Source organism: Notamacropus eugenii, chromosome 5 (assembly GCF_028372415.1).
Source record: "Notamacropus eugenii isolate mMacEug1 chromosome 5, mMacEug1.pri_v2, whole genome shotgun sequence".
NCBI classification, from domain to species: Eukaryota; Metazoa; Chordata; class Mammalia; order Diprotodontia; family Macropodidae; genus Notamacropus; species Notamacropus eugenii.
Window position 1 is genome coordinate 333,905,773 of NC_092876.1, and position 144,179 is coordinate 334,049,951.

The 144,179-nt window shown below is 37.7% G+C and overlaps 2 protein-coding genes across 10 annotated transcripts; one reads left to right on the top strand and one right to left on the bottom strand.

Moving 5' to 3' along the window:
• Nucleotides 1-6,318: 6,318 nt before the first annotated feature.
• On the bottom strand, nucleotides 6,319-61,641 carry CEP63 (centrosomal protein 63). Of its 8 annotated transcripts, none has more exons than XM_072613600.1 (15): nucleotides 61,553-61,637; nucleotides 53,023-53,091; nucleotides 46,585-46,762; nucleotides 34,717-34,812; nucleotides 34,119-34,241; nucleotides 31,481-31,594; nucleotides 22,292-22,525; nucleotides 21,037-21,179; nucleotides 19,246-19,383; nucleotides 16,865-16,979; nucleotides 16,368-16,565; nucleotides 15,287-15,373; nucleotides 10,189-10,394; nucleotides 9,270-9,558; nucleotides 6,319-6,842 (listed from the first exon to the last, which is right to left on the bottom strand). In XM_072613600.1, the coding sequence occupies exons 1-15, from the start codon at nucleotides 61,555-61,557 to the stop codon at nucleotides 6,684-6,686; spliced, it is 2,154 nt and encodes a 717-aa protein (XP_072469701.1). In that variant the 5' UTR covers nucleotides 61,558-61,637; the 3' UTR covers nucleotides 6,319-6,683. The 8 variants fall into 8 exon arrangements, 7 of the variants coding, with proteins under 7 accessions (XP_072469701.1, XP_072469702.1, XP_072469705.1 ...); XM_072613601.1 differs by having other exon boundaries at nucleotides 61,428-61,586; XM_072613604.1 differs by lacking the exon at nucleotides 61,553-61,637 and adding an exon at nucleotides 51,725-51,800 and having other exon boundaries at nucleotides 53,023-53,072.
• Nucleotides 61,642-61,717: 76 nt separating this feature from the next.
• ANAPC13 (anaphase promoting complex subunit 13) lies at nucleotides 61,718-67,198 on the top strand. 2 transcript variants are annotated; one of them, XM_072613610.1, is made up of 3 exons: nucleotides 61,718-61,816; nucleotides 62,863-62,995; nucleotides 66,417-67,198. In XM_072613610.1, exons 2-3 carry the CDS (start codon nucleotides 62,897-62,899, stop codon nucleotides 66,540-66,542), a joined length of 225 nt encoding a protein of 74 aa, XP_072469711.1. In that variant the 5' UTR covers nucleotides 61,718-61,816; nucleotides 62,863-62,896; the 3' UTR covers nucleotides 66,543-67,198. The 2 variants fall into 2 exon arrangements, with proteins under 2 accessions (XP_072469711.1, XP_072469710.1); XM_072613609.1 differs by having other exon boundaries at nucleotides 61,793-62,001.
• Nucleotides 67,199-144,179: the final 76,981 nt, after the last annotated feature.

A 144,179-nucleotide genomic window follows, 5' to 3' on the forward strand; every position in this document is an offset into this window, starting at 1 on the left:
TTGAACTCAAAGTGACATCTTTGGGGAATCATCAAATTCAAACAATTTATTTACAGATGGGTAAACTGAGGCCCAGCAAGGTGAAATAATTTGCCCAAGGTCATTAAAATAGCAAGTGTCTGAGGTGGGATTTGAACTCAAGACTTCTTGACTCCAAGTTCAGTGTCCTTTTTACTACACCACAATGTCTTCATGAGTTGCTATGGCCAAAACATTCACATCTTAGTGGACAACTAAGCCTCTGGCTCATCCGGTCCTCAAACAACAGACACACAATCCATCACCAGGTCCGTTCTTGAACCCTTTCCAGCTTAGTAGAACCTGTCAAGAGTTTATGTTCCTCTGGCATAGACTTCAAAAACTCAGGGTCACCTACACGCCAAAAGAAAACATACAACAGCTTATGAATTCGTTTTGCTGTCAGTCACAATATTACTGGAAGCCCACTCACATGTCACATGTCACAGCAAATTCTACCAACAGTCCAAAACATTCCTGCCATAGTGATTATGCATTTAGGTATATTGGCAGTACATCTAAAAAGTATTTGTCCTTGGTCAGGTGTTCACGCAAATTAGATGCTCTGTGAATATTTGTGGGTGTGAGTTTATTTTAGATAGGGAACTTTTAAAATGGTGTCATTTTTACAGAAAAGGACCCAATCAGGGAACAAGCAAACACAAGAATTCTCTCTATTCAGTTATGTAATAATGAGAGTCAAGTCAGTCATTTCCCTTTTCCCTCTCTCCCATGTTGTTGATAAAGGAGAACTCTTCAACAATCCAGCAGTTGGCAGAAGCTCCCAGCATCTGAGGAGAATGTCTTATTCCAGGGGAGATGCTGGAGTAAGAAGAAAATCACTTGATGGTGCTGACAGAATTATGGTGACAGACTGTTCTATTAATATTCGGCATAAATAAACAGAGTCCTAATAACTATGTGTTATCAGCACCCAGTGTGGGAGACACTTGGGCTTTATTTGGTTGGGCAGCTTTTATTTTTTGAGGGTTTTTTTGACAGTCAAAGATAGTTTTGTTTTGTTTTGTTTTTTTCAAAAGTGCACGATTTTGAATTTGGGTTGAAGCAGGGAGGCTGATGCTTGTGGAAATGAAGTAGCAGCTGTAGCTGTGGTTGTGATAGTTAAGAGGATTGGAAGTGGAGTCACGAAAAACTTTGAATCCCACCTTTAATCCTTACTAGCTGTTTGACCCTGGTCGAGTCACAGCCTTTTTGAGCATCAATTCCTGATCACTAAAATTAAGTGGTTGGCAGAGGTGTCAAACTCACTGGCAGGCTTCTAGTCTCAGGATCAAAAGACAGAGTAAAACAGAATCAGATTAAAATGTAATTGGGAACTATTTAAGAAAATAAATTAAGACCCAATGCAATATGGGTAATGTTAATTTGTGGTTTTCTAAATCAATATGTGACCCACAGGGACCTATTTCTTTTTTAATTGGACATCACTGAACTATGACCTTTGAGGTCCCTTTTAGCTCTAAATCTAAATCTATAATCAAAAACAATAATAAAGCCCAACATATACACAGCAGTTCGCAGAGTGCCTTTTGAAACAACTTAAAGAGGCATTTGGCTGAAATATTCTTATCCTCATATTTCTGAGGAAGAGGAAACTGGGCTTCAGAAAAATAAAGGAACTCACCTCATGTCAGAGTTAGTAAACTTGAAAGATAGTATTAGAACCTGGGTTTCATGGCTTTCCTGCTAGTACTCTTTCCTTTACTGCTTCAAATAGAATGCAAGAAATGACAATAATCATCAGTTTTGCTAGTGTAGTCCTGAGAGAAAACCAGGAGTCCATAGGTTCAGAAAAAAAGAAGCCTATTTGGGGATAGCTAGGTGGTTCAGTGGATAGAGTTCCAGGCCTGGAGTTAGGTGGACCTGAGTTCAAATTTGGCCTCAGACACTTACTAGCTGTGTGACCCTGGACAAGTCACTTAACCCTCCAAAAAGAGAAAGAAAAGAAAAAAACTTATTTGGTGATGACCACAAAAACAGAATTTTTAAAAGCTAGGTCCAGAAGATTCAAAACATTAAAAAACTGTTGCTTAGGATGAAAATATCAATGATAACAAAAGGGGAGGATAAAAAAAGAGATGGGAGACCATGTGCTGCAGTGGAAAAAATGCTATACTTTAAATGGGAAGAAATCTGAATTTAACTCCCACCTCTGACATTTATAAGCTGTGTGATCATAAGCAGGTGTTACTAGCCTGACAGACCAGCAGAGCAGTGGTTCTGGTTCAGATTACAAGGTGCTAGAAGTGACTTTCACAGGAGAGGGAAAAGGCTAGAAAATGTTTGTTAATGGATATTCAAGGATCAAATGGAAATCAAAAACCCTACAGTTCAATCCCACCTCCCCTGATGTGGCAGCATCCTTTAGCACACATATTCTATGGGGTTCCACTAGTCCAAAATTCATGGTGAGAAACTAATTGCTTACATCAGGGAAGAAGTTTTCCTACCCCAAAGAAGAGCTTAGATGGAAATATACTGGCAAGTACACTTGTAACATTTCTAGGGACAATCTTGTGCAAAGTACCTCTAAAGAATATAGGGAAATGGGAGAAATGTGACATGATTGCCCAATTGGAATTTATAGGCTCAGATGTTGTGAACCAGTCTCCTGACCTCTAATTTTCAGCAGCCTTTGGCAATGAGTCACTCTGTTTTTCCATTGACAAAAGGAGGATAACTTTGCCTATAGCCATCTCACAGGGTTGTTCCAAGAGCCAGCTGAGATAATTAATGTATGTAAAGTGCTTTCTAAACCTTAAAGTACTGAACGAATTTCAGTTATTATTAAATGCAACATCTAGGCTCTGGCTTACTCTCCCAACCCCCAATCAGATTATTAGACTGAGTCTCTAATAAGTGGCTCCTGCTTACCTCTCCAGGGAAATCTCAACCCAAAAAGAGCTGTGAGTTCTCAAATGCTTAAGCTTCCATTTGCTGCGTTTCCCCCAATATCATCTGACCAATTAATATCTCCCCACTTTCAATTAATCAATTAACATCAGATTTTACAAAGGGATACTTACTGAGGAGGTAGAGCAGACTAAAGTACAACATCCTGAAGGGGGGGGGGGAGCAGACAGGAGGTATGCTATCATATCAGTTTCTGGGGAAAGCAGGCTCAAACTTAGAATTACTAAAAAAAAAAAATACCTTCCCTCCTCCTCCCCAAGCTCAGTTCTCAATGTGGCGTAGCCAACGGATGAGTCATTGCCTTGTTTTCACAGAGTCTCAGCTGCCAGGTCAATTCGCTGCTGAACTGTGCTAAGCCGGTCATTCCTCAGGGCTGACTCCTCCTGGACTTGGCTACTGATGCTACTGGCCCCTTTTGCTGAAGGGCATCCTTGACTGTGCTCCTACCCTTTGGAAACGACTAAGTTCATAACTGGGTTCACTTTGTCTAGGATACTCATTCACCTAAGTTGAGGATAGAATACAACTCAACAGAAATAAATTGACCATGTATGTGTTCACAACCACATGGCAAACTATGTGCTGGTGTTCACAACTACTGCTACCTCCCCCCACCCCTGCACCTGGAAGTCCACAGCATTTCTTTTCTGTCCTCACTTGAAAGCTGCCAGCAAAGCAAAGAGTTCAACTGCTTGTGCCATTTGTTTACACATTCACTTCTATCTCAGCAGCAACTAAAATGGTTTTTCATTATCATATAGTAAGCAGAGAGAGGTTAAGGGATACCTGCACAGCAGGCCTTCCAGACCTCCCTGCAGATATGGTACCAGGCAGAGCATAATGTAAATCTCCAGATGGGGGTTCAATGCCCCCATTAAATAAGGACGATTTAATTCATTTTGTCTTGCTTCTGTGGAAGGAAAGAACAAAATTGACTAATAAGTTGAAACTGACCAAAAGCAAGGAGATGACAGGGAAAAAAGTGGCTGTCAATGAATTGCATTCCAGGATGCTTAGAGAACTAGTCAATAGGATTGCTGAGATCAGTGATCTTAGAAAAATCATGGAGTTTTACTAATGGGCTAAAGTCAACACCCAAATCTTTTGGTTTGTGGTTAATGACTGCTTCATAAAAATTTGTGGACACGCATAATTTTTATAGCCTCTTGTTTTATTTGTTCATTTTTCTTATTTTTTAGGTTCTTATTTATATATTCAATATTGGTATTTGTTGGTGAAAATTAAAGTGAAATTGATAACGAGATTAAGAAGAGAACAAAAAAAAAATAATGAAAAATATAAGTGCTATCAAACTAGAGATAGGCAATTGTCCCAATTTTCCACCCCAATGGAAGAAAATAAATTCTTTAAGCTGCATATCAGTGAGTTTGAGTTTGATTCCTGGCCAGATTCCAGAATATATTATTTAGGAATGGTCTGTGAACATTTGTAAAAGTAAATACTACTCTACAAATCAGCATGGGTCATGCCAAATTAAATTTAAACCAGCAACACATGCAGTAATTATTTCCTTTACATAAAAGAAATGATAAAAACACAAAAGGCTCTCAAACACATTTTGAGAAAAGATTTGAGGAATTTTCCTATTCACTGAAACTTCTGCAATCTTACCCTTTACAAACTATGTAATATAACAAAGACCATCTACATATGTTTACTTCTTCCATTTAATGCCATTTTATGCTAAGTAACATTCCCTCACTGTGGGTCTTTCCTATGATTCTCTCCTAGGCCCTCTTCTTCCTCTCAGAGTCCTTGACCTGGGGTAGTGGGGTAAGAGGATATCAATGAACTTAAAAAAAAAAAACCTTTGAAGTTTATCCCAACATAATTGGTTTCCTTTGTAATCCTATGTATTTTATTTTATGCATTTAAAAACATCATTATGAACATGGGTTCATCAGCTTCACCAGTCAAAAAGGTCCATCTCACACATACACACACACACACACACACACACACACACACACACACACACACACACACACACACACACACACACACACACACACACACACACACACAGTTAAGGGAACCCCTAGATCTATATTACCTTTTAGTAACCTCATCAGATCTCATGAGTCTATTATCTCTCCGCAGATGACTCCCAGATCTATATATTCCCAGCCCCAAAGTCAACCCTGAACTTTAGTCCCTCATTTCCAATTGCCTGTTAGACATTTCAAATTAGATGTCCCTTAAGCTTAACACATCTAAAACAGAATTCATTATTATTCATTACACTCTCCTCTCTTCCAAATTCCCGTATTTCTGCCAAAAGGACTACCATCCTTGTAGTGTCCCAGGTTTGTCATTTCAGCAATATCCTTGGCTCCTCTCTCCTTCAAATCTCTCCAAATCGTTTCCAAATCTTGGTATTTTTTATTTCCACATCTCACCTTTCTCTACTCATCATCATAACCACCTTCATTCAAGCCCTTATCACCTCTCACCTAAATTATGGGTCTCCCTGTCTCAAGTCTCTCACTATTTCCCAGGCCTTTCTACAGTTACCAAAGTCATTTTCCTTAAGCAGAGTTCTGACCATGTGACTCTCCTACTCAACCAGCTCCATCAGGCTTACTGCTGCCTCCAGGATCCTGGTCCCAAGCTATTTTTCCAGTCTCATTGGACATTCCCCTTCCCACGCTTCTCTGAGCCAGCCAAATTGTCCTTATTGCTGTTCCTCATTCAGGACACTCCATCTCCTACCTCTGTGAGTTTGCACTGGCTGGGTCTGTGCCTGGAATGCACTCCCTTGTTACTTCTGCCTCACAGAAGCCCTCTCTTCTCTTCAGATACAGTTCAAGCACCATCTTCTCCATGAAGCCTTCTCTGATCCTGATCCTTCCCCTATATTTGTATTTATTTATTAACCTTATATTATGCTGAATACATTTTTATATATACTCTGTCTTCCCCATTAGAATAAAAGGTCATATGGTAGAGCAGACAATTCATTCTTTGCACTTACATTCTCAGCACCTAGCACAGGCCCTTGTCAATCATTTTTATTAACTGATGATATTCTGTGCCCATACTAATCATACCTGATTAGATACTTTATTTGCTTTTGTGTCCTATGGCCTTGGTACTTTCTAATACTGGAGGCTATGAAATCATTGCAACATCAAAATAAAATTCCAGCCCAGTGAAAGCCTACCTCAAAGACTGCTTATAGAAATATCTTAACTGTTACACAGGCAATATTTTGTCAATGGCACAGAAAAATATGTTTTTCCAAATATTTTCTTCAAATAGACTATATACAGTAACAGCAAAGTTAGACTGGATCATAATACCTAACTTTCACCTTTTTTTCATTAAAGAAAACATTTCCCTAAGTAGAAAAGACATTATAAAATCTTTATTAAATTAGCACACAGACCTATTCACATTTGAATCAGCTAGACAGCATCACAATCTCTGTGACAATAAATACGCAAGTGACACAAAAAGACTAGCAAAGAAGTCTAGCCCGGTGAGTAGATGCTATCAGAAGTCCTCAGACAGAAAGTATGCATCTGATTGTCAGCCCCAAGGGTGGTATCATTCTTTTCAGGAGAAGGGTCATTTCTTCACTACTGCTTTCACTGAGGCACTCAGTCACTATCGTCTTCATGCATTGTTCACATTTTGGGAAGCTCCACTAATGGACAGGACATTCACTCTTCAGGGTCATTGTATTTGGAGGATTCTGACATTATGAGTTACTTTGGATTTATGAACTGTCTCACTGTCCTTTCACTCTCTCTTTTCAGCTCAGCAATGTGGGCATCAAGGCGTTCCAGGATATGATGAGACCGTAGTTCTTCTTCTTCCAAAAATCTTGTAGCTATTGAACTAATGGGAGATGTTGGCAGAGGATGCTAAAAAGGAAACAAAAATATTAATGTTAACTTTTGAATAGAGGAATGAATTTCTAGTATGACCCATTCATTAGACTGGGTTTTTTAAAAAGAGTTATCTCAGCATTCAGTTTGTTTTCTGAAGGAATACTCATTCCTCTATTTTTATCCAAAGAGTAAGAGAAATCAGTAAAAAGTCTCTTCACCAAAAAGCAGCGCAAGTCTCTCCTTACTCAGATGCTGGAAGATAATGGCTTTTACTAAGGAAGCATGAAATTATTGGCCTGAAGTGGACCACAAAAGATTGAGCTGCACAATCTTCTTATACAATTCGCACTGTTTCCCAACAGAAATGTATTTTATGGCTACTGCCCTTTCAAAACCCTCAAAAGAAGAATAAAAGTTACATTCGTTTAAAAGTACAAAAACCCTACAAGCTGTCAAGCACAGATTAGACAAAATGAAAAACAGCCAGAAGAGGGTTGGCCTGAGAATCAGAAAACTCTGGGTTTGAGGCCTGCCTCTCCCATATACTAGCTGTGGGATCACTCAGTCTCCCCGAGAGCAAGGCAACTCTCTGATAGTAAATTACAGATAAGTTAGGCTGCCAATTTGCATCCACAGAGGGAGAGTCCACATTGGGAATTGTCCACAACGCTGAAATCATAGATCCGCACTAAAAAGAGAAAAACAAACCCTAGGCCAATGTTTTTCCTTCTTCAAAACACAACTATGCAAAACATGTCATGCCCTCTTTTGAAAACCAAAAGGGGAGAAACAAACCAAAACTATATTCAGGGTCTTCCTAACACATTAAAAATTACAATGATTACATACTGAATTTTACATTTCTAAAGTACAGTCTTCATCAATTAAATTGTAACATGGGACAAAAGGAAGCAAAAGGGCAAAAAAAGCACATCTACTTGCCTCAAACATTACAAAGCCATAGTTTCTGTAACGTTATTTTTTCCCTAAAAATTTTAGCAGACATGCAAAAAAATCAGATAGGCTGTAATAGCAGAAGCATACTATCCCAAACCAGGGAGACAACAGTCTTAACGATACTCTGCCCTGACCACATTTGGGAGACTATACTCAGTTTGGAAGCCACGTTTTAGGAAGGCCACTGGCAAAACAAAACACATTAGGACAAGAAGGAATAATCTGATGACAGGATATGAAACTACTTTGTACAAAGATTAGCTGGAAGAATGATGTTTATCTTGGAAAAGATTTAAGGCTGGAAGAGGTACCTGATGACTAACTTAAAGTAACTAAAGGAAAAGCTGTCAGGTAGAAAGATCAGACTAGTTTTACTTGATCCCAGAGAATGGAACCAGGAGCATCTAGGAACAAGTCTGAGAGGAGTAGCAAATTCTAGGTCAACATGGCAGTTTAGTTGTATGGTACATAGTGCTGGACTGGAAACCAGGAAGACCTGGGTTCAGATCTCACTTTGGATACTTACTAGCTGTTTGACCCTAGGCAAGTCACTTAGTATCTCTGAGTCTCAGTTTCCTTATCTGTAATACAGGGATAATAACAGCACTTACCTTACAGGATTGTTGTGAGAATCAAATGAGATAATGTATATGTAAAAATGCTTTTGCAAAACCTCAAAGCACTAAATTAATGTAAGTTACATTATTAAGTTATTAATGATAATAAAAAAGAAATTTCCGCAACATCTGATACAATCCCAAATCACCTTGGCAGTGAATAAATTTCCTCTCATGAGTCTTCAAATGAGGGCTACATAATAACTCATTAGGGATACTGTAAAGGGATGCTTGTGCAGATGGGGTTTGGTCTCTCAACTTAGATTCTGTGAAATAGATGGGCTCTGCTCAATATTGATAAATTCTATATTAAGGGTAGTTAAACCTTGACACTGGGGCCATGGATGGCATGAGAGCTATTCCGCTATTCCTTATGTGAGTCTACTTTTCTCTCTTCTTCCTTTCTACCTTCTGCTTAGACCTCAGTTTCCTCATCTATTAAAGGGGGAAAATAATACCTGTAGTGCCCCCCTACCTGATGGTTGTAAAACTAAAACAAGGTAAGAGATGTAAAGTGTTTAGCAAACTTGAAAATAGTATTTAGTTGCTTAAAACCATTCCTCAAATTCAAGGCCAGCAAGTTCCCTATATCTCCCAAAATCTGAAAGCAAAAAATGATCTGAATCATTTTTAGGAACTAGCACTTTGTTTTTAAAAGTTTGCCTTTTATTTTACCTCTCTATTGATCAATACTTCAATACAATAAAACATAAAAGAATTCTACGTTCTTTGTTTCAGAGAGCTTAATAAAAAGTCATTTGTTCCAAGGCAGTAATTCAAATGTATCTAAAACTAAAGCAATTTAACACCATAGAAATCACTCTAATCCACCTCGACCATATCAGTTTCCATCTTTCAATAGAAAATTCGTGGAAAGCTTCCATACCAAAGATAAAAATTCTTCTTGATGATTTATAGCAGCATCTGACTCTGACAGAGAATCGGAAAAGTTGGCCTCATTTACATCTATTGCCATAGGCACAAAGAAGTCAGAGTTCAATGAGAAGGCAGAGCTGTAAGTGCTGATTTGGGGACTCAATCCAATACGTGCTCTGGACACAGGGTTCATTCCGACAGACGGATGCGGGAGGTTAAGAGCTCCCAGCTCGCCCTTGTAGAGGTTCTGTAGTTTTTCAGTTTCTTCATGCTGACTATGCTGCAATTCATGTGTTCTCCTGGATGGTGGATTAAAAAACACAATTGGGCATTACAGCAATTTTGCTCTCTTCTAATAAAACTTTAGTGGGTCCGTTTTTTAAAACCTAACAAATCACCCAATTAGTCTGTAATTTATAAGAAGTGTAGCAATTCACACTGGGTATTATCATTATTTTTGGAAAACAGAAATGAAATTAGGGGTTTCTCCATCAGATACATGTTTTCTTATAGTGGTAGCCTACAATGAATTAGCCAGAGGCACAGGTTTTCTATAAAAAGCTTGCTTCTCATGGGGAAAGCAATGGATTTGGAAAGGGAGACCAGGGGAAGAGAAAATGGAAATGGCTGGCTGACAGTTCAATTAATCTGCTGTGAACTCTACACTGTGGAATACTGTAGATGTCACCATCAATCAGGAAATGCTTTATTAAAAAGCACAGCACTGCCACAAAATTTCCAAATAGTTAATGGGCTATAAAACTTAATTTTAACATAAAAATAAGTCTTCTATATATTGCAGAATAAAAAGCTGCATTTTAGTGCAAATTAAACTTCTGAGACTAAAAAAATTGTTGCTAAAATGTAATTTCAACATCTATTTTTGGGCAGTTGCTTTTAAAGAAAACTTTTTTAAAAAATCACTTTACCTGTACTCTGAATTCTTGAGCTCAGGCAATATGCTGTGTGTCTCATTAAAAACACGCTCATAGTTATCTTGGCTCCCATGAGCAGAGCCTTCCAGCCTAGACTTGATCTCTATCAAGTCCCTCTTTAGCTGTTGGTTTTCAGTTGCTAAATTATTAATTGCCTTGATGTAACTATCTCGGATTTCTGTTAGAGGAATTTCCATCTCCTAATAAAAGGACACAGGCAACAGTCATTTTTAATTTATACTTTTTGGTATTTGAATAGAGTGCTAACAATTTATGTCTAGGCATAAATTTTTGGACTTGGCCAATGTGGGAATTTGTATTTTGGTACAAGGGTTTCAATTTGTTTTTCTCCCAGAGGCAGAGAGGAGGTGGGACAGAAAACAAATTCTCACTTTAAAAAAATTAAAGAAATTAAGTCAAGGAAATTGTGGAAGAAGAGGGGGAAATTGCATGATTATGACTGGGAAAACCCATCTTAGAATTTGTATCCGTAATTCTAAAGCTTTATTTTTCAAAACTCAAGGTTCTATTACAGTCTTTTTAAAAGATTGTTAGAGGGGAAAAACCCTTGCTTTGAGGTATGGAAATTGTCCCTTACATTCTGGAATTTAAATGTGATGACATATGTAAAAATACTTTCTATAACCTATAATAACACACTGTATGCACCTAAACTATTACTAGATCAAGAATACCTCAAGTACAAGAAGATTTATTTCTATAGCCATGGTAATGCTATTCCCATAATATTCCCATGCTCATAGAAAATTCCTAAGGAAAGTCAGTGGCCCTATATGTGCCTGAAAGAAACCTATAAAGCCTGAACTTGAATAGAGCTGAGATGAAAGGCAGTCAAATGATGAGAAGCAGAAATTGTGTAGGTGGGAAAACAGGAGCTAAAGAGTTATTTTATTTTTCAAGAAAGAGATTGAGGCACTAGATCTATGAACACTCAGCCTATGGAAGAAAAGGGCTGAGTTAAGCTCCTTATTCTAGAAAGAACGTACCCAAAGTTCCTTCCTTTGGACAAAATGAGATATTTCTGAAAGAATTCTGTTTTACATGGAAGACCTTTGGATACACCATGACTTTTAAAATTCCTACATTAATTTAATGTCTACCCTTTCTACATGTAATCAAGTGACACATTACTTCTGTGACTACAAATTTCATTGTTCTTGAACTTTGGACACTGTGTTTTCCTAACAATTTCTGAGTATGAGCCAGGTATATCTTTCCTTTTCTCCCACACAGCCCTGCAAAAAAACTGAATATTTTCAGTTCATAAATACCACGTTAAATTAGGGTAGTCCCTATTTGGTAACTCATTTTATTGTGGGTTTTACTTTGGTATTTTCTATTTTTTGAACTAGAATTATATTTCAAAGGTGCCCAGTGATCTTCTGGAGTCTAACTATAAACAGATGGAAAATTAAGCATAACAAAAATGCTTTTCGTTTTCTTTGATGTTTGTGACCTTTAAAAATCTACCCATGAACCACCTGCATATGCTAATAATGACAAGCTTTCTTAATAAATGATTCACTCAATGTCTTTCTTCAAATTGGTCATATGAAACAAATTCTCAAAAAAAAATACTACTAGATATGTGGTTGACATATAGCTGTAGCAGAAAAGTTAACTGCAACTAGTTTGGGAATTTTAGGACTCTCTACTCCATCAAAGTTCTGAATTTGATTACATATAAAACAATCTCAAATAACTTCAGTCTGATATGTAAAATGATCCATCTTGAGCTTTCTAAAGTTTTTGACACTGAATGTTCATCCAGGTCCCACCTACTAAGCAGGGGTGTCTTACAGGGTTCAGTCCTGAGCCCTCTTCTCTTCTCTCTCTATGCTATTTCACTTGGTGATCTCATCAGATCCCAAGGAGTCAATTATCAATTCTAGGCAGAAAATTAAATAAGATAAGATCTACTTATCCAGCCCTAACCTCTCTCTTAACTTTCAGTCTTATATCTCCAGTTGTCTAGTGGACACTTTAACCTGGAAGTCCCCTGGACTAGTATGTCCCAAACTGATTTACCATTCTCTCTAATTTTCCTATTACTTGGGAGTAAATATCCATTATCCTCCCAGTCACCCAGGCCTACATTCTAGGTATTATCCTGTACTTCTCATTCCAAACAGTTGCCAAGTCCTATCAATCTTACTTTTGTAGCATACATCACTCTCTCTCTCCCTCCCACTTCTCAGACACTGTCACTGCTCTGGTGTAGGTCTTTATCACCATCACACCTGGACCACTACAATAACTTCTGGTTAGTCTCTTCGCCTCGTCTTTCCCCACTTCAAACCATCCTCCAATAAGCTGTCAAATTGATCTTACCACCTCTATAACAGGAATGACCATGTTACCCCTCTATTCAATAAACTCCAATAGTTGCCTATCACTTCTGGGATCTAATATAAAATCCTTCTACTTGGTGTCCAAAGTCCTTCATAGCCCAGGCACCTTCACCCTGTCTACCTGTCTCGCCTTCTTACACCTTACACCCACCCTCCCTTACACTGTGATCCAGTGGCACTGGACTACTGGTTGATCCTTATATAAGACCCTCCATCTTCCTTGTCTTCATTTTCATGGGCTGTGTCCAACAGTTGGAATTCTCTCCCTCATCTCCTTCTCCTGACTTCCCTGGCTTCCTTCAAGTCCCAACTGAAATTCTACCTTCTTCAGGAAGCTGTTTCTTGACTCCCTCATACACCCTCTAATGCTAGTACTAATGCTTTATGCTAATGCCCTCTGAAAGCTTCTCCAAGTTATCCCATACCCTTCTTGTTTGTACTTAGTTACCTTTATGTTCTCTCCCTCATTAGACTGTGAGTTCCTAGAGAGCAGGGACAGTTTTTTGTCTTTCCTTGTAGCCCCAACTCTTAGCACAGTGTCTGACACAGAGCAGGTGCTTAATAAATGATTGACTTGACCTCACCAATTTAACTTTATGTGTGTGGGGGTGTGCATGTGTGTGTATGTATCTGGAGGTTGGGAGATGACAGAGAGATAGCACTTTCTAACACTTCTTTCTGACAAGATTTATAGCTTAAGTCATTTTGTACTATGCTATATTCCCAAAAAAGGGAAACCTATACTAGTTGAATGATTAAGAGTAATTATTTCCCCTTCATCCTATCCTAGCACCCCATATATTGGATTTATAAAATATAGAAACTGGGAGTCTGCATGACCACCCAAATCCAAAATTTAATAAATAAGGAAATTAAGTTCTGCAGAAGTAAAATGATTTGTCTGATGTGATACAGTGAAAGAATGCTAGAGGCTGGATGAGAACCCAGGTCTTCCAAGTTCTGATCCTGTGCTGTGAGCACTGAACTGTATTATCTCCGTCTAGATCATCACTCCAAGTCCCTGTTACAGGTAAAGCTTCCACTATGTCGGTTACTTTAGAGAACAAAGATTAAAAGCAAAATTATAATGATTTAATCCCCTTCCGCAACTCAACAGATAAAAATATAGGATAATCAATGTATGTGTAAACATATACCATGTAGTCATTTAACTTCTAAAAATTAGATAGGCAAGAACAACTTAAACGGGCTTTAAGTATTTCATTTACAATCTAAACAATTGCCAAATCTTACTAACTCTTCTTCACCCTCTCTTGTATTCATCCCCTTTTCTCCACTTACATGCCCATTATCCTAGTTCAGGCCTTGTCACTCCCAACAGCTGGCCAACATGATATTCCTAAAGTACAACAACCATGTCACTCTGCTGCTCAAACTCCAAGGGCTCCCTATTACCTCTAGGATCAAATGCAAATTCTTCGGTTTGGCACTAAAGGCCTTCACAATGTGGCTCCAACCCATGAAAGGCAGCATAGGCAACTGGACAGGGCACTGGACTTGGAACCAGGAAGACCTAGGTTCAAGTGTCACCTTGGACACTTACTAGCTATGTAATCTTGGCCAAGTTACCACCTCCTTAAGTCTCAGTTTCTTCACCCATAAAATGAATCTATGATACTGTGCCTTTCTAGGCTTATTATACATTGATCTCTCCAGGGATCAGTCCATCCTAACTAGCCTCCTTACTGTTCCTTCCACATAACATTCCATCTCCCATCTTCATGCCTTGGCACAGGTGCTTTGCCAAGTCTAGAATGTTATCTCTCTGCACCATGACCTCTTAGAATTCCTAGTTTCTTTAAAAGCTCAGTTTGAATACCATTTCCTACAAAATTTCTCTTCTGATGACTCTAGCTGCTAAGTGACTTCCTTCCAATTACATTATATTTACCTGCATACTTTTTGTATGCCTATATGTTATTTGTATGCTTATATATAAATGTTGTTTCCTCCTAGAGTGTCAGTTCGTTACAATGGGGACTAGCTGTTGTCTTTAGATCCTCAGCTCCCAACACAATGTCTGACATGTAATATAAATTTAAATGCTTGCAGATTGAAGGTTATGAACAAAATAAATAAGCAATTTTATGAGAGTTGAAAGAAATTTCCGTAGCCAATGATGAGATATCTTATAGAAAGAAAGGATTTAACTAATTCTGATTTTTAAAGCATGTTGTAGAAATAGGGTTGAAACCCTCTCTGATGGCTCACTGAGGTGAGGTGATAACCCTGGCTTCTTTAGGTCCTATCAGTAGACTGCAACACTGAGAAGTTTCTACCACAGTGGAAAGACTTCAAGTACAGAACCAATGGCAGGTGCAGTGCCTGCCATTGGAAGGATAGCTAACGAATTCTTTTGGTTGGCACAACTCAGGAAGACCATTTATATCTTTAGTAAACCTACATCCATCGAAAGCATACCCACACCAATGAAATCTCCAGTGAAGCACTGTAGGATGATTTTATACTTAATAATGTGAAATAGTTTATACTGTGAACTGTGTGCTTTTTCCATCACAGCATAAGATAATCTCTATGCAAGGATGAAGAACATTTTCCATTTTCACTACTGCTAATATTTTCTTATTATTGAAAAAATTAAGTGCAAAATGTTAATTACATTGATTTCTTCCCCTATTTCCTGTCAGATGACTCCACATAGCTATTTTAAAACTTTAGAAAGTAAATTATTTACATACCCCTAATGGACCAGATTCCATATTCACCAAGGTCTCAGAAAGTTGTTTATTTTCTAATCGAAGTGCTTCCAGTTGTGTCAAAATGTCCTAGGTAGAAGCAACATAAATGAATAAACAAGGATACAAACAGAAAAGTTCAAACACACCATACCCCGAAATGGATTTTGTGACACTATTCCTGTGTGATGACTCTGGTCTATGAGAAATCCCAGAATGCTCTTTCTGCAGTCAGTGCTTTTCTTGGCAGCAAGCATGAATCCTTCCCAATTTTCTCCCTCCCATTGAGCTGCTAGACATTACACAAAATTGGTTCCCTTATTAACTGCTGCAGCATGCAGGCTTTTGAAAAACGGAAACACAGACCTTTTTTCATAGAACTTGGGTTTTAGAAAGTCATCTCAAAAAAAATTAAATATTTAAATGTAGCTATAAAGTGATTTATTCCTTAGTAACTGTAACAAGGCTATAGATAAGAAGGATTTAACTATAACACAGAACCTGTCTAATTTGGTAGATAAGAAGCTTGGTAGGGGTTATAAGGTGGTAAATTTCAGTTCAAGGACACAAAGAAGTTAACAGGTAGAGCTGGCCAATAAGGGGATAGGCTATACCCTGTGACAGTGATCTTTCTGTCCCATATGGCAAGTAATCTACATGGAGAAGGATCTCTATCTAGATAGGATGTTAGCTACCCTCTAAATTTGCTTCCAATTCTGATCTACTAACTGAATTTAAAGATGAAGAAATCATTAAGTTCGACCAAAAAACTGCATCTACGCAATCACATTGTTCAATATTAGTACAAGTTGAAACGATTCAGCTTTTCTGCCTCCTAACCCACTATCAAAATGTTTACTTTAAGTTAAACGAAAATACTAGCTATTAAAAGATTTTATTTGCTTTTAGTAATGGGATCATTCAAGTTTTCTTCATATAAAAGGATTAGACTTCTGCCACATGCAAAGGGTAAAATATACTACAGGAAACCTATTTAATGTACAAAGTGATGGTTTTTCAAGCTCCAGCTTCAGGTAAAGGGGTATATATGGTCTCATGCGGAGACAGATCACTGTAGGTTTACCCTGTTGTCCACTGCTTTGATTTCTGCCTTTTCCAGCTCTGATCTGAGGTGGTGTTCCACTTCGGAGCCAGATCCACTGACTGAAGAAATGGCTATATCACGCTGATGCAACTCTTGTGTCAGTCTGGAGATTTCCATTTTCATTCCTTCTAGAGCACAGGTATAAGTCTGTTCATTCTGCAATATCTGCTCTTTTAGCTACAAAGAAAAAGGTAGTATAACTCCAAAAAAAGTTTAAGCAGGAATAAATGGCTAACGCAAATATTTATCTTTATCCTGACTAAAAGTAAACGCCGATATTTCCAATAAACCTACATCTTCTACAGAAATGATCAATTTTACTTATTTGCCTAGATAACCTGAGATCCCCTGAACATTAGCTAACTAGAACTATACTTAAAGCTCAGCTCTGCCGTTTATTGACTACGTGACCTTAACATCCCAGAGTCCGTTAAATACAGATTGGTTTTGCCACAGATACATAAGCAGAGCTTTACATTTTTAATCTCCAGCCTGTACTGGTTGTTAGAGTCTTCCATCGCCTTTAGATCTCCATATTTTTCTACTAGCTCTTCACTCAGCTGTTTGCATGTTGTACTCACAGATCCCAAGCTAGATGACAGGAGAAAAAAGAAAAAAAGAGTTCAAGTTTAGGAGCACCTGAATCATGTTAACAGCAAAACGGTTTTTAACACTCTTGGCAAGGAGGATTTCCAAATCCCCACCTCTACCCTTATCTGCTCATCCTCTTTCCAATTCATTAACCTAGAAATGACTCAAAAACAGCTCTCTACTTGGATGTCCTATTGATAAAATTGTTCAAAATTAAAAGCCTTCAGTTCAGAATCCTCCCAGTAAAAAAAAATTAGCATCTATTTCCAGTTTCTTTATTACCATCAAAGGCACCATCATTCTATCTGTCCTCAAGGCTTGAAAATTCAAGTTATTTTTGATGCCTGTCTCTCCTTCATAAGAACTGCAAATTATCCCCAACCCACCCTCCAATCCAAACAATGTTTACAAGCCCCAATGGTCCTTTCTCTCTTTAGTCTCTCAAGAGTCATCCAGTTCTGTCCAGTTGTTCACCCCCACTCTGGTCTCAGTCCTTATCACTTTATTACATGCTAGCTTTCTAGCTAACTAGGTAGCAGAGTGGGTAGAGCACTGTACCTGGAATCAGGAAGGCATGAGTTCAAATCAGTTATCAAAAACTCTTTTAAAAAGCCAAGTTCATGGGCCCCAGGGTAAGAATCCCTTAGAGACATATCAAATTTAACCATTTCTACTTAATACTCAAAATCTGAAATACTTTTGCAAGCTTCATTCATCATCCTTTTACATTATGAACTCTGACTCACCCAAGCCACAGTGCATGCTGACTCCCACAAACTTTCTAACTTCAACTTCTGTTCTTTATATCTATCATTTTCCCTTGCAGAAAAGATGCTAACCTACTATCATCCATAATTCTCCCTTCCAAGATACTCAAATCTTATTTCCCATCAGTAAACTTCCCCTAATAACCAATCATTTCCTAATGAACATTCATAAACTGGTGTGTGTGTATAACATTTATAAAAATAAGATGGTTTTTCTTTGTGTGTGTGTGTGTATTTGTAAACACTTATCAACAAGTTGATTATAACTATTCTCAACTATTTCATGTCTAGATTGTGACTCATTCAACTACATTACACTTCTGAAGAAAAGGGATGACATCCAGTTTACATCCTCTTCTCACCTGTTTCATTTATGACCATACTCTAGGGCTGTTCAACAAATGCTAATCAAACAAGATCCTTGATGTCTACAGTAACCTATCTAATATCCCAGAGAAACAACTATTCAAAAATGCTATGTGTGTTCTATAAAATCAAGAGATTAATTCCAGAAAAATAGCAAATCTTTCAATTTCTTGATTTTCCAGGTTTTATTTATAATCTTACATAATTAATCACCTAAACAAAAATACCACTTAAATATTATGCCAACAATGACTGCAAAAACTTATATTAGTTGATTTTTTGCCTTTTGAATTAAAAAAAGGTTAAATCATTATCATTTTTATACTAACTTGTGCCACAATTGACAAATTGCCCATTTCTAACTATTCCTATTAAAAAAATCAAGTCTCAAGAACCTAATAAAAGTTTAATAAAATAAGGATTATAGACTAAAAGCAAAACTAATGAAGAAAGTATGACAAGCCCTTAAATTTCAGCTTGAAGAAATTTTCTGTTTTATAAAAGGTAAATTGAAAGGTACATCAAAATAATTTATGACCAAAGATTATCACAAATATTCCAAGATTAAGAAAGGGCAAGGAAAAATAGAGAAATTATATGGGAAATTAGAAATTGTATTAGATTTATTAAAAATACTGATTGCATGAAATCCTATTATTGGATTTCTTACTTATATATTCATGCTCTCTCTGACACCAATGATAATGATCCTCTAAGAGTAACTTATGTAAGCTTTTCAAGAAATTAAAAATTACAATAGACTACCATCTCAGCTCAGAGATATGTTTTTTTAAATACAACAATATATTTTAATTGCCCAAAGATTAAATTACAACTATTGCAGGGCAAACCCTGATCTACAGTAGCGCCCTCTCTTTTCATTCCTAACCAACAAACACTGCTCACCTGGCTCTCCTACTTCTTCATTATCTACTCACAATCAATTATATCTTGTTTCTGGTTTCTATCTGCAATAATATTAACTCAGTAAAGGATCTAACATTTATGTTTTTAAAACAAATATGTTAAGCTACGACTCTCATAGTGGAGCTTATAAAAATCTAGTGACTTAAAATACTTAATGTCAGTATGGACAACCTTGGTCAAACATTTTTCCATATAATTCCATCTACCTGCCTTCCAGACGAGATACCTCTGCCTGCAGAAGTTCTTCACTGGTCTGTGGAAAAGTCAAGTGTGAAAAAACACTCTCTAGGTCCATCTGGCCTTTAGAGGAAGAAACTTTTTCTTGAAGGCTGACCTCCAGTGACCTATACAAAAACACAGGATAATTCCAGAAGGCCTTTGCATACAAGCAAGGCACAACTTGGATAATGATAATATCAACTTTTTGATGGTCAAAACTGTTCAGAACTGGACTTTCAGCTCTACAATTTCAATGTTCCTAAGATGTACATTTGTTAAATTCTTTCTTACAATGCACTACTTACTTAGATCCCTGATAGGTTAAAATGAAATTTCAAAGTTAGTTTACTCACCTCTCCTTAGTGACTAGATTTAATGTATTTTATGAAATCAAAAACAAACAAATAAATAAAGTATGGACCTCTTCTTTAATCAACACCTATTTTCTTTTTTCCAAAAACCTTTCTATCCCCAAAACGAGTTGCAAAAGAATTGAGTTCTCTCCTAAGAAAATTACTTTTTAAAAATTGCATTTAAGTGAAAAAAAGAATAATTCTATTAAAAGCATCTAAAAACTTTCTAATAATATGTACCTTGACTGGTTTTCAGAATAACAATGAATACATAACATTTTATCCACTCACTGAGGTACTTATAATGCAGGAATTGTCTTGGTTTGCTTCAGACCATGTGTGATCTTTTGGCCATTTTATAACAAACGAGAGATGACCACAAGGATCTGCTGGATAAACACTGAGCCACCAAAGCCTCTTCTGGTTGGGAACCAGGTCTGACTCTCAAATTCATCATCTTTTATTGATCTTGCCCTCAAAAAATTGGAGCTCCAGTTCACTGTTTCAAACACCATTACTCATGTTATTAACGCCATAGTCTACTGTCTATAACTACTTGTCACAGTGCTTCTTCCATGATCCCCTGCTTTGCATAATTAGATGCTTATTTCTATTCTCATTCCCATGACTATCTCCTATATTGAGCAAAGAGAAAGAAAAATTAATAGCTCCAACTGCCTCAAACTCTTTTATGCTTCCTCTCCAGTAGTTTGATTTTCACTAATAGCCAATCAAGGTTAGGCCACATTCCAGCTACAGAGATGGTCTTAAGATAGGAGATTTAATTCCCCAAAAGAAAGGCTCTTCTAATCACAGGAAGCCATTTTCAGCTACTTCCTGCTTCTGCTTCAAGAACAAAGTCAACTCACACCTTGTTGAACAAAATGCTCCAAGTACTTCCCCCACTCCATTTCTTGTAATTAGTTCTTATTAATAACTCACATTTAAATGGAACTTTAGAATTGGCAAAGCATGTTCTTCACAATAACCCTAAGAGTGAGATAGCCCCATTCCACAGACAACCAAAACTGACACTCAAGAAAATTAAATGACTTGTACAAGACTCTTCATCTAGCCAGTGTCAAAGCCAAGACTTCGAATGAGCCCTCCTGCCTTCCATTCCAGTGCTCTTTCCATTACACCACTCTGCAATATTGACTGTACAGCTATACTATTACTGAGCTTCCACAAAACAGAACTCAAACTCTCCTTGTTCCTTGGCTCAGGAGAACAAGAACAGATTTCCTGGAGCCTGTAATCCTAATGCTCTTCCCTATGCTGGGTCTCCTCTGTCCCTAGCTCCCAGGTACCCTCCAGTGATCACCTACAACACACTATCCCATCTAAGAAGGATGACTCTTCAGGTGCTATAAATGAAAGCCTATCACTGACAAAATATGGAATCATTGAGATTATAAAATGTACCTGCTAAGTTCTGTAGAATGTAAATTTTTAGCTACATTTTTAAGTTTATTCTGTAATTTCTCCTTTTGAATTATTGAACCATTGATGAAATCCTCTTGAGACCGAACAGTTACCTCCAATTCCTTTTTTTCTCCTTGTAGAACCTACAGAAAGAATACTTCTATTAACTATACCAGAAAAGTCACCTAACTATATATTCTTGGACACAGTGCCATCAGTGGGCATATAACCCAAGGAAGTCAAAGACAAACGGAAAGGTCTTCTATGTATATGAAAATATGTATAACAGCACTTTCATAGTAGCAAAAAAACTGGAAGGAAAGTGGGTATCCATCACCTGGATAATGTCTGAACAAATTGTCATACATTAATGCAATGCTATTATGGCATAAGAAATAATGAATGCTGATAAACTTGGAAAGACTAATATGAATTCATTCAGAGTAAGGCAAGCAGAAGTACAAGAATAATTTACATGATGACCACAACAGTATAAAGGAAAATCACACTGAAAAGACTTCAGAACTTTGATCAAAACAGTGATCAACTGTGACTTCAGAGGAGTGACAATGAAACATGCCTCTTGCCACATGTCAGAGACATGGTAGATCATGAGTACAGCACATGGCATACATTGCTAGACTTAGCTAGTACGATAATTTGTTTTATTTAAGATTTATTACAAAGGAAGGTTCTGTAGTGGGAGCAGATGGGAGAAAAGGGTAGAGCCACTCAGAAATGACAGCAATATTGAAAAAAACATCAATAAAACATTTAAAAACTGATACCATTTACACTGTCCTAAGTGATTATAGGTCTAGATAGTTTTATATCTCATCAAAAAAGATAAAAAAATAAAGCTACATGCAGAAGCATGGAATTAAATATTTATTATCTTTCCAGGGAAAAATGCATACATGACACACTTTAATATGCGTTAATAATATTTTCACCATCACTTTCTTACATCTGGACAATTAACAAAACCAAAAATCAAGTAATAATGTGCAGTGTTTGCCAATTTCTGAGGTGTAAATGAGCAGATTTAAAATTTAACAATCAGCTCCTGTGAGCCAATGCAAGCAGGATCCGGTATAACCTGGCTACACGCCTAAGCAGTAGGCACATATTCAGTCACTCTTATCAACAACAGGGTAGGGGAAGAGAAAGAAAAATTTTAGGAACTAAAATATGATTTCTTTTTCTCTATTTATAGAAAACAAAGTTATTGTTCAATTGCAGTTATTACACAGACCTTTAATAGTTTTTCAGTGTGCCTCAGTTCTTCTTCAAGTCGTTGCTGTTCCTTCAGCAGCACCATGTTGGTTCCAACCAAATCATTTACCCTCATGTTGAGACGCTCTATTTCCAATTCATTGGCGCATATGGTATCATTGGCCCTCTCCAGCTTACTGGTTAAATGCTGAATTTCAGATTGGCTGGAAATCTCCACAGATTCCAGCTTCTGTTTCCGATTGATGAGCTGAGCCTAGAAACATGGGACTACTGATGAGTAAAAGTGAAATAGTCAAAACCAAAAATTCATAAAGAAGACTAATATGAAGCTAGCCCATTCCCTGACAAAGAGGTGGTCCTTCTTCTTGCTAAGGCCATCCCTTCTGATTCCAACCCTTCCCATCTTCTCCAGCAGACTGTCCCAACTATTATCACCTCTTGTTCTCTACTCTTTAACCTCTATCTATAGGTTCCTCTCCTGTTGCCTATAAATAGGCCCAAATTTCCCTTATTCACCAATCCTCACTAGATTCCACCATCTTCCCTACTACTGTCCTCTTGTTCTCCACACTTCCTCAGCCAAACTCCTTGAAAAAGTTGTCTATGCTCATAGCTTCCAGTCCCTCTTCCATCTTCTAAATCTCTGCTGATTAACAACCTCACCCAACTCAAATTGCTCTCCAGTTTATCAAAGATCTCTTAACTGCTGATTCAACTTAAAAAAAAATTTTTTAAGCACCTTCTATATGCCAGGCACTGCTAAATTTCATGGCCTTTTCTTAATCCTCATTCTTCTCAACATTTCTTCAGAATTTGATACTACTGATAGTCCTTTCCTCCTGAATACTTTCTTCTCTTTGGGTTTCTGGGACATAGTATTCTTGGTTCTCTTAACTACATGACTATTTCTTCTAAATGTTCTTTGTTGGTTCATTATTCATGTCATACCTACTAACTAATTCTTTGTCCTGAGCCCTCTTTTTTCTCTCTGCACTCTCTCACTTGGTAACTTCATCTGCTCCCATAGATTCAATTATCACCACCATGCAGATGATTCCTAGATCTGCAAGAGCCCTTATCTTTCCCCAAGATCCAGTCTGGCATTACCAACTGCTTTCTAGATATTTCCAACTGGATGTCCCACAACTACCTCACTTCAATATATTCACAATAGAATTAATTCTTTTTCATCCCAAACATAACCCTCTTCTGATTTTCTCTATTACTAACAAGGGCATCATCATCCTCTCAGCCATCAAAGTACATAATCTCAATGTAGTCCCTAATTCTTCATTCTCTCTTCAGCCAAAGTGGGAAACAATCACTTGTCAAATCTTGTCACTTCTCTCTCCATATTATTTCTCATAAATGACCCCTTCTCTAATTCAGGCCATCATTACCTTTTCTTTGGATTACTGTGAAGGTCTCCTAATTGGTCTCACTACCTCAATCTCCAAGCCAATCTCCACAGAGCCACCAGTTATTTTCCTAACATTCAGATTTGACCATGTTACCCTGCCCCTACTCAATAAACCCCAGTGGCTCTCTATTCCTTCTAGAATCAAAGATAAATTGCATTTAGCCTTTAAAGATCTTCATAATCAGACCCAATCCTACCCTTCAAGCATTCTTACATCTTATTTCCCTCCACACATTTTCCAGTCTAGTCTTACTGGGCTTGCTTTTCTTCACATACATTCCATTTTCCATTTCCATGCCTTTGAACTACTCATCCCCCATGTCTGAAATGCTTTCCTTCCTACTTTCCTTCCACCTCTTGAAATCCCTACTGTCCTTCACTCAGCTCAGGCACCAAGTTCTTCATTAGGCCTATCCTGCTTTCCCACTCCCAGGAGTTAGTGTCTCCCCCTCCAAGGTAACCCTGTATCTGTTATGTATAAGTTTTGTATCTCCTGAAATACACTGATACACAAACACACACACATTCTCTCTCTCTCTCTCTCTCTCTCTCTCTCTCTCTCTCTCTCTCTCTCTCTCTCTCTCACATGTCTAGCCCACTAGAATGTAGTCTGGGAGGGAAAAGACTTTCACTTTTGCCTTAAAAAAAATCCCTGCTATGCCCAAAGGGATATAAAACTGTGTATACCCTTTGATTCAGCAATATCACTACAAGGTCTGTATTCCGAAGGGATCATAAAAAAGAGAAATGGACCCATGTACAAAAATATTTATAGCAGCTCTTTTTGGTGGTGCCAAAAATTGGAAATTGAGGAGATATCCATCAATTGGGGAATGGCTAAACAAGCTGTGGTATATGAGTGTAATGGAATACTATTGTCCTATAAGAAATGATGAGCAGACAGATTACAGAAAAGACTGTAAAGACTTACATGAACTGACGCTGAATGAAGTGAGCAGAATCAGGAGAACACTGTACACAGTAACAGCAACACTGTGCAAGAACCAGCTTTGATAGACTTAGCTCCTCTTGGCAATACAATGACCCAAGGCAATTCCAAAAGACTCATGATGGAAAATGCTATCCACATTCAGAGAAAGCCTATGGAGTCTGAATGTAGATTGAAGCACACTATTTTCACTTTTGTTTTTTCTTTCTCATGGTTTTTCCTTTTTGTTCTGACTCTTCTTTCACAACATGACCAATGTGAAAATAAATATATTTAACATGATTGTACAAGTATAACCTATATCAGATTGTTTGTGATCTTTGCTGGGGTAAGGGAGGGAGGGAGAAAAATTTGGAACTCAAAATCTTACAAAAATGAATGTTGTAAACTATCTTTACATGCAATTGGAAAAAAATAAAATACTATTAAGTGCAAAAAAAAAAAAATCCCTAGCACATGGCACAGAGTTCTAGTGCATAGTGCAGGGTTCTTAACCTGGAGTCCATGAACTTAAAAAAAATTTTGATAACTGTTACATTGCTATATCATGCAATAATAACATTCTCATATGTGTGTGTAAGTAGGAATATATTAAAAAATACCATGATATACTGTTTCGATTCCTGTATAATTTGGGGACTGTTTTTCTACAAGTACTCTAGAGCAAAGGGAAAAGTATAGGGGATTTGAGTCATTATAATCAAACACATGATAGCTTTTTACCAAATGCATTTGCACAGTACTAAGTAGTGACACATATAAGAGGTTGAGCTAAATATAGCCGATCAAGATGCTATCTTCCATGTATAGCTCTCCTGAACTGAGTCCCTATACAAGAAGTCACATCATATAAATACTGCAAAGCAGAGTAGAGTGTTGCACTTAAGTCTGGAAGACCTGGATTCAAATCTCTCTGCTGACCCCTACTATGTGACCCTGAGCAAATCATCTGACTTCTACGTCCTTCAGGCAATTTCCTAGGATTTATGTATTACATAACAGCTGGATTTCAAAATGGAAGGAGCTCCAACAACAGAATTTTATCACAGTGAAAAAAAAACATCCTTTGAAAATTCACGTAAAATGGATCACTTTTAAGCCAAGTCAATACAAACTCACACCATTTATTTGGATTATACTAAATTACTCAGCAATACAGGTTTTAGTTCCTGAAGATTTTATTGAATTCTAAGTTCCTTTTGGGTTAGGACTGTTTCTACAGTCCCTAATATTTGATAGCATTTTTCCCCTAAGGTACAGATCAGGCACCCACAATCTCTGCATAAAAGATTGAACTGAACATTAATGTTAGTATGTGGAACTATCATTCATGTATCAGTATGGTCTCTACTTATTTGCTTTATATTCTTGCTGCTTTGACCCTTCCTTTATCCTGATGATTCTTCAACATAACTTCTATTCATGTTGCCCTAATCAATTTTCTTGACGTTCTAACTTTCATCCTTTCCAACAGAAATGACACTTCACATGATCCCAGATCTGCCTACTGTAGCCAGACAAAATAAATGTAAATGTGCTTCCAAATGACAGATCCTCAAGTATTGGAAGACAGCTATCATGCTTTACCAAGTTTTTTCTGTTCCTGGCTAACTACTTAACCACCCCCCCCTTCAAACAATCTTCATCTGACATGGTTTTAAGATGCCTCACTCACTGGCTACCAACCAGTTTGTTTAGCAATATCCTACTAAATATGGTGTCCAGAACTAAACACATGAGACTAGATGGAGTCTGAATGGAAAAGTCCAATGAAACAATTTCTTCCTTCATTCTGGATATCATATATCTATTAGCATCCTTTATGTCTACTCTACACTGCTGACTCACATTAACTTGCAGTCAGTTATTATTTTGACACGATTCTTTATCTAATCATGTCTTTCCTATTATCCATTTGAACAGTTTTCTTTTCTATCTCAATTCGGGATTTTATGTTTATCCTTATTAAGTTTCATCTTGTTAAATTCTGACAGTTGTTCCAGATGGCATATATTCTTAAGATTAAGTTACTAACACACTGATTTAACAAAAATGTTTAGTTCCATTTTCCTTTATTAGCATATTTAAAAATCAGGATGACATGCAAAATTTTCAGTTCACTTTAAAAGTTAAACATTTACCACCCACACATTTTTTTTTAAAAACCAGAAATCAGAACTCTTATCTGCTGTCTGGCCAGCCTGTATGATATTGGTTCTAGAAGGGGATCGATTAAAAGAATATCATTTAACAGTATAACAGTCAGAAGAGGCACTGACTTAAAGGAAGAGGAAAAAGAGAAAAGTAAATCACAAGATGGGAGAAAAAGAGACAAAAGCTGAAGACTGAGAAGCTAAAAGCAGGAAAGGAGGTAAGAGGGAGAATATAAGAGCAAGGCATTTTTTTGTATTCTTTGTTTTGTGTGGTCCCAAAAGCAGCAAAAATGTTAAAGCTAGGTCATCAAGGGCACCATGACACAAGCAACAAGGACTTGCCTTAAGAGATTCCCAGTATAAATCAATGGCACTTGCCAGCATCAACTCTTCACAAAGTCTCCATCAGTGTCAGCTCCAATTCCATCAGTACAAACTACCTCTTTGCAGAAGTTTCTACTCAGCAATAGCTTCAGGAACCCATTAACAGTAAAATTCTCAGCAAGACTCTGCCAGTGTCTGCTCTGATAAAAGTCAATATGAGCTTCTACTAATATTGTAGTCACTTCAATTAATGCTATTATATTAATATTAACAATATAATTTTAAAAACTTTTAAAGTCAAAATTACTGTTCAATTCATTTCCAAATCTTAAAAGAAGATTGTAATTTGAGTAAGATACTTTTAAAATGCACACACAATTAGCAATGAATTTAGAACTGATTTTTCAGCTAAGTATTTCAAAAGACATATGTGTTCTAAACTAATATTCCAATTTTAGGAACTAAAGATTTTGTGTTTTGTGGCAATGGTCTTGATTTTTAAAACATTTCTTAAATTTTCCCCAAATATTTTAATGTGTAGTATTTGCATCCTTCTTATTCCCTTCCCACCACCACTTAGTTCACTGATCCAAACTGAGCCTGTATTTTGAAATTGTCACCAATCTGAATGGTGGTTGTTTTACCTTAGACTCAGGCAAAATGCCTGATGTAATAGTAACTGCTTAATAAATACTTGTAGATCAATTCTCATCAATTCAGGAAAAGATTCGCTAATACATTCACACACACACACACACACACACACACACACACACACACACACACACACACCCCTCTCAATTAACCATGCTAATCAGCAAAACGGTGTATTAAAGTTATTCATACATTTATATTTGGCTCAGAAAGTGTATTTGAATATAAACAGAAACTAGACTCCTTTTCCTATATCTCATGCAAGTACCCAATTTCCTAAGAGCTATGGAACATAAAAGGCTACAACTAACTACACAGTATTTATTAACAGACAGTGGCTCAGCTCCCTATACTGGAGCATTCAGCTGGACAACCTAAGGGAAATTCCCCTGATACATAAAGACTCTGCCCCTTCTTCCTCCCTGCCCCCATATGTCTATGTCTGGCCATATCCCTTTATTCATTTTTCAAAGAGCCTATTATGAGTACATGAACTCTTTCTACTATCTACCCAAAGAAGGATACATAAGAAGATCCACCAACATCAGTTACAATTGATTAGCTGAGTAGAGAACACATACCACATTAATTATTCCCTGCTACTTAATCTCCTATCCTTAAAATGACAGTTTTAAATCTTAGCTACTTTGGATCTCTATAGATCCTTTGCCTTACTATAATGAATGAAAAAATCAGATGTGAGATTAGGGACCTTAAAGTATACCTTTCTGGCCAAGAATATCAAAGGAAATAATGAAAAAAGTGGGAAGGAGAGGGGTCTAGCAGTACCAGATCTGAAACTATACTAACAATGCAGTAATTATTAAAATTATTGGGTACTTGTTTGAAAAATAGAGATCAGGTAATGAAAGAGACTAGATACAAAATAGCTAAAAGCAAATGAACCGAGTAACATGATAAATCCAAAGACTCCACCTACTAGAGTAAGGACTCATTCATTATTCAACAAAAATTTCAGGGAAAAATGGTAACAGTCTAGCAGAAATTAAATATACAGTGAGATCTCACACCATATACTAAGATAAGCTCCAAATGGATACATGACTTAAATATAAAAGATCCCATTACAAAAAAAAAAAGAAGAGAGAGGCAAGGAAGAATGTTTTTCACAACTATGGATAAGGGAAGAAAGAGCTCATGACCATCAAGTGAGGCACAGAGAAGACTGGAGAAAATAAAATGTTCAATTTTGATCACATAAGGTTTTAAAAAGTTTTTGCACAAACAAAATCACAATGCAGTTAAAATTAGAAGGGAAAAAGCTCACTGGAGGAAAAAAATCTTTGTAGAAAGTTTTTCTGATAAAGGTTTCCTTTCCAAGATTTAGCAGAAAGTGATTCAAATTTAAATGAATAAGAGCTATTTCCCCAATTGGTAAAAAAAAAAAAAAATTTTAAAGGCAATTTTCCAAAGAAATTCAAGCAATCAACCATAAAACTAAAAAAAAAAAATTCCAAATCACTTAGAGCTAGTTAAATGGACATTTAAAAAATTCTGTGATTACACCTCATATTCATCAGACCAACAAAATCAACAAAAAAAGAAATTGACAAATGTTGGAAGAACTGTGGGAAAACAGGAACATTAATGCATTGACAGTGTAGCTGGGAATTATTCCAGGCATTCTGGAAAGCAATTTGGTGTTAGCCCCAAATTTACTAAAACTGTACATGTCCTTGACCCAGTAACTGAAAAAAAATTTGAAAACACAAGAACAATTTACGCAATAACAACACCATAAAGACGTACATAAAGATGTACAACTTTGGAAGACTTAAGAACTCTGATCAATGTAATGACCAACCATAATTCAAAGGAACCAATGATGAATCATGCTACCTACCTCCTAAAAGAGAGCACCCCAAATGTAAAAGAAGACATATACATTTTTGCACATGGCCAGTGTAAGAATTTGATTTGCTTAACTATGCATATTTGTTACAAGGTTTTATTTTATTTTTCCTTTTTTTAATGAGGGAGGGTATGGAAGGAACAAAGTGGTTAGGGATAGGACTGCAGAAAGAGGGAAGGGAGGAAAAGAGAAAATTAAAGCATCCTTACATGCAGAGAAGGGAACTGAAGGAAGATAAGAAGGAATCACAAACAACAGGACAACTTTAAAAGGTCTATGTTGACTTTATTACATACTTAAAATGACAAGCAAGGTGTGCATAATAAGAGACTCACAGTTTCACAATCCTCTCTTTTTCTTCTATGTACATGGAAATGTTCACTATATTATTTGGTGTTTGTTAAGTTCTGAATAAAAAAATTAAAATAAAAAACTCCTATTTCCTGAGGAAGAAGAGATAATAGAAGAGAGAGCTGAGGATAAAAACAAGTATCTTTGAAATTTGTGAAATTAAAAGTATATCAGAACTCTATATAAAGGCAATGCAATTATAGCCTCAATCAGAATTGGTTTCTTCTACATTACACTTCCAGAAGCAGCAGAGAAATAACTCCCCCAAAAGCTAACACTGTGGATTTATTTTCTTAACAACAACAATTTTTTTTAAAGGATTAGGAACCCACTTGGTCCAATTTTGTATAGCTGCAACATCTACAATATTGTCCAATGTGAACTGACTTTAGAATGATGACTCAGAAGCACCACTAAATTACAAAAAGATTCAATTAGGTTCAGATATTTACTAATTTTTGAAAGATTTTTAAAAAGCTATGAAACAAAGATTCTTCTAGTTTTATAATTAAGAAATCACTTTTTGTAGGAAAATAATTAATTAGACTAAGCCTAAGTAGTACAAATTAAGCCTACGTACGTGGGGGTTTTGTTTATAAGTCTTTCTCTTCTTCCTCTAGGGGCTACAGTAAACCAAAGTTTCATTTAAATCAACAAAATACTTAACTGAGGTTTCTAGTCAATAATACAAATAATCTGCTGATGAATGACTGAGAAACAGCAGTTAAAAACTGACCTCTACTACAGTTCTGCTACCCTGTGCTAGGAAGAAGACTGTGTACTAAGCTATGGCATTCCAGACAAAGGAAGTTAGCAGCTTTCATCCACCTGGTTCAGGGGAACGTCTTCATTACTCTCAGTAACTAGAGTTACCTCAACATAGCTTGGACCTGTCTCTGCTATCTCTAGAAAATGTTTAAGTCTTCAAAGATGTTTATATTTCAAGCATGCTACAGAATGAAATGGCAGAAAAGCACTACCTTAAAACAGTTTCTCACACTTATTTTGAGCAGCCCTCTACAGAAAAAGTCCATAACTCATCTGTTAGATATAATCACTGATACAGATTACAACCACTTAAAACTGATTTCCCTGGTTTCTATTTCAGTATTATAATGTACTTCAAAAAGCTGGAAAAGAGAAAAGGAACCTATACTACTAAGCACTCTCCACTTCCAAATGTGGAGAAAAAAAAAACAAAACTAAACAAAAAACCAAAAACATAATAAAGAAGAAACAAAGTCATAGAAAAAGTTAATTCATCCTATTCTCTACTTTCCCCATTCTAGTAACTCAAGCTAGTAACAAGCAAAGTCTATGAAATAAAAGACAAAGAATGGAGAAAGGCTCACGCTCCTATCACCACTACATAAATGTAACTGTCCAAAGTGGAAAAGCAGAATCTACTACGGCACATAGGTATGTACTAATTAAATTAAAATGACCCAGATGCCTACATTTCTTTTTAAATGTTTTCACTCTACCTGAATGATCTCTGACTGTTCAGCCAAAGCTTTCCTTTGTGCCTCCAGAGATGCCACCTGTTGTTGATAAATCACCCGCTGCTTCTCCCATTCTAGTGATTTCTGACGGAACTCCTGCAAAGGCAACCAGGACAGTTGGCTTGTAAATGTATCCCCTCTTGTCACTACTTCCAAGTTTACTCTTACTCTAATTATTACCCCCCACCCCCATCCCTTGACAGAGGTGGACCTTTTTCCACAGCAGGGATGCCATTATTCAGTCATCCGATGTAGTTATACAGTAATTCTCATCTCCTTATACACTGTGCCTCTGGATTTCTGTCTTTCCAAATTTAACACTCTATTTATTGCTGAAGTGTATGATGTAGGGATGCTGAATATTATTTGATTTGTGTCTAGCTTTATAAATTTGCTGCCACCTAAGGGTTAATCATCATAATTTTCTAGTTTTCAAGGAAAAATTGTCAAGGTAAAATGTAGTAATTCTCTTTGGAAACTACAATAAGTAGATATTTATGACTCAAATATTGAACAATACATGGAAAATGAGAATTCAACAGTAATTAATATACCATGCAGCCAGCCAGCATCTGATGGTTATGGTTATGGGAGCAATTTGAAGCACAAAGTAAACTCAGCCTAACAGCCATATAGCCTTATAGCCTCTCTAAACTTTCCAAGATTCCCTGAGTGTGGAAGCCTCATCTACTCTATGGATTATGTCTCTACATTACAAGTTTACAGATGTTAGAAAGGGAAAGAGCAAAAATTCCAGGTAGAAGTGATGAGTTCCTTAGCATCCTTAGCATTCCAAAAGCTGCTATAGCTAGGAGAATTTTTAAGTACCCATAATAAATATGAAGAAGGAAGAAGGGGGTCACCAAGGAGCAGATAGCTCAAAGCAAGCACAAATCTCAACAATGTTATACAACATCTTCCTCTGCTTTTCATGTTCTTGCCAGCTAGTAGAGCCACAGAGAGCTGGGTGACCCAAGGTAATCTTCCATTGGCAAAACAGTGCAAGAATATTTTTGAGCTTCAAAATTTTAGCTCACAAAATTTTACACTGAAATAGTCCTTAGAAGAGCAGTAAGCGTAACTTACTCATTTTACAAAGACAGGTTCAAGTCACTTAACAGTAATAATAACATAGCAGCTTACAATGACATTCACAGGTTGCTGTGTTTGTCCTTCATTTTCGAAGAGGACCATGACATCAGAGAAATGATGACATGAATCACATTTGATTTTGTTTTGAGTGAGGGAGGCCCTGTGCAAGGTCCCCAGCCTCACTTTCTCCTCCTGAATCATTTAGATCCAGTGATGATCAGATATTCATCAGGATGAGTGGAGATGGGTCAGGATGCAATGGGAAACCTTGGTCTTTTAGGCTAAGGTCTTTTGAGGTAGTCACTTAAAGTGAGGTAATGACCATTCAGTGAATAGATCTCTTTAAAAAGTAGTTAGGGGGATGGCCTCTTCAACAGAAAAGAAAAAGAGAAATAGATAAATCATATTGGGAGGGGCAGGAGCCTCAGGGTTGTTGTTTAGAAGAAAAATTGGTACTACTGATGTTCAGTGTAAGCCAGGAGGGTCCAAAAACAGCACTTGACTGGAGGTTGGGCAGGGACCCATTGTTGTTCAATCCATGGGCTTCAGAGTGCACTGGGTGTAAGGTTTTAGGGGAGGGAAGAGAGAGAGAGGGAAAGAGAGAGAGAGAGAGAGAGAAGGAAAGGAGAAGGGAGAGGAGAGAAGGGGAGGGAAGGGGAGAGGAGGGGAGGAAAGGAAAAAGTAAAGGAAAGGAAAAAGGAAAGGGAAGGGAAGGGAAGGGAAGGGAAGGGAAGGGAAGGGAAGGGAAGGGAAGGGAAGGGAAGGAGAATCTAGCCAATGTACCCCAAGTTAACTGGGCAGCTTCTGGCCATCAAAATTTACCTTCTTTTGGAGAGGAGAAAGAAAAGGAGAAGGCTAGGTTGAGAGAGAGGATGAGATGAGTTACCCAGCTAGCTGGGTCCCCATTTAGGCAGCTCAGTCTGCTCACAGGTTGTGTCAGTCCGGAATATATAAGGAAGATTGATCTGTCAGCAGTATAATGTACGGATGGATCAAAGGGAAGAGAGAGTAGAGTGTAGAAGTCTGGTAAGGAGGTTGTTGCAATAATCTAGGTGGAGAGTAAATGAAAAAGTCCAATCTCATCATTACCATGTCCTCCTCCCCACAGGATAAAAAGATCCTCCTGGATAAAAAGATCTCAGGGCTTTAGATAATCTGTTTTATTGTTTAAAAGAAACTATTTAGCTATCTTGATGGTTATGAGATCTATGTTCAAAAGATATTTTTCTAAAATTTAAAACAAAATAAAGGAAATGTGAAATAGCTTCTCTTTCATGAAAGAAGCCTTAATAGACAAAAATAATACTTTATATATACTTATGACTATATTCTAATAAATTGGTACAGTTACCTCCTGACCCAAAAGAGACCATATGGTGATAACAGGTGCAAAGTACCTTGCTCACGCCAAATTTCCTCACCTGTAAATAGAACTGATGATGACAACTCAGTTTCAGGAAATACCAACTCTTCTCAAATTATTATCTTATATGAAGATTAACAATTACTATGAACAAAATCATCATACCTCTATTTTTCCATTTAACCTCTCCATTTCAGATGGATCTTCCCTGTGATTTTTAGTACCACCTCTGGATTCTTTTATCTGCTTTTTCTGAAGCTTTTCATAGCCTTTCTTTAGTCTGGTTAGCTGTGAAGACAGTCAATTTCATTGCTTATTAAATGTCTAATAATTTGAACTAGGTCTAAGAATTTTAAAGTAGAACACATTAAATATGCCAGTATAAATTGGCAATTATATAAAAAGCATATCAAATAGCTAATACCACCATTTAAAAAAGTATTGACAGTATGTTATAAATGCAAAGTGTTTTTAATTAAATAAAGGGATACAAGACATTAAAAAAAACTTGTATTTCTGTTAAGACCCAAGAAACCTATCAAGAAAATTAAAATTTATTTTCTTCCCTCTAGGAAGTACCAAATAACTGAGTAAGGGGGGGGGGGGGGGGGGGGGGCGGGAAGTGAAGGATAAAAGTTTTTGGCCTTACCATCCATAGAAAACAGACCTTTGTTAAGAAAAGAGAACTAGATTACTTTAAAAAGTTATCGCAAGTAAATAAATCCATTGAATCCACAAAGCAAATTAATGAAAATTTACTCACCTCTTCCTGAAGTTTCTTCAATTCCTGTTTGTATTCTGTGGCCATTTCTTGCTTAGTTTTATCAAGCTCTTCCATTTGCTGATGCAACATCCCAACCTAAACAAAGAGATGGGTAGGATTTTAATATTTTAAAAAAAAGTTACTGAGCTACATAACAAAAGAAAGAGCCTACAAGTACAATAGCTCACAGATCTGGAAATTTCCAATACCATTAATAATTGAGATCAGAGTCATGAACCTAGAATAAGATAAGAGTCTGTGTCCACAGCAAAGCAATCACAAAATTCAATAATTTTACTTCTGGGACAGCCCCCACTCATATCTGATTTACAACAATAAAGTAAATTAGAAGGAGGGGATAACAAGAAGCAATAGACAGTCTAACAATAAGACAGAAGAAAAAGCAAAAGAGAAAGATGGAAGGAAGGAAAAACCTCAGCACATTCAAACCCACCCACTCCATCTTCCCTCTTTAAAGGTCCTGGGTCCAGTGGACCCAGATGGCTCAGGAGAAAAAAGTGAGGTTGGTGACCTTGCACAGTCCTCCCTCACTCAAATCAAAGTCAACTGCAAGTCATGTCATCATCTTGATGTCATGATCCTCTTTAAAAATGAAGGATAAACACAGCAATATGTTACAAAACAAAGTTAGGACAATAGATTGGAAGGCTTGGTTCCATCTGAATGAGAAACTTTATCAGTATTGAATTCTGAATTCCAAAACAATTTCCAGTATTGACATCTTTTTTTACATCATTCTGACCAAAGGCCTAACCACTTTCTGAGAAGAAACTGCACCGAAGTTTAAGAACGAACTCTATGAATGACCAGAAAATGGATTTAGGTGATAATTGTACTTAGAACAGAAATAGTTTATTCTAATGTCTCACTCTATCTCTAATGTTCATTCTGTCCCTGACTGAACTGAACTGCTTAGGAAAATTCTTTTATGTGAGATGATTTGCTACATTCTTCCTCTTCCTTTCTCTTACTCCTAGTACATTCCATTCAACAGTAAATTTTATTTTTTTTTGGTATTCTCCTTTCATATTCAGCTCACCCTGTGCCCTCTGTCTATATATATATGTGTATATATTATATATGTACAATATATAATATATATACACACATATACATTTATGTATGTATATATACATACACACATACATCCATGTACATATATATGCATACCTACACATACATAAAATACACTAACCAACCAAACATACATACCCATACATACCCACATATATATTCCCTCTAACTACCATAATACTGAAAAAGATCTCATGAGTTACAAATAACATCTTTCCATGTAGGAATGTAAGAAGTTCAACTTAAATGAGTTCCTTAAGGTTTCTCTTTCCTGTTTACCTTTTCATGTTTCTGTTGATTCCTGTATTTGAAAAGTCAAATTTTCTATTCAGCTCTGGTCTGAACATTCAACAAGAATACTTGGAAGTCCTCTATTTCATTGAAATTCCATTTTTTTTCCCCTGAACTATTATACTCAGTTTTACTGAGTAGGTGGTTCTTGGTTGTAATTCTAGTTCCTTTGACCTCTAGAATATCATATTCCAAGCCCTTCAATCCCTTAGTGCTAAATCCTATGTTATCCTGATTGTATTTCCACAATACTTGAATTGTTTCTTTCTGGTTGCTTGTAATCTTTTCTCCTTGACCTGGGAACTCTGGAATTTGGCTACAATATTCCTAGAAGTTTTCCTTTTGGAATATCTTTCAGGAGGCAATTGGTGAATCCTTTCCATTTCTATTTTACCCTCTGGTTCTAGAATGTCAGGGAAGGTTTCCTTGATAATTTCTTAGAAGATGATGTCTGGGTTCTTTTTTTGATCATGGTTTTCAGGTAGACCAATAATTTTTAAACTATCTGTCTTGGATCTATTTTCCAGGTCAGTTGTTTTTCCAATGAGATATTTCACACTGTCTCCTATTTTTTCATTCATTTGGTTTTGTTTTATAATTTCTTGATTTCTCATAAAATCATTAGGTTCTATCTGCTTCATTCATTCTAATTTTTAAAGAACTATTTTCTTCAGTGAGCTTTTGAATCTCCTTTTCCATTTGGCCAATTCTGCTTTTTTAAAGCATTCTTCTCCTGACTGGCTTTTGCCATTTGAGTTAGTCTATTTTTAAAGGTATTATTTCTTCCTCATCCAAAAGGATGGAAGAGAATACCTTTTCACCAAGAAAGTAACTTTCAATAGTCATTTTTTTCCCTTTTTTAGACATTTTCCCAGTCAGTTACTTGACTTTTGGGTCCTTTGTCAAGTTGAGGGTATACTACCCATGCTTCAGAGGTTTTGTGCAGCTGTTCTCTGAGTTATCTCTAGGGACCTGTAATCTCAGTTCCTCCAAAGTAGCATTGTCTAGGGAAAGGTGTTACTCCTCTCCTGGTGTGCACTCTGATCTGTGAGCAACTACAAGAACTCTTTTCTGCCCTGGAACAGCCAGCAGGGTTCTCTCTCCATAGACACCCCCAGTTCCACCATGCCAATGATCCTCCTCACTCCAGGACTGCCATTCAGGACTGAGACTCAGATCAGCCACTCAGTTCCCCCAGGGTCTTTAAGCTGAGGGCTCCAAAAGTGAACTCTGCTGCTACTGCCCTGGGACCAGGGCTGGGGCCAAACCTCGCTCCCCTCTCACCCAGGTGAAAGAGCTTTCTTACTGACTTTTGAAGCTGTCTTTGGGTTGAGAAATCTGGGAACCACAGCTGCTATCCGTGATTCCGTGCCCTGAAGCCTGCTCTAATCCTGTCCACGCCATGTAGCCCAGGCTGGGCTGCGCTCCACTGAGCCCGGTGCGACAGACCCTTCCTGTCAGTCTTCCAGGCTGTCTTAGGCTGGAAATCTGTTTCACTCTGTCATTTTGTGGCTTCTGCTGCTCTAGAATTTGTTTAGAGTCATTTTTTTACAGGTATTTTATGGCCTACAGGGGGAAAGCTAGAGCAGGTCCTTCCTTCAACTCCGCCATCTTGACTCCACCTCTCAATTTCCTCTTTTTCTAGCCAGAGACTAGAATTACAATGATTTGATTAGTAGATTTATTTTTTGGCAGGCTGTACCCAAAATGCAAGTACTGAATTTGTTTATCTTCCTCTAGAGCAAACCACCTCATTTTTCAATAGGCTTTGAGGGCACTGAGTCATGCAATAGAATATAATAATTGTTCATAATGATGGGAAAAAGTTTAATTATGCTTGGAAAATTCTGCTTAATATAATGTATAATGCTACAAAACAATTTAGAAATATTTCCATCACGTGATTTTTATAATCATTGGTTTAAAACATACAATCTTCTATCTAGAAAATTCAGTTATGTGAAATGTTATAAAAATAATGTATTTGTACATGAAAATGTTCTCCTCCTCAATTTCCCATCTTATTACCAGATATCAGGAACATTAAAGTTATTAAATGTTATATTCACATCCCTAATGTGAGTAACACTTAAAAGAGTGGTGGTCCATAGGAATAAAGAAGGAGAGAAAAGGAAGATCTAAATATTCATTGCTCAGGGTAGGCCAAGATATTAGAATGAAAATGCAACATACTACCTAAATTAATTTACTTATTCAGTGTCACACCAATCAAACTACCAAAGGATTATTTTATAGAGCTATTTAAAAAAAACAAGAAAATAGTTAATTTAGATGAACAAAGGATCAAGAATCTCAAGGGAAACAATTTTTTTAAAAAGTGGGAAGGAAGGGGGGCCTAGATCTCAAACTATATTACAACTGAGTAATCATCAAAATGATTTGGTACTGGTTTAAAAAAGAGAGGTCAGTCAATAGAACACAGTAAGTCAGACAGAAACAAATAAGCATAGTGACCAAGCATTTCACAAAAACCAAAGATCCCAGACAAGAAAGGTAAGAAATCACTATTTGACAAAAAACTAACAGGAAGTGGAAAGCAGCTAGGCAGAAACTAGGAATAAACCAACATCTCACATCATATATGAAGATAAGATCCAAAGAGCAATGATTTAGACATTAAAAGGTGATTTCGTAAACACATTAGAGGAACAAAGAAGAATTACCTTTCCAACATAAGGATAAGGGGAAAATTCTTGACCAAACAAGGGATAGAGTGGATCACAGATAAAAGGAGCAATTTTGATTACATAAGATTAAAAAGCTTCTGCATAAACAAAACCAATGCAGCTAAAGTTAAAAGAAAAGCAGATTACCAGAAGGAGGAGAAATATTATAGATCCAGGGAGGTCAACGATACAAACCCCAAAGAAAAAATAACTGCAAAGCATGTATAAAACAAAGCCTCAAACAAAAACCCAGCCTCATCACAAAATTAATTAGAATTTCAAGAAAGACTTGAAGCAAGAAGTTTAAAAATGATATTGCAATGAGAGCTTCAGCATAAAGAAATAGAACAGAAATTAAAACTCTAGAAGAAACACTTGGAAAAGAAAAAGTTTGGCACAAGAGGTATAAAATCTTATCTAAATAAAAGCCTCCCTAAAAAATAAAATGGAACAAATGAAAATGAATAACTTCATGAGATAACAAGAAATACTAGAACAATATCAAAAGACTGAAAAACCATGCAAGATAAAGGCAAAGGTGTCAAAGTCATGGTCATCAGGCTGCCCTAATACTCCCAAGTACAGTCAAAACCAGATTAAAATGTAATTGAGAAATATTTGATAAAACAAATAAAAATATAACCCAAAGATAATGATAATGATAGTTTGAGGTTTCCTAAGTCAATATGTAGCCTACAGGGACACATTTCCATTTCATGGTGATATCACCACTGGCATCTCCTATTAAAAACAAATGAAAACAGGTCCTAAAGAGAAAATCTAAGAATCATGACCAAAAAAAAAAAGTCTAGAACCTAAAAATCATATTTGAAAACATCATGAATAAAAACTCCCCAGATCTATTAAGTTCAGCAGGCCAGATGAAAAACAGAATGAATTCATCAGTCACCTCACTTGAAAGAAACCCTAAAATTTAAACTCCCAGTAACATCACCATAGCCGAAATCGAGACCTTTCAGGTCAAGGACAAAAAAAAAAAAAATACTATAACCAGCCAGAAAAAAATGAGTTCAAGTACCACAGTTCCTGCATTGAGATCACAAAAGGCTTGGCAACTACCATCGTAAAGGAAAAGAGGATTTGAAATGCAATATCCCAAAAAGCAAAAAAAGCTTACAACCAAGAATAACCTATTCAACAACCCAAGGGAAAAAAACAGATCTTTAATGAAAAAAAAAGAACTTCTAAGTATTCTTGACAAAAATAGTTTCAGTAGAAACTGAAATGCAGAGATATAAGTCCATAATTCATTGCTTCACCTCCTAAAGTACAGGTCTGACCCTGTCACCCCATCCCACCCTGCCATACACACTCAATAAACTCCAGTGGCTCCCTATCAACTCCAGGATCAAACACTCCTATTTGGGGTTCAAAGCCCAGTTTGCTTATATCTTAGACATCTTCTTCCTCCCCATGTTGTCTATGCCATTAATTTAACACAACAAATATCGCTAGTTATTTACATGTGTTAGAGATATACACACAGACCCAGGCACTTACAGAGACATACACATACAAACACTCTTTACCAGATTAACAGTTACTTGAAGGCAAAGAACAAAATATTTTTTACATTAACCACAGAATTTGGCAAAGTACCTTACGCTAAATGGTCATTAAATAAAAAAAATTTACTGATTTTTATGAACATGAATTTGAGTGAAATGAAGAGAAGAATGACTGGAGGCAAGGATATCATTTAGGGATTTAGTCCAGGGGTGAGGAATCTGTAGCATCAAGGCCACATGTGGCCTTCTAGGTCCACAAGTGTGGCCCTTTGACTGAATCCAAACTTTACACAACAAATTCCCTTAAGAAAAGGATCTGTTCTGTAAAACTTGGACTCAATCAAAATATCACACTTAGGGACATAGAAAGCCACATGTGGCCTCAAGGCTGCAGGTTCCTCACCCCTGGTCTAGGGCCACAATTCAAGAAAGACATAATGAGGGCCTAAATTGGGGTATTTATGGTGAGTGGAGAGGATGTGAGAGATCTGATGGAGGCAAAATCAACAAGACTAGGCAACTGACTGAATAAAGTACAAGGAACAGTGAAGAGTTGAAAATGACTTCTAGGTTGCAAACCTGGAAGACCAAAAAATGTTGGTACTGTGACAGAAAAAGGAAAATGTCAAGAGAAGCAGATTTGGGGGGAAGATGAATTTAGCTTTGGTTATGCTGAATTTGGGATGCCATGGAGTAGTCCAGCAAGCAGTTGGATGATTGATTTTCAAGATTAAGAAAGAAATTAGGGATGAATATATAAATCTGGCAATCATCTCCTTAGAAATGAGAACTGAGCCACTCAGAGCTGATGAGATCACCAAGAAAGAATACAGATGGTGAACAGAAGAGGGCTTAGGACAGAACCCTAGGGTATAACCATGCATAGGGGGCAGGACATAGATGATAAATTCTGAAATGATGACTGAGAAAGAACAGTCAGACAAACAGGAAGAGAACCACAACAGAGCAATATCACAGAAAGCTAGGGAACAGAAAAGGAGTCAATAGTATCAAATGATGCAGAGAGATTATGAAGGATGAGGATAGGAAAAAAAGTCATTATTTTGGCAATAATGAGATGACTGGTGACCTTAAAGAGAGCAGCCTCATTCAAGTAGTGAAAACAGAAACCAGACTGCAAGGGATTGAGGAGTAAAAGGCAACTAGTATCATTTTGGGTTTTTCTGAGAGCCCAGCTGTTAAAGCGGAAAGGAGACAGTAAAGTCAGATGACAAGACAAATGGCAAATGACCTAGGAGTGTTTGTAGGCAAGAAAAGAGCCTACAGATAAGGAAAGATTTCAAATTAAGGAGAAAGATGGGGCCAGGAATGGTGGTATATGTTTGTACTCCTTTTCTATCTGGATGGCTAAGCTTGAGTTTGGGAGTTCTGAGCCACAGTGGGCTACGCAGATCAGGTGTAGCCCACTGTGGCTCAGAACTCCCAATGCAGAGATCTTTATAAAATACACTTCCCAAGCAATAAGCCATCTAACTTCTTGAAGAAAAAAAACATTCAGTGAATGAATTCATTAAGCCCTTACTATGCTAAGCACTGAGCTAAGAGCTGGGGACTGGCATTGGCTTCCCTGATGTTGCTTCCTGGTCACCTAAAAGCATAAGAAGTCCTAACCATGTGGAGTCTAGGCCTCTCAGATTTGATGGGTATCTGAGACCATATGAGTTGCTATACCCTGTTCTGATGACAAGATGAGAAGATGCCACATCAATCAGGGCTGAAGATAATGCCACTATAGGTTGCATTTCTTTGCTGTGTTAGGGCAAAGTAAACCTCCTTTTTGTTAGTTGTTAGACTTTGTTAGACTTAAGGGCAGAGGTGTCAAACTCAAATAGAAAGGAATCCCTACCAGTCACATATTTACTTTAGAATATCATAAATTAACAATATTTTTATTGTCTTTTTATTTATTTTATTAAACAATTCCCAATTACATTTTAATCTGGGTCTAACTTGTCTTGGGAGCCACTTGCTAGCTCTAAGTTTGATGCCTCTACTTATTAGTGCAGCATTTTGCCCCAAAATCAAACCAGAAATAAAAATACTGGTTTACACTTGACTCTTAACACCCTGATAATGGTTTTTACACAATTACTTTAGTGCTGTATTTCAGTTGTTTCAATCATATTGGACTCTTCATGACCCCATTTGGGGTGTTCTTGGAATGGCTTGTCATTTCCTTCTCTAATTCATTGAACAGACGAGGAAACTGTGGCAAATAGGGCTAAGTGACTTGACAAGGATCACACAGCTGGTTAAGTGTCTGAAGATGGATGCACCTTTCCAATTCCAAGCTCTAGCCACTTGTGCCACCTAGCTGGGCTTAATTACTTTAGTATTTATTTACAATACAGACACACAAATATATTATCTTGATCTGTATCAAGTCTATACTCAATTCTGCTATAGTTATCCCTTAAATCAGTGGTCTCCAAACTTTTCCAATGACACATCTGCATTGGCAAAAAACCTTTTGAGCATATGCTCCTAATGTATGTATATTTATAAGTTATGGAGACCACTGGCTTAAATCAATTAAGTCATAATAACATTTAGATAAGAGTACAATTCCCAAAGTGGGTGATATCAGCCCCTGGGGGGCACTGAAACAATCCGGGGGTGCAGTAGTAGCCTCAAGTGCAATTAGGGGCACTGAATAAAAATAAGGGGGCAGTGGAAGCATAAGGAAAGAAGATAAAAAAATTTTTGAAAAATCATTCATACTTGTTTCATCTGTTGTGTAACATAGTTAAGGTCATAGTGATTACATTATTTTCCAAACAAACAAACTGTAACTGATTGGTGGTCAAGTCTGCCAACAGGTGTGAACAAGCAAGTGTTTAGCAGGTGAGCGTGTCACGCATTGTCGGGAAGTCCAGCATGCATCAGCAGGAATAGGTGTAGGTAGTGACTTGTTTATAATGTGATTCTGTACAGTTACATGACGCAACTGATATAATACTGTATCAAAAAAATTTCAATGCAGGAAAAAACCACACATTTACAATACACTATTTAAGATGCTTCATTTTTTAAAAATATATTTTTTGAAATAATGCAAATTTCAAAAAAACCATTGAAGGGTTAAAGAAAGTAGATTTCCAGGGAGACACTGAGTAATTATTTTTTTAAAAGGGGGTAGTAGGCCAAATAAATTTGGGAACCTCTGGATAAGGGGTTTGTTTATAGTAAAATTTATAGTGAAAATTAGGCAATCACTTTTATTATTAATTTTCTAACTATAAAACTTTTTACCACTAAGCAGTGATAAACACTGCTAAACATTCTAAGTGGTTACACTACAGCAGTAACCAAAAGAACTGACCAGAAATAGCATAAAGATTCTCAGAAAGATATCAAGTTTTATTTATATTTTTAACATCTTTCTAAGCACTTTTGTTCAATACTTCACAGATTTAGAAGAATCCTTGCCACTCAATCTTCCTCTGCACAAACTATCTTTCAAAAACAGTTTTAAAGTTTTATCCCAAATAATACCAACTCTAACTTGATAAATTCACTGCTAGGAGATAATCAACATTAGCTTTATTTTCTTATTAAGTGGCAGTGGTCATAGTAGAAAAATCTTTCTAATGAGTTAATAGTTGTGATGTCCTTACATTCTAAAACAGATAATTAATTCCTTTTGCTGTAATGCTAAAATGCTCCTAGTGAGGTAACTGTCACACTATTACTAGCACGGAGCATGAAATCCCAGAGTATGAGACCAGGGCTAATGCCCCTTCCATTCCACTCCTGAAGTCAGTCCTATAAATTAGTAACAGTTAGCAAGGTAGCAAATAGTATGTGCCAAATGAGTGATGCATACATATAAGCCTCCAAGAAAACAGAGGATGAGGATATCATTGAACAGTGAGAGGAGGTAGTCAGAAGGGACAAGCTCAGGCACCTAGTGGCTATGTGATCAGAGGCAAGTCACTTAAACTGTTAGGGTCTCAACTTCCTCACTGGCAAAATGGGATCATTCATACTTGTGCCACTGATCTCACAGGGCTGTTGTCAGAGAAATACTTTGTAAACCTTAGGGTACCATTTAAATGTGAGCTATTATTCACATATCAAATATTAAGGTACTAATTTGTCAATGCTTTCTTCTTTTCCTCCTACTCAGTGCACTTTATACAACCCAGATTACTAGATTATGAGAACTCAAACATTTGTCTAGAGCTTGTCTTCAGAGTTTGCCCCAAGAATACTAAGAAATTTTTAACCAAGAAGGAAAAAAGGAATTTTTTCTTTCTTTTTTTTTAATGCTAATAGTACTTTTCATTAAAACATTTTCAAGGATAATCGACAAATATTAACTAAATAACTACTACAGGAACAGCAGAAAGCCAAATGCCAAATATCTAATAGTAACCTGAATCTCTAGGAATTTAAATCTGGAAATAATTGTGATATAAGAAGAAAAAAAAACAATAAAACTTTTAAAAAAAAAAAGATAAAGTCAGAATGATAAGTTAAGGTCAGACAGTGGAAGACCTTAAATATGAAGCTAAGAAGTTTACTTTACTCTGTACACAACTGGAGATTCATCAAGAATTTTCACCACCAGTATTCCAAGATCGAAGTGATGCTTTGGAAAGATTAGTCTTGCAGTAAAATGTTACGTTGAAGGAAGGAAAGCGGAAGGAAGGGAGAAGGTATGAAACTTCTTACATGATAAAATCCAAATGAGTCCAGCCCAAGTTACAGGTGGTAGCAATGAAAATGGAAAGAAAAAGACAGATTCAAGAAACATCATAAAAGAAGAATCAAAAAGACTAGATTAGGAGGCATGGGAGGATAATAGAGAAGGAAAAGTCAAATACTGAGGTTAGGTATCTGGAAAAATTACATGGCCACTGACAGTAACAAGGATATGAGGAAAGGATACTATTTGCAGGTAGTTTAATTTTACACAGACTGAGTTTTAGGAGGCACTGCCACATCCAAATGAAAAATGTCTAACAACAATTGTAAATGAAGAACTGAACCTTAGGATATACTGATTTGAACCACAGCTGAGTCTACAGGAATAAATAAGAGTCTCTATAGCCTAGAGCTCTCAAGGAATGAACCTTGAGAACGTCTATATTTATGGGGCAGAAGGAAGGAGAGGAACCAAAAAAAGTCAGAGATAGGAGAAACAAGGTATTATAGTATCAGAGAAGTCAACGAAGGAGATATATTAAAAATATGGTGGTAGAAAATGTTAAATGTTAAGAGACCAATAAGAACAAAGATTAGGAAAAGGCCAACGCACATGGCATGTAGTTTATTATTAATGCCCTTCTATGGTTCAGATTCTGTTGAACTGAAATGGCAGAAACCAAATTACAGGTTGGTTTTAGTTCTGTTTTGTTGTTGTTCCTTTTTTACAGTGAAAAGATGGAGAAAAAATAAACAATCAGGATTTTCATGTTTGTATTTAAGATAGAAAAGACCCACACATCTTTGAAAACAAAATAATTACATGGGAAATTTAGAGATTATATGTATACATGCAAAAACAAAAAGGTATTTCTTTAAAATTCAAGTTAAACACTGTTAACAGGGCTCGATATTATCAGGAGGAAAGGGAAAGGTATAAACATTTATGTAGTGCCTACAACATGCCAGGCACCGTGTATTTTATAAATATTATCTCATTTGACCCTTACAACAATCCTGAGAGATAAGTGCTATTATCTCTATTTTACACTTGAGGAAACTGAGGCAGACAGAAGTAAAGTGACTTGTACAAAGTCACACAGCCAGTAAGCGTCTGAGGCTAGATTCAAACTCAGGTTTTCCCAACTCCAGGCCCAGCGTTCTACCCACTATGTCACCCAGATGCCCCATAAGACATAGAGATCAATTTCCCTGGAGCATATTATTGTATTCTTTCCACACTAGCAACTAGAATAGTGATTGCATGACTGCCTCTTATGCATGCATTTTGCTCTTCATACATGGCATAACTTCAAAGCGACCACAGACATCCTCTTAAAACAAAATGAGTTTCAAAAACTTCATCTATACACAATTACAATCTATATCCACCAAGGTACTCATGTTGATGGAATCAAAGTATTAAGGAAAATAGGGTCAAATCTCTTTCCAGTGGAAATCCATCTCTATATTATAATCAAACTTATTAAGAAAAATGTGGTCAAATTTTTGATTGATACTTTTTTAGAAACATGTAATGCATAAACAAAGTGAAACTATACTACTAAATAAAGTAAGTGAATCATGTTTCATACCTCTTTATGTTTTTGATCCAACAAATCCCTAAGAGAGTTGAGTTCCTGTTGTCGGATGTCCAAGCAGGTTTCTAGAGCCTGGGTCTGCCCTTCCCACTCAGACTTTTTATGAGCCACCATTATGTCAATTTGTTTCATTAGCTCCTGTAGTTCTGCCTCACAAGATGTCAAAAAACCCCTGTAAAGAAGATGAAATCACTCAAAATTTACAGCAGATGCTCACATTACTTCTTCTTCTTCACCTGCAAAAGACTATGGAAGTATGTGCTCACCCCTAAAAGTAACTGAGCCACCATTATCACAATTTCACAGGGATGGTTCTTTCAAAGAAAATCACCAGAAACCATCATATATATTCTCATTCACACACAAACATACACACACACACACACATACACACACAAAATGTGTGTACATGACATATGGATGGAAACACAGTATTCATATACATGGAATAGACAGACAAGGGTAAGGGTGAGTGTGTGTGTGTGTGTGTGTGTGTGTGTGTGTGTGATCTGCATAGAGATAACATTTAAGCCCCTAGAAGCTAATGAAATTACCAAGAATATAGAGGGAGAAAGAATAAAGGACACAGGACAAAACCTTGGGAACACAAACAGTTAGAGATTCAGACGTGGATGAGCCAGGAATGGGACATATAATGTTGTGAGTTAGGAACAGAGAGGAAGCTAATATAATTAATTACTTAAGCAAGAGGAGGAATGATGTCCAATGAGGCAAAGGATTCTGAAAAGAAGTGATTAGATGGTTAGAGGGTAAGCCACAGGAAAGCAGTGTTACAAAAAACAAAAGCAAACCCCAAATAGCCAAGTTTCTGACCCCTCTTACTTTTCAGACTCAGTCAACTATAAATGACAATATAGATCTATATCTTTAATTAAACTGCATTATATTTCTTCAATACCTAACACAAAGACAAATCTATGTAAATACATGCATGGCATCACTATGGTATCACTCAAATCTGACTATGAGGATAAAGCCTCAAAGAACTAGATAAATGAAATATTGACAGACATCTGGTTAATACCACTTTGGAAAACTTGTAGAATGAGCCCCTCTAGCTTAAATATCATATTCCTTATTAAACAAAAGTCAAGAAACTTATAGGAGCTAAAACAGAAGTGAGAAAAACCATTTTAAGTACTGTATTCATCCTTGACTTTCATTTAAACCAACTGACTTTCAGAAGATTTCAGAAGATACTGAAATAATTCCACATTACTGGATGCTCACTTGAAATATGATTTACTTCCAAGTTCAAGAAATATTAGACATTTTTGCTCCTATAGAGGATATCTCTATATAATGTAATATATATGTATAAGATATAATATGAGATATGTATGCAATATAATATATAAATCCATCCATCTTCACACACACACACACACACACACACACACACACACACACACACACACACACACGCACACCCCTATACAGAGTTTGCAGAAACATGGTGCAGGGCAGAAAAATGGACCAGAAAGTTTCTCTGGTTCTAGGTCCCACTCTGCCCTTGACTACTTAGGGAACCTTGGGCAGAGAGCATTTGCAAGCTACAATATTTTTGTCCATACAGTGAGGTAATTACACTAGAGATAAAGAGGACCTCTAAAGCCCCTTTCAGTGCTAACACTTTATGATTCAATAAGCATAAGTGTCAGCTATGAAAGCAAAGAGAGGCAGTTATCATTTACCACTAAATGCTCCAAAAAATTTAGGAGCAGATATTCAGTACATTCAGATCAAACAGGCAAAGGAGGCAGCACAGAGCTGCTTGGCAATCTTTCTAAGAGACTGAAACCATCAAACTTCCCCATTAGGGTTTTAAGAGAAATCCCACTAATGTCTGGTCAAGAGTAGTGTCCTATAAGTTCTTTGGAACTTAGTCCCCAAGTAACAAACTTGTTTTCATCCTTAACCTTTTCCTTTCCCACTCCCTTTGTCTTCTTACAGTCACTTGCAGTTCCCTCTGATGATACAGATTTCCTAGCTTTCTTTACAGCATTGTTGCATTTCCATTCATTGTTCCCTCTCCCCCACTACCACCAGACTGAGCAGTCATAATGGGGAGAGTCAGACTACTTCCTGATCTTCCATTCTCAATTCCAGATTCTCCCTCTACTCAATAATTTCTCCTCCTTTGAGGTTCATTCAATCCATATTTAATCACTTGATCAAGATTATGATAGATGCTATCAACCAACCTCCAGGATACTTTCCTTCCTTCCTCAATAAATTCAGTGTCTGTCTCACAGCCTCTCTCTCCTCCCCAACTCCTGCCCTCATATTAAGGGATTTTCACATACATACTGACACTCCCTCGGATACTCTAACTTCCCAGTTCTCCAACTTACTTATTTTCTATGACTTACTCATCCACATTGTCTTAGCTGTAGAGGGATGGTTATACCCTTGACCTGCATTCCACCGACATGTTTGTAAGCCCTGAAATTCCTTTATTTAATCATAATCTTTTATCATTCTACCTTTCCCTTTGCCTTTTAACTCCAACCCTGTTTTTGATCTTTATCATAACCTCTTATCCCTCCATTCAATTCTTTCCCAGTCCATCACTCCTAGAGTCCTAAACTCTCCCTTCTCCATCCTGACCCTCAATGAACCAATTCAACTCTACATTATCTTCTTCTCTCAAGTCCATGATTCCTTTATTGTATAACCAATCTTGCCCTACAAGCCTCAGCCTTAAATTACTGTAACCATTCACTGTTTTTGCAAGTATTCACATGCTGCTGAACAAAGATGGAGAAAAACCAGAAAACTTCCAACTGGGGTCACTACAAATATATATATCATCTGTCACATAATCTCAACTGGCAAGGCAATCCTCTCACATCCCTCTAATCTATTCACTACTCCTATTCACCACAGATTTTCCAACCTTCTCATTCCTCCTCAGACTTCCCAGGGCTCCCCTGTTCTCCATCTTCTCAGGTGAAAACCTTGCCTCCTATTTCACTGAAATAGTTCAGGCCATTCATGGAGGTCTTGATTTTTTTCCCCTCCACCTGATCTCACTTCTGTGCTTTCTGCCACTATATTCTCCTTCACCTTTATCTCACATAAAGAGGTAGCCCTTCTCTTTGCCAAGGAATACCCCTCTACACCCACAATTGATCCCATTTCATCTTACCTTCCCCACTAGATTACTCCCTCTATCATTCCCATTCTCACTAATCTCTTTGTCGACAAGACACTTCCCTATCCCACACAAACATATCTATATCTCCCCCATTCTCAAAAAACTCTTATCCATTCTCACTTTCTTCCTTTTCATAGCTAACTTCCTTTAAAAAGCCATCTAGAATAGGTGCCTCTACTTCCTTTCCTCTCACTCTCTTAACTCTCTGCATTATTCAACCTAAACAGCTCTTCCAAAGTCACCAATAGTCTCTTAACTGGCCTGTTCTCATTCTTCATTTTCCTGACTTCCCTGTAGCCTCTGATACTGTTGATCCCCCTCTTCATCTTGATACTCTCTCCTCTGGAGGTTTTGGTGACATTGTTCTTTTCTCTTTACTGTATCATTCCTTTGTCTTCTGTGCTGGATCTTCACTCAGGTCATACCCATTAAGCACAGGTATTCCCCCAAGATTCTGTCCTGGACTCTCTGACTTTCTCCCTTTATATTACTTCGTTTGGTTAATTAACTCCCATGGATTAAATTATCATTTCTAAGCTGACAATTCTCAGACCTAATTATCCAGTTTTATTCTCTCTTCTGACCCACAGTCTCAAATCTCCAATTGCCTATTTAGAAATCCTGAATTCAAGATATACATTTTAAACTCTGTTGAGTTTCCACAGCATCCAAAACTGATTTCACTAGAGTTCTCCCTAAACCCTCCCCTCCTTTCTAACTTTCCTATTACTGTAAAGGGTACCACCATTCTCCCAGTCACCCAGATTCATACAGTAGGTGTCAACTTCAACAGCTCGTCCTCTCTAATCCTCTACATTAATCTGTTTTCAAGTATTATTGATTCTACCTTTGCCACACCTTTCTTATGTGCTCCCTTCTCTCCTCTGACACTGCTACCACCCTGATAAAGGTCCTCCCCACACCACCCCCAAACTATTATAATAAGTTTTCTGGTTGGTTTCCCCTCTTTAAATCTCTCCCTACCTCAGTCCATCCTCTACTCAGAAATGACCACATTACCCCCTTCCTATTCAATAAACTCCAGTGTCTCCCTATTACCTCCAAGATCAAATATAAAATCCTGTTTGGCTTAAAAGCCATAAGCTGACCTCTTCCTACCCTTCCTGTATTCGTTCACCTTACTTACTCCTTTGTACATACATCATGATCCAGTGATATTCACCTCTTTGTCATTTCTAGTCCAAGTTACTCCATCTCCCAACTGCTTTTTCTTTGGCTATCTCCCATGCCTGGAATACTCTCCCTCCCCATCTCCACCTTCTGGATTCCTTCAAGTTTCAGCTAAAATCCTATCTTCTGAAAAAACTCTATCTAGATCCCTGCTAATGTCAGGACTTCCCCTCTAAGATTATCTCAAATTTATCCTGCAAATATCTTGTATGTATATAGCTGTCTGCATGTTATCTCTCCTACAAAGATTGTGAGCTACTTGAAGAGGAAGGACTATTTTTGCCTCCCACTTTTTTTTTTAATCTGGCACAAAGAAGACACTTAATAAATGCTTAATGTCTGATTCTAAAGGGATTCCTAGGTAGAGTATGTTAACTGTCTGAGACAAAAACTACATCCACATTTTTTGTTATATAATTTCCTCCACATTACTGGAATATGGAAGGTAACCTTGCTTACTTACTAATTACCTAAACCCTAAATCTAGTTCCATTGACTCTATATTCCTGGTGGCATAGTCATTTTGGCAGAGTGAGACCCATAACACAAATATACAACATATTAAGCCTACTCTAGACATGTTTTTCACTTGGCAGTTTTGTAATGCCCTGCCCCTTTTCTGGAATCTTATATTGCTAAAAATTTCCATATTACTATGCTTGAGAGTACAGAGACCCTATTCTCTGGGTACTGCAAAGCAAACTTCCTTCCTAAGACATGTGAGGTGAAAAACCAATCAAGTATGTCTGAGTGAGAACCCACCTCTCATACAATGTGTGGTTCTCAGCTGTAAAGTTGCCAGGCGTAAAGGATGGAACCCAGGTGTCCTCACATAGATCTGGAAGTGATAAAAGCTTAGCATAATCTAGAAATCCCAAGTCCTGAGGGCAACTTCTTGAAGTATCATCACTAAACTATTATTTCCTCACCATTCAACTCTGCATTCTGGTTTCTGACCTCATCATTCAAATGAAACTACCTTTCCCAAAGGTACATATGATCTCTTAATTGCCAAATATGATAGGCTTTTCTCAGTTCTAATCTTTCTGAATCTGATTCATTTGATAACTATTAACTACTTTTTCCTCCTGAATGGATAATCCATAATGATACTCTATGCATATTATGTATATAATAAAGGTAAAGATAATGATACTATGAAAAAGATCTGATTTTTCCAAACTCCAGAAATTCAAACTTTCCAAATACATAAAATATTTCAGAAATTACATTTTAAACTTTTTTAAGGAAACATCAATTTCACCTCTTTATTTTAAAAAACAGTAAAAAGTAAACAAGTAGGTGTCTTGGATAACCATTATCAACAACTAATGATGCATCTGAGAAAATTATTTTATAATTATTTTTGAAATTAATAGAAATGTAGCCTCATAAATAAAAAATGTAATTAATATAAAGTTAAAATACCACTAAGACACAGAAGATTCTGCTCAGGTTTGAGCTGTACTGCATTACCTCTGAGATCTCTTCTAACTAAAAATCTATGAAATAAAAACATTACTGAGCACAAAAATGGCCAAAAGAAGACAAAGCAAAGAAGAAAAAAGGGAGGGTCTGGATAACTACTAAAAAGAGAATTCTGAATTATGAAGGGTTGAGGATAAAAAACTTACACTATAAATAGGCTAAGAAATTTGAACTGTTGAGACTTGAAGCCCAGAGAATAAGACTGCTTTGGTAAACTCCCAAAGAAATCAACGGAGGCTTAAACTTAAGCAAGCTTTCCAATTTTCAAATTTTTTTTCTTTTCCTAGAAAACTTCTCTAATTTTTCATTTGAATAGCACAGAGTACAAATTTTCATAGAGGAAAATGTTTACCTTCTAGTTAAGAAGAAAAACTCTTAAAATATAACACTGTCTACAAATCTCACATTCTGTATTGCCAGAATTACGTTATCTTAACACAGAGTATTATCATTTTTTATAATTACAATATAAATTGTTTAAAGTTCAGGATGAACAAAGTATCAGTGCAAAGACAAACATGGGCATAGAAAAGCCTACTTCTTATTTAAAAACAAAAATCAAAAAACCTTACCCTCCTTGTCCCCGACTCTGTATTCTTTCCAACAAAGCCTCCATGACCAAATCACCTCTGCTTTGGTAGCTGGGAAGAGAAATAAATACATGTTATAAAATGGCATTCTTTTCCATATTCAAAATTGTTAATGGTCAATTTAAGGATGTGAGCAGAAGTGTGGAATTTCTTAGGGAGAATTTAGAGACAGGCAACGGTGTTGATTTTGAGCACTCTCATGACTATTATATGCTAAGTGCTGGAGATACAAAGACAAAAAAAAAAGAAAAATCTCTGACTTCAACTTCTGGTTGGACCTATATAAGTCTACATCAGGAGCTTAATGTATGGTTGTTAAATGAATGAAAAATTGCCAGAGAAGCTAAGATGCCTGGAAAAAGACAGGCAGCCTGCTCCTTCATAACTACTCCAGCAAAAACCTAAAAATCTTATCAGATCAAATAATTAAGAAATGCAGTGAGAAATAGTAAGTGATTTCACCAATCCCAGAACTACACAATATACTGTCCAGGAGCCCCTGGGCAATAGCAAAAGAGGTTGCTTTCTAAGCCAGCACCAGCACATGCAATCCAGAGAGGAACTTTCCTGTGTGACCAGAGATATTTATAGCCTGAAAGATAGTGAGAGCAGAGGGTTCCCCCCAAAAAAGTTCCAGCGTAGTCAGAAATCTGAAATGAGGACTTCGGAAGTGACCAGGTTTAGCCATGAACAGTGTAAGCATTATAGCACTCACATCACCTTACCCAAGGTCCAAGTCCTTACCATTCTATCTTGATATTCAATAAAGAGCACTCTGATCCAGGAGGCCTAAACCCTGGGGTAAATAAGAGGTCAGAAAAGGAACTCATGTAATCCATGTTGAGACCAAGCAAAGCCAATCACTCAGGAGCAGAGTAGAGGCAGAACCTAGCACAAAGTACCAATTCAGCACTGGAGAACTGAAGAGATGAATACTGGAATACTAGAGAGATGAGCAAGCAAAAGATACAGATAATTTTAAAGAGTTAAATAGATCCACAAATGTCAAAAAGGCAAGCCTAAGTAACTCCATAACTGCAAGCTCGAATCAAATAAAAAAAAATCAAAACTCATGATTTTCCACAAGGACTAGAAAACCAGAAAAAGTAAAGCAAGAGTTGTTGGGTTTTTTTTTTAATGAAACAAACTGTGGAGGAAAAAATTATTTCAGTTACAAAAAATGTTAAAATTATTTCTGTCACGAATTCATTTTAACTTTAAAACTACTATTTCTGGAGGGAAACACTAAAGATCTTTCTATTTCAAGCTATTATTATCTTGACCTTAAAAAAACAAACAACCTATGTGTCTTTTGGGGACTGAATGGTATAGTAAGTAGTAATGGGAAAGGGGAAGGGAACAAGCATTTATCAAATGCCTACTGTCTGCCAACAACTCCCATAAGCATTTTACAAATATTATTTCATTTTGATCCTCCCAAACCTGTGATGTATATGTAATGTTATAATCCCCCATTTTACAGGTGAGGAAACTGAGGCAAATAGAGATTAAATAACTTGCCCAGAGTCACACAGCTAGTATCAGATGACAAATTTGAACTCAGGTCTTCCTGAATTCGAACCTAGTGAGCTATCCACTCACTATTCAAGCTAAATGCCCCTACTGCACCTGTAGTCAGAGAAACAAGGTTCAAATTCTGGCTTTAACATAACTACTTTGTGTTCCCGGCAAGTTATTTTCCTTCCTTGTACCTTATTTTGCACATTTTAAAGAGGGGGTTTGATTATCCTTAAGGTCCCAACTAAAAATAATCTATGATCCTACAATGAACAAGTCTGTCCTTGGTAACTCATTTAACCTTTCTGAGTCTTAGTTTCCTCAGCTGAAAATAAGGGGCATGGACTAGAAGATCTCCAAGGTCCTTTCCCTAAAAATGCAGGGCACAAGCCAATAGTAAATAACACAACCACTAGATGGCAGTGGTGCATTCCCTTAAGAGAAATTAAATTTTTGGAAAATTTCTATTTCTTGAGTCAAAAAAATTTTCTCAGATTTTTTATAAGTGGCCCCTGCTTCAAAAGAATGATTTGTGTGTTCAGCCTCAAATAGCCTGTTAAACATGAGAGCTGAAAAAAATATCTAATGTTTTCCCCTCAACTACCACTAGTATACATATACTATATAGCACAGTGAGAAGCTTAAATAGATACATACATATTTATCTAGAAAAGATTTATTTCTTTCCCATTTAAAATTTGCCTCAACAACTTTGATACAGGTCATAAAGTGCAAAAATTCTAGAACTAATGAAGATAAGAAGTTATAGCCCAAGAAAGGAGGTAAAAGACATAATACTAAATACCCAGAGAGAGGGCCTTCAAAGCAACCTTGGCAAATACCCCTCAGGCAAGACTAGGTGAAAAAATTAAGGGAACGGAGAGTAGTTAGCCTACTTCTGCGACTAGGTTTCCTGATCGTACTACCTGCACGGTTTATTCCTCCACAAACTCAACTAACCACTCTGCCCACACACTACCCTCTTCCAAACAAATTCACAAGACACAGGAGATACAAAGACCAAAAAGAAACAGTTCCAGTCCTCAAGGAGTTTACATTCTACTGGAGGGATACAATATACCTAGCTGAGGAAACAAAAAGTATTACAAAGTATACAAGTAACATAGAGAAGGAAAGAATAGAGAAGTTAAAGGCAAGATGCCAGTAGAGCATCAGGGGCAGTGTGTTCCCTCTCAAAACTCTTCCAAACAGATATACAGAACACACCAGACTGAATCATGATAGAGAAATTCAATATGTTAGTGAGTCATTTTGCCAGCTCGGGACAGCATAGGCAGACAGTCTATGGACAGTAGGGCCAAGGTCTGACCAGAACTGGCCATGTTAATACTGGGGGGAGGAGGGAGGGGAAGGGGAGGAAGGCTGAGTATTGTTGCAAGAAGAAGCCTCACCATCAAGACTGAAGTCAGGAGTAGATGAAAAGAATGAGTGAAGTCATACCATAACTATTTGGGAAACAAGAATGCTCAAGACACAAACCTACAAGAAGAGAATGACTCCAAAACCTCTACAAGCAAAGTCTCCAAGAACAACACAGCTTGGACACAAACTCAACAAAAAAAAATACAACTTGGACACAAACTCAATAAAATATAGCTTCAACACAAACTCAACAAAACTCCTGGAAGAGATGAAATAATAACCCTCAAGGGTAAAAATGAAAAATAAACTAGAACTATGAAAGAAAGACTTGGAAAGGGAATTAATTTGACACAAGGGACACAAAACCTTGCTCTAGCAATAAAATTCCTTGAAAATTTGAATGGACCAAAGAGAAGTCAATGACTCCATGAGACAATAAGAAATATTGAAACAAAGTCAAAAGACTGAAAAAAAATAAAGGAATATATAAAGTAGGTCATAGCATAAATGAGTGACCTAGAAACCTGATGAAAAAGAAAAATTTAACAATCAATGGACTACCTGAAAGCCATGACCAAAAAAGAGCCAAGAAACCATATTTCAAGAATTCTCAAGAGAAAGCCTGCTCAGATCTCTTAGAACCAGTGGGCAAAGTAGAAATAAAAGGAATTCACCTGTTACTTCCTGAAACTCCAAAATGAAAACTCCCAGGAAAATCAGAGCCAAATCTAGAGCATCTAAGTCAAAGAAAAAATACTGAAAGCAGTCAGAGAGAAAGAATTCAAGTACTGAGAGGCCACAGTTAGGATTATACAAAATTTAGCAGTCACCATTATAAAGGATAAGAAAGCTTGGAATATGATTATTCCAGAAAGCAAAGGTTTATAACCAAGAATAACTTCCCCAGCAAAACTGAGTAATGCTGGAGAGGGTGGGATGAACCTTTAATTACATAAACATTCCTGATGAAAAGACCAGAGCTGAGCAGAAAGTATAAAGTTCAAACACAGGAGTTAAGAGAAACATTAAGAGGCAAACCCAAATGAACAATCATAAGGGACTAAATAAGGATAAACTGCTTACATTCAAATATGAGGAAACACATGTGTCCCATATAACCCCTATCTTCATCAGGCAACAAAGTGTAATTAGACAAGGCCAGGGAGTGTTTTCTTATGTCTTAATGATCTTAAGAATGGAAAGTAAGACAGTTAAATACACTAGTAGGAAAGGGGAAAGAGAAAGGAAAGGAAGACTGAGGAAAATTTCCTCACATAATCAGGCTATGCAAACAGACCTCTATGAAAGGAAGGAGGAGGGAGTAGAGTGTAGCTTACACCTAAACCTTACTCTTTGAACTAGTCATAGAAACTAGTCTTCAAACATTGAAGAAATACATTTTAATCAATGGGAATAGATGAGGGAAAAGGAGTAGGAAAGAATTAGGAGGGAAACAAAGCAAAATAAACTCTAAGGATGTACAAAAATATTTCTAATTCTTTTTGGGGTGACAACAAATAGGAATCTGAGGGAGTGTCCAAATGGTTGAACAACTTATGCATATAAATGCAATGGAATACTATGGTGTAAATTATGAAAGGGATAGTTTCAGAGAAACCTGAGAAAACTTGTATAAACTAATGTTGAGTGAAGTGAGTGGAAGCAGGAAAACAAATGACAACAATACAGTAAAGACAAACAACTTTGAAAGAGTGAGTCTCTGATCAGTATAATGACCACCATAATCCCAGAGGATTAATAATGAAACATTGTGGGGGGAGCGGTGCACACACGTGGGCACATGTGTAGGAAATGGCCAATGTGGAAATTTGTTTTGCTTGACTATACATGTTTGTAACAAGTTTTATTTTTCTTCTGTTCTTAATGGTAAGGGATGGAAGGAAAAGGGAGAAAAGTCAGACTTTTGTGGACTGAAAAAATATAATTTTGAAAAAGAGGGGAAAAGTTCTGGTAGTCCGGGAGGAAAAGGGAGGGGTATTAAGAATTAGGAGGGAAATAAAGCAAAATAAACTCAAAGGATGTACAAAAATATTTCTGGTTCTTTTTGAAGTGGCAAAGAATGAAAACCTGAGGGGATATCCATGAACTGGGGAATGACTGAACAATTTATGTAAAGAATGGCCTATTTTATTTATTACATGGCACCTAATCTGTGCTTTGAAGGAAGCTAGAGATTCTATGTGGCATAGAAAAAAGAATGGAGTATATTCCAAACATCAAGGTAGGCATGGAAGAAGGAATACAACTAAATAACCCTTCATGTGATACTTTATTTTTTTCTTTTCAAAAGAACTATATAAAATTAAGAATTGTTTGCACAAGGCACAGTATAAATTCTAAAACCTAAGATCACACAGCTAGGGTGAAATAGAGTTTAAAGTTCTATCTGACTACAAGCTGCTTCCTGAATAAAGCTTATTTATGTACTACCAGAATTAGGTACTAGTTATAATCTACAGCTATCAACCACATTTAACAAAGTAGAAAAGTGATATTCAAAATAGTTGAATGAGTTGCTCAAAGTTACACAGCTAGTGTCAGAGGTGAGATTCAAAACCAGATATTATTGCCTCCAAGTATAACACTTTATCCACACTGCCTCTATGGCAAACAGTAAAATGACCAAAATGTAAGGAGGTTAAAGAAACAAAAGAAATGATTAATGAAAAAGCAATTCTTTTGAATTCAGGCACAATACTGACCTGATGAGGTCACTATAATCCAAGTTAACAAAGCATAATGCCTTAATTTACTTATAATTTTCATACATGCAGATGTAACAATTTGGTATCAACTTAATACCTATGCCATTGTACCTTCTCAAACATTCAGACAAACCCAAATTCTGTAGAGCACTTAGCATCATCACTAATTTGGATAAATTTTGATTATTTGGTACTGTAATTTAACATTTAAAATGAGTGTGTGCAAGGTCTTATACAGATACAGGTATTTCTACTCTAACAGACCACTTTTAATAAAGAAAAAAAATACTTTCACTAAATTTTCCCATTGTCAATGGGGGAAAGGGAGAAGGAGGAAGGGGTTAAACTTCAAAGTTATTTCAGGCAACTGAAAATTACTGCAGGAGTTAATAAACTTTTTTGTGTCATAGATTCCTTTGGCAATCTGGTGAAAACTATAGACTCCAATGGTTCACCAGCTATGTCTCACCAGTGCCCACAGACAGGAAAGACTACAAGCCCTTGAAATCCACAGTAATTTCAAAGTAGTGGTGGGCATACATAACATTCCAAAGTATCTGCAATGACTATAACATGGCATAAAAATATTTGTGATTTCTACCAGTGATAAAGTCACAAGTACTATTAATGATGCTGTGGTTTATTACCTACATGTGTAATTGACAGAAAACCTAAATTTCAATTATAGGTTGCTTAGTAAAAATTTTTTTAAAAATTTCCCATTCAAGTTCCTGGACTCTCCCAAATCTAACCATGAAATCCTTCATGTTAAGGACCTCTATTCCTTATATAACTGAAAATGTTCACAACATCACTAGAACTAGGAAAAACATGGGATGAGGTGTCATCTTTTTAAAAAGCAATAAACAAAAGTTGCTATAAAAATGACTAGGTTTTTCTAAAGAAATTCTGGGAAATGGGCCATAGGGTTCAGGTTCCTCTGTAAAAGAGATGTGTGTTTGTCCTTTATTGCCGAAGAAGACCATGCCATCAGAGAAATGATGATGACTTTTACTTGACTTTGTTTTGAGTGAGGGAGGGCTGAGGTTAGTCTAGACAGAAGGTGGGAAACCTCTGGCCTCAAACCACTCCTGGTCTAGATAAATACCCATGGTAAAAGGATCTTGGAAAGGATCTGATCAACAATCTCATAATAAAGTATTTATAGAGAGGTCAAGTAGCTTGATGTACTATCCTCTTTAGGAAGAAATCCTCACTTTAACTGAGGTCTCCCAGGATTCTGAACAGAAAGGGTTAATAGACCCTTCAGGCACCACAACTGCAAAATGCTGTTTTTGTTCCTCCTTCCTTTTCAAAGAGGGCTAGTCAGCCTCACTCTCTCTTCCAGAACGATTGAAGTTCAGTGGAGAAACAAAAATCAGTAGATTGATGGAAGGCTGCAGTGGATGACCTTGGCTTCTTTGATGTCTGACCAACCACTAAGCACTCCACAGCCCTTGCATGGCTCTTGGAACAAAATGTTCTGATCTGCTTGGGGAAGTCTATCCATGCGTGAGGTAGACATCCCTCCCCGCAACTTAATGAAGGGCTCCAGGGCAGTGGGTTACTCTAAACTTGGCTTAGTGGGTTGTGACCACAGCACATGCTACAACTTCTTGGAGCCACAGGTGACAGTTGGATGACAGCCCTCACACCAGGAGTATTCATCCTCCCTAGACACCACATACATCCTTATTAATCAGAGGGGGTACCTTCCCTAAACTTCTCAAATCATGCTGGAAAGGACCTTAGAGGTTCTAGAGTCATGGGATCATTTCATAGAGAGAGAAAGAACTTCTGAGGCTAGCTGGTCTAATGCATCCCCATCCCTCACCCCCTTCATTTTACACATGAGGAAACTGAAGACCAATTAAATCAGATGACTTGTCAATTCAACAAACATTTATTAAGCACCTACTGTGTGCCAAGTCACTGGGCTAAGCAATGGGGATACAAGAAAAAGGCTAGGCAGGGCCAGTCTTCACGTATCTTACAACTAATAGGGGAGACAAGGCCAAGCAAAGGGATACAAAGTATCTAGGTATCCTCCGAGATGAATGCCTCCATTTTGCACGGGGAAGTGGCTTGCCCACAGCGACAGGTCCAAGTGGAAGCAAATTGATGACCCTGTAGAACGGCGGGCTAGGGAAATCTGAGGCTTGCCCAGCTGATGGGTTTTTTTAATACCTCCAGCGCCTGGCACGGTGCCCTCACTTAGTAAGTGCTTTAACGTCTGAACTGAACTGAACCCCGGACCTAGGTCCATTGGCCTCTCGGGGGCCAGCGGGGGAGGAGAGGGAGGGGGAGGAGGATAATCTCGGCCTAAGTCGCTCTAGCACAAGGCGCACTCGGACTGCTTTTGAATCGCCCGCCGGGGACACGTGGCCCCCATCACCGCCGCCTCCTCTAGAGGGGAGGTGGAGGAACCCACTTCAAGCATGGCCCGAGGCGGGCTAACGAACGAACCCCAGCCGCCAGCACTCGCCCTCGGACCCGAGGAAGGCGAGCGGGCACCTGACGGCGGGCTTGGCCGACGCGCCCTGCGGAGCCATGGGCCGCACTCAGCGCGCAGCCAGGCGAAAAGCACGCCGGGAAGAAGCGCGCAGTCGCTACCCCGCGCCTGCGGACTAAGGAGCAGCGCGTCGACGCCGTTCAGCGGCCTCAGCCCCGCGGCCACGCAGGCCGTGCACCCAGCCCCGCCAGGCGTCCGCAGCAGCGGCAGCGTCCGCCCCCGCCCCTTTCTCGTTCTCCCGCCGTTACCTTTCCCGGCCGCGCGCGCCGCCGCCGACGTTTCTGCACCGCCTCCTCGCTCGCCCACTCGTCCTCCCTCCGCCCCCTCCCCACTTTAAAAAAAAATTTTTCCCCCCTTAATGAATTGAACCAACCTCATCCTCCCCACTTTCCTAAGGTAATCGAGTTGACTCAGCCTAGTACTGTCATTCGCTGGGCCTAAACGGTGGGAGGGGAAGGGTTTTACGAATCACGTGACTCCGGCGAATTGGCTGGCGGAGGAGCAGATTGGCGCGGCGGTTGAAGGCGGAAGAGCGCTGGAGCGGAGGTTCCCCCAACACGCCTGCGCGATGATCGCCGGAGAAACGAGCGCGAGACTCGGAGCATGCGCATGCGCATCCCTTTCACATTCTTTCCAGGTCTGCTGGTTTGGTTACATTGTATGCTGCTGCTCTGCAGCTGTACCTCCCCTGTCCCCTTGTGCTCACCCCAGGAGAGTCTCGGCTCTTTTCTTCCACCCTTCTGTCCCCTAAGGAGGATACTGGAGGGCAGTGTCGTTCCCTCCCTCTCCTTTCTCTTCTGGCCTCGCTCGTCCCAAACTGCAGTAAGACGAACGTCTGTGTGTGTGTGTCTGTATGTCTGTGTCTGTGTGTCTGTGTGTCTGTGTGTGTCTCTCTCTTCTGTTACTTGATTTTGTATAGTACTTACAACTATTCATAGTCCCAGGGCTTTTATTAAGCAGTATGTGCCATGCCCTCTGCTAATCTAAAAGTTAGCAGAGTTTGTAAATTTCTGAAAGTTTGTAAAAATCTGCCAAAATCTGCCTATTGTGTGCTGCTTCCTCAGGGGTGATAAAACTGTTTTAAGTCACAGCCTCAGCTCTAAATGAGCTTCTGGTCTAATTGAGGTTTCAGGATAGGAATTCAATAGCCATATAAGATTACAATTCAAACATTTTTTCACTGCTTTCTGCTGGAAGTTCTCAGCCACACAGTCAGGAATACAAAGATGAAAATCAGTGATCCTTATCTATACTTAAGGAGCTTACACTGTATGTGACAATTAAAAAGAACAAATTAATCAGTGATGACTTATAACATGTATTCTGATAAGAGGAATAGTAGATGACAAAAGAGGGCAGCAAGCACTTTGAAGAAAATGAAAAGAATGTGGGATACAAGAATTTAGATAAATGCTAAGAAAAAGTTGAAACATCCATGGTTTCATTGATCTGGGTATAAATACTGAAAATGGATCCTTTTACTTTATTGAAGTAAAATTCTTTTTAAAAAAGAATCAAAAACTTGTCAGCCAGCTGTCATCCATTTATGTTTATTTTGAGCTCAGGCCACGTCCACAGACACAAAACAATTAAAGTACATTTGGACTAATTCAGAAAATTAACTAGTTGTGTGTGTGTGTGTTTAATTCACTCATCACCAAATTTCTGAACTGTAACTTGTAGGCCATAGGTCTAAGAAAATCAAAATCACAAAAGAATGGACAGTGAGGTACAGAGGGATGGAAGAATTCTGGATCTGATTGATGATGCTTGGAGAGAAGATAAGCTGCCCTATGAAGACGTTGCAATACCACTGGTAGGTAACATGCTATGAATAAGGGAATGGGTATACCATTGTAAGTAACAATTAATTAGCAAACCCAGCAAAAGCAGAAAGGAGGAAGGGCACATGACTCACAGTGGGAGCAGTTTATCTGGACCAGAGTTATCAAATATACTTCCCTAGTGGGCCTGAATTAAAATTTAATTAAGAAATGTTCTTAAATAAAAATACAGTAGAACAAAGATAATGTTAATGTGTGGTTTTCTAATCAATATACAGCCACAGGGATCCTTAAGAGTTTAATAGGTCTGTTTCTGTTTGAATTTCACACTGCTGATCTAGGCCTCCTAGTTTTGTGGCCCTCCACCTGAAGCAATGAAAAATAGAGAGGAGGGGATGGATGTAAAATTATTTCTTCCAATCCTTTCAAAGCAAATCAGCCAAGGCATAGAGAGGTTAAGTAATTTGCTTAAGAACATAAAACTAGTTAGTGACAGATCTCCTGAATGTCAGTCTAGTGCTTCTATCAATGTACTATATAGAGATAAGTCAAGAATAATTAAGAGTCAGAACCACTGAAATCAATGGAAAAAATTAAAAAGAGCTAAGAACATACCTTAGAACAACTAAATAATATTCTCTTCTTTCTTTTACTTTCATCTGTCATTCAGTTATTCTCTTTGTAAACCTCCATACTTTGATGCTAGACCTTTCCAAGATTTTCTGAGAGATTTCTATTCTCTTCTCTACACCTACCAAGTTTCTGAAAAAAAGACTTAAACTTCCACGTTTGTAGATGTCCCTGGACTTTTAAGTTTAGTCCTGTGTTTGTTTTTTACTGAGTTAAAATTTAACAAATTACCATAGCACTCTTTATAGGATGGTAAAGATGTTGGGGTAATTCATACTTCAGGTCCAAACTGAGTAATTTCTAAAATTGCTTCCAACTTTTTAAGAGACTGTAATTATATTATTTTTCACTTTAATGAAGGCTTATGATAGATCCTATGTATATCATAAGGACCTACTGAAAGAGAAGAAAATAATTGAAAAGAGGTGGAAGAATATTTTTTCTGTTAAGAGGTGGGGGGATGGTAAGGGGAAATAGTCACAGGTCATATGCAGGTAAAAACAACTTTAGCTATTTTTGAAGGAACTATGCAACGTTCATGTTACCTACTTTTAAAAATCAAGAACGGAAAATATAAAACTATTCAATAACTACAAATAACAAAGAGATATACCTTAAGTTAAGGATCAAAAAAGAAAAGGTAAAATGGACTGAGGACCTAAAAGAAAACATTCAAAAACCCCACTTTGAAATAACATTTTTGCTTAACCCTTGAAATAAAGCAAGGATATCCATTGTGTAGGATAAAGACCTGTATCTATCTCAGAAACTTTCACATATGTACCCAGAATTTGAGAATACTTTTCTTAGGCCAATTCAAGTCAACCCAAGAGCAGATTGGAGCCAGTGAATCAGATATTTTCTACCCATGATTTATTGATATATTTGCTTTACACTTCTTTTGTTGGTGTTAATTTTTTATTTGAGCTAAGTTTGTCTACCTTTATTAGTACATCCAGAATCCATCACATTATAGGTGTGAATTCTTCCACCCCTTTCACCAAAGTAAGTCACAGCTTTTCTATACTATAACTGTCTTTGTAAGTCACTGGGTCTGAAAAAATGTTCCTCATTTGATATCCAACTTTCATGTGATTAACACCTCTGAACTTTAATGGTCTCACTTAACAAAATACACAGTGTATTATCATCTCTGTACCCAGAGCCTTCCCTGCTTGGTTGTTGTGTTCATCCTTCATTTTCGAAGAAGACCATGATACCAGAGAAATGATGACATGACTTGCACTGGACTTTGTTTTGAGTGAGGGAGGGCTGTGCAAGGTCACCAGTCTCACTTCCCCTCCTGGGCCATCTGGATCCAGTGACCAGATATTCATCAGGATGACTAGAGAAGGCCCAGGATGCAGTGGGGAAACTCAGACTTTTCAGGTATTCACTTAGAAGAAGGTACTGCCCATTGAGTGAATAGGCCTCTTTAAGAAGTAGTCTGGGAATGACCCTTTAGAAGATAACATAACCTCTTACAACCCAGCATCAGAAGAGGGTTTTAATAGTGAATAGTTAGTAGTGTTTAAAATTTCTTCAAGTACATTTGACTTTCACATAAAATGAGTATTTTTCACTGGCATTAACTGGACCAAAAAATCTTTAACGCATAATTATCCTATAAAACTATAAAATTAACACTGACTTAGAAAATTGCTGATTCTTCTTTCCTTCTACAGCATTTTACCCTTGACAAATATATGCGATACCAAGAAAAAGAAAAGGACCTCTCTTAAAGCAGCAAAAGAAGTAAAATGATCAGTAATGACTCTCGTACTCCCAGGAGGCCTTGTCTTCACTTTCTTTTGCATACCTGATATGTCCTTGTAGATGTTGTTTCTTTTTATTATTGTTATTAATTCATTTGTTTTCAGTTTTTTACAGTCATTTCCATAAGTCTTAGATTTTTCTCTCCCTCTCTCCCCAAGATGGCATGCAATCTTATATGGGTTCTTCACATACATTCTTATTAATCACATTAGTCATGTTGCATTTAAGAGTTAAAATGAATGAGAGAAACCATGAAAAAAACCCAAACAAAAAAAATATAACATGGGAGAAAATATGCTGCTTCATTCTGTGTTCCAATTCCATAGTTTTTTCTCTGGATATGGTTGGCATTTTACCTCGAGTCCATTGGGAATATTTTAGGTCATTGCATTGCTGTGAAGGGCTAAGTCTGCCAGAAAAAGTCCTCGCACACTGTAGCAGTTACTGTGTGCAATGATCTGGTTCTGCTCCTTTCACTCAACATCAGTTCATATAAGTCCTTCCAGGCTTCTCTAAAGTCTTCCTGTTCATCATTTCTTAAAGCACAGTAGTATTCCATTATATTCACATATCACAGTTTGTTCAGCCTTTCCCCCATTGATGGGCATTCCCTCAATTTCCAGTTCTTAGCCACCACAAAGAGAGCTGCTATAAATATTTTTGTACATGTGGGACCCTTTCCCATTTCTATGATCTCTTTGGGATACAGTCCTAGAAGCAGTATTGCTGGGTCAAAGGGTATGCACACTTTTGTAGCCCTTTGAGCATGGTTCCAAATTGCTCTCCAGAATGGTTGGATTAGCTTGCAACCTCACCAAAAATGAATTAGTGTTCCATCTTCTCCAACATTTAGTAGATGTTTCTTGTAGGATACAAGCTGCTTAAGGGCAGGAAGTTTTTCACTTTTTCTTTGTGTCCTCAGGGCCCAGCATGTAGTAGACACTTAATAAATGCTTGTTGATTATTAGTTGAATTTCTGGCTTTCATTTTATGAAATATTTGCTCCTTTGGAACATGTCATTCTGAGTTTTTTTTTCCCATTTTCAGAATGAACTTCCTGAACCAGAACAAGACAATGGTGGCACAACAGAATCCGTCAAAGAACAAGAGATGAAGTGGACAGACTTAGCCTTACAGTATCTACATGAGAACATTCCCCCAGCAGGAAACTAATTAATTTCTTATCTTCCATGGACAGATTATTTTGTATCCAAAATGTTTTCTTATGGGTTCCCAAGTTGTATCTTTAATCTGTGAGCCACTTCTTTGAACTTTTGATTCTTGTTGACAAAGTAGAATTTAAAAATATTTATTCATGAAGAGATAAGTAATTTAGATTGCTTAATATTAGAGGATTTTAACAAATATTTAGCTCCATGGACCTAAATCTCTTCATTAGCTTGTCTTAAACTTAAATATTCACCTACAACTTTGGTTTTGATCCTGTTGTCATAGGTTAGTACAATTTAATTTACCTTTATATTATCTTCAAGAGTAGAAAGACTCAAATAGTAACTGGGAGAATAATGTCAGATTACTGTACTTTACCTTGCTTTTCTGTTCAATGTCATAATCAACCTTAGATGTGAAAAGCTGATGAGTCTGTTATGCAAACCTACCAAGACATTAGGAGAAGAGAACTCAGTTTTATAGTTTTACCTCAGTTTTGTCATTAGCTAGGTAAGGTGCTGCCTCTACTTTAGTCATGTATTTTGAGTTAATGTGTTTAGAATATTGATGCCATTAATATGGACATAAATTATTCACAGATGGATGGAATTAGTATTTTTTTTGTTTTCTTCCATTAAATTTAAGATTTGTGCATAAAATTATTCTTTTGTGTATTCTTTTCAAACAAAAGTACATTGCATAATTTTGCAAACCAAAAATATTAATAAGGTCAAGAAATGTTTAGACAAATTCATGAATTATTCACAGGATCACAGTCATAGAGCCTGAAGGGAGCTCAGAGGTCATGTAGTTTAATCATCTAATTTTATATCTGAGGAATCTGCAGCCCAGGGATTTCCCCCAAGGTCATATGGGTAACAAGTGGTGGAACTGGGATTCTAACTCAGGTGCCATAATTCTTAGTTCATTGCTAGACTTCAGTTTTCTTTCCACTGCAATATGCTGCTTCCCTAATCCATAGCAGCTAATACAAGAAAACGAAGGGCGTTGAGAGTACATCCTCAACTTTGGAGGTCATACGAAGCAACTACCATATTCTTCCACAAAACACTCCCAAGAAAAGTGAACTAGAGAGACCCTCATGTCAGGTACCAGGTTCACTGATGGAGCAAGAAGAGTTAAAGTTCCGCATTAGAGGAGACTTAACTGTAGGGAGCCCTTAGGAATCAGATCACTAATGCGTCTGACAGTGGGCCTCCAGATTCCTGTAAGGACCTCTTCATGATGAAATCCTCATTCTGGCTTCTTTCTTACTTCAGGTCCTGAGATTTGATGTGCCTGAAAAGCTCTGGTTCCTGGCCTGGTGTTCAGTTTACACTGTCTTTAGTTTCTGCTCATTTTTTCCCAGAAAGGCTAGGCTCTTCCTCTTAGGTCCCTGAATTATCCTGTCCCTGGTGCATGATAATAGTCTTATCCAACAGAGGTATGCATGCATGGAGGCCATAACATTGTCTAGTAATGCTATTTTTTATGTTCATATTAGTGTACTTTGAAATATAACAGGAAAAAGGGGGGAACCAAAGTTCTGTCACGATGCCATCTCTGTAAAGCCTTCCCAAGCTATTTGAGCCCTCCCTGATTTAACATTTAACTGATGTAACTACCTCAATCATAGCCTATAATAGACAATGTAGCACTTAATTATGTATCAACTTCTGTTGCTTCCTGTTATTTAAGGCATGATAGATTCTTCTCCCTAAATTAACCATTGGCTCCTTGAGAATACGGTAGTTAGTATAAGACCATATATTAGTATTTCTGTATCTCTGCACATATATTATTGAATAAATACCTGGATTAATTTATTATTACTGTGCAATCTTGATTAGTTAAACTATTTCTTCATAATTATTTTTTTAACTACATTTGACTTTTGGGAGAAAAAAGACAAATCACAACAAAGCAAGTATATGTCAAGGAATTGTTTTAAAAAGCATTTTCCAGGGTATATTCTGGCATCAGAATACAGCTCAGTCTTTATACCTTCTATATCTGTCACCCTATATAATGATCTTTGATCTTCAAAATTTTGAACCTGAGGAAGTCTAACATCATAAATCATCAAAGATAATGTTCTAACTACGGCTCAAAAGGAAACAAGTTTGTTTTAGAAAGCTTTTAAAATAGATTTTTTAAAAGCATCTTTTTTGTACCTTGTACAGCATACATAGACAATGTTGAATTCCATTTCAAATTACCAAAATTAACTTCATGGTGTACACCATACCCTAAGTTTTTTGGTTAATTGAGGCTTTCCTTTAACTTCATCTTATGTGATGTATTTACCAATTTCTAAGAACAAAAGCACAAACAAACATCAAACATTATGGAGATGGAAGTCTTTAGATTTTATTCAAATTTATTAATATTTTTGTCAAATGTGATAGACTGATTATATTATGTTCAGACCACATCTGGAGTACTGTGTTGAGTTTGTAGCACCCTATTTTAGAAAGGATGAGAAGGCAGAACTAGTAATTTAAAGTTACAAAGAGGTAAATTTCAGCTTGATATGAAGAAAACCTACTTGGCAGTTAGAATTATCCAAAGGGATATGGGCTGCCCTGGAAGCAACGAGTTACCCATCCTTTAGTTCATTAGTACCCATCCACAGAGATTTTCAAATGGAGGCTGAATAATCATTTGCTAGGGATACTGTAAAAGTGATTTCTGCTTAGTTATGAAGTGGACCAGATGATCCGAGGTCATTGCTGATTCTGGGATTACAGTCTGGTATGGTAAATGAACCATTGGATTTAGATTTGAGTTTGAATTCCAGATCTTTTCCTTTTCCTTCCTTCGGCAAGTCACTTTCTTCCTTTAGGCCTCTGTTTCCTCCTCTTTGAAATAAAGAGGATGAGCTAAATGACCTTAAGGGCCTTTGTGGCTCTAAAACCCATCATCTTAATGTTGAATTATAGTCTTCCCTCAAGTTGGCTCTAGTCGCCATTTGCAATATGTTGTTTTGGGACTCTTAATCATTTGTCCAAATGAACATTGCATTCTGTGGGCCATGGAACATAATAGAGAGGACTTGTTGAACCTTCTTCTTAAAACTTGAAATAAGAGACTAGAAGAAAAATAGTATGTGGTTGCAAAGAATCTTCAGGATCCCTACTCAAAACCAGCAAGAGCAGTACTAAAATGAAGCCAAACTACCAGGGTGAACATGTTTTAGATCACAAAGAAGTTATAGATAAGGTAAGAAATGCAGAAATTTTAATGGATCACAATGTAGTAAAATGAGTAATCAACAGTGAAAATGTGGGTTAAGTTTTTCTTTTTAAATGTTGACTTACATGGAGATTAAAAAAATAATGTCTGAGTTAAAGACCAAGTTATTGAAAACACTAAATTTAAAGTATAACAAAATATAAGGTACTTGGCAAAAGTAGAGGCACATTTAAAACTATGGAAGCTTATGGGAGAAAAGAAAGTTTAAAGTTAAAGAAATTAGAACATGAACAAATTAATACACCAAAATTGAGTGTATAAAAATGAATTTTTAAAATAATTTAATAAGAGAATAAAAGAACAATTGAGTTGTTGGACTTAAGTCAGGAAGACTTAGGCTCTTAGCCTGCAGTTTATTAGCCTATTGACCCTAGACCAGGCACTTAGTCTCTGTGCTTCAATTTCCTCATCTGTGAATTCGGGTGGTTGGACTTTATGGCCTCTTAAGGTATTTTAGTTCTAAATCTATGACCCTAATTATTATATTTTTGAAAAAATATATATTTTTGAAAATAATTGACAAATGTGCTCCAAAGAAAGAGAAAAATAGACTCAAAAATTAAGGAAAATCACAGTAAATGCAAAAGAAATAAACCTGTCATAAATTTTATGCACTTAATATGTCAACAAAACTGTTAACATAAATGGATAAATAGTTGTAAAATATAAAATAGCTCAGTAGTGTAGGATAGTGAATAGAAGGCCAACCTTGGGTGTCAGCAGTACCTAGGTTCAAGGTTTTCCTCTCATAGATGCTAACTGTAAGAAACCAAACAAGTCACTCAAACTCTGCCTCAGGCTACTTGTGTTCGTCCTTCATTGCCAAAGAAGACCATGATCAGAGAAGTGATGACATGACTTGCACTTGGCTTTGTTTTGAGTGAGGGAGGGCTGTGCAGGTCACCAGCTTCACTTCTCCTCAAGAGCCATCTGAATCCAGTGACCAGATATTCCTCAAGGTGACTGGAGATAACCCAGGATGCAGTGGGAGGCCTTGGTTAAGGCCAAGGTCTTTGCACGTACTCACTTAAGGTGAGGCAACACCCATTCATTGAATAGGCCTGTTTAAGAAGTAGCCAGGGCATCTTATTCTAAAAATATTTGAAGAATGATTGATATGCATTGGCAGAGGGAATTTCCTCGCTAGAAATTCCCCAGACTACTCTAGTCACAGAGCTTAAGCCCTGTCTATTCCCCAAAAAGCCCAGTTGATAAAATGAGAAATAGAGAATAAAAATAAACCAATTAAAATTAAATTAAGAAATTAAACAGTCCATTAAGGAGGTACCAAATAAAAGGCACCAAATAAATACATAAAGAACAAAGAATAACTATCCTACAGAAACTTTTCCAAAATAGACTGTATTAAAGCAGAAAAATAAAAGCATAGATCAATATGTGAAATAGGACACAAAATCTTAATACATGGATATTTTAACTCAAATATGAATAAACATTACTACCCCTTCCCCAAAAATCTTCTTTTATCAAGTGGTATTAGTGGACGGAATGCAGGAGTGGTTTAAAATTAGGAAAATAATGGATATTTCAGACTTCACTGTATATTATTTCCCCTTGCACACTGTGAAATATCCAAAAGACCTCTATCCATCACACATGATATTTTTACCTGTGTACCTTAGCATTGCCGCCTTAACTGGAGTGCACTGTCTCCTCATTCCTGTTACATAGAATCCCTCTCTCTCTGAAGACAGCACAGGCACCACTTCTAAAGTGAAACATATTCTGATCCCCACCATCACCAATGGCTGGTGTTCTTCCTCCCAAACTATCTTGGATTTAACTACTATGATTTTTATATTTATTCTGTGTATACTTATAAATGAATGTTTTCTTTCCATTAGAATGTAAGTAAGCTCCTTGAGAGTGGGAATTGTTTCAGTATTTGCATTCTTATCTCAATATATAGTACAGTTCTTAGCCCATAGTAGGCATTTAATAAATGGTTGGTTGAATAAGTATAATCTGATCGATAACAAAGCCATAAAGATCATTATATCAATAGATTTAGAAAAGATAAAAAACAACATTAAAAGCAACATCTATTTAAGTTAAATATACTAAAAAGTATAGTAACAGAAGTGTTTCTTTGAAACCACAAACTATCTTTATAGAGAGAATTTAATGAAGAAACGTTAGCAATGTTCTCAAGAAGAATACTAAGAATTGTTCACTCTTACCTTTAAAATTTTACATAATTTTAGAAAATCTAGCTATAGCAGTGAGATTACAAAAGAACTTGAATGAAATGGGCACCAGAAAAAAAACTCAAATATATTATTTTAAATGCTATAATGTTCTTATTTAGAAAAACCAAGAAATCCAATTGAATATTAATTTTAATAATAAATAGCTTTAGCATGATAGTAGGCTATCAGTCACAAACATCAGTATTTCTAAATTTCACCAGCAGAAATAGAAAAACACCACTTCAAGCAATGACAAAATGTAGCAAATTCCTAGACATTAAACCAATGAAGATGCTCCAAAACTAAAAGTAATTTTGTAATCTCATCAATGTGGGCACTCCTCATGTTATAAATTACAACGCATCTTTGTTTCTCTTATAGTTCTTGGCTGCGTGTTCCCATACATCTACCAAACATGGCTCTTCAGGAGAGGAGACTTAGGTTCTGCGGAAGATAAAAAGCGTTAGAATATCACATTTTAGATTTTAAGGCTGTCAGAAACATTATATATATATATATTTACAAGCATTGCTGTTTGGAGGGAAATTCAAATGACAGTTACTTTTGCTAATTGAAACTCAGACATTTTATAGTATTCAAAAACAAGGACAAAATTCCATAGTCAATATTAAGCAAGGAAAAGAGTGATTGAAACACTTTGTTAAAAAAAAAAAAATTCACTGAACAGAAGGCCAGAAAGGATTGCAGATAAGCTGGACAGCTTTGAAAATTACATGTTGAAATTTTTAATAAATTTTAAAAGAAAAGCAAGCCGGACATGTCACAATTTTGTATAAAGTCTGATCTGTGTTGGAAATTATTTGGTGTTAAATTCTGAATTTAAAACAATTTCAAAGATTAAGCAAATGGTTAGCATTTAGATAAAAGTATCTGATATATCATATAGAAAAATAGCAAATATAAGTAATTACATACCCTAAAGAATCATTTCTCCAGTTGGGTCAAGGCATTGGAAAAGCAGGACTGCTTTTAACTGTATTATTCAAAGGGGCTTCAGGAGCCTTTGTTCCATCACTCCAAGTACTGACAAGAATTATTTCATTCACATGAGTCCAAAGGCTTCAGAGCAATGATTTCTTAATAGGGGCCATTAGGGTGTTTCCGTAGTTCTTCAAAGGTCAGAAATAACAATGTATTTGTCCCTGAGCATGGATTGCCTTTGTGCTGTTCTTTACCCATTTGTTGATATAGGCAAACAGGCAAATAAAATATTGAGAATTTTTAAATGAGGGAACTGTACCTGGAGAAGAGTTGAGAAGGAAACCCATCAAAAGATTTCAAAGAAAAAAATCAGTTAACCTTTTTCCCTTGAGCTTCTTGGAGAGTGCATCAAAGTGGACAAAAGGGATTTCTTTCTTCTTCCCCCCACCCCATAAGCAATAACTACTTGCAGCACAGAGTAGGTGCTTAATAAATGTTTATTAACTCACTAACTGCAGCAAAAATACGTGGTAATGGTCAGTGGAAGGGGTCTACTGGAAGAGCAAAGAGATGTGAATGAGGCAAGAAAGAGCCTGGGACCTGCAGCTGGGTTCTTGGGAAATGGCAAACTCCAGAGCAAAGACTCCTGTCAGTCCTCAGGTAGGGGTTCTGGTTCCTTCCAAAAGTATATAGCTTTATCCTAAACCAGAATACCACCTGAGCTCTAAGCTCAAGGGCACAACCAAGCATCAAAGCTACATGTTCCAGTCAGGAATGGGTCTAGGAGTGTCAGGAGAGTGAATCAGCTAATAGAGTTGCCATGACCCATGAAGAGTACTATGGTCAAGGGAGTGAAAAGGATGTCCAGCAGCACCTGAAGCTTGCCTTGGCCACATGTTCTCTACAAGAGTGCCCATCTGTTGAGGTTAGGGAACCATAATGATGAGGTTGGGGTGCTCGGAACCCCAAAATAATGACATGCTGGTTCCTCCTGAATGAATTCAACTCAGGCCTTCTTTCAGCCAAAGTAAAACAAAGTTTGTTGAAGATTAGCCATATTGGGTTGACTCTTAAGGAACCTAACCATTTGTGACACTTGTATTGACAAGTGAGCCAGATAGAATCTCAGCTAGACAATCAGAGCTGGATTGAATCTGATTGCCTTCATGGAGGCGAGATGGAATTTATATACGGAAAGTCCCTGGGAAAGATGCAATAGTAGTCTTGGAGGAGGGTCTAAGGAGGAACTTGATGAGACTGGGGTGACTAGTGATGCTTTCAAGGAGGCAACTGGGAGGTATCTGACAACGGAGGGTTTGGGTAGGATAAGGGTAACAGGTTTGAGTATGAAAGGTCAGATTAAATGGGAGGATTCAAGCAGAGTTCCAGGAGATTCCCAGAGTCTGTATCCCATCACATCCACCTGTGGGTGCCCACTCCTCCTACCTCAAGCTCTGTATATTTGTGAAACATAAAGTAGCTTATGTGGAAGATTTTTTTGTTATTATGGTATTTCAGTAAATGCCTTTGGCTTGAGTTAATGTGTGCTCTAGTAAAGAATTGAAAGGCAAACACATTGGTGAGGACTTTAAGCTATTATTTTAGGAGTCTAGATCCACAGAATATAATCGAACCAGAGTAGTAGCTACCAAAGGAATACAGCATATGTAAATTCAAAGAATTTGGGACAGGTCAAATGAACAGGAGTCAGAGAGTCTGTGAGAATAGAGTCAGACAGGTAGATAGAGCACTTAATAAGGACCTGAGTGGGATGGATTTAATGAAGACTTCTCAGATTGTAATTCTTCTCCCAGGGGTGAGGTAAGACTGAGAGGCTCAAGGTTACTATATTTTTAGAACAGAATAATTCCATATAAGGATATAAAACTGTGTAGTACATTAGGGTCTCAATGATTGGATAAAGTTTACCTAATTCTTCAGTGTCTTCATTTCAAAAGGGATTGGTTAGATTTCATGTCTAGAATGTAAGATCATCTTCTCAGCTAATGAGAATAATGGTCAGTGGGGGGGGGGGGGGGAGGGACTTGCATTAGGGTCTATATAAATCACTGCCTTTTCTTTGTCTTCAGCTTTCCTACTCCAGGTGAACTGCTGTAGGATTGTCCCAATTCTTGAGAATCTAGTAAATCAACTTTCTGTCATCACTTTGAGAGGCCTCTGAGTAACTGATTTATGTAGGGGGACCTGAGCCATCCCACACAGACCCAAGTGCTGTTATGCAAATACAAGCAAGACTGTCTCTTCCCTCCAAGAACTTGTATTGTAATGGGGGATCTGAAAGAGAGGGAAGGGTGCTGCATGAAGCACCGAATGGCATGAAGATGGCTAAGAAGTACTGGGCTTATGAGAGCCCAAGGTAGTTCCAGGGCCTAGAGTCCAAAATTCTGCTGGGGAGAGGGTGTGGATGATTACCCAAAGAGAGGCTGCATACCATGGAGATGACTAGGAAGTATGAACAAAGCCTGGATCAAATGATTGTAAGGAAAACTAATTGCAGAGACAAAGTACTGACTTAAAAGAGGAAGGGGATAAAAATACAAAAGAAATTTGAGTAAAACACATCTAAGTTATAACCTTAAGTATTAATGTATTAAGCAATCCAAGAAAACAAAAAAAAATAGAATTTCAAAATAGATAAGAAAACAAAGCTCATCAATTTGTTGCATATAAGAAATATGTAAAAAAATAAACAATCAGAATTAAAATGAGACTGGAATTTTTTTTTTTAATTCAAATCATAATTCTGAAAAATCAGCTCTGTTACTGGCAAGGCAAAAATAAATATAATTTAAAGAAAGATAAATAGGAAAATGACATTGTGCTTAAAGGCACAACCATCAACCAACCATCATTAGTTAAGCATTTATTATATGTCAGGCACCATCCTAGGTGCTGAGGATACAAATAAGAAAGAAGTCTTCTTTCCTCTCAAGGAACTTAAGTTCTACAGAGGGAATATATAACATATATAGTGATTGCCAGTGAAGAAAACAAGTCGAGGCAATCACAGGATTGTTAGTGGAACAACAGGGCAGTGGATTTTCTGGCTCTTCCATTAGTAATGGTAATGTTGGTTTGAGTATTGTTCTTTGAGTAAGAAGTGGGAAGGGGTTAGGGACAGTGAACAGAACTCATAGGGTAGCACATTAACAAAGAAACAATGTCATCAGTAAATGTATTTACATCATATATGTAAATCCATAAAGACAAACTTAAGTTGCTTGCAAGAAGATAGATATTGTAGAAGATGTTAGTTTTGAGAACTGTGCATAAATCTAACCAAAAGATGAACCAAAAGAAAAGTTCAGAACTCAGCATTGTTAGAAGAGTTATATTTGAAAGACACTTTCTGATTATACCTATGTACATTAAAAATTATACATGTCTTTTGGCATCATTTTATACCTTTGCAAAAGTAGATCATAGAGAATAATAAAAAAGGTAAAAAAGTTAAACACATCCTTTATATACTATAATAAAAAATAGTAATATGAGGAACACAAAAGATGCATATCTAAAAGGAGGCCACATAATGACATCTTGAATAATTAGTAAGTCAAAGAATACATCATAGAAACAATTAGCAACTATGTAAAAGAATATTATGTTACAACTATGTTACAGTGAGGAAACATTTAAAAAGTTTGAGATGCAGCTAAAGCAGCCTTCAAAAAAAATCTGATATTTGAAAACGTACATTAACAAAACAGAAAGTCAAGTAAACAAGCATTTATTAAGGGTCTACTATATCCCAGTCACTGTGTTAAATGATGAGAATGCAAAGAAAGGCAAAAAATAGTACCTGCTCTCTAGGAGCTTGAAGTCCAATGAGAGGACTACTTTTCAAACGCTACAGAGCAACACATTTACAAACACCAAACAGAAGAAAAATCTTGAAAATTAGAGAGGGCAGAGATTAAACTCTCCCCCCAAAAGGCTATAGAAATGATAAACAAAACTAGGAATTGTTTTTTAAAAAAAATAACAAAAGCAATAAACCTGTAGTTAACAGTTTTTTTTTTAATTTCAAATGACCAAAATAGAAAACAAAGTGAATTCACAAGAGAAAGGAAATAAAAATAATCATCAGAATTTAAAATACTATACACACTTATGTACTCTATAATCTACAATCCTATAAAACAGTGATTAATACATGATACAAAATTACTCTTCATAACTCAAGAAGAAGGGGTTTTACCAAATACCTTTAATGAGACAAATATGATCCAAATACCTGAAAGAAGAAGGTATAAAGCAGAAAAAGGAGAGTATAAAACAATATCACTAATGAATGCTGATATCAAAAAAAACCACAAACCTCCAAACAAAAAAACAACTCCAACTTAGTGGAAAGGGCAATGGATCTAGTCAAGAACCTGGTTTCAAATTCCAGTTCTACCGTTTACTGTGTTACCCCTAGGGAAATCATTTCAGCACTAGGGCCTTGGCTTGCTCTTCAGTAAAGTCGGCTAAAAGCCTATTTTAGCAATCCAATCTAGGATCAGAGCAAAAAGACTCCTATAATACATCCAAAAAATTGCTCCCTATGATGAAATTGGATTTATACAAGGAAAACAATGACTATTCAACATTAGGAAGATAATTAACATAATTGGTTTTATTGTAGCACCCTTCCAGGTCACAAGACAGAAGCCCCAGGGAAGACTTACCTTAGGTTCAAGATACTATGTGTGTCTGTATCTTCTAAAACTATTGTTTATGATTTTCTTATCCATGCGCTTACCTTTAACTGTCAGAAAGAGAACATCGTTAGTTTGAAGGAAGTGCTTTTAATGAAATAGAATAGTAAGAACAGTGCCAACAAAACGCTTCTGTTAACCTGGGACATACCATCCCCCAAAACACACATAAGCAAGTACTCATGGAGGGGCACACACAGAAGCAATAGCTACATAGGGCACATCTCTGAAGGGGTCTATGTATAAATTTATGCATATTACATGTATGCTTAGGGCATATAACTGTAAGGACAATTTCATCTTCTGACAAAACCACTGAAATCTAGAGATGCCATCATACTGCTCCTTCTCACTCGTGAGAAATGATTATTTATTAATAACTAATTATTGTATGAAGACCAAAGTCTTTCCCTTTTTCTACTTCCTCATCCAGAAACCAATCAGTCTGGGAAATCTTGGACAAAGATTTACCCAGGCCAAGAATTAATCAGACAGTAAAAGAAATTCCGGGTTTGGGCTAATGAGTGCATTCCTGCTTATTGTGTTTGCTCAGACAGCTCTGGGAAGTGTTGATTCTCCCTTTTGTCAGACAGGTGATATGGAAATTGACAAGTTCTTTTGATCAAGATTTGGGTGACCCAAGTCGTAAACCGAGGCCCCTCATCATAATATAGCCCAGTCCCTCACTGTAATGTTCATTTTCTCCTTAATTATTAACCAGTCAGAGTTGATTGCCTCCCATGACAAAGCCTACTCTTCCAAGAACATAAAAACTGTGAAACCACCACCATAACAGACTTTTGGTCTAAGACCATCTAATGACCATCCTTTTATTAATAAACAGGCTGACCTTATTAATAAAATGATTAAAATTACCCAGAAATTATGTCTTTTGACCTTTTTAAGGGCCACACACTGACCTGCTCTTCACAAGCCCCAAAGTTGCAGCTGGACAGGTCTCTTTATCTTTGCTGCTTGCTGCTCAACTAGATGCATAATCTCATCCAATCTACTATACTCCCTGCCAGACATTCCTATGCTGAACTCTGTTTGACTGAATTTCTGTCTCAGCTGAAATCCTTGACTGTTTCCTCAAGGGAGAAGTAGGTGCCATTTCCTTATATTTTTCAACCTTGAGCCATAGGTTTTTGGATTTTTTTTTTTTACTTTTTTTAAGGGAAAAAAACTTGGCCAAAAAAACCCCCCTAAATTTGACTAGAAGGGGTTTAGCAATAACAGATATCAAACTATACTACATAGTTGTTGTTGTTCAGTCCTGTCCAACTCCTTGTGAGCCTATTTGGTGTTTTCTTGGCAAAAATACTGGAATGGGAGCAGCTAGGTGGTGAAGTGGATAGAGCACCAGCCCTGGAGTCCAAAGGACCTGAATTCAAATCTTCCCTTAGATACTTCACATTCACTAGCTGTGCGATCCTGGCAAGACACTTAACCCCAATTGCCTCATGAAACAACAACAAAACAAAAACCTAAAGACACTAGAATGGTTTGCCATCTCATTTTACAGACAAGGAAACTGAGGCAAAAAGTTGAGTGACTTGCCCAGGGTCACACAACTAGTAAGTGTCTGATGTCAGATTTGAACTCACAAAGATGATTCTTCCTGACTCCAGCCAGACACTCTATCTATTGCATCACCTAGTTACCCAATACTAAAGTGGTAATCATCAAAATAATTTGATACTGGCTAAAAAATAGAAAAGATAATCAGTGGAACATAGGTATATAAGATATGGCAGCAATTGAACATAATAGCATAGGATTTGATAAACCCAAAGACACCAACTATGCAGAAAGAACTCATTATTTGACAAAAGATTCTGTGAAAATTTGGAAAATAGTTTGGGAGAAATTATACCTAGACCAGCATTTCCCACCAAATAATTTCAAAATGGATGTGACCTAGATATCAAAAGAGGAGAAGAGGACACCTTTCAAAACTGTGTGTAGAGGAAGAGTTCTTGAACAGACAAAGAACAAAGAGAATCACAGGAGCAAAACTGGATAATTTTGATTACATAAAATTAAAAGACTTTTCCAAAAACAAGATCAATAAAATTAGAATTGGAAAGGAAACAGTTAATTTGAGGGTGGAGGTGGGGAATCTTTGCAGCAAATTTCTCTGATAAGGTTCTGATGTTCAAATTATATTGGGAATTGGTACAAATATATAAGAACAGAGACATTCCTTAACATATAAATGGTCAAAGGATATGAACCGGCAATTCTCAAAAAGAAAAATCCAAGGTGTCAACAGTTGTTTAGAAAAATAAGCCATATTACTACTAATAAGAAAAATGTAAGTTAAAACAACTCTGAGGCTGCACCTCACACCCTGATCAGATTGGTAAAAATTACATAAAAAGGAAAAGGAAAATTTTTAGAAAGATTATGGAAGGACCAAGATGTTGATGATCTTCTAGTGGAGCTGTGAAGTGGGTCCAACCTTCTAAAAAGAAAGTAGGAACTATACCTAGCCTGAGTGAGAGCATTTATACATTAGAAATTCTCAATCACCACAAATCAGGATTTGATTTATTGTTTTTCCAGATTGGTTAGACTTAAGAAAGTGTTACTAATGCACACTAAACTTAAGTGTGTACTTGCTTTTTTTTTTTTTTCCTGGAGAGCCATTGTTAAGCATTTACTCAGTCACTCCTATGATGCACAAACATTGCTTGAGTTAAACAGAAGTACAGTAGAAGGCTCAGGAAACAGTCATCACTAGATTGGAGGCCTGGTGACTGGAGGATGATGATGAAATTGATGGTGATGATAACAATAATAACTGGAATTTATAGAGCTTTAAGGTATGCAAAGTTCTTGACATCCACTATCTCTTTGACTCTGGAAACATTCCTGTATATACCCACAAAGTCATTGAACTGAGTATATGCTTTGAACCAGTGATAGCACTATTAGGTTTATAATCCCCAAAGATCAAAGACCAATATAGATACCCAGGGAACTCAACTAACTTAAATTTTAAAAAGAAATGTACAGAAGATCAAAGCAAAGCCACATGTAAGAAGATCAACATGAGAGCATTGCACTGTCTTGCAAAAATATTGTCAGGAACACTAAACTCAGAATGAACTAAAAACAACAAAAAGGGTGGAGTGTTTGAGGTTTTTTTAAACCAGTTTTGGTGAAAAGGGGAAGCTCAAAGAAGAGATAGGATCTCGGCTTGTGTTAAATGGAATAATAATTGACAATAGAAAGAAAGCAATACTGCTTGACTTTAATTTTGTGCCTGTTTTCTCTTTCAGTAATGATGACCTTTATACTGCCCCTAGTTTTCTCCTGAAACAGGTTGAGTTTGTCCTTCATTCTCAAAGAGGACATGACATCAAGATGTTGACTTGCAGTGGACTTTGATTTGAGTGAGGGAGGGCTGTGCAAGGTCATCAACCTCACTTTCTTCTCCTGAGCCATCATGGTCCAGTGGCCTGAGATTCATCAGGATGGCTGGAGATAGCCTCCCGAAACAGGAGAGTAATAGTGGAGCAGGAATTGGATCATAAGGGAAGTTGAGTGCTACAAAATCTGCAGAATTGACGCTTTTCACCTGTGGTTCTGGAGAAAACTTTTGTGTCCCTTGGATAGCAAGGAGGTCAAATCAGTCAATACTTAAAGAAATTAATTCTGGCTAGTCCCTGGAAGGTCAAATACTGAAGCTGAAGCTGAAATACTTTGGCCACATAATGAGAAGATGGGATTCGTTGGAAAAGACTCTGACATTGCTAAAAATTGAAGGCAAAAGGAAAGGGGGATTAGCAGAACATGAGATCGATAGCGTCCTGGAAACAATGAACATCACTGTGGATAGACATCTGGAGATAGTAGAGGCTAGAAGGGCCTCGTGGGCTGTTGTCCATGGGGTCATGAAGACCTGAGCATGACTGATGATCTGAATAGTGGAACGCTGGTTCTCTACCTGTAAGCCCTCACTCACCACATGACCAGCCCTTCTTCTCTCTCTCTCATAGTGTTTCTTGGGGACATCCTTTATTCCTATTTCTCAGTTCCTTGTTGGTTGTATGTTTCAGTCCATTCACACCTACCATGAATCTTTCCATTTATCCTCTGTGTGATGGTGTGTGTGTGTGTGTGTGTGTGTGTGTGTGTGTGTGTGTGTGTGTGTGTGTAGGCACCTCCCCCTTATTATATGACATTCCTCCTAAGTCTTGTGGAAATGATTAGGTACAGAATAGACAATCCCAAAAATATATCACTAAACTCTAGCTCACTGATGTCTTAAGCAAAAACAAAATGGGAGCAGGTTCTAGATAGCTATTTATGGATGGCAACCTAAATTGTGGCTACAACATATTATATTTAATAAATCTCTTCTAAGGGAGACTAACTTGTTTTCTAAATATTGCAGACTAAAGAAAATGTAGGAAGGAATTTTGAAAAATATGCTAAAAAATTTTTTTTAACTTTACAAGTTGACTTAGGGATTACAGTTTTGTATACAAGACCCACCCATGCTTGGCCCAGCTCAAATCACGCCCTTGTTGCAAATCTTTCCTTGACTATAGGCTATTTCAGGCAGTTTGGTAGTACTAGCGAATGGAGCTTTGGACTTGGAGTAGGAAGTCTAGAGTTCAAATAGAACCAGGGATGCTTACTAGTCTGCGTCAGTTTTGTCATAAGTAAAATGCGAATGGATAGTATAGCAACACCTTCCTTCTAGGGCTGTTAAAAGGATAAAATAAAATAACATTTGTAAACTGTTTTGCAAAGTGTAAAGCCCTATATAAATGTTATTATTATTATCTCATAAGAAGGTCTCTAGGTTCTGAGAACTACCGTAACCTCAACGTTAAACCTTGTTTCAAAAAGCTTAGTGTTACAAGGATTACGAACCCATTTCAATGTAGAAAAAAATTTGTCAACACATCGTATAAAATTATCAGAAAGTTTTCTATGTTATACTCCTTTTCTCTGGACTTTCATAAGAGTTATATATCTTAGACTCATGTTAATTCGGATTTTTAAAAATTGATTCATTCAGATTTTAGTGCATAGGAATGATCTGATCTATTATTTTTAGACAGATTACCCTGAGGTACAAGATGCAGAGTTGGAACATCTTAGCTTCAATGCCACCTAATGTCCAGAAGGGGGTGCTCAATCCTCTTTAGAGTTTAGCAAGTGCCCCAAACCGGGAAAATTTTGCACACCTTTCAGGGGACAATCTGATTTAGTCAAGATACCCCAAAATGTTATTTGTTTAACTACTAACCACTGGTTCTTAATTGCAGCTGCCCAAGTTTCTCTTCATGTACTGCGTGTGAAGTGGTCAGGCTTTCCTGAGGTTATACTGGGTCACAATTCCAATGTAGTCTGTACCCAACATACATCTCACAGTATTACTATTATTATAGTAATATAATATAATAATAATATTATAATAGTAATAATATAATAGTAATTATTATAGTAGTAGTTATTTTTTTAAGATGCTTTTACTGGTAGTAAATACAAATAAAAAATCTGGAGCTACCTTTGTGCTGGGGATTCTTCCCTGTAAGAAAATGTAGCTAGAATCAAGCATGAAAGTGATTTCTCTCAGAAAGTAACCCTGATTCTGCTCCTTAATCCTGTAGACACTTCCCAGCAGGAATATTTTCTGCATATGTTAGGTTAGAAAAATTATTCATCATTCTGATTTTATTGGACATGCTGGCTTTTTCTTTAAAAAAAAAAATTCTTTAAAATTTTCCTTCCTTAACTTTTTTCCTATACTTCATTTTTCTTTCCCAATTATATTTCTATTGATCCCCTCCCTAGCTGTACATCAAATATATATTTATATGTATATATGTACACGTGTGTAAATCATATTTCTATTATGCACAATAATATAATGTGTAATGATATGTTATATAATCACATATCATATATTGTATATAATAATACATAATTATATATCATCCCTAGTATGTTTGTATGTGTTTGTGAAATTGACCATACCTGGTATTTTATTGCTCTACGGAGCTCCCAATGAGAACTCCCTTTAACCAGTGCAGATCTGCAATTGTGCTAAGACTTAATAGTCTTAGAGGGTTATATGGAACTCTGAGAAGTAAGAGCCAGCATGTGCAAGAGAAGGGACTTGAACTTAGATCCTCCTGACTCTGGGGTCATTCTTCTTTACATTCTTCTCTACATTCGTCCTTGGAAAATGAGGTAAGTTAAGTGAGAGCAAGAGATTTCAAACTATTATGTAACCCCAGTCTCAGAGCCATTGGTATGGGACTCTCTCCTCATTCAGTGGATAGAGCATGGGGCCTGGACTTAAGATCAAATGTGACCTCAGATACTTCCTAGCTGTGTGACCCTGGGCAAGTCACTTAACCATGTTCGCCCTAATCCACTGGAGAAGGAAATGGCAAACCCCATGGACAGTATTGGTGTGCTGTGGTCCACATGGTCATGAACAGATTCAACAACAATAGACCCTTCTCCTTCTTGGTGGAGAGCCTATAGCTCTTTGTCTCACTCCTTTCTTACTGGGTCTTAGGAGGTCATTTTCTAGTCCAACATTTCCCCCTTGAAGAAGTGTGGTTGCATGTTAACTCCTTTCAAGGCTACTAGGCCTAAGGGCTACTTCTTAGCTCAGTTTACACGGGCATGGCTTCCATCGCATCACAATTCAACTCCGGCATTCTCATGAGAATCTCCCAGGTTTTTACGTAACTGCACTAATTAGAACTCACATTCACACAAATACAGACAACTCTCCCTGCTCTCTGTTGCCTCTCCCTCTCTTGGAAGACTTCCCCAAACCTCCAACATCACTCCCCTTGGGAAGGCAGTGGTATCTCAAGAAAGAGGCTTGCAAGGTAATCTTTGGGCAAAGTGCATCACTAGGATGGTCCTACCCTTTTATACAGCACAGATAAGGCAATCTGTCAGCTTTTGAATGTCGAAAGAACTTTCTGGACTGATAAATAGTAAATGAACACCTCTAAGGTTACAAAGTTCACCTCTGAAGCCACAGGCTTTCCTTTGTACTTTTGCAAACCTTTCAGAATTCTATAAGAAAAGACAAAAAACCTCTTTAATAAAGATTTTTTAAGTCTGAAAAATAAAACATTGGAAGAGCCCTTTCCCAGTTAAGATACAATTGTTTTAGCTTTCAGGACAACTGATGAGAAATTGAAAGAGCAACTGCAACTTTGTGGTGTGTCCACCATCCAAATGAACAGCAGACAGGGTATGCCACCATCAGTTTACTTCTAATTCATACGCTCTACTCTTTGAACAAGTCCAGTTAATATTAATTAAGCACTTGTATAGGGACAAGTAACTTGAAAAGCTCTTTGAAGGCAAGAACTCTTCAGGTGGTGGTGGTAATCTTGGAATCATCCCCTCCCCTTTGCACAACATTAAACATAAGTGCTTATTTTATTTAATAAGTACTTATTGATCGACTGAAATGACTGGGGGGATACAATACAGATACACACACAATGCTTCAATAAAAATAGAATGTGGTGTAGTCAGAGGTGTGTTGACAAATGTGTAACAACTGGTTCTCCAGAGAGGGAAAATGTACCCACTTTTAAGTTCAATCTGCATTATTAACATTTTTCTCTATCCTTTTCTTAAATATGAGGCAGCTGAATGGATAGAGTGCCAGGCCTGGAGTCAGGAAGACTAATCTTTGTGAGTTCAAATCTGGCCTCGGACACTTATGAGTTATGTGACCCTGAGCAAGTCACTTAAGCCTGTTTGCTTCAGTTTCCTCATCTGTAAGATGAGCTGGAAAAGGAAATGGCAAGCCACTCCAGTATCTTTGCCAAGAAAGCCCCAAATGGGCTCATGAAGAATTAGACACGACTGAACAGTTTTTTAAACGTAATCAATGAACAAAATAATAATAAGCTCTAGTTTGCAGCTTTTGCTGATTTCTAATGGGAGCTGGTCAGATCTGGTTCCAGCACACCACAAAGTATAGTGGAGAAAAAAAATAATTCTAAAGTCAGGAGACCTTGGGTTCAAATCCCAGCTGTTAATCAGTAGTCATCTGACCTTGAGCAAGTTTCCTTAACTATATAAATTAGGGATTTGGTCTAAATCATCTCTAAGGATCCTTCTACACCTAAATCCTATGCCCAAAGTACTATATGATTAAGTGTCAAAATGAATTATAATAGATAATAAATATTTTAGGAAAATTATTTTTTAAAAGGGATATCAGCATTGAAATACCAGTGTGACCTGAAATGATCAGCAAAGGGAAGAAGTAAGAAATGAGTAAAATATACAGTAACAGATAACAAATTTCTTAAGAGGGGTATTGGCACTTTTTTTTTTAAGCTTATCATTATTGAAACATCAATGTGTACTGAAATGGTCAGGAAAGGGCCAAAGCTAGGCTCAGAAGTATTTCTATCCCTCTTTCTTCCTCTGACTTTCTTCCTCTTGTCTCCCCACATGCGAATCATTTGTTTTCCTCCCCTTACTTATCCTATCTCTTTGCCCATTCCTGTTTCTCCAGTCTCTTCTCTTTCTTCTTTCTGTCTTTCTTTTCTCCCTCTTCCCTCTACTCCCCTTTAAATTCTTCCTCCTTTATTTTTTCACAAAATGAAACTGAACACTTAATTATTGATTTCATTTAACTTTCAGGCTCTTTATTGTTAATTTTAAAAGGGAATGAGTTTAACTTTTTTTCTTTAAAAAAATATAAAGCAAAAATTTTGATCAAGTTACTTTTTTACTTATATTTGATCCTTGTTTGATTTTTTTTAGGTGTGGCCCTCAAGAAAATCAAGATTTCCTCACCTGTGTCCTAAATAAAGCCTTTGGAAAGGAGCCAGGAGTGACTTGAGAGAAGAAAATGAGAAAAAGAAAATCAAATTAGGCAAGTTTCTAATGTTTTCACAAAACATCTCATTCTACCTCTTCTGTGTCTGCTTTTTCCTTTTCTGTTTTTGTATTATAAATACTTAGAAGACATATGAAAGCTATTGGAATACTTTGTGACCTGTATATACAATATACAAAATACAATACATGTACTTTATATAGCAGGTACATTCTTTAAAAGTTGTGCAGAAGTCAACTTTTTTTGCAAGTGAAATTTTAAAAACACCAGGAAAGCTATTTTTAAAGAAACAATGAATCTTTTTGTGAAGTACAGAATCCTTTCATAATGAAAATAACCATCCCCTGATATGTCTTCTTTATAAGTTCAGTTTTCTCCAAAGTATGTACTTTTAGAAAAATCTCCTAGTACAAGTAGTACATTGGTTATTCTAAACATGAGAACTATATTATGAACTGGCCAAGCTGACAGGTTTTGACCAAACATTTAGAATCAGGACTAAAATACCACCATCAGATATAAATGTCAACTTCCCATAACTTTAAACCCATATTTAGATCAAAATTTTAGACCCAAAATGTGCAATTATAACAGATTTGGTGTTTTTGTTTTAATTTTAATTTTTAAAATTGATAGCTTTTGTGCTTTCTGCATAGCACAGTGCTATGTCCTAAGAGGCATGGTCACCATGGGATGGGGACCATACACAAGTAATTTATCTTCCCCCAGAGAAAAGGAGTTCACCAAAACAAATTAATATATCAACCGAGTCTGACAATAGATGCAGTGTTCCACATCTATAGGTCCCCCTACCTCTGCCAAAAAAGAGAAAGAAGTAATTTTCACTTCTTATGGGCCAAGCTTGGTCATTATAATTACAATAGCATTCAGCTTCATTATTTTCTTACCTTCATTTATCTTGTTTTAGTGATTGTGTATATTGATTCCTGATTCTGTTGACTTTACATTGCATGAATTTACTCTTCTTATGCTTCTCTGAGATGCAAAACAAAACAACTCTGAGATACCACATCACACCTATAAGACTGGCAAACATGACAGAACAGGAAAATGATAAATGTTGGAGAGGATGTGGGAGAGCTGGAACACTAATTCATTGTTGGTGGAGCTGTGAGCTCACCCTACCATTCTGGAGAGCGGTTTGGAAATATGCCCAAAGGGCCACAAAAATGTGCATACCCTTTGACCCAACAATATCGCTTCTAGGACTGTATCCCCAAGAGATCATAAAAATGGGAAAGGGTCCCACATGTACAAAAATATTTATAGCAGCACTCTTTGTAGTTGCCAAAAACTGGAAGTCAAGGGGATGCCCATCAATTGGGGAATGGCTGAATAAGTTGTGGTATATGAATGTAATGGGGTACTATTGCACCATAAGCAATGATGAATAAGAAGGCTTCAGAGAGGCCTGGAAGGACTTATATGATCTGATGCTGAGTGAAAGGAGCAGAACCAGGAGAACTTTGTGCACAGCGTGCGAGAGCTTTTTCTGGTAGACGTGGAACTTCATAACAACACAAGAACTAAAAAAAAAAATTCCCAATGGTCTTCTAAGGCAAAACGCCTTCCACATTCAGAGAAAGAACTATGGAATTCATTCGCAGAATGTAGCAGATCATTTGTGTGTGTGTGTGTGTGTGTGTGTGTGTGTGTGCTTGTGTATGTGTGTGCATGCGTGTCTGTTATGTTTTGATTTGTTATATGATTTCTTCCATTTATTTTAGTTTGTCTACGCAGCATGACTATAGTGAAAACGTATTCAATAGGAAAGTATGTGTAGATCCTATATAGAATTGTATGCCGTCTTGGGGAGGGAGGGGAGTGGTGGGGAGTAGGTAGGAGGAAAAAAATCTAAGTTTTATGGTAGTGATTGTAGAACATTAAAAATAAAAAATATTTTTAAAAAGTGTCATGGTTAGTAGCTACCTATATTACCATAGCAATAAGTACCAAGCGTGCACCTCTAAGGATTGCCCAGTTACTTGTTGCTCATTCAACTCAATGGGGCAAGTGGGGAGCAACATGGATGAATTTCTCCCAACTACCAGAACTCTAACTCTCCCCATAGGAAGGGCTGAGGGTCAGTGGTCACTTGCCCTATACTTTAGTGGAAGGGAAACCTCCAACTGTAGTTATTTTCCAAATTCACATCTGAATCACTCAGGGAGACACAGCATCGCCACTGAAGAAACCACCCTAGAGCTGTTGCCCACATTTCCACCCCACAGAAGAAGAACCGTTTGGGTTGCCAAAATACAGTTTTTGGAAAATTCCATAGGGGAATAAGGGTAGCCTCTGAAGAGAATAAGGAGTTTCAGAGAAATGTGTTTAGTTATCTGCTTATTCTTTCATGCTGAGATATACCCAACACCCCCAATTCCAATCAGTCAGGCCTTATGTTGCCTTTTAGTTTCAAGATAGCAGTTTGGGAATGGAAAAAAAATGACTTGGAATTTTAATGAGAACCATCTGGAGAGTTTGCTAATGTTGTAATGTTAGCACAACGTGGTAATTCCTCAGCTCAGGCAAGAAAGCCAGGACCCAAGGAGTCCCAAGGATGCTTGTATATTTCATTCACCCTAAAAAGCAACATAAACAAAACCCAATTACACTACACAAATTATGTGGATAATAAAGGAGAGTATGAGTATGTGTGTGTAGGAGAAAGAAAACTGGAGGGAGTGAAGAAAGAGCATGTATTTTTCCTCTCCTCCTTCTGGCTTTTTTCAGCCAAGAGGAATTTTTTTTTCCCTTTTCCAAGGAGACTTTGAGGTATGGGGTTGTGTTAGGCACTAGGCCAGCCTGCCTGGAATCTGGGTCACCATGGAAACTGGCCACAAAGATAACAACAAACAGAGGGAGAAGAATTTTAGGATTCTCAGCCAGGCCTCACTGGACTAGGAAAAGCTCCCTAAAAAAGCAGGAATGGAGGGGCTTGGGGGGGGGGGGGCGGGCAGTGAAGGGGAACACAAGGGAGGGAAAACACATGTAGGGGGCAGCAATGTTCCAGATGAAATATTCCTCAGGAATGCCTAAGGAATATGAAAGAATATTCTTTCTAATCATCTACAATCTCCCCATCACCATAATGAGCAGTCAACTCAAGTATTCTTTTGTAGGAGGTTCATTCTGCTTTAAAAAGGGGGGGAGAGTGGCAAATATCTTTAAGCTGGATTTCACCTCTTGCCAAACTCTAAGATTTTCTTAAAATTATCCTTTTCCAAAAAGTATTTTCTATATCAATAAACTGGGATTCTTGACTTTGGAAATTGAGATGATTAACACTGATTATTTCCTCTATTATTAATAAGTCACTTTTAATCCTTTAGAGACAGTCACACTGCTAAACAGAAATACTAACAGAATCTTGCTATTAAACATATGGGCCTTTGTTTCCATGGGAACCTTGAGAAAAAAAAGTTTGTAATTTCTGGAAAGCTCCTCTTCCTGTTTAAATCGGGTTCCAGCTCCTCCATCTTGTACTCTCTGTTTCAGGTATGCATACTCTAGGTGCTTCCTTATGGTTTCGACATTGAAGAGAATGGAATGGTGGGTATGAACAAATTGCAATATGAAACCCATAAGGAACTTTGGTAAAGAACAGGCATAAAAGATACTATTAAGGAAATGGATGAGAGTAAGAGAAGATGAACTGGTCATGTATGGTCATACAGACTGGTCATAAGGGTGAGGAATGACAGGTAGAAAGCTAATATGCCCCATTGGTACCTTCTTATCTTAAGACAAGGCAGGCCTTGGCATGTCAACTGGACCCCCTGTGGCAAACTTAGAGGAGGGCTTGCATGGACCAGGATCACATAAGAGGGAGACATGGATTCCAAAGTGAGGGGACCAAAGATCCACTTGAGGAGTAACAGGAGCTTACAATTTCCAAAGTGTTTTATGGATACAAAGTCTTTTCACATCCAAGTTTTTATACAATACTCTCAATCTGGGAGGTGATGAGGTATTTATTATTTTCCCCATGTTAGAATGAGTCTCAGAGCCTTTAAATACTTGTCCCCACCCCCAATCACAGAACTAGTAAGTAGCAAAGCCAGAACTCAAAGCCATGTCATGGCACCATAGATTCAGAACTGCAAGAGATCTTAGGCGCCATTTAGACCAGCCCCCCTGAGACCCACAGAGGCTGTGTTTTGTATAAAATCACACAGGTAGTAAGTAGCAGAGTTAGCATTTGTAGCCATGCCTCTGACTCCAAATCTAGTACAGGGAGTAGAAGGCTAGAGTTAGAAAGACATGAATTCAAATTCTGCCTTACATACTTATTAGCTGTGTAAACCTGGGCAAGTTATTTAACCTCTGTCTCTTGTTTTTCTCATTTGAAAATTGGAGATCATACTAGTGCCTACTATTATTAAAACATAATCATATTAGCACTACTTCACAAGGTTATTGTAAGGATTAGACGAGATAGCATAATTTTTCAGTTGTTTCAGTCATCTCTGACTCTTCATGAATTCATTTGAAGTTTTCTTGGCAAAGATACTGGAGTGGTTTGCCATTTCTTTCTCTGGCTCATTTTATAGATGAGAAAACAGAGGCAAACGGGGTTAAGTGACTTGCCCAGGGTCACACAGCTAAGTAGTGTAAGAGGCCAGATTTGAACTCACAAAGATGAGTTTTCTTGACTCTAGGCTGGGAACTCTAGCCACTGAGACACCTAGCTGCACCTAGGTAACATATAAAACAGTATATAAATGTTACCTATTCATTTCTACTGTATCATGCTTCCTTTTTTAGACTCAAAGTATAGTGTGTTCAGGGAAGACTAATACCTCTGGTGTGATGACTGCCAAGCCCTTTTCAAGACTACTTACCACCTTTTGTGTCCACCTGTTCCACCCAACTCTCACCTGTGGCTCCAAAAAGCTGCAGCATGCACAGAGGCCACACCCTGGTAAACCATTTTGGCAGATGGAAGGGTAATCAAGGGATCTCAGACCCACTGGTGAATTAGGGAAATATCTACCCCAAGCATGTGAATACTCCCCCTGGCGGAATGGGTAGATGACAACAATTTGTTCCAACAACTGAAGCAGGAGCTATGGAGTGCTTAGAGCTTGGTTAAACATCGAAGACACCAAGGTCACCCACTGCATCCTGGGTCATCACCAATCATCTTGATTCTGGTCTGCCACTGGACTGTGATGACCCTGGAGGAGAGAGCGAGACCAATGATTTCATGCAACTCTGCTAAAGGTAAGTGATGCTAAGGTGCATCACTTAAATGCACTTTATGCATGAATCAAAAAAAAAAAGACATTTTTCCACTGTACTAGAGATTATAATAATATCCTAAAGGTAAGAAATATTAAAAACACCAGAACTATTAAGGATAATCCTAAGAAAAAGGTAACTATGTTCATCTCCACCTGTGCCCTTTCATAAATAAATCATAATGAGAGGGAGTTGACATCTGTTATTATGATAAATCTCACTTCTTAATTTAACTTGGATTTTGTTATTAATTTTTTTCACAAACGTGGTAGCTAGTGAGTCATGTCCCATTTTCATCAGAGACAGAATAATAGAAAATAAGCTTTGATGGCAGCAAAAGGGATTTAAGTGAAATCTAAGACAGGATACAACAATAAAGGTTATTAGAGAAGGAGTTAAGTTAACGAGAGAGCTACCAACAAGGTGTCTGCTATCTGTTTATTAATAGAACATAAGACTTCATGATTGATGTAACTTCAGAGATGAATTTTTTCAATAATCCTATGATTATCAAATGGTTAGGAGACAGAGAGTCATATGCTTGCCAAAGGTGTCTGGCATTTTTACAGAAGATGTCTTTCAAATGGATGCAAGATTCCCTAAAGATGGTAAGATTCTCTAGAGGCCCCTATTTCTGATGGCATCAAGCTCTGGAACATTACAGTGAAATCCATGGCCCTTCTAAAGATATCAGCTTAATGATCACCACTGAAAAAACCAAATGAATGAAAACTACACATTGTTTAGATTATGAGCTTCAGTTACAACAATAGCCAGAATTACACCATCAGTGTACATATATATAAGCACACACATGTATATATATACATGTGTATATATGCATATACACAGATGTATGCATATACACATACACATATACACATATGCATGTCTATGTATGTGTACATATACCAAAGTGTATGTGTGGGCATGTATGTGTGTGTACATATACACACACATATTCAATAGGCATTGTAGAAGAACACTGAGCTTGCCCTAAAATTGAATAGAAAGAGAAAAGTTTCCAGAGCACTGGGAAGATTTATGGAAAGCTATAGATAAAAACAGCACAAAATGAGAAAGAGTAGTTGGATTGAAAGCTATGCCAAAACATGCACCAATAAGATCATAGAACTATTCAGGTATTAAATTATGAGGAAAAATGTTTAGCAACAAAATTTATAAGGCACAAGAAGTTATGACCTTTAGAGCCCTCTTTTTTGAAACTCTATGACGTGATATAGCTCTCTGCCCCCAAATGCCTAAATGGTTGAGGATTATTCTCACCTCGAAAGGGAGGACATTGTACTATGCCTAAAAAGCCTTTTAAATTTGAGAAACCAAATAAAATTAGGACTGGAAAAGAATCTTACACAGACACTAGTCCAACCCTCTGATTTTATAGATAAGAAGAAAGATCTAGAGAATTATATCATCATGTAAGAACTTGTCCTGCCACTCACTATCCATGTGACTTTGAGTAAGTCACATATAATCTCTCTGGCCCTCAGTTTCCTCATCTATACTGTGAGGAGGGTTGTATTAGATGGCCTGAGACAACTTTTCTAGCTCTGAATCTATGATTCTAATTTCATACACTTTATCGTTGGCAGGGCTGGGGCTAGAATTCAAGTCTATGACTGTATTTTTGACACTACCACACAATCTCCTCTCTGATTCCATGACCTCTATTATTCTAACATATCTGAAGGAATCTCAAGAGTAGACATAAGCTGAAGCCTGGCAAATATTTTATGAGTGAAACATGGAAATAGATATTAAAACTGGGATAAAAATCAAAGGCCCATTTACTTTGGAGAATTTTCTTTTTCCTCTTAACTTTGAAATAAAGGGGGGAAAAGATCTATTGGATTTCATCTACCTGAGCTTAAGTTCATTTTATTTTTTTTCCTATTTTATTGATAAAAAATCATTGAGAAAAAGCTTCTACATTGAGAAGAACAGAAGCCTTAATAAGTTAAGAAATTTCTGGAAAAGACCTTTCAAAATCAATGAAGTTACATGAGCATCCAACAGCTCCAAGAAATCATCCCGAAACTTCATTGACAAGAATTGCTCCAACTTGGAAAGCTGCATAACAGGAAATAGGAATTGTAGGGAGTTTCTGGAAATGAGAGACTTTTAAAAAAGGAATTCCTGACCCACATAAAGACAGGGTTTCAGTAAAGTCTAACTGGACCAAGGAAGACCACGTAGGACAATTAGAAATCAAATAAGTGTTTGAAACCTGAGACTCTTGGCTTGATTCAGACAAACAAATATCAAGTGCTGCTAAAATGGAGTGTTAACTCTTACTCAATGTTGCATTGAAAGACAAAATTAACTCACAAACTTTTCCTATTCAATGTGGTGCTACTGAGAAAATTCAGGATTTTCATCTGTAGTTAACACTGAGAGAGATTACTATTTACCCTGAATTCCTTGACACTTTATTCCATGTACTCCTGGGACTCTACCGATGCTCCCTTAAGCATATGAGTGTTACCTAAACACTGTACCCCTATCATTGAATCCAGAATATTCTAAAGTTGATATTTGCTTTGAAGCTCTGAATTTATTGATAAAAACTAATTTTTCTCTCTCTAAAGGGCCAAGGGTTACATGCAAGCAAGGAGGGTCACAGTTCATTGCTCATCAGTCTTCTTGGTTCATGATTCCTAACTTACTTTCCTACATGTGGCCTTACATTGAGGTAAAAAAAAAAATATGTGTGGACTCACAAGAGATTTGCAAGCATAGATATGAGTGTATGTCTGCTCATGGGAAAGTATGTGTGGGAGGGAAGAAGTTTAAAGGATGGTCATAAGGGAGAAAGGACTACAACTGCAAACCAGAAATTATTCTAGGCACATCTTTAGAAGTGTGTGTGTGTGTGTGTGTGTGTGTGTGTGACAGAGATAGAGTGTGTGTGTGTGTGTGTGTGTGAGTGCCTGTGACAGAAAGAGAGAGTGTGAGAGTGTGTAAGTGTGTGTGGCAGAGAGAGTGAAAGAGAGAGAGAGAGAATGAGTGTGTGTGTGTGACAGAGAGAATGAAAGAGAGAGAGAGAGAGAGAGAGAGAGAAAATGAGTGTGTGTGTGTGTGTGTGTGTGTGTGTGCATGTATGTGTGTGTATGGGGTGGCAGTGGAAAGGGGAAGAGAAGGAGGGACCAGGATGGAGAAGAGGAGGAGGATGGATGGGGGGAGAAGGAAAGAAGCCAAGTCAATATGTTTCAAAGAATCTTTCTTTTAACCCTAGCACACTACCTTAATAAGAAAAAAGGGGGAAAACATCTCTTAGGGCATATTGTCACTGCTCTTCTTCCCTGTGACATGAGGAACTAATTCAAAGGTGAAATGGGAATTGGGATCCAAAGCCATTTGGGTGGTTGTAGCCAAACCATTATGTGGCTTTGTTTCCTAAATGGATATGAAGCTTACCACGACTGTGCCAAAATTCAAAGATGCAAATTTCCCCAAAGACAACATTTGCCATGGAAACGTTCTATAAACAAATTCTAATTCACTTGCTGGTCTCTTAGCTGAAAAGGTTCATGATTTTTCCAGTTCCATTTCAAAAACGTATTTTCCAACTGGAAAAATGCCCTAGCTATCACAGTAATCAAGGTTATCATGGGAAAGTAATTTGTACTAGAATTTGTGTCACATTTATCCATCCATCCATCTATCCATCCACTAATTCAACAAATATTTGTTGAGACTTAGTATGTGTGAGCCACTGTGCTTGGTACAAGTAAATATTGCATGGAGGAGATGGGACGTCTCAGCAGTTTTGGTGAAAAAAGACTTGAAATTTTTTAGTTGACTGCAATCTCAATTTAATTTAATAAGCATTAAAAAATTTATTGTGTGTAAATCACTATGCTAGGTGGTAGGAAAGATACAAAGATAAGCAAGATCTGGTTCTTACCCTAAGGAGATAAGAAATTCTGTGTTATTTAGCACTCAAATCATTATAATGCAACAAAGAATAAATGTTTAAGGGAGGCATAAACAAGATGCTTTGAGAATTTTAAGTCTGAAAGATCACAGGAAAGCAGAGTCTTCAGAGATTCTAGGATTTTATAGCTGGAAGCTTAGAGAGGACCTTAGGGATAATTTGGTCCAACTTCTTCATTTTACAAATAAAGAAACTGAGGCCAAGAGGTGAAAAGACTTGCTCCACATCGTACAGACAGTATGTGGTAGTGGCATCTAGGACTGAGAATTTATTGTGAATTTATTGCTGTTGTTTGTCCATTGTTTTTGAAGAGGACTGGTGACATCAGGGTGATGTCTTGAGTTGTGGGTGAATTGGATTTAAATGAGGCAGAGTGGCACAAAGTCATCAACCCCACTCTCTATTCCAAAGTCATGAAGTCCAGTGGGGAGACAAAAGTCAGCATGACTGGCAATGGCCTGAGATGCAGTGAATGTCCTTGGTGTCCTCCACAGAATCTGCTTCAGCTGCCTTCATGACCATTGGAACAAACTGTTCTCAGTTACTCATTCTACTGGGTGAAATCTTTATATGCTTAGGGTGGACACCCTCCCCCCCCCCAACTCACTGATGGGTTTGAGGCCTTTCAGTTACCCTCAGTCTGGTTTAGCTCATCAGCTGAAACAGTTGACTGGAGTGTGACCACTGCACATAGTACACATTCTTGGAGCCACAGGAAAGAGTTGGGTGACAGGTAGATACCAAAGGTAGATGAGCAGCCCTGAAAAGGTCTCAGCAAGCCCTCACACCAGAGGTGCCAGTCCTCCCTGAGCACCCCATACACCCTAGCTAGATTCATTATGAACAGTATAAAAAGAACAAAGAATGTTCAGGCCATCATTGAAGTCCATCCAAACATTCACCTTATCTAGGCACCCTTATAAGCAAAGGAAAACAATGGAAGAAAAAAATGCTGCTCAAATGACAACAGAATGTGGACATGGATGATGATTCTTACAAATCTCAAAATGTTCTGCAACCATCATTTTTATCTCTCCAGAAAATACCTTGCAGAGCCTTGGAATTCCCGTGCACTGTTTATTTATTTGTTCATTCATTCATTCATTCATTGGTTCATTCATTTATTTATTTATTCATTGTTTTCAACATTCACTTTTATAAGATCTTTGAGTTCTGAATTTCCTCCCCTCCCCAAGATGGCATGCAATTTGATATAGGTTATTCTTGTGCATTATTGATGTATTTTTCATAGTAGTTCAATAGAATGAGAGATGATTAAAATATTTTTCTTCCATATTGTTATCTGTAAACTATAAAATTATGGGAATGTTAGAGGATCAAGGTTAAAGCTACACTGAATAAACAATCATATGTATTACATTTTAAAAATTTTTAAGAATCCTAATTGATCTTGTGACTAAAGTGTGTTTTTTCATTGGGGCTTTTCTTCTAAGTATTTGGTAATTATTCTCCTTTTCTGGGTCTCTATCTTGAGTGTCCTTGATATCATCATAGTGAAAGTACCTTTTTCTTGTTGCTTTCCAGATTGAAACTTTATGTTAGAACCAGGCTCTGTGCGTTTTTGACTGTCCTGTTGAGATCTCATATAGTCCTGACTTGTCTTATCGGGGGTTCTGCCTCTGTTATTTGGGTATTGATTGCCATGTTCTTCAAGAATCATAATGGTGACTCCAGCCAGAGACGTTGTAACTTTCAGTGAATTCTATAAAGTCAGATTGAGGGTATGATCTGATCACTGCCCTTCTGGACTTTATAGATTTTGGTCTAAGGACCACAGTTGAAGACTTGCTCCTGGTTGGTATTCAAGAAGACAATAGCTGTCTACAGCTCCTTTCAACTAGCTGAAAGCTCAGCAAGTTCAGAATAACCATGCTACTACCTTAGACCTTCTGGGCCCAGGCCCGAGTCCCTGATCTGCTTTTGGGTTGCTATTTGCCTATTACTATTCTTGGCCTAGGGCTGAGACCTAGAGAAGGAAATGACAAACCACTCCAGCATCTTTGCCAGAAACAAAAACAAAAAACCCAGCAGACCTAAATAGGGTCATGACTGAATAGACATGGCTGAAATAACTGAACAACAGCGCAAAAGGGCTGAGACCACAATCTGCTCTATGAAGAGATGATCTCTTCTAGGTCTGAAGCTGAATCTACTCTTAGCAATCCAGCATTGCTGGCCTAGCTGGAAGGCCTGGGGACTGAGTCTATACTCCTTACCTCTCTGGGAGACCCCATTGACTCTGGCCTAGGTGGAAAACTGAATCAAAGACCATCTCTTTTTGTAGGTTGAACTGGTGATCAATTCATAAATCTGTGATGTACTTCTAGTAATATAGTTCTTGTTTCTTAGCTGTATACTTCCTATTATCAATCAACTAGTTGACTCCATTAGCTTTTAGAAAAGAGATTTATTGAAAAGGTATGACAAGAGCAGTAGTTATAAAAACATTTTGAGTCTACTCTCCCTGATTTGGCTGTTGTCCCAGCATGACTGTCTTTCCACATCCATTTTTCGATGCTTCATCAGCCATTGCTACTCTGGTGATCACTGCTATGACCTTTGGTTTCTAGGAAGACCTCTAATAGGACTTGTGCATTTTCTGAACTTACAGGCTCACTACCTGGACATGCCCACCTCAGAATACTTCTTTGTCTAAGAGCATGAAGCAACAAACACAAAAGAGAGAAGTGGCCATATGCTCACAGTCCCCAGATTTCGAAAGGGCTGCAGTTCTGGATTCCTCCAGTTCTTACTCTGGGTCTACAGCCAATTAAAAGACTTTATGTAATCACACAATTCATGCCATTTCAGTCACAAATGCCTGGAAACATATTTCCAAAGGGTCACAGGTTGGATTGAAATTTGTTGTTGGTCTTTCATTTTCAAAGAGGACCAATGATATCACAGGGTGATGTTTTGATGTGGCAGAGTTGAACAAAGTCCTTCTTCTTAGAGAATTAGAGAGCTGAACATAGGAAAGACTTTAGAGGTCATCTAACTCAATCTTACAAATAAGAAAACTGAAGATGAGTGGTTGAAAACTTGTGTCCTACATGTATCAGACAAGTCAGATTTAGCATTACAGCAGTTTCTATAAAATAAATTGAATGGGTAGGTGATGGTGATGGAGAATGAGGCTAGTGGTTTAACAGCTCAAATTGAAGTTATAGTGTGAAATGTTTACTTTAAAAAGGCAATTACAGTTTGCATTTATAGAAATATGATAAGGGTGAAGACAAGATAGCAGATAGAAAGATGCACATACACTAGCTCTTCCCCCCACAGCCCATAAAATATGTGTAAAGAAAGACTCTTGACAAATTCTAGAGTAGCAGAAGCCACAGAACAATGGAGTGGAAGAGATTTCCAGCCCAGGGTGACCTAAAAGGTCAATGGGAAAGGTCTGTAACACTAGATGCAGAGCACAGCAGAGCCCAGCCTAGCCTTGGCCTCATGGCTGGGCACTGGGAGGAGGACCCAAGCAGGCCTTGGGGACAGAATCCCCAGTGGCAATAGCGGCAGTTGGCAGATCCGTCAACCCACAGGTGTCAAAGGTCAGTGAGAGGGTTTTTCAGCTGGTTGAGAAAGGAGCAAGGCCTTCCCATAACTCTGGCCTCAGGTGGCGGTGGCAGAGGCCACATAGGGCAGCAGTAGCTCCCACAGCAGCCCACATCTGTTGTTGGATTGTAAAACTCCTGGGGGAACTGAGCAGCTGATCCTTACCTCAGCTCTGTGTGGTGGTCCTGCCCCCACCTAAAGCCCCTGGGGGAATTGAGCAGTTTATCTGAATCTCAGCCCCCAGTGCTATCTTGATGGAACTGGAGGCCAGGTGGTTGTGGAGAGGAAACTACTACTCACAGATTCTGGGCACAAAAGTTTCTGGTTGCTCCCAGACCAGTGTACACGCTTGATTATGCCACCTTGGAGGAACTGAGATCTTACAGATCCCCAGAGTATAAACTACTCTTGACAAGGACCCAAAAGTCAAGTAACTGGTTGGGAAAATTCCCTAAAGAGGGGAAAAAAATAAGACTATAGGAGGTTTCTTTCTTGGTGAACAGATATCTTCTCCCATCCTTTTGGATGAGGAAGAATAATGCTTACCATCAGGGAAAGACATAAAAGTCAAGGCTTCTGTATCCCAAACATCCAAACTAAATATTCAATGGTCTCAAGCCATAGAAGAGCTCAAAAAGGATTTTGAAAATCAGGTTAGAGAGGTGGAGGAAAAATTGGGAAGAGAAATGACAGAGATGCAAGAAAATCATGAAAAGCAAGTCAACAGCTTGCTAAAGGAGACCCAAAAAAATGTTGAAGAAAATAACACCTTTAAAAATAGGCTAACTCAATTGGCAAAAGAGGTTCAAAAAGCCAATGAGGAGAAGAATGCTTTCAAAAGCAGAATTAGCCAAATGGAAAAGGAGGTTCAAAAGCTCACTGAAGAAAATAGTTCTTTCAAAATTAGAATGGAACAGATGGAGGCTAATGACTTTATGAGATCAAGAAATCACAAACAAAACCAAAAAAATGAAAAAATGAAAATAATGTGAAATATCTCATTGGGAACACAACTGACCTAGAAAATAGATCCAAGAGAGACCATTTAAAAATTATGGGTCTACCTGAAAGCCATGACCAAGAAAAGAGCCTAGACATCATCTTTCATGAAATTATCAAGGAAAACTTCCCTGATATTCTAGAACCAGAGGGCAAAATAAATATTGAAAGAATCCACCCATAACCTCCTGAAAGAGATCCAAAAAGAGAAACTCCTAGGAACATTGTAGCCAAATTCCAGAGTTCCCTGGCCAAGGACAAAATATTGCAAGCAGCTAGAAAGAAACAATTTGAGTATTATGGAAATACAGTCAGGATAACACAAGATCTAGCAGCTTCTATATTAAGGGACAGAAGGGCTTGGAATATGATATTCCAGAAGTCAAAGGAACTAAGACTAAAACCAAGAATCACCTACCCAGAAAAACTGAGTATAATACTTCAGGGGAAAAAATAGTCATTCAATGAAATAGAGGACTTTCAAGCATTCTTAATGAAAAGACCAGAGCTGAAAGAAAATTTGACTTTCAAATACAAGAATCAAGAGAAGCATGAAAAGGTAAACAGGAAAGAGAAATCATAAGGGACTTAATAAAGTTGAACTATTTACATTCCTACATGGAAAGACTATATCTGTAATTCTTGAAACTTTTTCAGTATCTGGGTAGTTGGTGGGATTATACACACACACACACACACACACACACACACACATACACATACACACACATACTCACACACGTAGAGAGAGAGAGACAGAGAGAGAGAGAGCACAGGGTGAGTTGAATAGGAAGGGATCATATCTAAAAAAATAAAATTAAGTGGTGAGAGAAATTGTTTTTTAAACTGTTACAGTTTAATATTTTCCCCACTTAATAGTTTTGTTTTATTATTTTTATTACATTTATTATTTGTTTTATATAATATATCATTATATATACATACTATATTATGCATATTGTTATACATTATATAAATTTGTTATATTATTATTTATTTTATTTAATTTATTGTTATTATTAATTTTATTTTTTCAACTACATGTAAAGATAGTCTCAACATTTACTTTTATAAAATTTTGAGTTCCAAATTTTTTTCTCTCTCCCTTCCTCCCTCCCATTCCCCCTCTCCAGGATGGCAAGCAATCTGATATAGGTTATATATGTACAATCACATTAAACATATTTCCACATTAGTCATGTTGTGAAAGAAGAATCAGAACCAAAGGGAGAAAACCAGAAGAAATAAAAAAGAGAGAAAAATAGCATGCTTTGAGCTTCATTCAGACTCCATAGTTCTTTCTTTGGATGTAGACAGCATTCTCTATCATGACTCTTTTGGAATTGTCTTAGATGATTGTATTTCTGAGAACAACTAAGTCTATCAAAGTTGTTCATCTCACAATGTTGCTGTTACTCTGTGATGGCTCTGGTGGAGAAAGTGAGGCTGGTGACCTTGCACAGCCCTCCCTCACTCAAATCAAAATTAACTGCAAGTCATGTCATCTCCCTGATGTCCTGGTCCTCTTCGAAAATGAGGAACAAACACAACAAGAACACAACAACCTGTTATTGTGTACAATGTTATCCTGGTTCTGCTCATTTCACTCAGCATCAGTTCATGTAAATTTCCAGGGTATTCTGAACTCTAACTGCTCATCATTTCTCACAGCACAATAGTATTCCCTTACATTCATATACTACATCTTGTGCAGTCATTCCCCAATTAATGGGTATCCCCTCAACTTCTAATTCTTTGATACCACAAAAAGAGCTGCTATAAATATAAATAAATAAATAAAAATATTATAAATAAATATAAATGTAGGTCCTTTTTCCATTTTAATTCCCATTCTTTGGGACACAGACCTAGTAGTGGTATTGTTGGATCAAAGCGTATGCACAGTTTTATAGTCCTTTGGGCATAGCTCCAAATCGCTCTCTAGAATAGTTGGATCAGTTCACAACTACACCAACAACACATTAGTGTTCCAGTTTTCCAACATTTTCTCCAACATTTATCATTTTCCTTTTTTTTGTCATATGAAATTAAGCTTTATATAAAGCATTTAGGTTATAAACTGTTTCAATAGTGATCAATAAAGGTCTGCTGATGAGTGAAGTGAGCAGAGCCTGGGAACAGCAACATTGTGTGATGATTAACTATGATTGACTTAGCTCTTCCCAGCAATATGGTGACCCAAGACAATTCTAAAAGACTCATGACAGAAAATGCTATCCACATCTAGAACAAGAACTGAAGCATACTATTTTCACTTTTAAAATCTTTTTCATATTTTTTTCCCTTTGTTGCATTTCTTCTTTAACAACATGACTAGTATGGAAATATGTTTTACATGATTAGACAAATATAAGCTATATCAGATTGTTTACTGTCTTAAGGAGGAGGGAAGGGAAGAAAGGAGAGAGACAAGTTTGGAACTTAAAATCTTATTTTAAATATAAATGTCAAATGAGATAGAAAAAATAAAATTTTTACAAAAATTAAAGGTCTGCTGACTGAATGAATAAATGCATGAGTGAACAAACAGTTGAAGGTATCGAGTATATTTAGCCCAATGAAGAGAAGACTTATAGGAAATAGAATTACCTTCCAATAATTGAAGGGGTAGCCTGTGGATGAGGCACATTCTCTGTAGCTCTCAGAAAGCAAAAGTAGGACAAATGGAAGGATGGAAGTTAATGGAAGGAAGATCTCAACTTAGTATAAGGAAGGACTTCCTAATGCAGGTTTTTTGATTCCTATGAGAACCCCTGATCAATAAGAATCAGAGTCGTACAAATTGAAAAGGGCTACCTTTGGAGGAAGTGAGTTTCCTGTCACTGGAAATATTCAACCAGATGACTACCTGTCTGGGCTGTTATAGCAGTAGCCTGTTTTCTGGATAGAACCCTGAAATAGATATCTTTACCTTTTGGGCTTCCTTCTGTAAAATGAAGGGGTTGGAATAAATGATCTGTAAGGGCTCTGCCTGCTCTGAAATGCCATGATTTATGATCTGTGACCATTAAGGTTCCTTCCAGCTCCAAAATTCCATGATTCCATGAAATTGCTATGGGGAATGAAATGAGTAATGAACATAGAGAACAGGTCTGCAAAATTATTCCCAAGGGAAGCCTTAACAACACAACTATTTTTTTCCAAGTTTTCCTATTCTGACTTAATTGACAGCCACAGTGTTGCCCTCTGGATGTAGATAAAGGGCACAAAAGAAAAAAAAGACACCCACACATAAATACACACACATATGTGTGTAGATATAGATATAGATACGAAAAATTCCCTACTCCATGTTCATGGAATGGCTTTTGATCTTGTTTGCATGCTGATTCTTGTTTTTAGCATTTGATGTTGAATCAAGAAATGATTATCAGGTGGATTCTGGAGTATGTTTGGAATGCTTGCCCCTAGAGGCCTGTGATATATGATGGCTGTCTTTGTGTGAAAAGAACTGTCTGTTTATCTTATAAAATTCTCCTTTAATTGAACAAGTCTCTTTAAGTGACTAATGATAAGGGGGAATGCTGAACCTGACCCTGGCGTCAAACCTGCTCACTGAATATGTCTAAAACACCCCATGAGAGGGATCTGATTTTAAAACATAATGAAGACATTTGCTTAGCTTTTGTCTGGGTTCTGTCTGGAAGTTCTTCCCCGATTCTAATCTGAATAGTCCCAGCCACATTTTGAGTCCATTTCCTCCCCTTTGGTTAAGATAAAGACTTGTCAACTAGCATCCTCCTTTCTCCGCTTTACCCGTGGAACTCAAGAATAATTTTTTCAGTTCAATTGTGGTGATCTATTATTATTTCCTTCAAAAGGTTCTCCCAAGTTATCGGCTACTGATAGCAATTAATGGGAGGTGGTAGTAATAGATGTGCATTTTGTTTTATTTTATTAACTAGTAGAAGCCCAAGTGGAAAGAAAAATGAGTGATTTGAAAACTTATCTGAAAGACTATGTCTCTTTCTTCCTTGAAAATATTCAAGACAACTTTATGCAAAGGATCCTCCCATTTACTTTTCCAAAAGGAAATTTCTCTGAGTGGCATAGGAAGAACAAGGCAGCAACTAAGTAAATTAGGGAAAAGGTGAAGATGGGAGGAAGGAGAAAAGAGAAGCCATGACATGCTGATTTTGGAATGTCCTCACACCACCTTATCTAGAATTAGGAGAAACCTCAGGATAACCTAAACATTCTGAATACCAAGGTAGGCACAGCTGGTTGCTGAAGCAGCTTGGAGAGGAGGTAGGAAGGACATGTGGGAGGTCAGAATGTCTTCACTTCCTAAAGGAATGAAATAAACAATCTTGAATTTGGGAAGAAAGGTGAGATGATAGAAACAAATATACATGGTTAAATATTAGGGCTAAAGGGACTATTATTGTTAGATGATACAACGTATGTATTTGTATAAGCATAGGAAACATTTTGTTTTTTCTATCAAAGCTCTAAAATATGAGATAGGAACAGGAATGTGATTTCATTACTGTGAGGAATGCCTGGATGGAGAAATTCCCTCTGCCACAAAGACTAACACATCCTCTGCAACTCAGTTTGAGAGAGTTGCCTAGAGTAGGAGAGTCAGGAGCCACATGTGACCTACAATGCTCTAGAGTGAGGGCTGAGCCAGGTTAAAATTAATGGGAAAATTGGGAAATATTTAGCAAAATAAATAAAAATGTAATAAAACATAGATAATATTAATATGTCATTTTCTAAATCAATATACTGCACAAGTAGAGTTTGGGAGAGAAATGATTTGACAGTATTTCCTGTAAAAGAGATTTTGGTGCAAGGGTGGACAAGAGAAGAGAGCAAGGTCCTTTAGCTGCAGTGGGTTAAGAGAGCAAAGAAGGAGGGAAATGACTAAATCATAGACCTAGAGTTGGAAGGGATTCCAAAACCATCCAACCCAACTCATTTTATAGATAAGGAACAGGAGGACTTGCCCATGGTCACAAAGATAATAAATATTGAAAGCAGGATTTGCACTCAGGCCCTCTGACTTCAAAGCTTGTGCGTACCATAATGCCATAGTTATAGAATCTTAGACTCGGAAGAAACTTTAAGTTAGTCCCCAACCTCCAGAAAGATCCTGGATACAACCTGTCCGATGAGTAGTCATAATCCCTCTGTGGAAAAGTTCCAGCAATGGGGAACCTGCGCCACATCACTTCAGGAGATAGAGAACTGATTATGGGTTCACCTCACCTCCTACTGAAGCAGAGAAAGAGGAAGATACGGGGGAAGAAAAGGAACAATTTGTGGTGGTAGAGAGGACACTGGACAAGAGGTGAAGAGACCTAGGGTTTCATTCCATGTGACTACGCAACTTCAGATGAAGTCATTGCTTCACTTTGTATCCTCAGCACCTCCATATACTAGCACGTAGCAAATGCTTATTGATTGATGGTTGGTTGATCCATCTCTGTAGGCCTTAACTGCTTTATCTGTCAAATAAGGAAGCTGGATTCTGTGATGTATAAAGTCACTTCCAGACTTAGCCCAAAGAAAATAAATCCCTTGTTGTGTCGCCTGCTTTTCTACTTAACTGTCCTGGGAGAACACTGTCCCCTTTCCCCTCCTCCCCAGGTCTTCAGCCCTCTGATACCTGGAGCCAGCACGGGCAGCATTTTCCCTTTTCCTTTGTGAGTCTGTCTGAATGCGTATTCACATTTCTTCAGCTCTGGATTCCTCTCACAATGCATGCCATTGTTGGTGTTCCCATGTTTGGTTCATTTCTCCCCCTCCCCCACCTTGACACGTAGCCAGGGTAATGGTTTAGGTTCACCCTGAAATGAGACACAGACAGCCGGATTCAGAATGCCGTTGTCCAGAAGACAGCTGGGGTTTGGGGCATAACACAGGACAGGCAGGGCTATTGTGCTCCTTGTTTTCAACAGCACTGAGCGCATTGTCAGTGCTCAAGACGTGTTCAATAAAATCGCTATGTGGACAGCTGGGGCCTTGGGTAAAGAAGGGCCAGAAGGCATAACACAAATAAACACGGAAAGGAGAAGCATGGATGAAGGCAAGGCGTGTGACCCTGAGAGTGCTGGCGCCCAGTGCAAACACAGAACACACTGCATGTCAGAAACAGAAAGGGGAGAGAAAGAAATCTTCCACCTTCCCCAAACACAGCCTGACCCACAGACTTAGAAGCTCCATCATCAATCTCCCTTTATTTACTATAATGAAAACCCAGCCATCTGTCTTAATAAAGTTTATCTGTGGTCTGTTTGATTGAGTTTGCAGACAGATTGAAGCAGTATCTAAAAACGTGTCTGTTCCTTGCTTCTCTTATCTTAAAAGGGATTTTTTTAAAAGAAAATTTTATTATCTTCTGCTTTTACGTCACTTAAATTTCCCCCATATCCCTTTCCTTCCCCCTTCTCAGAGAGCCATCCTTTATTTAAAAAAAGATATTTTTTTAAAAAAGAAAAATTTTTTAAAGAGCAAAACCAGTCGATTCATTAAGAAAAAGAACCTAACTATACATATATAATATTCTACACCCTGAACTATCCTCTCCCCACCCCTATAGGAGGGATTTTCTCATATCTTTTTTTTGAGGCCAAGCTTGTTCTTTGTAATTTTGAAACATTCATTTTCAATTATTTTGTGATTCCAGTTCTTTCTATTTCCCTGGTTGTCATCAAAAAAGTATATTGGACTTAGTGATCTCTAAACACAGCCTTTGCATATTTTATCTTCTTGATTCTGTTTACTTCTCTTCAGTTCATCTAAGTCTTCCATGAACAAGTTTGTTTATTTTTTTAACCTGAAAGAATATGATTTGGGATCCAATAAAAAAAATTAGTAAAGATGAAACTATTTTAAAATGCTTTAAAGACGGTCTTAAATCTATGTGTTAAAATGGAATTCGAGACATCCACTTTAGTGGTAAACCTAGCCTTCCTACTTAATAGCTCTCTCTGTCTGAGAATCGTGAAACATTTAACTCCATCATCTTCCCCCAGAAGTCCCATCTGCCATAATAACACAGGATTTTACACAGGCTTTTCAACCCAAGTGCATATGTTCTATTTGAAAAAGTTAACTGTAGTCAAGAAAAAGAAAAAAGAAAATCATGCCAAGATTCTTGAAAATTATGAAAATATTCCTTGTAACCTATTAGCAAACACAGTGATAATACAAGTTGCTCAAGTTTCATCAAGTCATATTTTGTCTTACATCGTTTTTTTGCTATCTTCAATTGCATGTCACCATCCACTCTTTAATTTTACTCTGTATGCCTTAGGATAATTTCTTTGGAGAGCCAAACTTCTCTTTAAAAGTTACATTTCCATAGTTTGCCTCTAACAACTCCCTCATTCCCACCTACCAAAAGAACCATCATTTTCAAAACATGCCTGTAAGGCAGGTATGGCTCTTATTACGGGGATAGCAAGGTCTATCTATACTAGAATTTTCTGATCTTTGACATAAAAATAAGGGATCAATGACAACCTCATTCCTAAGAGACATAAACCTGCATTTAATATAATCACAGAATGGCAGAGCAAGGAAATAGAGATTCATCTGGTCTAGTATTTTCCAAGTTGTTTATTTATTTTTTGCCATAGAACAATTAGGGGCTTGAAATGTGTGAACAGAGAATAGTTTATCTAGAAAGTCTGAAATGTATGAAGTAGACCTGGAATGGGGGAAGGGAAGTCAAAGGAATTTTAGAGCAAAATTAAGGAAAGTTTCATTCTGGCACAGATGTGACTTTAGGTTCTCAAAGGCAATATCAGCAGAGCTCCAGATCTGGCAAAGTCCTACTGTGCTTCAGTGACTTAGAGTAAGGTCCTGGCAACAGACTGCACACAACTAACCTAGTTAGATGTGGAGAGGCTCCTCATCAGGAGGTTATCGGCCCTTAAGCCTTACTCTCCCTTCCCTAAATCCAATCTATGGCCAAGTTCAGTTGACTCAACCTTTGTAACATCCTTAGTGTACATCTCCTCTTCTGCTGCAGTCCCCACCCTAGTACGATCTTCAGCACCTCACAATTAGACTATTGCTATAGCCTAAAGGGTGGCCTCTCTGTGCCCAGTCTCTCCCTACCCTCCTCCATCTTCCACTCACCTATCAAAATGATCTTCCTAAACTGCAGGTATGACCATGTCATACATCCCTTCCTCAGTAAATCCCAGTGGCTCTCTCTTACCTTAGGCATCAAGCATAAAACCCTTTGTTTGGCTTTCAGATCTCTTTGCAACCTGGCCCCTTCCTACATTTCTGTCTTTGGTACATTTGACTCCCCTCCACATGCTCCATATCCAGTGACATTGTAGTTATGGTTGTTTGTCCATGGTTCTCAAAGAGGCCAATTCTGATCTCCTTGTTATTACTCACAGCAATCACTCCATTTCCTAACTCAATCTGCATTTTCACCAGCTGTACCCCATGCCTGCATTGCTCTCCCTTCTCATTTCTGCCCTCTAGCTTTCCTGACTTCTTTCAAGACTCAGCATAAAACCTAACTTCCATAAGCTTTTCCATGGCTCTCCCGCTGCTAGTGGGGCTTCCCTCTCAGATTCTTCCTGTCCCACAGTTATACTCTTATCTCGTTACTGTTCAGTTGTGTCTAACTCCTCATGACCCCATTTGAGGTTTTCCTCCCAAAGATGCCAAAGTGGTTTACCATTTCCTTTTCCAGTTTATTTGATAGAAGAGAAAACTGAGGCAAATAGGGTTAAGCATCTTGCCCAGGATTACACAGCTGGTAAGTGCCAAGTGACCAAGGCCAGACTGAACTCAGGAAGCTGAGTCTTCCTGACTCCAGGTCTGTCACTCTATCCATTGTGCTACCTAGCAGCTTTTTCAGAGGATCTTCCCAATGAGATTCCCCACTAACTCAAAAGTATTAGTGAAGTCAAAGCTATGAAGTTTATTCTTTAAAATTGCTTATCTTCTTAAGCAGACATTCCCAGACCAAATAAGACAAAAGGTAGACTGACACATAAATTCCAGTGATTCACTGTGTCCCCTACAAGAACGTTACTCTGTCTTTTAGCCTTCAGTACTGTTTTACCCACATTGTCCTTGCTTCTTAAATATCTCTTAAAGTTAAGTATTTGATGTAACCATGGTTTTATCTTGTACAGTTGTAAAGCATCCTTGGACTATGAGAAACCATTGAATGCCATCTATTCTATCTTAGATAGAGATACTACTGCATTTGGTGGGTTCTTCTAGGATCAGATAAACCATTCCAGTTAGATGAGCTTCAGTTCTTTTCCAGAAGATAATCAAAGGAGGACATTAGGACTGAAATATACCATGATGCAAAATAGAAATAATATTCTTTAGAGGAAAAAAAGATCTAGAACACCAAGGGAAACAACAATAAAAGGCAGGAATGAGAGAGAAATAGAACATCCAGAATTTCAAACTACATTATAAGACAGGAGTCATCAGAATCATTTGGTACTGGCTTAAAAAATGGGAAGGAAAATTGATGGAACTGCTTAGATGAAGAAGAAGAAGAAAGAACCAAACTCAATAACCCAGGGTTCAATAAACCTGAAAACATATATTATCTAGGAAAGAACTCATTTGATAAGAACTGCTGGGAAAATGGGAGAGCATTCAAGCAGAAATTAGGTTTAAACCACCCATCTTAACCCATATTCTACAATAAATTAAAAATGAGTGTGGGACTTGAAAATTAAAGATCATAACATAAAACAAAATAAGATACATAGATCATATATTTTTCATAGCTATGGGTATGGTGAGAATTTTTAGTCAAACAAGTGAAAGAGACAATAACAAATGATAAAAGATATCATTTTCATCACATGAAATTGAAAAGCTTTTTCATGAACAAAATTATTATAATTTTAAAAAGAAAGGAAGCTGGCAAATGGAAAAGAATCTATATATGAAATCTGTAATGAGTTTGATACCCAAGATACATAGATAACTAACAAAAATATGTAAGTTCAAAAACCAAATCTATCCTGGTGGATAAGAGATCAAAGGATGTGAGAAAACAGTTCTCCAGAGAATTGCAAAGTATTAGTAATCATATGCAACAGTGCTCCAAATCATGAATTATAAGAGAATGGCAAATCAAAACAACCCTGAGTTTTCAACTCACATCCAGAAAACTAGCAAAGAGGACAAAAGATGGGAATAATTAATACTGGGAGGTTGGGTAAAGATGGGCACATCAGTGTGTTGTTGGGAGAACTGTGACCTAGGACAACAATTCTGGAAAGCAATCCAGAATTATATGTAATATCCCTCTCTACTCAGGTTGGGTTGTTGTGTTTGTCCTTCATTTTCGAAGAGGACCATGACATCAGAGAAATGATGACATGACTTACATGACTTTGTTTTGAGTGAGGGAGGGCTGTGCAAAGGTCATCAGCCTCACTTTCTCCTCCTGAGCCATCTGGATCCATTGACCAGATTCTCATCAGGACGACTGGAGCCTGCCCAGGATGCAATGGGAAACCTTGGCCTTTTAGGCTAAGGTCTTTTCAGGTACTCACTTAAAGTGAGGTAATGCCCATTCAGTAAATAGGCCTCTTTAAAAAGTAGTCAGGCAGGCCCCTTTAATAGAAAAGAAAAGAATAAATAGATAAATCATGTTGGGAAGGGTAGAAGCCTCAGGGTTGCTGTTTAGAAGAGAAATTGGTACCTCACTCTAAGCCAGGAGGGTCCAAATACAGCCTTTGAGTGGAGGTTGGGCAGGGACCCATTGTTGTTCAATCCATGGAAAGAAAAGTAAAGGAAAGGAAAGGAAAAAGGAAAAGAAAGGAGAAAGAAAAGGAAAGGGAAAGGAAAGGAGAAAGGAAAGGAAAGGAAAGGAAAGGAAAGGAAAGGAAAGGAAAGGAAAGGAAAGGAAAGGAAAGGAAAGGAAAGGAAAGGAAAGGAAAGGAAAGGAAAGGAAAGGAAAGGAAAGGAAAGGAAAGGAAAGGAAAGGAAGGGAAAGGAAAGGAAAAAGGAAAAGAAAGGAGAAAGAAAAGGAAAGGAAAGAAAAGAAAGGAAAGGGAAAGGAAAGGAGAAAGGAAAGGAAAGGAAAGGAAAGGAAAGGAAAGGAAAGGAAAGGAAAGGAAAGGAAAGGAAAGGAAAGGAAAGGAAGGGAAAGGAAAGGAAAAAGGAAAAGAAAGGAGAAAGAAAAGGAAAGGAAAGAAAAGAAAGGAAAGGAAAGGAAAGGAGAAAGGAAAGGAAAGGAAAGGAAAGGAAAGGAAAGGAAAGGAAAGGAAAGGAAAGGAAAGGAAAGGAAAGGAAAGGAAAGGAAAGGAAAGGAAAGGAAAGGAAAAAGGAAAGGAAAAAGGAAAGGAAAAAGGAAAGGAAAAAGGAAAGGAAAGGAAAGGAAAGGAAAGGAAAGGAAAGGAAAGGAAAGGAAAGGAAAGGAAAGGAAAGGAAAGGAAAGGAAAGGAAAGGAATCTAGCCAATGTACCCCAAGTTAACTGGGCAGCTTCTGGCCATCAAAATTTACCTTCTTTTGGAGAGGAGAAGGAAAGGGAGAGGGAGAGGATGAGTTGAGTTACCCAGCTAGTCCCCATTTAGGCAGCTTGGTCTACTACTCAGGTTAGGTAGTTTGCCCTGAAGGACACCTCTGTTATCTTTCTGTTCTGTGTGTATGGAGGGTGAGAGAAGGGAGAGGGGATGGGAAGAAATAGAGGAGGTTACTTCTGATTCATTGACAATGCTCAGCTATGATGCTACACATATACAAGTAAGAGATGCAACTTAATAAATGGTTGGAGAATTTTGAGAAAGTCAGTCAGGAGAGGCAGGTGCAGATTTTTGAGTGGTGACTAGGAACCCTCAGAGCTGTCAACATATAACTTTAGGCCCTCATCTAGTTTCTTTATTTCCAGTGCTTACTACCCCACAGACTGCCTCTCTCAAAGCCATCTTTAGAGAAGTACCTTCTCTCCAGGGGTCTGCTAATAAATATTTAACAACCAGCCCTATGAAAAAAATGTATACACAACACACTTTTAAGTTTAATCCCTATTGTTAATGTTTTTTTCATCACTTTCTTAAGTCTAGATAATCAATACATCAAACCCTGATTTGAAGTGTTTGCTGATTTTAAAGGTATAAATGAATGCTTATACTGAAAATTCATTCTTGAAAACTGGTTTGAGCAACCTCCAACACATCCTTTGCTTCTTCCTAACCCAGATATGAAGTGTCAGCATTATGACTCATTGTTCTCTCATCCAATCGGGAATCATTGCCCTATATATACCCCTGCACTTTAAGCCAGGGGATAGATAGATACATAGATACACAGATACATAGATAGATAGAAGATAAACATAAATTTAAATGAGGGCAGAGAGTCAATGACTAAATGCTAGGAATTCTTCTTAAAGTTCTGAGTCACTGTAGTTGAGCTACTCATTTTTCATCTTATATAAACTCCAAACACCAGTGGAGGAGAGGACACAAGGGGCCAGAGTAAGCTTTAAAAAAAAAAAAAAAAGCTAATTGTCATAACAGGGCATGGCTGGTGAAATTTCCAGAGACAACATGGGAGAAGCAGACAATGATGATTACTGGCCAATTGTGCCCTCTAACAGAACACTCGGAATCCATGGTGCAACAATAGTTTATGGTAAAGAATGACTTTCTGGGTGGGGGAAGGGAGTAATACAGTGGAAAATATAATAAACAATGTAAAAACTTACAGCAGCTAGGTGGCACAATGGATAGAGTGCTGGCCCTGGAGTCAGTAGGACCTGAGTTCAAATCCAGCCTCAAACATTTACTAGTTGTGTGACCTTGCATAAGTCACTTAACCTCATTTGCCTCAGTTTCCTCATCTATAAAATGAGCTGGAGAAGGAAATGGTAAACTGTTCTAGTATCTTTGCCAAGATAACTCCAAATGGGATCACAGATGATCAAACATGACTGAAACAATTTAACAATAAAAACAAAAGATATTTGAAAAAAATGAAAGCATAACATCTCAGGAAAAGTGCTAGACTCAGAGTCAGGAAACCTGCATTTGAGTTACAGCTCTGTCAGCTACTAACTGTGACATAGAAACAAATCACTTCATTTTTCTGAGCTTTGGTTTCTTCATCTGGAAACAGCAATGAGAATACTTGTACAATGGCCTAAGAAATAGAAAGTAGGTATCAGAAGCAGAAAGAACTAGGCCCTTCCAACAGCACATAAAGGCAGACATTATGTGACCTTGGGTAAGTCACTTAACCTTTGAGTACATCAGATAACTAAGTCACTGATTTGCATGAGAAAAAGCAGTTTCCTAGGAATGGAGTTTTCTACCAATGAATAACCAAAAAAAATTATACCACCTATTTCATGGGTAACTGTAAGGCAAGTGCTTTGGAAACATTAAAGGGTTTCCACATACATGATTTTAAAAAATAATTTATTCACTGTTTAGCAAACCTTTTCATCAGGAAGTTCTTTTTCGAACCTAACCTAAGCTTTGTTTTATGAAAAAAAGAGTTATAACTTAAAAGAATTTATTCAGTATTCCTATTAGCCAGTGCATTAAGTAATTTTTCACTTTCTAGGGGATAGGGTAATGTCAGCATTAACCCAAAGAGGCCTATTCACTGAATGGGCATTGCCTCACTCAGAGTGAGAACTTGTAAAAACCTTAGCTTAGAAGGTCCAAGGTCTCCCACTGCATCCTGGGCTATCTCTAGTCATCCTGATGAATATCTGGCCGCTAGACACAGATGGCTCAGGAGGAGAAAATGAAGCTGGTGATCTTGCACAGCTCTCCCTCACTCAAATCAAAAGTCAATTGCAAGTCATGTCATCATCTCCCTGATGTCATGGCCCTCTTTGAGAATGAAGGACAAACCACACACACACAATTACTTCAAAAGACAATTTCAAATAGTTTTTTTTTTCCCACAATTACATATCAATAAAATTTTAGCATTCATTTTGACACAATTTTGAGTTCCAAATTTTTCTCCTTCCCTCCCCTCCCTTCTTCTGAAAATGGTAGGCAGTTTGATATGGTTTAGATGTGTGCTATCATATAAAACATATTTCAAAAGGCGATTTCATCACTGTTTGCATTCCGTCCATAAAGAGCACACGTTCTCTACTCTTTAAGGGCATAGGTTCTTAACTTCCATCATGTCATGGCCTCCTTTGGTAGTCTGGTGAGACCCCATGGAATCCTGCTCAGAATAGAGCTTTTAAGTGTACATATTAAAATATAATTTTACAAAGGAAACCACTAATATTCAAATAATTATCAAAATATTTTTTAAAAAAACAACCAAGCTCAAGGACCCCAGGTTAAGAATCCTTGCTTTGGGGATAATCTCACTCTAACCAAAATAATAATGATAATGATTAATAATAATAATTTAGTGGTCAACCTTCTGATGACCTCAACAGGCCTGATCCTTAGAAGATGGCTCCAGAGGCTGGAACTATCCATCTTGGTAGGAACAGAGATTGTGCACTATTGGCACCTAGAAAGCCTAAGGTCACCTCCATGCTATGATGAGATGTAAGAGCAGGGCTTTTGAGAAGGTATCATTATGCCACAGAGAAACAAGACTACTTTGGGACGATTCCTAAACACTCATGTCTTGTGGTGGTTCCTATAGCCCCTGACAGTCTCCTCAAACAAAAATAAATTAACTACTCCTGTTGTTACAAATGAAAAACCCAGAGAGATAGAGTTTCTGGGCAATTAATAATTTGTTAATTAAGTTAGCTAATATTCAATAAATTTATGATCAGTGATTGCTCTCAGTAAATGAAGATGGAGACCCTAAGAGCTTTAAATAACCCTTCCATAAGGTAATTCTCTTAACAAGTGAAAATTAGCCATGATTGGTAGACATTTAATGAGATGGGCTAAAAGTTCTTATCTCCTCCTGATAAGAATGTGATTTGATGGTGACATTCATCCACCTCCAGTAATCTGGAGGGGGGGATCCATCTCCATTCAGACCACTCCAGTCGGTTTTCTCCTTCATGAGCTAGGTCATCCTAAACTCTACCTGAGGGGTACAAGGATAGGGGTTTCTTTCCCTAGGGTAAAAATTCACTCAGTCTGAATTCTGTTTATACTCTAAACAGAAGTTAGGTCTTCTAGTTGGGTGGGATCCCACCCAAGATGGAAGAGCATGTTCTTTGAGGGCTAAGAGTAAGCTCATCAATCAGTCTTGTCCTTCTGAGACTGACTTCAACAAGAGCTGGGCTGGAAATAGTAAAGAGAAAAGCCTGGATCCCACTTTAATAATGGGTTATTAATATAATAGTACAATAATAATATCTCTTACTTTGTTGTAGTGAGGAATCATTTTTCAGTTATAGGTTGAAATCTCTACCAGAAAGCTCTTGTGGTTATTTCACCAAGAGTTTTGTCTGACTAAATCTCCCAGTTTTAACTAAATTTCAAGAGCTCTCTTTTCATTCAGTGTAATAACAATTCCCCACTTTCTTTCTGCCTCCCATCTGCCAAACCTTTTGTCCCAAGCATTCTTTTTTTTATTGGTAGCATAGCTTGATCTTATGACTCCCTCTGAACCATTCCTCTCTTTCTTCCCTTCCTCCACCTTCTTTCCTATCCTTGTTCTCCAAAGTGTCGATTATCTTCTATTGCTTCCCCTTTCCAAATACTCCAAACAGTCCCTACTCCCTTGTCCCTGCTCTCCCCATTCTAGCTTAAATCTAGAATCTCTCATGTTGAAGACCATACATACCATCAGTCATAGCTGATCCCACTTTAAAGAAAAACAAAGACCCTGAATCTATGCAAATGGAACTTCACATTGATGAAGTTGAACATTAGTGCTGTTATGAAATGGATACTGAATTTGTGCCTTGTGTTTTGATGCTTTATGGCCCTCAGGCTTAAAATACATGCTAATGGGCTCCCTATATCATACCTCAAAGACTGAACAATTATTCCACTCACACTCACTCTCAATTCACATTCACCCTATATAGGCTACTCTCATCATTAATGAGCCAGCTTCATTCTCATTATCTGGCTCTGCTAAATAATCTAGTAGTGGCCCTGGTATAATCAACCTCCACTTATTTGGTACCCAAAGAGGGCCAGGCCCATGGGGGCACTGACTACAATGGTGCTTTGGAGATCAGAGAACAACCAGCATGAAGGTACTCAGCACCTGGCCAGGAAAGAATTATTTGAGCAATTAGTGATTGAAATTAAAGAAATATTTCACCATCTTATTTTATGTTGGAGCTAAAAGTCTATTCTGACGGCCAGTGAAAAAGCTAATAGCCTCTTAGGCCACAAGAGTAGAATGAAACGTTGGATGGATCACACTTGGAGTATTGCATTACATTCTGTAATCTATCCAGGGAAACCATGTTGCTCTGTAGAATCATGTCACTTAAGAATCAGTCAAAGAAAAAAGAAATGCTGAATGGGAGGAAGAGGCCGAGAGCTGTCTTCAAATATCTGAAGGTCTGTCTTGTGAGGATTTCTTTTGTATAGCACAAGAGGGCAAAGCAAGAACAATTGGTGGAAATTTCAGGAAGGCAGATTTCAATTCTGTGTGAGGAAGAACTTCCTAACAGTCAGAGAGATTCAGAAATGGAAGGTTTTCTCTGAAAAAAAGCACTGAACTCCTCATGATTCAAGTGTTAAAACAGAATTTAGATGAGTCCCTCTCAGGGATATTGCAATTCGTACTGGGAGCTTACTCCAGCACTGGAATTCACACACTGCAAGTACCATTTTTGGAAGGACCTCTGTTCCTGGGATCCCTGCTATTCTGATTGCATGACTCCTCCCAGAATCCCCATTTAAGGAGGGTGTCCAGGCCAGCCAAGGCTCATTCCTCTCCCGGGTACCTTCCAGACTCTCTCCTCTCATGCCCTGGGGCCCAGAACCTTGGTTCTTTTAGTTCCTACCAAGCATTCAAACTATGCTTCAGAGAGTGCAACTCTGATGGGCTGGCTACGTTGTTCGAATGAAAAATATACGCTTGCCCAAAAGACTATATTATGGAGAACTCACATAGGGCAGGCAATCACATGGTGGCCAGAAGAAATGATACAAGGATACTCTTAAGGTCTCTCTCAAGAACTTTGGATTAGACTGTGCAACGTGGGAGACACTGGCACAGGACCACTCTTCATGGGGTGCCTACATCAGAAAGGGTGCAGTTCTCTATGAGCAAAGCAGAATTGAGACAGCACAAAGTAAACGTAGGACGAGCGAATTTGGAGTATCCACCCCAAATATTCACAGGGACTATCTGTGCCCAATCTGTGGTAGAGCATTCCGAGCTAGTACTGGTCTAATCAGCCACAGTTAGACACACTGAAATTTCACTTTATCATAGTGATATCATTTTGGTCCTCTTCGAAGATGAAGGACAACAACCAACTAACCCTTCCCTTAGCCCATTTTAAGTTTCCTTTTCTGAATTGTCTTAATTCATTAAAATATAAGCCCCTTGAGACCAGAGACTGACTTTCTTTCTGCTTATGCCTGTATTCCCAGCACTTAGCACAGTGCCTGGCACATAGTAAGAGCTAAAAAATGCTTGTTCATTGACTGATTCCTTAAGCCATGCCTGTCACAGTTTTTTTTTTCTTTTTGTTGTTCATTTGCGTCCAGTTTTTCATCTATCACTACATATATACATGTTCTTCAGTCATGTCCAACTTTTCATGACTCTATTTGGGGTTTTCTTGGCAAAGATACTAGAATAGTATTTTCTTCACCAGCTCATTTTACAGTTGAGGAAACTAAGGCAAACAGGGTGAAGTGACTTGCCCAGGGTCACACAGTTAGTTAAGTGTCTGAGGTCAAATTTGAACTCATGTCTTCCTGCCTCCAGGGCCTAAGGTCTATCCACTGTGCCGCCCATCTGTCCCTTAGGCTCAGTATTCTTAACTTCCTTCAAAGGTTCGATTCGAGTGTCACATCCCTTCAGAAAACTTTTTCCAATCCTCTTAACTTTGAAGTGTTTTTCCAGTTCTCAAATTATGTTTTATTTACGTAACAATTTAAATATCACATTCCCCCACTCCTACTCTCCTTTATAACGTAAGCTCCTTAAGGCTAGAGATAGATTTTATCTTGACGTAGTATTTTCAGAATCTAGCACTGTGTAGTGCACCTAGTAAGCATTTAAGGAAAGCTTGTTTGAATGAATCAAAGCCTTCTAATGGTATTCACATGGAATTGTCTGCATCTTGACAGGCACTCATCCTCTAAAATTATTTTCCAAACTAAGCCTTCATAAATAGAATTTTCAGCACATTAGGGAATGCAATTTTAAAGGTCATTAATAAATGGTGAAGAAATCCCTGAGCTCTGCCCACGTCTAAATAGAAACACCTCTATTTCACCTGGTTGAACGCCGCTTACATCTCTCAGACATCTGCTGCTTATATATCATCTTCTGTGTGCTCTATAATTTAGCTTGATATAATCAAGCCATCTGTCACCTTCTAACCCTAACCACTGCACACCTGCACCAAAGCAAGCCTTCTTTTCTTCAAAGGCCATTAATCTCCTCAAAAGAATCCCTTTTGATATTTATAACCAACATTCTGTAATCAGAGAATTATGGTTTCCCACTTATTCAAATGGGCTCTACTCTTTAAAACAGAGGTTCTCAAAATGTGATCAGGGACAAGTAAGGATTCCTGAAACCTTTTCAGGCAGTGTGTATTCATAATAATACTCAGATGTTTTCATTTCTAATATGGTAAACATAGATGTAACCCACATAAACAAAAACTCTTTGAGGGGTTCTTGATCATTTTTAAGAGTGTAAAGGGACCCTGAGGGCAAAAGCTTTGAGAATTGTTCCCTTAAAGAATTATGATGGGCTCTAATACTTGGAGGACTCCCCACTTAGCTTTCTTTTAAAAGATCAGTTTGGACTCATGGGAAAGCTCTGAGAAAATCTGGAAAAAGTTCACTACTAACCCACCCATCTAAAGGTTTTCTTTTATACTTAGAGAAATTGTCACAAGATGGACTTTTCACTGACTCCAGGTGGATAATACATCTAACCTTTTCTCTACTCCATATTTAATATTCACATAAAACCTTCTTTTGAATGAATTCACTTTGGCTGAATTTAGGATTCCCTCTAGACTTAGCACCATTTTGCTTCATGGCTAGATTTGGATGTCTATATACGTATAACATGCACACAAACATGTGTGTGTATGTATGTAGATGCACACACGTATGTGAATGTATACATACATACATATCTAAAACAAAGCATAAAACAAGGCCCCTCCCCTTTAGGAACCTAAAAACTGATGGAGGAGGAAAAGGCAGATGTAAATTATTATCAGTCACAAGAACATGGGTATGAGTGTTTATAAGAATAGATAAGATACACACATATACATGTATAGTCATGTATACATGTAGATGTATATATTCATACTTATAAGTATACAAACATCTATGTATATACATGAGTATATACTATATATACATTCATGAGTAAATAGACATGATATGTACATATATATTAGTATTCCTGTAACTTACTTACATCTGTATTCCTCCATTACCTTATAAGTTGTGAGAGAGTAGGAACCATATTTTATACTTTCTTCTAGAGTTTCTCTATAATCCCCTCTCTAGGCTAAGTGCACCTTCATTGTTTGGGGGGCTTTCAGGGGATATTCTTCAGGTTTTGTATACTCTACTTCAAGAGTGACAGAAGTCAACGTAGAAATTGAGAGTCGACCAACTATTTCTGGGGTTACAAAGAGCACAATAAGATTTAGAAACAGAAGTGATCGAGGACACTTCTTGAAAAGTAGCTTTTACATCTCCACCCTTTGAAAACTGTCTTTTTAAAAATCTATCAGGTTTTGCCTCCTCCATGAAGCCTTTACTGATTCCTCCAACTTAAAATATCTCTGTCATCCCCAGTTTCTCATCCCTCTGCTTCAGTTCTCCTAACGGACCAATTTCAGCTTCATTTTTATCATAGATATTTGTGTATATGTTAGAGAGGACAAGATGGCTAGGAAAGAATACCAAACTTGGGGTCATGTGACCTGGTTTTGAATCCTGAGTTACCTTGGCCAAGTCACATTAACTTCTCTGGACCTCAGTTTTCTCATCTATAAAATGAGGGGTTTAGACTTAAAGGACTGTAAGGTCCATTCCAGCTCGAGATCTATTATCCTGTGATCTCATTCCCTTATTAAATTGTAAGGCTGAGAGAGAGAATTGAGCCATTTTCATCTTTACGTGCCCAGATATTTAATGCATTTGTTTAGTAAAATCAAATTATTTAATAGTTTTATGTCCTCATTCTTGAGTTAAAAATTGTATGAGTAAGACACTGTATATTTATCTAAAAAAAAATCCCAAGCACTAAAATAAGTAATTTTTTTCATTGCTGTTTCTTATGTGACATTCAGTTTATTTTTCCTGTGAGCCTCTGGCCCTTAATAGGAAACCAGATTCCCCACCTCTGCTTTATGGTATCCTGCTCCAACAACCATTTTATGTTATAGTAGCCTACATATCATTTTAATTTCCGATGTGATGAGAGAATTGGCCAAGGAATTTGCCAAAAGCCTTACACAGTAAAATAAGATTCCAAATCTAAAGCAGCTATTATAAATCAGTCCTGCTGGCTCCTTTCCCTAAACATCAGTATCTAAAGCAGACCTTCTCAGCAGTTTGATTCACTAAATTCTTCAAGTCTCAAAGAGGATATTCTTTGACAGCTTTCTGAAACAGAAGAGGTATTTGATCATTGATTTAAAAAAAAAGTCTATTACTTCCTCTATTCTTAGAGTCTGACCATATTTTTCTTCTTTCTTCATTGTATTTTCAGTCATCAGCTGATCTTGTGTTCATTCATTGAACAAACATTCCCTGAAAAGCTACTACGTGACTAGTAGTGCGTTAAGTATTGTGGGGAATTGTTGTCTGGTTGCTTTTCAAATATATCTGACTCTTCATGACCCGTTTGGGGTTTTCTTGGCAAAGATACTGGAATGGTTTGTCATTTCCTTCTCCAGCTCATTTGACAGATACTGAAACTGAGGCAAACAAGGTGAAATGACTTGCCCAGTTTCCCACAACTAATAAGTGTCTGAGGCCAGATTTGAACTCAGGAAGATGAGTCCTCCAAACCCAGCACTCCATCCACAGAGATCTCTAGTTGCCTGATATGGTGGGGGATACAAAGAAGTAATAAGTTTGTACCCTTAAGGAGCTTATATTCTAGTTCCCCCATAAAAGTTTTCAAACAACAGTATAAGATTTATTGTTTTAGTGTTTTTTCTTAAATTCAAGAGATATCACAAGCCAGGAGAGGCAAATAGCCAAATAAGGAAAGTGCTAAGGTCAGTGGAATGGTTTGGTTTATATAGTGAATAAAGCAAAGACTTCCGTACTAGGTTCAGTTTCCTGGCCCTATCACTTACTAATTCTGTGACCTTGAGTAAGAACTCCCCCTCTTGGAGATTTTCTTTCCTAATTATAAGGTGAAGGATTTGAGCCCAATCAGGGTTTCCTAGCTTTTTGCCTGTCCTCTGGCCTCTGTTCTGAAGGACTCCTCAGAAGAACATTGTTCAATAATTAAAAGAAATGCAAAATTTCAATTAAAGGTAAGTTAAAATAAATATGTATTTGTTTTCTTCCCATCTAAGTTCATGAGTTCTCTGAAATCTATCTATGTTCATGAACCCCAAGACTAGATAAGTTTTGACTTCTTTTTTCTTTCCTCTCTTTCTTCCTTTTCTTTCTTCCTTTTTCCTTCTTTCTTTCCTCCTTTCCTTCTTCATTCCTTTCTCCCTTTCTTACTTTCTTTCTTCCTTTTTCTTTCTTTCCTCCTTCTTCCCCTCTCTTTCTCTCCCTCACTCTCTCTCTCTCTTTCTCTGTAGTCAATAGTGTGCTAGACTTGGAGTCAGGAAGACTCATCTTCCTGAGATCAGGATACTAACTATGTGACCCTGATCAAGTCACTTAACCTTGTCTGCCTTAGTTTCCTCATCTGTCAAATGAGTTGGAGAAGGAAATGACAAACCACTCCAGTATCTTTGCCAAGAAATCCCCCAATGGGGTCATGAAGAGTCTGAGAAGACCAAACGTTTCTTTCATCCTTAACACTCTGTGATTCTGCTAAAGATTTGGGCAGCTAGGATGGAGTACCAGGCCTAAAGTCAGGAAGATTTGAGTTCGAATCCAACTTATTTTAGCCTCTGTTTGCCTTAGTTTCCCCACCTGTAAAATGAGAATAATAACAGCTCTTAACCTCTTGAGGTTGTTGTAAAAGTCAAATGAGACAGTAATTGTAAAGTCTTGCTTAGCACAGTCCCAACCACATAGTAAGTGCTACAAAAATGATGGTAATTATTATTAAAGAGAACTATATCAGGAAGAAGAAAACAAAAAGATTAGCTCATCCTTTCTTGGACAGTCTTTCAAAAGACCTAGGTCATCCAAATAATCTTGTCCCATTCTCAGTGCCCTTTTAAATTTTAATTTAAAGGCAAACAAAGTTATTGCAAATTAAATGTTAAATTCATGTGTTTATGGTTAACATAAAAATTTTGTGTCAAATTAACAATACAGTAGAGCTGTATTTTATGGACTGTATATATATTGAATAAAGCTCCCTAAATGACCCATGTGCATATGCCTATTTTATTGGACTTGGAACATGATTTTAATACAATAAATTATTATAGAGGTTTATAGTTGTGGTATCTTTGTTTTGCACATAGTGCTTGCTGGGTCATATCTATGATTTACTCGAGTCAAGTCCTTGGACAGAAATACACCACTCAATAATTCCAATGGGAAAATTTGGTCTATTTTATGATGATCCACTTTAAGGCATGAATTCTGTGACTGCACATAGTAAAATGTCAGGACATTTTACTACATTGACTTCTAGTGACCCCACATTACCTATTCTACTTAAGGTACCTTATGCTGTAGGATGCGTATTGTCAGCAGTGTTATGTGTTTGATTAAGACTATGATATGCTGTAAATATGACATTCAAAGGACTGATAGTATTCTCTGTATCACAGTTGAAGTAAACAGTGACCGGGTAAGCAGCGATACTTGGTTACCTGGTCCAAAATCTGAACAACAATATCTATTCATTTATTAAAGACTCAAAACTATGTTAACAAATCTAATTCTGTACTTAAAAAAACAAGCGTTGTCATTTTTAAATATTATATTTTAAAAGGCATCATAAAAAGAGCAAGATAGAAACAAAAAAAAAAATCTAAGCCTGACTTGGTACCTTTCATTATGCATCACCTATTATACATACCTATTCTAAACCTAACTTTATGCATAGACTTAATTAAAATATTACTTTGTAACTCATCACCTTTCTATTAACTTATAATTAAAACTATATCCAGGTCTTTTAGTTATCTGTAATTTAAAACAACTTTAATGTCAAATGATTTTGCCACTCCCTGCAGATCGGGATAAAAATATTACAACTTAAAGAACCATTCTTTTTTTTCCTCTGTCACTTACTGCGTTTAATTTTTTAAATTAATTAATTAATTTTTAGTTTTCAGTATTCCCTTCTGTAAGATTTTGAGTCAAAATCTCTCCCCTCCCCATATCCTTCCCCAAGATGGTGTGATCTGATATAAGCTGTACATATACATTCATATTAAACATATTTCCACATGAGTCGTGTTGTAAAGAAGAATTAGAACTAATGGGAGAAATCTCAAGTAAAAAGAAACAAAACAAAATATTCTTCCATCTGTATTCAGACGGCATAGTTTTTCTCTGGATACGGATAGCATTTGCCATCATGAGTCTTTTGGAGTTGTCTTAGATCCTTGCATTGCTAAGAACTAAGTCTATCAAAGTTCGTCATTTCACAATGCAGTTGTTACTGCGCACAATGTTCTCCTGGTTCTGCTCATTTCACTCAGCATCAGTTCATTCAAGTCTCTCCAGCTTTTCTCAAATCCGCCAGCTCATCATTTCTTATGGAACAATGTATTCCATTACATTCATATACCACAACTTGTTCAATCATTACCCAATTGATGGGCATCCCCTCAATTTTCAATTATTTGCCATCCCAAAAAGAGCTGCTATAAATATTTTTGTACATGTGGATCCTTTTCCCTTTATTATAATCTCTTTTGGATACAGACCTAGTAATGGCATTACTGGGTCAAAGGGTATGCACAGTTTTATAGCCCTTTGGATATAGTTCCAAATTACTCTCCAGAATGGTTGGATGAGAAGAATCAATCTTTTAACTGTCCCTTCTAAAAACAAGCTAAAGAATTAATGCATTATCAAGTTTCCTTCAGTTTTGAAGCACCTCTTTTTTTCCACAGAAACAGATAAAAGTAGATTTATAGTTGTGTACTACATCTTTACAAATACTATGTACCCCTAAGACTGATTTTCCCAGACAAAAGGGAAAACTTGTACAAAATCTTCTTGTTGAAAGGGATGTTTATATGTTCTCCTCTCAATATCTTTTTCCTCACATATAGTCTCTTTTTTAAAGAGATTAGATCAGCATCAATCGAATGTTTAAATTACATAAATAAAGGGACCACAACCCTTTTTAGTAATAAATCCAAGTTTAGACCAGAACACAACTTCTAAAAATTGTTTTTAATGTTTATTGCTTTTTAAAAAATATTAGACCAGTAGCTGCGTAACCCTGGGCAAATCACTTACCACTGTGTTTGCCCTAGTTCCTCATCTGTAAAATGAGCTGGAGAAGAAAATGGCAAACCACTCTGGTATCTCTGCAAAGAAAACCCTATAGGGTCACAGAATCAGACACTCAACAACCCACAAATCTCTTTCTAAAACCCTGTAGAACTCATTCTCATATCAAAGAATAATATTCACTATAGAATTTAAAACTACCTTCTTTGTTTTCACTTGCTCAAAGCTTTTATTACGAAGGTGGTCAACAGGGAAGAAAACATTCCTTATGAAGTGATTTCTATTAATGCCTCTTTGATCCAATGACATTAGCCTCCTGTATGTTTTGTGAACAAGGCACTCCATATCTCAGCTCCAGTCATTTTTTCTCTCTCCCCTATGCTTAGAACACTCCTCCTGCTCAACTCCACCTATTCACTTCCCCGGCTTCCTTTAAGTTCCAACTAAAATCCCATCCTCTACAGAAATTCTTTTCCAACCCCTCTTAAATCTAGTTCCTTCTCTCTATTATTTCCAATTTATGTTGTATGTAGTTTGTTTATATACATTTGTTTGCATGCTGTTTTTCCCATGAGATTGTGAGCTCCTTGAGGGCAAAGACCTTCTTTTTGAATCTCCAGCACTTATCATGATGCTTGGCACACAGTTGGCACTTAATATTTGTTGGTCAATTGATCAAAATATCATATACATATTTAGATACATATATACGTATGGATATATGCACACATGTATCAGCAAAGAGAAAGAGAAAGCATTATGTGTAAGAAGGGTCAGAATATCAGTTGGTTCAAAACTTTTTCACATTGTGAGACATCAGGCATAAAATGCAGACAGTTACTGGGGAAAGGTCATGAATTTTAGGGTTATCTAAGGGTCAGTTAGATTAGATCGGTTTTAAGAGCCAGGCAACATCTTCCTGGACACAGAAACATAAGATTTATGAAAAAAAGAGGAAAGAACAAACTTCCTGAGACCCAGGGTTCTTCACTTTAAAGTACAGGAAAAGGGCACTTGAAAAACGGAAATAGCTAACTTGGCTTCTGCACAGTTAAATAAAACAAACTGACTCAGCAACTGTGACTGGAGAGTGTATGCGCTATCCACAACTGCAGTCAAGTCACCACTGATTAAGAAGGAGATTGATATACTATGAAGTGTCCAGAGCAGGATGAGCAGGATGGTAACAGATCTTGAGTGGGCGACAGATGAGGATTGGTTGAAGTAACCTTGTTCTCCCTAAAAGAAGAAATGTAAACTATCAACCATCAAAATGCTTCAAGAGCTAGAGATTTCAAGGCTGAAAATGGAGGACTTCCGCAGCAGTGTTACACTGGTTGTTCATTCATGTGTGTAGGTCATTCATAAATGGAGTTTTAGAAAGGCAAGGAGTTGGGTGTTTATAATTTGGAGATTGCTTGTACTTCTCTTATTTTTCTTTTAGCACCTAGCACAGTGCTCTGACAGTGCTGTTCAGTCGTTTTTCAGTTGTGTCTGAGTCTGTGACACCATTTGGGGTTTTCTTGGCAAAGATACTGGAGTGGTTTATTGCTTTTTCCTTCTCCAGCTGATTTTATAGATGAGGAAACTGAGGCAAACAGGGTTAAGTAAGTTGCCTAAAGTAACCTGGTGAGTAAATATCTGAGGCCAGAGTTGAACTCAGGAAGATGAGTCTACTTGACTTCAGGCCCTATACTCTATCCACTGCACCACCTAGCTGTCCCCTAAATTGTTAAATAAAGCATTGTGAAAGACAGATTCCTGAGGCACTCTACTGACGATTGTCCCATTAGCCAATCAGGTTCATGTTGTTCCATTAGCTAACGCTCTTCAGCTCCATTATTCATCCATTTCCAAACTTTCCTACCCAAACTACTTCTTTTTAATTCACATCTATCTTGTTCACCAGGATACCGTGAAGAACTTTGTCAAACACCTAGACAAAATCCAGATTTCCTAGGCTCATTTGTTGTCCTATTCTAGTTTAACAACCCCACCAAAAAATGAAATTCTGGTCTTGATGAGGGATGGAAAGATACAGAAACCCCAAGACTGGAGTTCCCCACATGGACCATCTGGAAAGAATGCACAGACTCAAGCATTCTTGAGGTCAAGGTGGTAAAGATTTATTACGCTTTTCAGCAAGCAAGAGTCCTTAAGGAACTCGCAAACTTGGAGGGGTACAGGTAAAGTTTGTATAGGATATTCTATAGTAAAACATGCGTCAAATATGCTAATTAGCTGATTCAGGGCAGGATTAGGAAGTGGTTAGTTCTTAAAGGAACATGCCCTTTTAGTATCTACTGTGCAGGTGTTTTACCCAGAGTTCACTGGGAAATAGCCCAATGGAGTTGTGGTTTTTAAGCCTGAAATGTCACTAAGTCAACAAACAGTCAGGGTTGACTCAGAAATATCAAGGCTGCTCCCATCAAGGTCTTGCTAGACAAGATAAATGTAAGGGAGCATATACATGTCTAAGTCTAGGATACGTATGATGGGTCAGTGAGTAGTAAATACCGTTATGAACACAGTCAGTTCAGTGAGTACACTGCTGGTTCAAACTAATAAATTCTATAGATGCATCTGGCTACTATATCAAGAAGAGAGATCTAGGGCAGGCTGGCCTTGAGCTGGGGAGAACCTGCCTGGGATAGTGTTTTGAGGCTAGGGAGAAATGTGATTTTTAGAGAGAAATATGATTTTAAGATTGGGGTCCAAGCACAAGCATCCAAACACCTCATCAGTCTGACATGACTGCTTTTAATAAACTCTTATTGACTTCTATTCATCTCCTCTTTCTTTCAAAGTCCTAGAAATGGTTCTCTAAACAACAGATATCTAGATGCACAGAAGAGTGCTGAGATTCAGAAGGGAACACAGATTATCATGACAGCTTTGAAAGTATCATGTTGAACTAATTACATATGTTTTTAGAAAGCAAGCTGTATGTGTTAGAGATACCCAGTTTCACATACAATCACCTCTTGTGGCTCTATTTCATATATGTCCTTTGGTGTGTATGTGCTTGTGAAGTTCAGAATAATTTTTAAAAATAACCAGTTCTATCATTTAACCAAGAATTGACATTAAAACATAATACTGTAGGTGACACAGAACTATGTTCATCCATCTACAATAATTACAAAAATGATTCAAGTAACAAAAAATAGCAACGGATATAAAACAAAGAAAGAAACTGACTAAGGGATGATTTGATAACAGTTTAAAGGTATATAAAACAAAGCTTTAAGAAGAAAGACCATCTGTTCACCATCTGCAATGCTTTAAGAGTAGTTAAAATAGGCTTAAAATGTGGCAAAAGGAAGACAGACACAAGGAGGAATTTCCTGCTTATAAGAGTTACTAAATATTAGAACGAATTACCTAAGAAGGTTCTAGTTTTTTTTTTCTTTCTCTCTAAGGATATTTCAGAAAAGGATGAATTTAGCCAGCAGCAAATTAGAAATTTCACTAGATGACCTCTGGATCGCTCTCCCAATTCTGTGGTGCAATGATTATCAATACTGGATGATAAGATCAGTAACCTGATGACTTACTCAAAGCCCACCAAAGGATAGATAGCACTATGGCACAAAATACAAGAAGCACAACACTTTTTTTTTTTTTACTGTAGATTTGAATCTGCATTTAAAAAATTACGTCTTAATTGTAGCTATAGTTGTGGTTATTTATCCAGGCAAAAGCTCTACAAAAGTTTTCTTTTGAAGTAAGAGTGAGAATGGTCTACAGAGTCTTTTGCCTTACCAAAGTTTTTGCTGTTCTGACCAACTCCTCCTCCCCCAAAAACCAAATCTGAGGATGTCAGCCACTAAAAAAGTTCTCAAACCATTTTAGTTTTTTTTTCTATTCCCCAAGTATTCCTTCTATCATGCTAACTAAAAGCATAGTATAAAAGAGTGGTGTGAACCTCAGATAGAACTGGACATACTCCCAATTACATTTAATCTGATTCTGGCATTCAGCCAACCAACTCTGCGCTTAAAGAATGGTTGTTCTTCTTCAGTTGTGTCCAATTCTTCATGACACCATTTGGGGTTTTCCTGGCAAAGACACTAGAGTGGTTTGCCACTTCCTTCTGTAGCTCATTTTGCAGATAAGGAAACTGAGGCAAACAGAATTAAGTGACTTGCACACAATTGCTTCTGAGGCCAGAGTCAAACTCATGAAGATGAGTCTTCCTGACTCCATGCCCAGCTCTCCATCCACTGTGCTACTTGAAGGTTTAGACTGCAAATCAGGAGACCCTGCTCTGAGCCCTGGACCCAAGTCATTTATCCTCTCTGGGCTTCAGTGTCCTCAGCTGTAGAAAAGGAAGATGACCCCTCTGATCCCTGCTAGTGCTACCATTCTGATTCAATTCTACTGGGAATTCAGTTGCTCCTAAATGGATAAGGCGATTGACATTTTAGTCTTTTCCCTGCCCTAACTATAATACTACAGTCCTATGTCTTTTGTTCTGTTGTGTTCTGCTCTACAGGAATGATACTTCCTGTCCTTTCCCTTAGTGAGGGAATACTGATCTGGTCTTTCCTAGTATGACCGCAAAGTCCCAAAGCAAGTTGTAAAGGTAACTCAAGGTGGACCGAATTTTAACTACCAGTCTTCCTTTCACTACATGACTTGGTCTCTCAGGATATCTCCCTCATAAGGAAACCTTATGGAGATTAAATGATGGGAACAAGAATTCTTTCTGGAGAGAGCCAAATAGACTGATGGAAAGCCATGTTGCTTGTATAACCACAAATATGGAAATATGGGAAGCATGTGGAGAACTCGTTTGGCTTCTCTGAAAGAAGTTATTCTAGTTTAGTATTGAAATAGGGATGGGAAGAGCTATTGCCAAAACAAACAGACCTTGGTTGAGACTCAAATGCCTGTGATATTTTGCTGTTGACAAAACAAAGAAATCAGGTTTGTCATGGAGTCAGCAATAGCACAACTATAACAGCCTTGACCTTTGTGGAGTAGCAAAAGCACTGAGAGCAAAGTGGGTGTGGCTGTCCCTCAAATGCTAAACGACCAGACTAGAGGAAGTTAACATAATGGAATATTTATTTAGCATAACAAATGACCAATAGAAATAATTCAGAGGACCTTTGAAAGACTTGTGTGATTGGTGAGGAGCACAGAAATCAGAACCAGAAGAATAGACATAGCTATTATAATAATATAAATAAAAATGCTGTGTGTGACCAAATGGAGTTATTTATTGTATGTGCCGCTAATGACCATAGCAAAGGAGCAGACTAAGCTGTTATCTAATACCCAGCTCTGAGGGTGCCCAAGGAGTCCATGGATGAAAGAAAGAAAGAAAGAAGGGAGGGAGGGAAGAAAGAAGGAAAGAAGGAAAGAAAGAAAGAAGGAAGGAAGGAAGGAAGGAAGAAAGAAAGAAAGAAAGAAAGAAAGGAAGGAAGGAAGGAAGGAAGGAAGGAAGGAAGGAAGGAAGGAAGGAAGGAAGGAAGGAAGGAAGGAAGAAAGAAAGAAAGAAAGAAAGAAAGAAAGAAAGAAAGAAAGAAAGAAAGAAAGAAAGAAAGAAAGAAAGAAAGAAAGAAAGAAAGAAAGAAATGGAGGGAGGAAAAAAGAAAGATTTATTATGTGCTTAATGTGTACTATGTTAAGTGCTAGAGATACAAATAGAAAAATTAAGATAGTTTCTGCTTACAAGGGACTTTCACTCTAACTGGAGGAGACAATACATAAAAGAAAGTTCAGCAGCAGTGATGATGTAAAAGTTTAGGAAGGTTCAGTATTGGGGCTGATAACAAAGCATTGGGGTCCTCAGGCTGAAGTTATATGAAAGTGGTCTGGTGTGTAAAGAAATAAGAGTCTGGAGGACTTCAGCATGCAGTGGAGACCTGGTGGTCCTCCATCTTACCAAAAGTCAACGACCTAGCACATAGTAGATGCTTAATAAATGTTTATTGAACTGAAATGAAATAGATGTAAGTCTGTGAAGCCCACAGTCAGAGGAGTGGGACAAAGAAAAGACAAGGGGAGAAAGGTTTGTATCCTCCTAGTTCTGTTCCAACCTCAGGAAACAAGAAATGTTATGGAATTTTCTCAAAATCACTTCTTGTATGTCTGTTTTGCATTCCAGACATAATTTGGCACAACTCCATGAATAATATGTTTCCTGCATTTCTCAAGTTTTTTTTCTTCCTGTATCTGGAATAATACCTAGATGATTTAATAATGGCCCTTACCTCTTCCTGTAGGAGCTGTTTGAATTTTCCCCTTTCTGTCACAGATGGAGTGGGTGAGATAAAGCAGCAAGCACCATCAAACTTTGGAAAAAAGTTTCCCATCCAGGTTGAATTTAACTCGCCTGTGTTGGGAATTCAGCTTTTTGAAGGATCTTCCCCTTTAAGAAGCAAAAGAAGAAACAGCTGATGAAATAAGGATGGCCACTTGTGGGCGGGGGGGGGGGGGGGGGGGGGGGGGTGTACATCCATGTGCTGAACTGAGGCAAATTCCTCATCTGGAGAGGTTAGGGAGCCTTCTTACGGTAGAATTATGGTGACATGTAATGGAAGTATCTTGGAGGGATTCCTGGATGCAGACACTCTTTGACTAGTTCTGGTCAGCTAACCCATGTTAGGAGAAACTTTTTTTGATTGGTTGCAAAGCTGAAACTGATAGTCTTCAAAAACATCTGAGTAGGGGAATGGCTAAGCAAGTTATATTACATATGATTGCAATGGAACACTACCACCCAGTAAGAAATGCTGAACTGGTTGTTGGGCAGCTAGGAGGCTCAGTGGCTAGAGAGCCAACCGTGGGGTCAGGAGGATCTGAGTTCAAATATGACCTCTGATATTTGACTAGCTGTGTGACTATGGCAAGTCACTTAACCTCGATTGCCAAAATAAAGAGAAAAAAGACATGCATGAAATAATGAAAAGTTAAGTGAGAAGAACCAAGAGAATGATGTTTACAAAAATAACAATGTTGTTTGAAGAATAATTGTGAACAGCCAAGTTATTCTGAGTACCATACTCAGATCAGCTATAAAGGACCTATGAAGGAAGATACTATGCACCTCCAGAGAAAGAACTGATAAAGTACACACATGGTATGGTTTTACATATATCCCATGGCTTTACATGTATTAATAAATCACGTCAAATGGTGACCTTCTCTTTGTCAAGGTGGGGAGTGGGAGGGAGACAGGCTGGAACTTAAAACATGACCAAAAAGATTAAAAAACAAAACACAAAACAAAAACCCAGGAGTCAACATCCACCTACTCTATGTCCTTGGTGCATCTTTTGGACTTTGCTAATGGTTGAAGAGAAACAGTGTTGGAAAGGGTGGAAGAGGGTGCTCTTCCATGAGGCCACCTGAATACTGGTCTGATCTGCCTTCCTCGGTGTTTATTCTTTTGTCTTAGATTGAGAGAGCAGCGTTCAGTTGTCCAAGCATCCAGGTGTTTTACAGCCATATCAGCATTTATACCCCAAAGATCAAGGAGTGACTTGTAGGAATGTCCTTCAGAAATGACTTCCAGGATCTGAACCAGTGTAGCTAAAGCAGAGATTCATCTAGCAGCATCTGGATATAAACTTGGGGTGACAAATATCAGAGAGAATCTATGCTAAGAGTGAACCCACTCTCCCCAGAGACTGAAGTGGGTTAGGGAGAGTGTGTCCCTGAGACGTTATGGAGAAAAGTTTCCATATTTGTTCTTGCGATAATTTTGAAGGAAATATCCATTTGTAAAAGATAATTGACATTAAGTGATTAAATAAACTGAAGATCAACTTACTGTCACCAAATAGTGGGGGGAACATGCCAATGAAGACACCCCAAATCTCATAGGGTACTCTACAACCCAGAAAGGGAAATGTATACTGCCTGTCCCTAGTAGAGGCCAGATCACATTCGCTAAACTGGCTTTTTACCATCAATTGTTAAAAAGATACTGTATTGGTATTTAAGTTGATTGTCTCTGACAGTCCTATAGTCTAGCACCCAAACTTCTCTGGCATTTCTAACCTCAGTTCATTCATTTCTTTTTGCATCTTGTCTATTTATTCCAATGTTCAACTTGCCATAGGCATTTCCTATCTCCACTTCAGCTGACCTTTTCCTGAGACTCCAGGTTTTTTTGTATTTTGTACTGTATTGGTATTTAAGTTGATTGTCTCTGACAGTCCTATAGTCTAGCACCCAAACTTCTCTGGCATTTCTAACCTCAGTTCATTCATTTCTTTTTGCATCTTGTCTATTTATTCCAATGTTCAACTTGCCATAGGCATTTCCTATCTCCACTTCAGCTGACCTTTTCCTGAGACTCCAGGTTTTTTTGTATTTAGGTTGTGACTTCCATTTTTATTTCTACTCTCGGTTCTGATGCTCAGTTCCCTCTTTCACATGACAAGGAATTGGTCCTGACACCCATTTACTCTTTACTGGTTTCTACCTACTAATCCCAGAATTCTATGGTTATCAAGAAGATTTTATGATACAATTTATGACAATTCTAAAATTTCTCCAAGTGGTCCTTGATGAAAGAAAAATGAGGGAAACAAGCATTAATTAAACACCTATTATTTGCCAGGTCCTGTGCCAAGCATTTTACAAGTATTTGATCTCACAACACCCCTGGGCAGTAGGTGTTTTTATTATCCCTTTTTTAAGGTTGAGAAAACTGAGGCAGACAGAGGCTGAGGGACTTGCCCAGTCACCCAATCAGTAAATGTCCGAGGGTCAAATTGGAGCTCAGACCTTGCCCACTCTAAGTCCAGTGCTTTATTTACTGTAACACCAATATACCCGAAGGGACTTGTAGGTGTTCTCAAACTGGTACAAAACACAAGTTTCATAAAAGGTGTTTGTTTCAACCCATGACAAATTTGATTCTGTATTGATACATTAATTTGGCCCTCTTCACAGTTCTCTGTTAAGGTCTTGAGATCTCTGGTTGTCTGGGTATCCCCATGTTTGACTCTGGCATGTCCGAGATAGAAGGGGTCAGAAAGTAGGGTCATGCATATAGTTTTTAGTTACCTTCTGATACAGACTGATCACTGTACCTCAGACACTGGGCAGATGGTCAACATTCACCCAGGAAGGACGCACAAGGAAAATCGAACCACAAACAAGTAGTGAAAGCCCCAGTACTATTATTATGTCGCAGCAAAATCCTTCTTCTTCTGTCCTTCTTCCCCCTCAGGCTCATCAAAAGTGATATTACTAGGGCCAAGCTCATACTGGCAGTTCTAGAAATAAGGAAAAGAAATGCCAAAAACTACCCCTGTCAGAGCAGCAACCCTGTATTGCAACCAGACTCTTGAAATGAGGGGAAAGGAAATTATAGGGAGGAAAGGGAGAATATTTTTCTACTGGTACTTAAAAAAAGACCTGAAATTGAATATAAACATTCAAGTTCTCCAATGTCAACCATCACTAAGGCAAAGCAAGTGGTTTGACTTCTCCTTCTAAGTTTCCCCCTAAAACTTAATTTTATTAGGATTAAATTTATTAATTTAATTAATTAATTAGGATTATTAGGATTAAAAAGTTCCAATCAACTTAGATTCTGTGCAGTAAAGTGGAAAGAATCCTGAACTGGGATTCAGAGAACTTGGGTTCAAATCCTGGGTATATATGAGTTTGAGCAAATCTTTACTCTATCTAGGACTCAGTTTCCTCATATGTAAAATGAAGGTACCGGCAAACTATACTCAAGGGTCAAATCTATCCTATGACCTATTTTCTGTATGGCCAGGAAAGCTGAGACTTTTTAGTTTTACATTTTAAAACAAAATTTTATTGTATTCAAAACATAAAACCCATTCTTAGCTCACAGGTCGTGGAACCCCTAGGCTAAATGATCTCTAAGGTCCCTTCTGGTTTTAAATCTATTTTCCTATCTATATTAGAGACTGAGGAGACTTTAGAGAGAGCACCCAATTTCACATAAGCACTTAGTGATGGAAGTGGAATATGAAAGGTTGTCTGCTGAAGCAGCACAGCACTTATATAGGCGGTGGCATGTGCCAGGCAACTCAGATCACTACCATCTCCTTAAACACTCCTATTCTTTGGATTCTAGAGACTACCCAGGACCCGGACCCCAAGAGCCCTGGGACTGGTAGTGCCCCTAGACTCTGCAGCCATCATCCAGTCAATTAACCCTAGTGGAGACGCTCACTAAAAATGCCAGCTTCAGGTGCTGTTGCCACTGAAGTCCTGAAAAAGAAAGTTCTCTTCCCCAAAAGTCCTTGGCACTGACAGATGATTCAACATCAGAAATGGATATGGTTTTATGAATGGAAATGCCTTTAAAGAAAGAAGCATTGCCATTGGTTTGGCCACTGCACCCTAAGGAAAGTGGAGAATTTCCATCTGACCTCTAGCTAAAAACTGCTATGGGTGTTATTTCTCTCTATCAGGACATGAGCTCCTTAGGCAGGAACTATCTTATTTTTCTATTTTTATCCCCAGCTTTTAGCATAGTGCTTTGTATATTGTTCAGTCACTTTTCAGTTGTGTCTAACTCTTTGTGATCCCATTAGGGGTTTTCTTGGCAAAGAATATTGGAGTGGTTTGCTCTTTCCTTCTCCGGTTCATTTTACAGATGAGAAAACTGAGGCAAACAGGGTTAAGTGACTTGCCCAAGGCCACATAGCTAGTAAGTGTCTGAGGCTAGGTTTGAACTTGGGAAGATGAGTCTTCCTGACTCCAGGCTTTACAATCTATCCACTGCATCACTTAGCCACCCCATTAAATATTTTACTGAAATTCAAATACATTATTCTATAACATTCCTCTTATGTACCAGTATATTGTTGTTATTCAGTCATTCCGTTGTCTGACTCTTTGTGACCCCCATAGATCATAGTACTCCATGTCTTATATCTTCTATTGTCTCTTGAAGTCTGTCCAAGTTCATATTCATTGCTTGCATGAAGCTTTCTATCTGTCTTATCATCTGTTATTCCCTTTCCTTTTTGTATTCAATCTTTCCTAACATCAGGGTCTTTTCTAATGAGTCCCATCTTCTCATTATGTAGCCAAAATATTTAAGCTTCAGCTTCTCTATTTGACCTTACAGTAAATAGCCTGAACTAATTTAAGTATTGACTAATTTGATCTCCTTGCTGTCCAAGGGACTCTCAAAAGTCTTCTCCAGAACCATCATTTGAGCCATGAAAGACACTCAGATTGAGAGGATGGAACATAGGTGATGATTTAGAAAAGGAAATTGAGAAGATCATACTGCAGGAACCATTGTATCAAAAAAGAATATGTAGAAAGAGGCTATGGTTAACATGTCCAGTGATGCACAAATATCAAGAAGAATGAGAACTAAGAAAAGGCCATTTGATTTAGTAACTATGAGACATAGAGAAAATTTTACTCTTTTTTTTGTTTGAAGGTCAGCCTCCTTGATACAGAAAATGGAAACAAATTAGGAGAGTGGGCATGTCTTCTCTGAATGTTAACATCATGGGCCCTAGGCAGTAAGCTCATCTTTCCTGATCTTCTCACCCCAAACATACTTTGAAAAAGTTCTTTCTGCACAATTAACCACAATACGTTCAAAATGGATACTGATTTGAATACAAAAAGGTCACATAATTTAGGAAAATTACAAGAGACTGAAATCAGGTACTTTTGGCAGTTTTGGGTATTGGGAGACTTTTTAACCAAATGAGAGATAGAGGCAATCAAAGATTAATTATAAATTTGATCACATGAAATTAAAAGGGTTTAAAACAAAACAGAAAGAAGATCAATGGAAAAACATCAACTGGAGAAAAGAATCAAAACTCTCTGATAAGGACCCAATAACCCAAATATGTTTGGAATCAACACAACTATTTAAGACCAAGAGCCATCAACAAGTGGTCTAAGGATAGAAATGAACAATTCTCAAAAGATGACTTGTAAACTATAAACAGACGTGAAAGATCTTTCTGAATCCCTAATAAGAAGAGAAAAACAAATCCAAACAACCCTGAGGTTTCACGTCACAACCAGCAAATTGACAAAATGATAAAGAGAGGAATATTGAATACTAGAGAGGCTCCAAAAATTTGTTGTTGTTGTTCAGTCATGTCTGACTTTTCATGACTGGATTTTGGGATTTTCTTGGCAAAGATACTGGAGTAGTTTTCTTCCCCAGCTCCTTTTCCAAATGAGGAAACTAAGGCAAACAGGGTTAAGTGACTTGCCCAGGGTCACGCAGTTATTGTCTGAGGTAAGATTTGAACTCATGTTTTCCTGACTCCAGGCCCAGCACTCTCTTGACTGTGCCACCTCCCTGCTAGGGATGTTCCAGAAATACAGGTAGACTAATATGTTGTCTGTGGAGCTATGAATTTGCCCAAATATCCTAGGAAGCAATTTGGAATGATGTTTGAAAAGAGCTAAAATATTCATACTTTTTGATCCAGAGATCCCACAGTTAGCCTTACAGCCCAAGGAGATCGAGGACAGCAAGAAAGGTCCAACATACACCAAAATATTAATAACATCATTCTTTGTGGTAGGAAATCACCTGAAACAGTTGATTGGGAAATAGATGAACAAATTAAGGTATATGAATGCAATGGAATGTTACTGGAATAAGAAATCATGAATCCAAAAATTTCATAGAAACATAGGAACATGTACGTGGAGTGAGATAGAATAAAATAAGCAGAGGTGTTTTTTGATGTCTATAAAAAAGTGAGTTCCAAAGGAATTCTTTCCCACACTCACTGCCACCCCAACCCTGAAAGGATTCTTTCCCTGAAAGGACTCAAGAAAATTAGAGGTTAGGGCTGTTCTGTGAATGAAGCTTCCCTTGTGTGGATCCGTCACATATCTGATGCAAATAATATCCATAATGACTATAATAGTGTGCCTTGAAAGAACAAAAGAAAAAAACTGAAGCCTGTGTAATTATAATGGCCTCACCCCAGAGGAGCGCAGACTAAACATATCTCCCTCCCCTCTGTGGAAGTGAGACCCTGGGGATAAGGAATATCGCATATACGGTCAGACAGAGTTGATCCGTTAGGTGATTTTGGCAAAGTGTTTTCAGAAATCTGTCTATTTTAATCTTTGTTACAAGGAGATGAGGAGGGAATATATTCAGGAATGAGGGTAATAAAGACAAATCTCTAAAAGTAATATTTAATTTTTTGAAAGAAAAAACCAAAAACTTTTTTATTATCCTTACCTCTTTTGGGAAAAAGCCTGAGGGCATTTTATGTTTGAAGTGTGTATGTGTGTGTGTGTGTGTGTGTGTGTGCGTGTGTGTGTGTCACACAAAAGCTGACTGAAATTTTCCAGGTTATATGGCAAGAGGAGGATATCCCTCAGGAATTCAAGGATGCCTCCATTGTCCATCATTTCAGAATGTCCATGTCATTGCTTCATCCAGCTAGAGTTACTCAGTGGTACGTTGGAGCCTGCTCTTATGGCCCTCAATTATTAAATTTCCAAGGTAAGTATTTACACCTGGGAAGTCATCAAGTTGCTACAAATCTGGACTTAGTTTATTGTTTTGGTGATAGTCTTCACTTAAGGTGACAGAGAAAGTGTTAACGGGCAGATTAAACAAAAAAATGTGCCTGCATGCATTTTTTCCCAGACATCCAGTGGTTAAACATTTACTTGCCAGTGCATCACAGGATTTAATGATAGAAATTTGGCTGTCTCTAGAACTGGTTTAGCAGTAGGTACTGCCTGGGGCACAGGCACCTTGGAGATATTGAAAGGACACTTTATTAGTGGGGCAAAGGGGTTTAAAAGTTTTCAGTCTCTCACTGCTTTGCATTCTTCATACTTTAACTGTCAGGGTGCACGTGCTCCAACCAAGCAAATGAATGTGACAATAGATGTGGGCTGAGTGGGCTGTGGAAGCAATGACAATCTTCACCTGACCTGATGGCCACTTAATGTGACTTACAATATAGCAATAAATAGCTATTTTAGGGGTCTAGGGTGTGTTCAAGAAGGATCAGTACCTTTGGTGTGATGGCTGCTGAGCCCTTTTCTAAGCTCTTTCCAGCTTTGGTGTCCACCTGTTCCACCCAATTCTCACTTGTGGCTCCAAGAAGCTGCAGCATGCACAGTGGCCATTTTGCAGATGGCCAGACCAGGTTGAGGGAAACCAAGGGTTCTCAAAGCCATTGGTGAGTTAGGGGGGTGTCTACCCCAAGCATGTGAAGACTTCAATAGTTCATCCGCCTCTAAGAAGGCAGCATTTAATTCCATCAAAAGCAAAGTACAAGTAAAGCTTAGAGAGATGCAGGATTCCTGGCTCAGTAAGAAGGCAGATGAAATTCAGTTTTATGCTGATAGTAACAATCCAAAGCACTTTTATGATTCCCTGAAAGCTATTTATGGACCAAAAACCTATGGTATATCACAACTACTCAGTACTGATGGAGCCATACTGATTAGTGATAAGGACATGATCTTAGAGAGATGGGCTGAACACTTCCATAGTGTTCTCAACAGATTACCATCAATCAATGCTGAGATCATTGACCATTTACCTCAGGTTGAAGTCAATCCATCCTTAGCTGAACTTCCAACTGAAGAAGAGGTTGTGAGGACCATTAGGCTCCTTGTATGTGGCAAAGCACCTTGTGCTGATTTTATTCTAACTGAGATTTATAAGGTAGATGAACCATTGCTCACACAAAAGCTGACTGAAATTTTCCAGGTTATATGGCAAGAGGAGATTATCCCTCAGGAGTTCAAGGATGCCTCCATTATCCATCTCTATAAAGGTAAAGGGAATAGATTGTCCTGCAACAATCATAGGAGGGTCTTTCAGTCATTGCTGGCAAAAATTCTTGATGGAGTCCTCCTCAATAGACTGATCCTTTACCTGGAAGATGATCATATACCTGAGAGCCAGTGCAGCTTCAGAAAGGGTTGAGGAAGAGTTGATATGGTGTTTCTGCCCAACAAATCCAGGAGAAATGCCAGGAGCAGAACAGAAGTCTGTACACAATGTGTGTAGATCTGACCAAGACCTTTGACACTGTTAGTTGTTAGGGTTTATGGGAAATTATGTCAAAATTTGGTTGCCTGGAGAAGTCAATACATCAATATTGTATGTCAATTTCATGATGGCATGTTTGCCTGGGTTCTAGATAATGGACAATGCTCTCATGCCTTCCCAGTCACCAATGGAGTGAAACAGGGCTGTGTGCTTGTTCCTGTGCTTTTTATCATGATATTTTCAGCCATGTTGTCAAATGCTTGCAATGAGGATGAACACAACATCAAGGTCAACTACCATACTGATGGTAAGTTCTTCAATTTGAAAAGGCTACAAACCAAGACCGAAGTGGAGGGAGTGCTGGTGCATGATTTTCTGTTTACAGATGATTGTGCACTCAATGCAGCCTCTGAAGCTGAGATTCAACAAAGTATGGATCAATTCTCTGCTGTCTGTGCTAATTTTGGTCTAATAATTAACACCAGGAAAACACAGGTGCTCCATCAGCTACCACCACACCATTGATATATGGAACCATCGGTTATAACAAACGGAGAAGTTTTGAATGCTGTAGATAAATTCACTTACCTTGGTAGTATACTTTCCAGAGATGTACACATTGGCAATGAGGTTGATGCAAGCATTGCCAGAGCTAGCTCAGTGTTTGAGAGGCTCCTAAGAAAAGTTTGGGAGAAAAGAGGTATTAGACTGACCACCAAACTGAAGGTCTACAGAGCCATTGTACTGACCTCATTATTGTGTGCCTGTGAAACATGGACAGTCTACCAGTGCCATGCCAGGAAACTGATTCCCTTCCATTTGAATTGTCTTAGGAAGATTCTGAGGATCACATGGCAGGATAAGGTACCAAACACTGAAGTCCTTGCTTGAGCTGAATTGCCAAGCATTCAAACCATGCTTCAGAGAGCACAACTCCGATGAACTGGCCACGTTGTTTGAATACAAAATATATGCTTGCCAAAACGCCTATTTTATGGAGAACTTGCATGGAGCAGAATATCACATGGTGGTCAGAAGAAATGATACAAGGACACTCTCAAGGTCTCTCAAGAACTTTGGATTTGATTGCACAACATGGGAGACACTGGCACAGGACCACTCAGCATGGTGTGCCCACATCAGAGAGGGTGCTGTGCTCTAGAGCAAAGCAGAATTAAGACAGGACAAAGTAAATGTAGGCTGCACAAATCTGGAGTATCCACCCCAAATATTCATACAGACTCTCTGTGGTAGAGCATTCCGAACTCATGTTGGTCTGATCAGCCACAGTTGGACACACTGAAATTTCACTTTGTCATGGTAATGTTATGTTGGTCCTCTTGGAGAACAAAGGACAACAATCAACCAACCAAATAGCTATTTTAACTCATTTGCATGATAGTGTAATATGTAATTTGGACACCAGGTGGCAGTACCTTCAGGTCATGATTCAACTGGCTTTATCAGTGGGTATACCATGTGCATGCATTGACTTTCTCCAAGGCCATCAATGAAATAAGGAATTTCCATACCTTCCTTATGAAAAGGTCAGAGTTCACTAGAAAATTTCTCTACTGAACCGTCTCTTCCTATCCTGTTGGGCTGACACCATTTGAAATGTCTACCTTTGCCATAGTAGCTCTCCAGAATTTCAGTTTGGTTGTGCTGTACCCAGCTCTAGGAAGAGTGGGAATGATGGCAGGGGGACAGCCGTAAACAACAACCAGTACTCCCATCTTCACCTAGCTCTTCTAATTAAAGTAATCTCTCCAATCCCTGTCACACAAGAGGAAAAGAAAGATAGAGCAGAAGTCTCTTCAAGGCAAAGAAAATAAGAAACTCAAGCATGCTGGGAAATATATGCCTCCATACATTTTCTTACTTCCTTGTTCTTCACTAATCTATTTTCCCCTCTCAAATTCTCTGAGTCATTAGAAACAGTTGCTAAACAATTCATAGTAACTGGCTTTTATATAGTGTTTTATATAATGTCTTAAAGTTCACAAAATGCTGCATACTTTATCTAATCTGAGCTTTACAATAACCCAATAAGTAGACTTGGAATGTAGTATCTCCATTTTACAGATGAGAAGATTGACATTTAGAGGGATTAACAATTGACTTGCCCCTGAAATAATTTCTTCATCGTAAGAAACAGTGAATTTGAAGAATTCAGAGGTAGGGGAAGACTTCTCTGAACTGATGTAGACTGAAGGAAGCCCAAAATTTCAGAAGCTTCAGTCTAGGGTTTTCTGACCTCCTATCTACTTCATCATATTTCATGTCATCTCACGAACACTCAGAACTCAGAAATGCTTGACAAATATTCTCATTATTTGCTGTGAACCAAAGCGGAGGAGGGTTCTCATGTTAGTTTCTAAAGAAATCATGCAATCGATACGCAGACAAAGCTGTTTAGCAGAGATACCTATCTCCCAGAGTTACTTGCCCTGGAGGCTCTGTGATCTCTGTGTTGCTCAGAATTTGCCATAAGATTGCCAAATTGATAGACTTCATTCAGCAGATAACTGATCTAGCACCTACTACTATGCAAAAAAATTTTATTACCTAATATGAGTCACAAATAGTTAAGGTGCTTACCTAGGAAGCCCTTGGAGGGTTCTTAACTTGACTTTGTTTTAAAAGATATTTTGATAACTATTTCAACATACACGGTTTCCTTTGTAATCCTGTATTTTGTTTTATGCATTTAAAAACATTACAAAAGGAATTCAGAAGCTTCATAAGACTGCCCAAGAAGTCCATAATACTAAACAGGTTAAGAACTTCTATTATAAGACCTTAATGAAAATTCAGCTTGTATGACCATAACAACAATGCCAGGTCATGTGGGAGGATTAAACAAAGCAGAAGCATTTGTACTGGGGTTGGATCTTGGTGGAGAGAAGTGGGAGGAAGGGATGACTTTGCAGGTGGAAGAGGAGGAATGAATGGCATGAACAATGTCTCATAGGTGGGTAGGCATAAATATGTTTCTAGAGTCTACAAAGTCAAGATGGGCTAAAGTTCAAGTTAGCAATTGCACGTAAAATGCTTAATTATGTTATCATCTTTTTTCACTTTTCTTTTCCTCTATCTTCCTTTCCCCTTTCTCTATCCATGTTTCTTCTCTTCTCCCATTTTTCCTATGTGTTCTCTCACTTTTCTGTTCTACTTTCCCACTCTCATCTCTCTTTGTCTCTATCCTTTCTTCTTCTCTTAGCTCTTTCTGTCTATTGGCTTTCATGTGTTTATCTTCTTTAGAGTTATAGCTAGAACTGGGCTAAAGGAACTTTGGCCCAGTGTACTGACATCCAGCTTGGCATACTTACAATCCTGAGATGGGGGAGGAGTGCACTTTCTCCCTGAAAGGACATACTTCTTTCCCTTGGTTACCAATGTTCCTGTATTTACCTTGCATTCCTCTATCCAGAGTTTCTGGGAAACTTCCCCCACTCCTACAATGACTATATCCATGGTTAAACTATTCTATATACTACTGCCACCCTTACTCCCCAATTATTTTTACTCCAATGGAAGAAATTCCTAATTTTAGCTCTGACCGTATTCCCACCATTCCCACCCCATATCAGTTCTCCCACTCTGTCATTCTGAATCAATGACATCTAGGACAAAAGTAAGATGGTGTAAAGGTCATATTGTGAACATCTGAATGTAGGTGTGGGTATTCTGCAGGGTTCCAAACACAAATTTTGCCTAAGGCAGTATTTTGCAAAGCCTGACTCTATCTATGAAGAGCTTGCTAAGTACTAAACACAGTGCTATGTGCTATGGTGGATATAAGTACAAAAAAGCAAAGACCATTCCTTCCTTCAAAGAGCTTGCATTTTAATAGGGAACACCACTAAGAGGCATAGTGACCAGAGAAGGACATGTTGGTTCAGAAAGTTACAAGGATAGTGAGTGGAGCCATGGTAGACTGACATACTCCATCCAGGAACCATGGCAGAATTGATTTGATTATAATTCATGGTTGCAGAACTGGTATTTGGAGGGAGAGTGTAGAGAGAAGGTGACTGGTGAGTACGTGAAGGATTTGAATGGTAATTTTCCTGAAACACTGGTTTCAGAAAGGCAGTCACCAATCCCAACTGCGTAGCCACATGACTGTGGGCAAGTCTCTTAAGCTCTCTGACCATCAGTTTCTTCCTCTGTAAATTACAGATAGTATCTTACCC

What these genes read in the sequence shown, in the direction of transcription:
- CEP63 (XM_072613600.1), bottom strand. An exon ending in TGGATCAAAAACATAAAGAG is followed by an intron (nt 34,813 to 46,584) that starts GTATGAAACATG and finishes CTCTTTGTTTAG; the next exon opens with GTTGGGATGTTGCATCAGCA. An exon ending in CTCAAGAATTCAGAGTACAG is followed by an intron (nt 9,559 to 10,188) that starts GTAAAGTGATTT and finishes TCCACCATCCAG; the next exon opens with GAGAACACATGAATTGCAGC.
- ANAPC13 (XM_072613610.1), top strand. Translation starts at nt 62,897, where the DNA reads ATGGACAGTGAGGTACAGAGGGATGGAAGAATTCTGGATCTGATTGAT. An exon ending in AAGACGTTGCAATACCACTG is followed by an intron (nt 62,996 to 66,416) that starts GTAGGTAACATG and finishes TCCCATTTTCAG; the next exon opens with AATGAACTTCCTGAACCAGA.